This window comes from Taudactylus pleione, unplaced genomic scaffold, assembly GCF_031769625.1.
Source record: "Taudactylus pleione unplaced genomic scaffold, aTauple2 ptg000703l, whole genome shotgun sequence".
Lineage (NCBI taxonomy): Eukaryota > Metazoa > Chordata > Amphibia > Anura > Myobatrachidae > Taudactylus > Taudactylus pleione.
This window is the reverse complement of record NW_028285105.1, coordinates 6,465,960-6,610,138: the sequence shown is the minus strand read 5'-3', so window position 1 is coordinate 6,610,138 and position 144,179 is coordinate 6,465,960. Positions and strand designations below refer to the sequence as shown.

At 50.1% G+C, this 144,179-nt stretch overlaps 1 protein-coding gene across 3 annotated transcripts; it reads right to left on the bottom strand.

Annotated features, from left to right (window-relative positions):
• Positions 1-87,331: 87,331 nt before the first annotated feature.
• KLHL8 (kelch like family member 8) lies at positions 87,332-143,946 on the bottom strand. Of its 3 annotated transcripts, none has more exons than XM_088456406.1 (10): positions 143,864-143,946; positions 139,220-139,500; positions 131,049-131,597; positions 130,715-130,901; positions 129,080-129,223; positions 123,055-123,166; positions 111,797-111,965; positions 110,354-110,513; positions 102,360-102,561; positions 87,332-88,437 (listed from the first exon to the last, which is right to left on the bottom strand). In XM_088456406.1, the coding sequence occupies exons 2-10, from the start codon at positions 139,430-139,432 to the stop codon at positions 88,314-88,316; spliced, it is 1,860 nt and encodes a 619-aa protein (XP_088312532.1). In that variant the 5' UTR covers positions 139,433-139,500; positions 143,864-143,946; the 3' UTR covers positions 87,332-88,313. The 3 variants fall into 3 exon arrangements, with proteins under 3 accessions (XP_088312532.1, XP_088312533.1, XP_088312534.1); XM_088456407.1 differs by having other exon boundaries at positions 143,883-143,925; XM_088456408.1 differs by lacking the exon at positions 143,864-143,946 and adding an exon at positions 143,579-143,799.
• Positions 143,947-144,179: the final 233 nt, after the last annotated feature.

Below are 144,179 nucleotides of genomic sequence, written 5' to 3'. Positions count from 1 at the left end.
GCACTGGGGGGGACTGCTGCTGGGGGGATTAGTACTGGGGGGGACTGCTACTGTGGGGCAACAAGTACTGGGGGGATTAGTACTGGGGGGAATTAGTACTGGAGGGACTGCTACTGGGAGGATTAGTACTGGTGGGACTGCTACAAGGGGGGGATTAGAACTGGGGGGGACTGCTACTGGGAGGATTTGTACTGGGGGGGACTGCTACTGGGGGGATTTGTACTGGGGGGGACTGCTCCTGGGGGGATTTGTACTGGGGGGATTAGTACTGGGGGGGGACTGCTACTGGGGGGATTAGTACTGGGGGGCTGCTACTGGGGGGATTAGTACTGGGGTGGACTGCTATGGGGGGGACTGCTACTGGGGTGATTAGTACTTGGGGGGACTGCTACAGGGGGGATTAGTACTGGGCGGGACTGCTACGGGGGGGGATTAGTACTGGGGGGACTGCTACTGGGGGGATTAGTACTGGGGGGTACTGCTACTGGGGGGATTAGTACTGGGGGGGGCTGCTACTAGGGGGATTAGTACTGGGGTGGACTGCTATGGGGGGACTGCTACTTGGGGATTAGTACTGGGGGGATTAGTACTGGGGGGTGTGCTATGGGGGGGATTTGTTCTGGGGGGGACTGCTACTGGGGGGATTAGTACTGGGGGGGATTAGAACTGGGGGGGACTGCTACTGGGGGGAATAGTACTGGGGGGTACTGCTACTGGGGGGTACTGCTACTGGGGGGATTAGTCCTGGGGGGACTGCTATGGGGGGACTGCTGCTTGGGGGATTAGTACTGGGGGGAATGGTACTGGGGGGGGACTGCTATGGGGGGACTGCTGCTTGGGGGATTAGTACTGGGGGGAATGGTACTGGGGGGGACTGCAATGGGGGGGACTGCTACTGGGGGGATTAGTACTGTGGGGGACTGCTACTGGGGGGTTAGTACTGGGGGGATTGCTACTGGAGCGGGGACTGGTACTGGGGGGGATTGCTACTGGAGGGGGGACTGCTATTGGGGGGGGACTGCTACTTGGATGGGGCTCTGCTACTGGCGGGACAGTACTGGGGGGATTAGTGCTGGGAGGACTGCTGTAGGGGGGATTAGTACTGGGGGGATTAGTAGTGGGGGGACTGCTACAGGGGGGAATAGTACTTGGGGGATTAGTAGTGGGGGGGGACTGCTACATGGGGATTAGTAATGGGGGGATTAGTACTGGGGGGACTGCTACTCGGGGGATGATTATTGGGGGAATTAGTATGGGGGGGAATTAGTACTGGGGGAACTGCTCCTGGGGGGATTAGTACTTGGGGGACTGCTACAGGGGGAGATTAGTACTGGGGGGACTGCTACAGGGGGGATTAGTGCTGGAGGGGATTAGTACTGGGGGGACTGCTATGGGGGATTAGTACTGGAGGGGAATAGTACTTGGGGGGGACTGCTATGGGGGTTTAGTACTGGGGGGGTTTAGTACTGGGGTGATTAGTACTGGGGGGGACTGCTACTAAGGGGGACTGCTACTGGGGGGGATTAGTACTTGGGGGATTAGTACTGGGGGGATGCTACTGGGGGGATTAGTACTGGGGGGGACTGCTACTGGGGGGATTAGTACAGGGGGGATTAGTACTGGGGGGGCTGCTACTGCGGTGGATTAGTACTGGGGGGATAAGTACTGGGGGGATTAGTATTGGGGGGATTAGTATTGGGGGGGACTGCTACTGGGGGGATTAGTACTGGGGGGGACTGCGACTGGGGGGATTAGTACTGGGGGGGACTGCTACTGGGGGGGATTAGTATGGGGGGACTGCTACTTGGGGGATTAGTACTGGGGGGATTAGTACTGGGGGGTATTAGTAATGGGGGGATTTAATACTGGGGGGAATTGCAACTGGGGGGATTATTATTGGGGGAAATAGTACTGGGGGGACTGCTACTGTGGGGGACTAGTACTGGGGGGATTAGTACAGGGCGGACTGCTACAGGGGGGATTAGTACTGGGGGGTTAGTACTGGGGGTGACTGCTATGGGGGATTAGTACTGGGGGAATTAGTACTGGGGGGGACTGCTACTGGGGGGGACTAGTACTGGGGGAATTAGTACTGGGGGGACTGCTACTGGGGGGGGACTAGAACTGGGGGGATTAGTACTGGGGGGACTGCTACAGGGGGGGATTAGTACTGGGGGGGATTTGTACAGGGGGGACTGCTACTGGGGGGGATTAGTACTGGGGGGATTAGTACTAGGGGGGACTGCTTCTTGGGGGATTAGTACTGGGGGGGATTAGTACTGGGGGTACTGCTACTGGGTGTGATTAGTCCTGGGGGGATTAGTTCTGGGGGGGACTGCTATGGGTGGGACTGCAGCTGGGGGTATTAGTACTGTGGGGGACTGCTACTGGGGGGATTAGTACTGGGGGGATTGCTACTGGGGTGGCACTGCTACTGGGGTGGGACTGCTTCTGGGGTGGGGCAGTACTGGGGGGATTAGTAAGGGTGGGACAGTACTGGGGGGATTAGTAAGGGGGGGACTGCTACTGGGGGGATTAGTACTTGGGGGACTGCTACTGGGGTGGGAATGCTTCTTGGGTGGGATAGTACTAGGGGATTAGTAGTGGGGGGGACTGCTACTGGGGTGGGATTAGTACTGGGGGGGACTGCTACAGGGGGGGATTAGTACGGGGGCGACTGCTACTGGGGGCGATTAGTATGGGGGGGACTGCTACAGGGGGGATTAGTACTGGGGGGGATTAGTACTGGGGGAGACTGCTACTGGGGGGGATTAGTACAGGGGGGACTGCTACTGTGGGGTATAAAAACGGGGAGGACTGCTACTGGGGGGATTAGTACTTGGGGGATTAGAACTGGGGGGACTGGTACTGGGGGGATTAGTACTGGGGGGGACTGCTACTGGGGGGGACTGCTACTGGGGGGTACAGTCCTCGGGGAATTAGTACTGGGGGGGACTGCTACTGGGGGGGACTGCTACTGGGGAAGGACAGTACTGGGGGGATTAGTGCTTGGGGGCACTGCTACTGGGGGGGACTGCTACTGGGGGGGACTGCTACTGGGGGGGTCAGTACTGGGGGGGACAGTACTTGGGGGTACTGGTATGGGGGGGATTAGTACTGGGGGGATTGCTACTCGGGGAAGATTAGTACTGGGGGGGACTGCTACTGGGGGGACAGTACTGGGGGGGACTGCTAATGGGGGGACAGTACTTTTGGGATTAGTACTGGGGGGACAGTACTGGGGGGGATTAGTACTGGGGGAGGGACTGCTGCTAGGGGGGACTGCTACTTGGGGGGACAGTACTGGGGGGATTAGTACTGGGGGGATTAGTACTGGGGGGGATTGCTACTGGGGGAGGACAGTACTGGTGGGATTAGTACTGGGGGGGACTGCTATTGGAGGGGACAGTAAAGGGGGGGCAGTACTGGGGGGCTTACTACTGAGTTGGACTGCTACTGGGGGGACATTACTGGCGGGGACTAGTACTGGGGGAGACAGTACTTGGGGGGATTGGTACTGTGGGGGGACTGCTACTGTGGGGGGACTGCTACTGGGGGGGACTGCTACTGGGGGGACAATACTTGGGGGGATTGGTACTGTGGGGGGACTGCTACTGTGGGGGGAATGCTACTGGGGGGGGACTGCTACTGGGGGGACAGTACTGGGGGGGACTGCTACTGGGGGGGACTGCTAATGGGGGGGGACAGTACTGTTGGGATTAGTACTGTGGGGACAGTACAGTGGGGATTTGTACTGTGGGGGACTGCTACCTGGGGTGGGACAGTACTGGGTGGATTAGTATTGTGGCGGACTGCTACTGGGGGGGACAGTACTGGGGGGATTAGTACTGTGGGGGACTGCTACCTGGGGTGGGACAGTACTGGGGGGATTAGTATTGTGGCGGACTGCAACTGGGGGGGACAGTACTGTGGGGATTAGTACTGGGGGGACAGTACTGTGGGGATTAGTACTGGGGGGACTGTACTGGGGGGGACTGCTACTGGGGGGGACAATACTGGGGGGATTAGTACTTGGGGGCATTAGTACTGGGGGGACTGCTACTGGGGGGGACAGTACTGGTGGGATTAGTACTGGGGGGGTCTGCTACAGGGGGGGATAGTACTGGAAGGATTAGTACTGGGGGAGGACTGCTACTGGGGGGGGCAGTACTGGGGGGATTAGTACTGGGGGGGACAGTAATGTGGGGATTAGAACTGGTGGGGACTGCTACTGGGGGGGAAAATATGGGGGGAATTAGTACTGGGGGGGACTGCTACTAGGGCTTATCGACTGCTACTGGGGGGGCACAGCTACTGGGGTTGGACTGCTACTGGGGGGGACAGTACTGGTGGGATTAGTACTGGGGGGGACTGCTACTGGGGGGATTAGTACTGGTGTGGGACTGCTACTGGGGTGGGACTGCTACTGGGGGGGGACAGTACTGGTGGGATTAGTACTGGGGGGGACTGCTTCTAGGGGGATTAGTAGTGGGGGGGACTGCTACTGGGGCGGGACTGCTATTGGAGGTTCTGCTATTGGGGTGGACAGTACTGGGGGGATTGGTACTGGGTGGAATGCTACAGGAGGGGATTAGTACTGGGGGGATTAGAACTGGGGGGGACAGTACTGGGGGGGACTGCTACAGGGGTGGATTAGTACTTGGGGGGACTGCTACAGGGGGGGATTAGTACTGGGGGGACTGCTACTGGGCGGGATTAGTACTGGGGGGGATTGATACTGGGGGGGATTATTATTGGGGGAATTAGTACTGGGGGGACTGCTACTGGAGGGGACTAGTACTGGGGGGATTAGTACTGGGGGTACTGCTACAGTGGGGGAATAGTACTGGGGGGATTAGTACTGGGGGTGACTGCTATGGGGGATTAGTACTGGGGGGACTGCTACTGGAGGGATTAGTACTGGGGGGACTGCTACTGGGGGGGACTAGTAGTGGGGGGATTAGTACGGGGTGGACTGCTACAGGGGGGGATTAGTTCTGGGGGGATTTGTACTGGGGGGACTGCTACAGTGGGGATTATTACTGGGGGGATTAGTACTGGAGTGGATTATTACTGAGGGGATTAGTACTGGGGGGATTAGTACTGGGGGGGATTAGTACTGGGGGGATTAGTACTGGAGGGGATTAGTACTGGGGGGGACTGCTACTAGGGGGGACAGTACTGAGAGAATTAGTACTGGGGGGACTGCTACTGGGAGGGGAGAGTACTGGGGGGGACTGCTACTGGGGGGGACAGTACTGGGAGGGACTGCTACTGGGGGGGACAGTACTGGTGGGATTAGTACTGGGGGGGACAGTACTGGGGGGGGACAGTACTGTCGGGATTAGTACTGGGGGAACTGCTACTGGGGGGGACAGTACTGGGGGGATTAGTACTGGGGGGGACTGCTACTGGGGGGGACAGTACAGGGGGGATTAGTACTGGGTGGGACTGCTACTTGGGGGACAGTACTGGGGGGATTAGTTCTGGGGGGGACTGCTACTGGGGGGGACCGTCCTGGGGGGGACTGCTGCTGGGGGATTAGTACTGGCCGGGACTACTACTGGGTGGACTGTACTGGGGGGACTGCTACTGGGGGGGATTAGTACTGGGGGGGACAGTACTGGGGCACCCGCAATGGGGGGACTGTTACTGGGGGGGACAGTACTGGTGGGGGACAGTACTGGTGGGATTAGTACTGGGGGGGACTACTACTGGGGTGGACTGTACTGGGTGGGATTAGTACTGGGGGGACTGCTACTGGGGGCGATTAGTACTGGGGGGGACTGCTACTGGGGGGATAAGTCCTGGGGGTATTGCTACTGGAGAGGGGACTGCTACTGGGGGGATAAGTACTGGGGGGATTGCTATTGGAGAGGGGACTGCTACTGGGGGGGATTAGTACTGGGGTGGGACTGCTACTGGGGTGGGACTGCTACTGGGGGCGGCCAGTACTGGTGGGATTAGTACTGGGGGGGATTAGTACTGGGGGGGGACTGCTACTGGGGTGGGACCGCTAATGGGGGGGGACAGTACTGGTGGGATTAGTACTGGGGGGGACTGCTACTGGGGGGATTAGTAGTGGGGGGCTGGTACTGGGGTGGGACTGCTACTGGGGGGTACTGCTACTGGGGGGGACAGTACTGGGGGGATTGGTACTGGGGGGGACTGCTACAGGGGGGATTACTATGGGGGGGTTTAGTAGTGGGGGGGACTGCTACTGGGGTGGCACTGCTATTGGGGGGTTCTGCTATTGGGGGGGACAGTACTGGGGGGATTGGTACTTGGGTAACTGCTACAGGGGGGGATTAGTACTGGGGGGATTAGAACTGGGGGGGACAGTACTGGGGGGGGGACTGCTACAGGGGCGGATTAGTACTGGGGGGATTTGTACTTGGGGGGACTGCTACAGGGGGGGATTAGTACTGGGGGGACTGCTACTGGGGGGGATTAGAACTGGGGGGACTGCTACTGGGGGGGATTAGTACTGGGGGGAATTGATACTGGGGGGATTATTATTGGGGGAATTAGTACTGGGGGGACTGCTACTGGAGGGGACTAGTACTGGGGGGATTAGTACTGGGGGTACTGCTACAGGGGGGGAATAGTACTTGGGGGATTAGTACTGGGGGTGACTGCTATGGGGGATTAGTACTGGGGGGACTGCTACTGGGGGGGACTAGTACTGGGGGGATTAGTACTGGGTGGACTGCTACAGGGGGGGATTTGTACTGGGGGGACTGCTACAGGGGGGATTAGTACTGGGGGGATTAGTACTGGAGTGGATTATTACTGGGGGGACTGCTACTGGAGGGGATTAGTACTGGGGGGGACTGCTACTAGGGGGGACAGTACTGAGAGAATTAGTACTGGGGGGACTGCTACTGGGAGGGGAGAGTACTGGGGGGATTTGTATGGGGGGGGACTGCTACTGGGGGGATTAGTACTGGGGGGGACAGTGCTGGGGGGATTAGTTCTGGGGGGGACTGCTACTGGGGGGGACCGTCCTGGGGGGGACTGCTGCTGGGGGATTAGTACTGGCCGGGACTACTACTGGGTGGACTGTACTGGGGGGACTGCTACTGGGGGGGATTAGTACTGGGGGGGACAGTACTGGGGCACCCGCAATGGGGGGACTGTTACTGGGGGGGGACAGTACTGGTGGGGGACAGTACTGGTGGGATTAGTACTGGGGTGGACTACTACTGGGGTGGACTGTACTGGGTGGGATTAGTACTGGGGGGACTGCTACTGGGGGCGATTAGTACTGGGGGGGACTGCTACTGGGGGGATAAGTCCTGGGGGTATTGCTACTGGAGAGGGGACTGCTACTGGGGGGATAAGTACTGGGGGGATTGCTATTGGAGAGGGGACTGCTACTGGGGGGGATTAGTACTGGGGTGGGACTGCTACTGGGGTGGGACTGCTACTGGGGGCGGCCAGTACTGGTGGGATTAGTACTGGGGGGGATTAGTACTGGGGGGGGACTGCTACTGGGGTGGGACCGCTAATGGGGGGGGACAGTACTGGTGGGATTAGTACTGGGGGGGACTGCTACTGGGGGGATTAGTAGTGGGGGGCTGGTACTGGGGTGGGACTGCTACTGGGGGGTACTGCTACTGGGGGGGACAGTACTGGTGGGATTGGTACTGGGGGGGACTGCTACAGGGGGGATTACTATGGGGGGGTTTAGTAGTGGGGGGGACTGCTACTGGGGTGGCACTGCTATTGGGGGGTTCTGCTATTGGGGGGGACAGTACTGGGGGGATTGGTACTTGGGTAACTGCTACAGGGGGGGATTAGTACTGGGGGGATTAGAACTGGGGGGGACAGTACTGGGGGGGGGACTGCTACAGGGGCGGATTAGTACTGGGGGGATTTGTACTTGGGGGGACTGCTACAGGGGGGGATTAGTACTGGGGGGACTGCTATTGGGGGGGATTAGAACTGGGGGGACTGCTACTGGGGGGGATTAGTACTGGGGGGAATTGATACTGGGGGGGATTATTATTGGGGGAATTAGTACTGGGGGGACTGCTACTGGAGGGGACTAGTACTGGGGGATTAGTACTGGGGGTACTGCTACAGGGGGGGAATAGTACTTGGGGGATTAGTACTGGGGGTGACTGCTATGGGGGATTAGTACTGGGGGGACTGCTACTGGGGGGATTAGTACTGGGGGGACTGCTACTGGGGGGGACTAGTACTGGGGGGATTAGTACTGGGTGGACTGCTACAGGGGGGGATTTGTACTGGGGGGACTGCTACAGGGGGGATTAGTACTGGGGGGATTAGTACTGGAGTGGATTATTACTGGGGTGACTGCTACTGGAGGGGATTAGTACTGGGGGGGACTGCTACTAGGGGGGACAGTACTGAGAGAATTAGTACTGGGGGGACTGCTACTGGGAGGGGAGAGTACTGGGGGGATTTGTATGGGGGGGGACTGCTACTGGGGGGATTAGTACTGGGGGGGACAGTACTGGGGGGGACTGCTACTGGGGGCGACAGTACTGGTGGGATTATTACTGGAGGGGACAGTACTGGGGGGATCAGTACTGGGGGGGGACAGTACTGTCGGGATTAGTACTGGGGGGACTTCTACTGGGGGGGACAGTACTGGGGGGATTAGTACTGGGGGGACTGCTACTGGGGGGGACAGTACAGGGGGGATTAGTACTGGGGGGGACTGCTACTTGGGGGACAGTACTGGGGGGATTAGTACTGGGGGGGACTGCTACTTGGGGGACAGTACTGCGGGGATTAGTACTGGGGGGGACTGCTACTGGGGGGGACTGTTGCTGGGGGGATTAGTACTTGCCAGGACTACTACTGGGTGGACTGTACTGGGGGGACTGCTACTGGGGGGGATTAGTACTGGGGGGGACAGTACAGGTGCGATTAGTACTGGGGGGGAGTACTACTGGGGTGGACTGTACTGGGGGGGATTAGTACTGGGGGGACTGCTACTGGGGGCGATTAGTACTGGGGGGACTGCTACTGGGGGCGATTAGAACTGGGGGGGACAGCTACTGGGGGGATTGCTACTGGAGAGGGGACTGCTACTGGGGGGATAACTACTGGGGGGATTGCTATTAAAGAGGGGACTGCTACTGGGGGGGATTAGTACTGGGGTGGGACAGCTACTGGGGGCGGACAGTACTGGTGGGATTAGTACTGGGGGGGGACTGCTACTGGGGGGGATTAGTACTGGGGGGGGACTGCTACTGGGGTGGGACTGCTAATGGGGGGGAACAGTACTGGTGGGATTAGTACTGTGAGGGACTGCTGCTGGGGGGATTAGTAGTGGGGGGGCTGCTACTGGGGTGGGACTGCTACTGGGGGGTTCTGCTACTGGGAGGGACAGTACTGGGGGGATTGGTACTGGGGGGGACTGCTACAGGCGGGATTACTACTGGGGGGATTAGAACTGGGGGGGACAGTACTGGGGGGACACTGCTACAGGGGGGGATTAGTACTGGGGGGATTAGAACTGGGGAGGACTGCTACAAGGGGGGGATTAGTACTGGGGGGACTGCTACTGGGGGGGATTAGTATGGGGGGGACTGCTACTGGGGGGATTAGTACTGGGGGGTATTAGTAATGGGGGGAATTAGTAATGGGGGGATTTAGAACTGGGGGGAATTGCTACTGAGGGGGATTATTATTGGGGGAATTAGTACTGGGGGGACTGCTACTGGGGGGGATTAGAACTGGGCGGACTGCTACAGGGGGGATTAGTACTGGGGGGTTTAATACTGGGGGTGACTGCTATGGGGGACTAGTACTGGGGGAATTAGTACTGGGGGGACTGCTACTGGGAGGGACTAGTACTGGGGGGATTAGTACTGGGGGAATTAGTACTGGGGGGACTGCTACTAGGGGGGGACTAGTACTGGGGGACTGCTACAAGGGGGGGGATTAGTACTGGGGTGACTGCTAGGGGGGGGATTAGTATGGGGTGGACTGCTACAGGGGTGATTAGTACTGGGGGGGACTGCTACTGGGGGGACTGCTACTGGGGGGATTTGTACTGGGGGGACTGCTACAGGAGGGGATTAGTACTGGGGGGGATTAGTACTGGAGGGGATTAGTACTGGGGGGGACTGCTACTGGGGGGATTTGTACTGGGGGGGACTGCTACTGGGGGGATTAGTACTGGGGTGGACTGCTATGGGGGACTGCTACTGGGGGATTAGTACTGGGGGGATTAGTACTGGGGGGGACTGCTATGGGGGGGATTAGTACTGGGGGGGACTGCTACTGGGGGGATTAGTAGTGGGCGGCTGCTACTCGGGTGGGACTGCTACTGGGGGAGGACAGTACTGGGGGGATTGGTACTGGGGGGGACTGCTACAGGGGGGGATTACTACTGGGGGGATTAGAACTGGGTGGGGACAGTACTGGGGGGTCACTGCTACAGGGGGGGATTAGTACTGGGGGGATTAGTACTAGGGAGGACTGCTACAGGGGGGGATTAGTACTGGGGGGACTGCTACTGGGGGGGATTTGTATGGGGGGGACTGATACTGGGGGGATTAGTATTGGGGGGATTAGTACTGGGGGTATTAGTAATGGGGGGAAATAGTAATGGGGGAAATTAGTACTGGGGGGAACTGCTACTGGGGGGGACTAGTACTGGGGGGATTAGTACTGGGCGGACTGCTACAGGGGGGGATTAGTACTGGGGGGTTAGTACTGGGGATGACTGCTATGAGGGATTAGTACTGGGGGAATTAGTACTGGGGGGACTGCTACTGGGGGGGACTAGTACTGGGGGGATTAGTACTGGGGGGATTAGTCCTGGAGGGACTGCTACTAGGGGGGGATTAGTACTGGGGGGACTGCTACAGGGGGGGATTAGTACTGGGGGGGATTTGTACTGCGGGGACTGCTACAGGGGGGGATTAGTACTGGGGGGATTAGTACTGTAGTGGATTATTACAGTGGGGACTGCTACTGGAGGGGATTAGTACTGGAGGGGACTGCTACTGCGGGGATTAGTACTGGGGGGGAACGCTACTGTGGGGATTAGTACTGGGGGGATTAGTACTGGAGGAGACTGCTAAGGGGGGGATTAGTACTGGGGGGGATTAGTACTCGGGGGATTAGTACCGGGGGGGATTAGTACTGGGGTGGGACTGCTACTGGGGGGGACTGCTACTGGGGGGGATAGTACTGGGGGGATTGGTACTGGGGGTGACTGCTACAGGGGGGGATTAGTACTGGGTGGATTAGAACTGGGGGGGGACTGCTACAAGGGGGGATTAGTACTGGGGGGATTAGTACTGGGGGGATTAGTACTGGGGGGATTAGTACTGGGGGGGATTAGTACTGGGGGGATTGCTACTGGGGGGGATTATTATTGGGGGAATTAGTACTGGGGGGACTGCTACTGGGGGGAACTAGTACTGGGGGGATTAGTACTGGGGGAATTAGTACTGGGGGGACTGCTACTGGGGGGATTAGTACTGGCGGGACTGCTACAGGGGGGATTAGTACTGGGGGGTTTTGTACTGGGGTGACTGCTACAGGAGGGGATTAGTACTGGGGGGGATTAGTACTGGAGGGGATTAGTACTGGGGGGGACTGCTACTGGGGGGAATTGTACTGGCGGGACTGCTACTGGGGGGATTTGTACTGGGGGGACTGCTACTGGGGGGATTTTTACAGAGGGGGATTAGTACTGGGGGGGACTGCTACTGGGGGGATTTGTACTGGGGGGCTGCTACTGGGGGGATTAGTACTGGGGTGGACTGCTATGGGGGGGACTGCTACTTGGGGGATTAGTACTGGGGGGACTGCTACAGGGGGGATTAGTACTGTGGGGGATTAGTACTGTGGGGGATTAGTACTGGGGGGATTAGTACTGGGGGGGACTGCTACTGGTGGGATTAGTACTGGGGGGCTGCTACTGGGGGGATTAGTACTGGGGTGGACTGCTATGGGGGGGACTGCTACAGGGGGATTAGTACTGGGGGGGATTAGTACTGTGGGGGACTGCTACGGGGGGGATTAGTACGGGGGGGGACTGCTACGGGGGGGATTAGTACGGGGGGGACTGCTCCTGGGGGATTAGTACTGGGGGGGATTAGTACTGGGGGAATTAGAACTGGGGGGGACTGCTACTGGGGGGAATAGTACTGGGGGTTACTGCTACTGGGGGGTACTGCTACTGGGGGGATTAGTCTTGGGGGGGACTGCTATGGGGGGACAGCTGCTTGGGGGATTAGTACTGGGGGGAATGGTACTGGGGGGGACTGCTATGGGCAGGACTGCTACTGGGGGGATTAGTACTGTGGGGGACTGCTACTGGGGGGTTAGTACTGGGGGGATTGCTACTGGAGTGGGGACTGCTACTGGGGGGGATTAGTACTGGGGGGGATTGCTACAGGAGGGGGGACTGCTACTGGGGGGGACTGCTACTTGGGTGGGGCTCTGCTACTGGCTGGACAGTACTGGGGGGGACTAGTACTTGGGGGGACAGTACTGGTGGGGGCTAGTCCTGGGGGGGGATTAGTACGGAGGGGGAGTGCTACTGGGGGGGACAGATTACTGGGGGGGATTAGTACTGGGGGGGACTGCTACTCGGGGGATTAGTACTGGGGGGGACTGCTACTGGGGGGGGACTGCTACCACGGGGGACTGCTACTGGGGGTGGACAGTACTGGGGGGATTAGTGCTGGGAGGACAGCTGTAGGGGGATTAGTACTGGGGGGATTAGTGCTGGGTGGACTGCTGTAGGGGGGGATTAGTACTGGGGGGATTAGAAGTGGGGGGACTGCTACTGGGGGGAATAGTACTGGGGGGGACTGCTACTCGGGGGATTAGTACTGGGGGGGACTGCTACTGGGGGGGATAGTACTGGGGGGATTAGTAGTTGGGGGGACTGCTACAGGGGGGATTAGTAATGGGGAGATTAGAACTGGCAGGGGACTGCTACTGGCGGGATTAGTACTGGGGGGACAGCTACTCGGGGGATTATTATTGGGGGAATTAGTATGGGGGGGAATTAGTACTGGGGGGACTGCTACTGGGGGGATTAGTACTAGGGGGACTGCTACAGGGGGAGATTAGTACTGGGGGGACTTCTACAGGGGGGATTAGTACTGGAGGGGATTAGTACTGTGGGGGACTGCTATGGGGGATTAGTACTTGGGGGGGACTGCTATGGGGGATTAGTACTGGGGGGGATTAGTACTGGGGGGATTAGTACTTGGGGGGACTACTACTGAGGGGGACTGCTACTGGGGGGGATTAGTACTGGGGGGGCTGCTACTGGGGGGATTAGTACTGGGGGGACTGCTACTGGGGGGATTAGTACTAGGGGTGAGCGGGTTCGGATTTCTGAAATCCGAACCCCCCCGAGCCCCCCCGATCCGAGTCCGATCCGAGTCAGGCTCGACTTTTCCCGCCTGACTCGGATCTGACATCGAGGCAAAACGTCATCATCCCGCCTTCCGAGTCTCGCGGGTTTTGGATCCTATATAAGGTACCCGCGTCGGCGCCATTTTCTCACTCGGCTGTGGACAGTGAAGAGGGAGGGTGGGAGTTAGTGCTGTGTAGTGTAGTGTAGTGTAGTGCTGCTGTTGTCCACTACTTCAAAGTCCATAGGGGCTGGCTGTGTTGTGCTGTGCTGCTGTTGTTAATAGGGGCTGTGTCCACTACTTCAAAGTCCATAGGGGCTGGCTGGACTGTGTTGTGCAGTCAGTTCCAAAGTCCTGTGCAGTGTCCCAGTCCTAAAGGGGTGCTGTAGTGTTGTCCAGGGGGTGCTCTGTCCATCAGGGGTGCTCCCCCCAAGTGCTAAAAAAATAATATATTTTCTGTGTTTGTGAATTGTGTGCGCAGTAGCCGCACGTGCATCAACAAAGTAGTGCCAAGCGTGCGCCTGTGTCATAAGTAAAGGGCCGGCTGGCTTGACCGTTAAGGGTGCTGTAACCCCCGAAAGTACACTCCAGTCCAAACCAAAAAAAAAATTATTTTCTGTGTTTGTGAATTGTGTGCGCAGTAGCCGCACGTGCATCAACAAAGTAGTGCCAAGCGTGCGCGTGTATCATAAGTAAAGGGCCGGCTGGCTTGACCGTTAAGGGTGCTGTAACCCCCGAAAGTACACTCCAGTCCAAACCTAAAAAAAAATTATTTTCTGTGTTTGTGAATTGTGTGCGCAGTAGCCGCACGTGCATCAACAAAGTAGTGCCAAGCGTGCGCCTGTGTCATAAGTAAAGGGCCGGCTGGCTTGACCGTTAAAGGGTGCTGTAACCCCCGAAAGTACACTCCAGTCCAAACCAAAAAAAAATTATTTTCTGTGTTTGTGAATTGTGTGCGCAGTAGCCGCACGTGCATCAACAAAGTAGTGCCAAGCGTGCGCCTGTGTCATAAGTAAAGGGCCGGCTGGCTTGACCGTTAAGGGTGCTGTAACCCCCGAAAGTACACTCCAGTCCAAACCTAAAAAAAAATTATTTTCTGTGTTTGTGAATTGTGTGCGCAGTAGCCGCACGTGCATCAACAAAGTAGTGCCAAGAGTGCCCCTGTGTCATAAGTAAAGGGCCGGCTGGCTTGACCGTTAAAGGGTGCTGTAACCCCCGAAAGTACACTCCAGTCCAAACCAAAAAAAAATTATTTTCTGTGTTTGTGAATTGTGTGCGCAGTAGCCGCACGTGCATCAACAAAGTAGTGCCAAGCGTGCGCCTGTGTCATAAGTAAAGGGCCGGCTGGCTTGACCGTTAAAGGGTGCTGTAACCCCTGAAAGTACACTCCAGTCCAAACCAAAAAAAAATTATTTTCTGTGTTTGTGAATTGTGTGCGCAGTAGCCGCACGTGCATCAACAAAGTAGTGTCAAGCGTTCGCCTGTGTCATAAGTAAAGGGCCGGCTGGCTTGACCGTTAAGGGTGCTGTAACCCCCGAAAGTACACTCCAGTCCAAACCAAAAAAAAAATTATTTTCTGTGTTTGTGAATTGTGTGCGCAGTAGCCGCACGTGCATCAACAAAGTAGTGCCAAGCGTGCGCCTGTGTCATAAGTAAAGGGCCGGCTGGCTTGACCGTTAAGGGTGCTGTAACCCCCGAAAGTACACTCCAGTCCAAACCAAAAAAAAAATAATTTTCTGTGTTTGTGAATTGTGTGCGCAGTAGCCGCACGTGCATCAACAAAGTAGTGCCAAGCGTGCGCCTGTGTCATAAGTAAAGGGCCGGCTGGCTTGACCGTTAAGGGTGCTGTAACCCCCGAAAGTACACTCCAGTCCAAACCAAAAAAAAAATTATTTTCTGTGTTTGTGAATTGTGTGCGCAGTAGCCGCACGTGCATCAACAAAGTAGTGCCAAGAGTGCGCCTGTGTCATAAGTAAAGGGCCGGCTGGCTTGACCGTTAAAGGGTGCTGTAACCCCCAAAGTACACTCCAGTCCGAACCAAAAAAAAATTTATTTTCTGTGTTTAGCCGCACGTATATATCAAATCGATATAACATAAATGGAGGACCAAACTTTCTCCGATAAAAATAAAATAGAGAAAGATCAAGAACCACTTCCTCCTAGTGCTGAAGCTGCTGCCACTAGTCATGACATAGACGATAACATGCCATCAACGTCGTCTGCCAAGGCCGATGCCCAATGTCATAGTAGAGGGCACATACAATCCCAAATGGCAAAGTTCAGGAAAATGACCTTGAAAAAGACATTTAAATCAGCTGAAGAGAAACGTAAACTTGCCAATATGCCATTTACGACACGGAGTGGCAAGGAACGGCTAAGGTCGATCCCTAGTATGTTCATGACTAGTGGTTCAGCTTCACATGACGATGGAAGCACTCCTCCCACTAAAAAAATCAAAAGAGTTAAGCTGGCAAAAGCACAGCGAAGAACTGTGCTTTCTAAGAAGATATCACAAATCCCCAAGGAGAGTCCAAGTGTGGTGGTGGTTGCGATGCCTGACCTTCCCAGCACTGGACGGGAAGAGGTGGCTCTTTCCACCATTTGCACGCCCCCTGCAAGTGCTGAAAGGAGCACCCACAGTCCACTTGCTGATATGCAAATTGAAGATGTCACTGTTGAAGTACAACAGGATGAGGATACTGGTGTAGCTGGCGCTGAGGAGGAAGTTGGCGAGGAGGATTCTGATGGTGATGTGGTTTGTTTAAATCAGGCTCCGGGGGAGACAGTTGTTGTCCGTGGGATGAAAAAGCCCATCACGGTCATGCCTGGGCAGAAGACCAAACATTCCACCTCTTTGGTCTGGCAATATTTCTATCCAAATAGGGACAACAACTGTCTTGCCATATGTACCATATGTAAAGGTGAAATAAGTAGGGGTAGGGACGTCAACCACCTAGGAACATCCTCCCTTATACGGCACCTGCAGCGCGTTCATAAAAAGTTACTGTCAAGTTCAGAAACTTTGGCTCAGACCGTAAGCAGTCCAGGGACACCTAAATCCCGTTGTCCTGTTGTATCCAAGCGCCTGCAAACCACACCATCAACTCCCTCCTCGTCAATTTCCTCCTTAGTCAGGATCGGAAGTAGTCCTGCAGGCCATATCACTGGCTTGACTGACTCTCCTATCCGGGATTCCTCCGGAGGATCCTGCATTGCTACGCCTACTGCTGCCGCTGCTGCTGTTGCTGCTGCTGGGAGTCGTTCATCATCCCAGAGAGGAAGTAGGAACACCACTACTTTTACTAAACAATTGACCCTCCAACAGTCCTTAGCGAGGAGGATGAAGTACGACAGCAGTCATCCTGAAGCAAAACGTATAACTGAGGCCTTGACTGCTATGTTGGTGTTAGACGTGCGTCCGGTATCCGCCATTAGTGCAGTGGGATTTAGACAATTGATGGAGGTAGTGTGTCCCCGGTTCCAAATCCCGTCTAGATTCCACTTCACTAGGCAGGCGATACCGAGACTGTACAGAAACGTCAGAAAAAGTGTCCTCAGTGTCCTGAAAAATGCCGTTGTACACAATGTCCACTTAACCACGGACATGTGGACAAGTGGAACAGGGCAGACTAAGGACTATAGGACTGTGACAGCCCACTGGGTAGATGTATCACCTTACGCAGCAACAGCAGCAGCGTCACCAGTAGCAGCATCTCAGAAACGCCAGCTCGTTACAAGGCAGGCTACGCTGTGTATCACCGGTTTCAGTAAGAGGCACACCGCCGACAACCTCTTAGAGAAACTGAGGGAAATCATCGCCCAGTGGCTTACCCCACTTAGACTCTCCTGGGGATTTGTGATATCTGACAACGCCACCAATATTGTGCGGGCATTACATCTGGGCAAATTCCAGCACGTCCCATGTTTTGCTCACACAATAAACTTGGTGGTGCAGAATTTTCTGAAAAGCGACAGGGGCGTGCAGGAGACGCTTTGGGTGGCCCGAAAAATTTCTGGCCACTTTCGCCATTCAGCGACTGCGTGCCGAAGACTGGAGCGCCAGCAAACACTCTTGAACCTGCCCCGCCATCACCTGAAGCAAGAGGTTGTGACGCGGTGGAACTCAACCCTCTATATGCTTCAGAGGATGGAGGAGCAGCAAAAGGCCATACAAGCCTATACATCCACCTATGACATAGGCAAAGGAGGGGGTATGCACCTGACTCAAGCGCAGTGGAGAATGATTTCCGTGTTGTGCAAGGTTCTTCAGCCCTTCGAACTTGCCACACGTGAAGTCAGTTCAGACACTGCCAGCTTGAGTCAGGTCATTCCCCTCATCAGGCTTTTGCAGAAGCAGCTGGAGAAAGTGAAGGAGGAGCTAAGACGGAGCGATTCCGCTCGGCATGTGGGACTTGTGGATGAAGCCCTTCATTCGCTTTGCCAGGATTCCAGGGTGGTCAATCTGTTGAAATCAGACCACTACATTTTGGCCACCGTGCTCGATCCTAGGTTTAAAGCCTATGTGGTGTCTCTCTTTCCGGCCGACACAAGCCTGCAGAGGTGCAAAGACCTGCTGGTGAACACACTGTCAGCTGAAGCGGAACGTGACACGTCAACGGCTCCTTCTTCATTTTCTCCCGCAACTGGGGCTGCCAGGAAAAAACTTAGGTATCCTAAGCAACCCGCTGGCGGTGATGCAGGGCAGGCAGGACCAAGTTTGGACATCTGGTCCGGACTGAAGGACCTGGCAACAATTTCTGACATGTCTACTGTCACTGCATATGATACTGTCACCATTGACAGAATGGTGGAGGATTACATCGGTGACAGCATCCAAGTAGGCATGTCAGACAGTCCATACCTGTACTGGCAGGAAAAAGAGGCAATTTGGAGGCCCCTGTACAAACTGGCTCTATTTTACCTGAGTTGCCCCCCCTCCAGTGTGTACTCCGAAAGAGTGTTTAGTGCAGCCGGGAACCTTGTCAGCGAAAGGCGTAGGAGGTTGCTTCCACAGAATGTGGAGAAGATGATGTTCATCAAAATGAATTATCAGCTCTTCCAGGGAGACCAGCCTCCAGAAGGTACAGAGGGACCTGTGGTGGTGGATTCAAGTGGGGACGAGTTAATACTTTGTGAGGATGAGGATGTACACACTGAAGAGGGTGAGGAATCGGTGGATGAGGAGGATGAGGATGACATCTTGCCTCCGTAGAGCCAGTTTGTGCAGGGACACATTAATTGCCAGCTTGTTTTGTGGGGGCCCAAACGAACCAATCATTTCAGCCACAGTTGTGTGGCAGACCCTGGCGCTGAAATGATTGATTTGTTAAAGTGTGCATGTCCTGTTTATACAACATAAGGGTGGGTGGGAGGGCCCAAGGACAATTCCATCTTGCACCTCTTTTTTTCTTTGCATTATGTACAGTTTGGGGCCTAGTTTTTCTAACTGCCATCCTGCCTGCCACTGCAGTGTCACTCCTAGATGGGTCACGTGTTTGTGCCGCCCACTCGTGTCGCTTAGCATAGTCATCCAGCTACCTCGGTGCAACCTTTTGGACATAAAAACACTATTGTGAGGTGTGAGGTGTTCAGAATAGACTGGAAATGAGTGGAAATTAAGGTTATTGAGGTTAATAATAGCATAGGAGCAGAAAAACCTACAAATTCTGTGATTTTAGCTGTTTTTATGCTTTTTTTCAAAAAAATACAGATCCAAAACACAAAACCCAGAACCCAAAACACGGAAGGGTGGTTTTGGCAAAACCAATCCAGATCCAAAACACGAAGAAAGATCCAGATCCAAAACCAAAACACAAAACACGAAAAGTGGCCGGTGCACACCCCTAATTAGTACAGGGGGGATTAGTACTGGGGGGGCTGCTACTGCGGTGGATTAGTACTGGGGGGATAAGTACTGGGGGGGATTAGTAGTGGGGGGATTAGTATTGGGGGGGACTGCTACTGGGGGGATTAGTACTGGGGGGGACTGCGACTGGGGGGATTAGTACTGGGGGGGACTGCTACTTGGGGGATTAGTACTGGGGGGATTAGTACTGGGGGGTATTAGTAATGGGGGGATTTAGTACTGGGGGGAATTGCTACTGGGGGGATTATTATTGGGGGAAATAGTACTGGGGGGACTGCTACTGGGGGGGACTAGTACTGGGGGATTAGTACTGGGCGGACTGCTACAGGGGGGGATTAGTACTGGGGGGTTATTACTGGGGGTGACTGCTATGGGGGATTAGTACTGGGGGAATTAGAAGAGGGGGGGACTGCTACTGGGGGGGACTAGTACTGGGGCGGACTAGTACTTGGGGGATTAGTACTGGGGGAATTAGTACTGGGGGGACTGCTACTGGGGGGGGACTAGAAATGGGGGGATTAGTACTGGGGGGACTGCTACAGGGGGGGATTAGTACAGGGGGGGATTTGTACTGGGGGGACTGCTACAGTGGGGGATTAGTACTGGGGGGACTGCTACTGTGGGGATTAGTACTGGGGGGATTAGTACTGGGGGGATTAGTACTGGGGGACTGCTACTTGGGGGATTAGTACAGGGGGGATTAGTACTGGAGTGGATTATTACTGGGGGGCCTGCTACTGGAGGGGATTAGTACTGGAGGGGATTAGTACTGGTGGGACTGCTACTGGGGGGATTAGTACTGGGGGGGACTGCTACTGTGGGGATTAGTACTGGGGGGACTGCTACTTGGGGGATTAGTACTGGGGGACTGCTACTGGGGGGATTAGTACAGGGGGGACTACTACTGGGGGGATTAGTACTGGGGGGATTAGTACTGGGGGGGACTGCTACTGGGGGGATTAGTACTGGGGGGACTGCTACTGGGGGGATTAGTACTGGGGTGGGACTGCTACTTGGGGGGACTGCTACAGGGGGGGACAGTACTGGGGGGATTGGAACTGGGAGGGACTGCTACAGGGGGGGATTAGTACTCGGTGGATTAGAACTGGGGGGGGACTGCTACAAGGGGGGATTAGTACTGGGGGGACTGCTACAGGGGGGGATTAGTACTGGGGGGACTGCTACTGGATGGGATTAGTACTGGGGGTGACTGCTAGGGTGGGGAGTAGTATGGGGGGGACTGCTACTGGGGGGATTAGTACGGGGGGGGATTAGTACTGGGGGGGATTAGTACTGGGGGGGATAAGTACTGGGGGGGATTAGTACTGGGGGTGACTGCTAGGGGGGGAGTAGTATGGGGAGACTGCTACTGGGGGGATTAGTCCTGGGGGGACTGCCACAGGGGGGGATTAGTACTGGGGGGGGACTGCTACTGGGGGGACAGAACTGGGGGTATTAGTACTGAGGGGGCTGCAACTGGGGGGAGTAGAACTGGGGGGGGACTGCTACTGGGAGGATTAGTACTGGGGGGGACTGCTACTGGGGGGATTAGTACTGGGGGGACTGCTACAGGGGTGATTTGTACTGGGGGGACTGCTACTGGGGGGGATAAGTACTGGTGGGGACTGCTACTGGGGGGGACAGTACTGGGGGGATTAGAACTGGGGGGACTGCTACTAAGGGGGATAGTAGTGGGGGGATAGTACTGGGGGGATTAGTACTGGGGGGGACAGTACTGTGGGGATTAGTACTGGGGAGGACAGTACTCGGGGTATTATTACTGGGGGGACTACTACTGGGGTGGACAGTACAGGTGGGTTAGTACTGGGGGGGATTAGTACTGGGGGGACTGCTACTGGGGGGATTAGTACTGGGGGGACTGCTACTGGGCAGACTGCTACGGGGGGGATAGTACTGGGGGGATTAGTACTGGGGGGGACAGTACTGTGGGGATTAGTACTGGGGAGGACAGTACTGGGGTTATTAGTTCTGGGGGGACTGCTACTGGGGTGGACAGTACAGGGGGATTAGTACTGGGGGGGATTAGTACTGGGTGGACTGCTACTGGGGGGATTAGTACTGGGGGGACTACTACTGAGGGGGACAGTACTGGGGGGATTAGTAAAGGGGGGAATTAGTACTGGTAGGGACTGCTACTGGGGGATTAGTACTGGGGGGGACTGCTACTGGGGTGGGACTGATACTGGGGGGATTAATACTGCGGGTTAGTACTGGGGGAGACTGCTTCTGGGGGATTAGTACTGGGGGGACTGCTACTGGGGTGGGACTGATACTGGGGGGATTAGTACTGAGGGTTAGTACTGGGGGGGACTTCTACTGGGGGGGACAGTACTGGGGGGATTAGTACTGGGGTGGGACTGCTACTGGGGGTTAGTACTGTGGGGAACTGCTACTGGGGGGGACTTGTACTGGGGGGGACTGCTACTGAGGGGGGGACAGTACTGGGGGGATTAGTACTGGGGTGTGACTGCTACTGGGGGATTAATACTGCAGGGTTAGTTCTGGGGGGGACTGCTACTGGGGGGTTAGTACTGGGGGGACTGCTACTGGCGGGGACTGCTAATGGGGGGGACAGTACTGTGGGGGGATTAGTACTGGGGGGGACTGCTACTGGGGGTCACATTACTGGAGGGATTTGTACAGGAGGGGACTGCTACTGGGGGGGATTAGTACTGTGGGGGACTGCTACTTGGGGGGTTCTGCTACTTGGGGGACAGTACTGGGGGGTTTAGAAGTGGGGGACTGCTATTGGGGGGGACTGCTAATTGGGGGGGACAGTACTGTTGGGATTAGTACTGGGGGATTAGTACTGTGGGGATTAGTACTGTGGGGATTAGTACTAGGGCTGACTGCTACTTGCGTGGGGGATTAGTAATGGGGGGACAGTACTGGGGGGACTGCTACTGGGGGGATTAGTACAGGGGGGACAGCTACTTGGTAGGGGACAGTACTGGGGGGATTAGTACTGGGGGGGACTACTACTGGGGGGATTAGTACTGGGGGGGACTGCTGCTGGGGGGATTAGTAGTGGGGTGGTACTGCTACTGGGGTGGGACTGCTACTGGGGGGGACTGCTACTGGGGGGGGGACAGTACTGGGGGGATTAGTACGGGGGGGGGACTGCTACTGGGGGGACTGCTACTGGGGGGGCTGCTACTGGGGTGGGACTGATACTGGGGGGATTAGTACTGAGGGTTAGTACTGGGTGGGACTGCTACTGTGGGGGACAGTACTGGGGGGATTAGTACTGGGGTGGGACTGCTACTGGGGGGTTAGTACTGCGGGGTGAGTACTGGGGGGGACTGCTACTGGGGGGACAGAACTGGGGGGATTAGTACTGAAGGGGCTGCTACTGGGGGGAGTAGAACTGGGGGGGGGACTGCTACTGGCAGGATTAGTACTGGGGGGATTAGTACTGGGGGGACTGCTACAGGGGGGATTTGTACTGGGGGGACTGCTACTGGGGGGGATTAGTACTGGGGGGACTGCTACTGAGGGGGATAAGTACTGGTGGGGACTGCTACTGGGGGGGCCTACTACTTGGGGGGACAGTACTTGCTAGGGGGGACAGATACTTGCGTGGGGGACTAGTATTGGGGGGATTAGAACTGGGGGGGATAGTACTGGGGGGATTAGTACTGGGGGGGACAGTACTGTGGGGATTAGTACTGGGGAGGACAGTACTTGGGGTATTAGTACTGGGGGGGACTACTACTGGGGTGGACAGTACAGGTGGATTAGTACTGGGGGGATTAGTACTGGGGGGACTGCTACTGGGGGGATTAGTACTGGGGGGACTGCTACTGGGGCAGACTGCTACGGGGGGGATAGTACTGGGGGGATTAGTACTGGGGGGGACAGTACTGTGGGGATTAGTACTGGGGAGGACAGTACTGGGGTTATTAGTTCTGGGGGGACTGCTACTGGGGTGGACAGTACAGGGGGATTAGTACTGGGGGGATTAGTACTGGGTGGACTGCTACTGGGGGGATTAGTACTGGGGGGACTGCTACTGAGGGGGACAGTACTGGGGGGATTAGTAAAGGGGGGGATTAGTACTGGTAGGGACTGCTACTGGGGGATTAGTACTGGGGGGGACTGCTACTGGGGTGGGACTGATACTGGGGGGATTAATACTGCGGGTTAGTACTGGGGGGGACTGCTTCTGGGGGATTAGTACTGGGGGGACTGCTACTGGGGTGGGACTGATACTGGGGGGATTAGTACTGAGGGTTAGTACTGGGGGGGACTTCTACTGGGGGGGACAGTACTGGGGGGGTTAGTACTGGGGGGGACTGCTACTGGGGGGGACTTCTACTGGGGGGGACTGCTACTGAGGGGGGGACAGTACTGGGGGGATTAGTACTGGGGTGTGACTGCTACTGGGGGGTTAATACTGCAGGGTTAGTTCTGGGGGGGACTGCTACTGGGGGGTTAGTACTGGGGGGACTGCTACTGGCAGGGACTGCTAATGGGGGACAGTACGGGGGGGTTTAGAAGTGGGGGACTGCTCTTGGGGGGGACTGCTAATTTGGGGGGATAGTACTGTTGGGATTAGTACTGGGGGATTAGTACTGTGGGGTTTAGTACTGTGGGGATTAGTACTAGGGTGGACTGCTACTTGCGTGGGGGACTAGTACTGGGGGGGACAGTACTGGTGGGAGACAGCACTGGGGGGACTTCTACTGGGGGGATTAGTACGGGGGGGACAGCTACTTGGTGGGGGACAGTACTGGGGGGATTAATACTGGGGGGGACTACTACTGGGGGGATTAGTACTGGGGGGGACTGCTGCTGGGGGGATTAGTAGTGGGGTGGTACTGCTACTGGGGTGGGACTGCTACTGGGGGGGACTGCTACTGGGGGGGACAGTACTGGGGGGATTAGTACTGGGGGGGACTGCTACTGGGGGGACTGCTACTGGGGGGGCTGCTACTGGGGTGGGACTGATACTGGGGGGATTAGTACTGAGGGTTAGTACTGGGGGGGACTGCTACTGCGGGGGACAGTACTGGGGGGATTAGTACTGGGGTGGGACTGCTACTGGGGGGTTAGTACTGCGGGGTGAGTACTGGGGGGACTGCTACTGGGGGGGACTGCTACTGGGGGGGGACAGTACTGGGGGGATTAGTAGTGGGGTGGGACTGCTACTGGGGGGTTAGTACTGCAGGGTTAGTTCTGTGGGGGACTGCTACTGGGGGGTTAGTACTGGGGGGACTGCTACTGGGGGGGACTGCTAATGGGGGGGACAGTACTGGGGGGATTAGTACTGGGGGGCACTGCTACTGGGGGTTACATTACTGGAGGGATTTGTCCTGGGGAGGCTGCTACTGGGGTGGGATTGCTACTGGGGGGACTGCTACTGGGGCGGACAGCACTGGGGTATTAGTACTGGGGTGGATTAGTACTGGGGGGGATTAGTACTGGGGGGATTAGTACTGGGGGGGACTGCTACAGGGGAGATTAGTACAGGGGGTGACTGCTACAGGGGGGACTGCTACTGGGGAAGATTAGTACTAGGGGGGACTGCTACGGGGGGGATTAGTACTGGGGGTACTGCTATGGAGGGGGGATTAGTACTGGTGGACTGCTACTGGGGGGGATTAGTACTGGGGGCGACTGGTACTGGGGGGATTAGTACGTGGGACTGCTACTGGGGGTGCGATTAGTACGGGTGGGACTTCTAGGAGGGGGGACTGCTACTGGGGGGGACTGCTACTGGGGGGGACTGCTACTGGGCGGGACTGTACTGGGGGGATTAGTACTGGGGGGGACTGCTAAAGGGGGGGATTAGTACTGGGGGGGATTAGTATGGGGGGACTGCTACGGGGGGGATTAGTATGGGGGGACTGCTACGGGGGGGATTAGTACTAAGGTTACAGCTACTGGGGGGGATTAGTACTAGGGGGGACAGCAACAGGGCAGGATAAGTACTGGGGGGGACTGCTACAGGGGGGATTAGTACTGGGGGGACTGCTTCCGGGGGGGATTAGTACGGGGGGGACTGCTACAGGGGGGAATTAGTATGGGGGGGACTGCTACTGGGGGGATTAGTACTGGGGGGACTGCTGCTGTTGGGGACAGTACTGAGGGGGACTGCTACTGGGGGGGACTGCTACTGGGGTGGACAGTACTGGGGGGATTAGTACTGGGGGGATTAGTACTGGGGGGATTAGTACTGGTGGGATTAGTACTGGGGGGGATTTATACTGGGGGGATTTATACTGGGGGGATTTATACTGGGGGGATTAGTACTGGGGGGACTGCTATTGGGAGGGACTGCTATTGGGGGGGGGACTGCTACTAGGGGGAGGACAGTACTGGGGGGATCAGTACTGGGGGGATGACTGCTACTGGGGGGAGGACAGTACTGGGGGGATTAGTACTGGGGGGACTGCTATTGGGGGGGATTAGTACTGGGGGGGACTGCTACTGGGGGGACTGCTACTGTGGGGGGACAGTACTGGGGAGATTAGTACTGGTGGGGACTGCTACTTTGGGGGGACAGTACTGGGGAGATTAGTACTGGGGGGGACTGCTACTGGGGGGACATTAATGGGGGGATTAGTACTGGGGGGATTAGTACTGGGGGGACTGCTACTCGGGGTGGATTAGTACTGGGGGGGACTGCTACTGGGGTGGAACTGCTACTGGGGGGTACAGTACTGGTGGGGACTGCTAATGGGGGGACAGTACTGTTGGGATTAGTACTGGGGGGACAGTACCGGGGGGATTAGTACTGGCGGGGACTGCTACTGGGGGGATTAGTACTGGGGGGAATAGTACTGGGGGGCTACTACTGGGGGGATTAGTACTGGGGTGGACTGCTATGGGGGGGACTGCTACGGGGGGATTAGTACTGGGGGGGACTGCTACGGGGGGGATTAGAACCTGGGGGGGACGGCTACTGGGGGGATTAGTACTGGGGGGGATTAGTACTGGAGGGATTTGTACTGGGGGGACTGCTACTGGGGGGATTAGTACTGGGGGGAATAGTACTGGGGGGTACTGCTACTTGGGGGATTAGTCCTGGGGGGGACTGCTATGGGGGGAATGCTGCTGGGGGATTAGTACTGGGGGGAATGGTACTGGGGGGGACTGCTATTGGGGGGATTGCTACTGGGGGGATAAGTACTGTGGGGGACTGCTACTGGGGGGTTAGTACTGGGGGGATTGCTACTGGAGCGGGGACTGCTACTGGGGGGGTTAGTACTGGGGGGATTGCTACTGGAGGGGGGACTGCTACTGGGGGGGATTAGTACTGGGGGGATTGCTGCTGGAGGGGGGACTGCTACTGGGGGGGACTGCTACTTGGGTTGGGCTCTGCTACTGGCGGGACAGTACTGGGGGGATTAGTACTGTGGGGGACAGTACTGCTGGGGGACTAGTACCGGGGGGGATTAGTACGGAGGGGGAGTCCTACTGGGGGGGGACAGATTACTGGGGTGATTAGTACTGGGGGGGACTGCTACTCGGGGGATTAGTACTGGGGGGGACTGCTACTGGAGGGGGACTGCTACTGGAGGGGGACTGCTACTGGGGGGGACTGCTACCAGGGGGGACTGCTACTGGGGGGTTACAGTACTGGGGGGATTAGTGCTGGGCAGACTGCTGTAGGGGGGGATTAGTACTGGGGGGATTAGTGCTGGGCGGACTGCTGTAAGGGGGGATTAGTACTGGGGGGGTTAGTAGTGGGGGGACTGCTACTGGGGGGGATAGTACTGGGGGGATTAGTACTGGGGGGGACTGCTACAGGGGGGATTAGTAATGGGGGGATTAGAACTGGCGGGGTTTAGTACTGGGGGCAACAACTACTGGTGGGGATTAGCACTTGGGGGACTGCTACTGGGGGGGACTGCTACTGGGGTGGGACTGCGACAGGGGGGGACTGTACTGGGGGGATTAGTACTGGGGGGGACTGCTACTGGAGTGGGACTGCTACTGGGGTGGGACTGCTACTGGGGGGGACTGTACTGGAGGATTAGTACTGGGGGGGACTGCTACAGGGGGGATTAGTACTGGGGGGACTACTACAGGGGGGGATTAGTACTGGGGGGTATTAGTACTGGGGGGGACTGCTACTGGGGGGGATTAGTACGGGAGGGACTTCTACTGGGGGGGATTAGTACGGGGGGACTGCTACCTGGGGGATTAGTATGGGGGGACTGCTACTGGGGGGATTAGTACTGGGGGGACTGCTACTGGGGGGGACAGTACTGGTGGGATTAGTACTGGGGGGACAGTACTGGTGGGATTAGTAATGGTAGTACTGGGGGGACTGCTAATGGGGGGGACAGTACTGGGGGGATTAGTACTGGGGGGACAGCAACTAGGGGGGACTGCAACTGGGGGGGACTGCAACTGGGGGGGACTGCAACTGGGTTGGGACAGTACTTGGGGGATTTGTACTGGGGGGACTACTGGGGGGGATTAGTACTGGGGGGATTGCTACTTGGGGGGGACTGCTACTGGGGGGGACAGTACTGGTGGGACTGCTACTGGGGGGGACAGTACTGGGGGGGAATGCTAATGGGGGAACAGTACTTGTGGGATTTGTACTGGGGGGGACTGCTACTGGGGGGGACTGCTACTGGGGGGGACTGCTACTGGGGGGGATTAGTACTGGGGGGGATTAGTACTGGGGGGGATTGCTAATTGGGGGTGACTGCTACTGGGGGGGACATTACTGGGGGGGACATTACTGGGGGGACTGCTACTGGGGGGGACAGTACTGGGGGGATTAGAAGTTGGGGACTGCTACTGGGGGGACTGCTACTGGGGAGATTAGAAGTGGGGGACTGCTTCTGGGGGGACTGCTTCTGGGGGGACTGCTTCTGGGGGGACTGCTTCTGGGGGGACTGATACTGGGGGGACAGTACTGGTGGGATTAGTACTGGGGGGACAGTACTGTGGGGATAAGTACTGGGGGGGACTGCTACTGGGGGGACATTACAGGGGGGACAGTACTTGGGGGACTGCTACTGGGGGGGACTGCTACTGGGGGGGACTGCTACTGGGGGGACTGTGACTGGGGGGGACAGTACTGGGGGGATTAGAAGTGGGGGACTGCTACTGGGGAGATTAGAAGTGGGGGACTGCTACTGGGGGGACTGCTTCTGCGGGGACTGCTACTGGGGGGGACAGTACTGTGTGGATTAGTACTGGGGGGACAATACTGTGGGGATTAGTACTGTGGGGATTAGTACTGGGGGGGACTGCTCCTGGGGTGGGGGACTAGTATTGGGGGGACTAGTATTGGTGGGGGACAGTACTGGTCGGGAACAGTAGTGGGGGGATTAGTAATTGGGGGGACAGTACTGGTGGGGGACAGTACTGGGGGAGATTAGTACTGGGGGGGACAGTACTGGGGACTGCCACTGGGGTGGGACTGCTACTGGGGGGGACAGTACTGGGGGATTAGTACTGGGGTGACTGCTACTGGGGTGGGACTGCTACTGGGGTGGGACAGTACTGGGGGGATTAGTACTGGGGGGGACTGCTACTGGGGGGACAGTACTTGGGGGACTGCTAGTAGGGGGGACTGCTACTGGGGGGGACTGCTACTGGGTGGACCACGGGGGGGGGACAGTACTGGGGGGATTAGAAGTGGGGGACTGCTACTGGGGAGATTAGAAGTGGGGGACTGCTACTGGGGGGGACAGTACTGTGTGGATTAGTACTGGGGGGACAATACTGTGGGGATTAGTACTGTGGGGATTAGTACTGGGGGGGACTGCTCCTGGGGTGGGGGACTAGTATTGTGGGGGACTAGTATTGGGGGGGACTATTATTGGTGGGGGACAGTACTGGGGGGGACAGTACTGGGGACTGCTACTGGGGTGGGACTGCTACTGGGGGGGACAGTACTGGGGGGATTAGTACTGGGGGGGACTGCTACTGGGGGGATTAGTACTGGGGGGGATTAGTACTGGGGGGGACTGCTACTGGGGGGATTAGTACTGGGGGGAATAGTACTGGGGGGTACTGCTACTGGGGGGATTAGTCCTGGGGGGGACTGCTATGGGGGGAATGCTGCTGGGGGATTAGTACTGGGGGGACTGCTATTGGTGGGATTGCTACTGGGGGGATAAGTACTGTGGGGGACTGCTACTGTGGGGTTAGTACTGGGGGGATTGCTACTGGAGCGGGGACTGCTACTGGGGGGGTTAGTACTGGGGGGATTGCTACTGGAGGGGGGACTGCTACTGGAGGATTAGTACTGGGGGGGACTGCTACTGGGGGGATTAGTACTGGGGGGACTGCTACAAGGGGGATTTGTACTGGGGGGACTGCTACTGGGGGGGATTAGTACTGGGGGGGACTGCTACTGGGGGGGATAAGTACTGGTGGGGACTGCTACTGGGGGGGACAGTACTGGGGGGATTAGTACTGGGGGGACTGCTACTAAGGGGGATAGTAGTGGGGGGATTAGAACTGGGGGGGATAGTACTGGGGGGATTAGTACTGGGGGGGACAGTACTGTGGGGATTAGTACTGGGGAGGACAGTACTCGGGGTATTAGTACTGGGGGGGACTACTACTGGGGTGGACAGTACAGGTGGATTAGTACTGGGGGGACTGCTACTGGGGGGGATTAGTACTGGGGGGACTGCTACTGGGGGGATTAGTACTGGGGGGACTGCTACTGGGGCAGACTGCTACGGGGGGGGTAGTGCTGGGGGGATTAGTACTGGGGGGGACAGTACTGTGGGGATTAGTACTGGAGAGGACAGTACTGGGGTTATTAGTTCAGGGGGGACTGCTACTGGGGTGGACAGTACAGGGGGATTAGTACTGGGGGGACTGCTACTGGGGGGGATTAGTACTGGGTGGACTGCTACTGGGGGGATTAGTACTGGGGGGACTGCTACTGAGGGGGACAGTACTGGGGGGATTAGTAAAGGGGGGATTAGTACTGGTAGGGACTGCTACTGGGGGATTAGTACTGGGGGGGACTGCTACTGGGGTGGGACTGATACTGGGGGGATTAATACTGCGGGTTAGTACTGGGGGGGACTGCTTCTGGGGGATTAGTACTGGGGGGACTGCTACTGGGGTGGGACTGCTACTGGGGGGATTAGTACTGAGGGTTAGTACTGGGGGGGACTTCTACTGGGGGGGACAGTACTGGGGGGATTAGTACTGGGGGGACTGCTACTGAGGGGGACAGTACTGGGGGGATTAGTAAAGGGGGGGATTAGTACTGGTAGGGACTGCTACTGGGGGATTAGTACTGGGGGGGACTGCTACTGGGGTGGGACTGATACTGGGGGGATTAATACTGCGGGTTAGTACTGGGGGGGACTTCTACTGGGGGGGACAGTACTGGGGGGATTAGTACTGGGGTGGGACTGCTACTGGGGGTTAGTACTGGGGGGGACTGCTACTGGGGGGGACTTCTACTGGGGAGACTGCTACTGAGGGGGGGACAGTACTGGGGGGATTAGTACTGGGGTGTGACTGCTACTGGGGGGTTAATACTGCAGGGTTAGTTCTGGGGGGGACTTCTTCTGGGGGGTTAGTACTGGGGGGACTGCTACTGGTGGGGACTGCTAATGGGGGGGCAGTACTGGGGGGATTAGTACTGGGGGGGACTGCTACTGGGGGTTACATTACTGGAGGGATTTGTACTGGAGGGGACTGCTACTGGGGGGGATTAGTACTGGGGGGGACTGCTACTTGGGGGGTTCTGCTACTTGGGGGACAGTACTGGGGGGTTTAGAAGTGGGGGACTGCTATTGGGGGGGCTGCTAATTTGGGGGGACAGTACTGTTGGGATTAGTACTGGGGGATTAGTACTGTGGGGATTAGTACTGTGGGGATTAGTACTAGGGCTGACTGCTACTTGCGTGGGGGACTAGTATTGGGGGGATTAGTACTGGGGGGGACAGTACTGGTTGGAGACAGTACTGGGGGGACTGCTACTGGGGGGATTAGTACAGGGGGGCCAGCTACTTGGTGGGGGACAGTACTGGGGGGATTAGTACTGGGGGGGACTACTACTGGGGGGATTAGTACTGGGGGGGACTGCTGCTGGGGGGATTAGTAGTGGGGTGGTACTGCTACTGGGGTGGTACTGCTACTGGGGGGGACTGCTACTGGGGGGGGACAGTACTGGGGGGATTAGTACTGGGGGGGACTGCTACTGGGGGGACTGCTACTGGGGGGGCTGCTACTGGGGTGGGACTGATACTGGGGGGATTAGTACTGAGGGTTAGTACTGGGGGGGACTGCTACTGTGGGGGACAGTACTGGGGGGATTAGTACTGGGGTGGGACTGCTACTGGGGGGTTAGTACTGCTGGGTGAGTACTGGGGGGGACTGCTACTGTGGGGACAGAACTGGGGGGATTAGTACTGAGGGGGCTGCTACTGGGGGCAGTAGAACTGGGGGGGGACTGCTACTGGGAGGATTAGTACTGGGGGGGACTGCTACTGGGGGGATTAGTACTGGGGGGAGTGCTACAGGGGGGATTTGTACTGGGGGGACTGCTACTGGGGGGGATTAGTACTGGGGGGGACTGCTACTGGGGGGGATAAGTACTGGTGGGGACTGCTACTGGGGGGGACAGTACTGGGTGGATTAGTACTGGGGGGGACTGCTACTAAGGGGGATAGTAGTGGGGGGATTAGAACTGGGGGGGATAGTACTGGGGGGATTAGTACTGGGGGGACAGTACTGTGGGGATTAGTACTGGGGAGGACAGTACTCGGGGTATTAGTACTGGGGGGGACTACTACTGGGGTGGACAGTACAGGTGGATTAGTACTGGGGGGACTGCTACTGGGGGGGATTAGTACTGGGGGGACTGCTACTGGGGGGATTAGTACTGGGGGGACTGCTACTGGGGCAGACTGCTACGGGGGGGATAGTACTGGGGGGATTAGTACTGGGGGGACAGTACTGTGGGGATTAGTACTGGGGAGGGCAGTACTGGGGTTATTAGTTCTGGGGGGACTGCTACTGGGGTGGACAGTACAGGGGGATTAGTACTGGGGGGACTGCTACTGGGGGGGATTAGTACTGGGTGGACTGCTACTGGGGGGATTAGTACTGGGGGGACTGCTACTGAGGGGGACAGTACTGGGGGGATTAGTAAAGGGGGGGATTAGTACTGGTAGGGACTGCTACTGGGGGATTAGTACTGGGGGGGACTGCTACTGGGGTGGGACTGATACTGGGGGGATTAATACTGCGGGTTAGTACTGGGGGGGACTGCTTCTGGGGGATTAGTACTGGGGGGACTGCTACTGGGGTGGGACTGATACTGGGGGGATTAGTACTGAGGGTTAGTACTGGGGGGGACTTCTACTGGGGGGGACAGTACTGGGGGGATTAGTACTGGGGTGGGACTGCTACTGGGGGTTAGTACTGGGGGGGACTGCTACTGGGGGGGACTTCTACTGGAGGGGACTGCTACTGAGGGGGGGACAGTACTGGGGGGATTAGTACTGGGGTGTGACTGCTACTGGGGGGTTAATACTGCAGGGTTAGTTCTGGGGGGGACTGCTACTGGGGGGTTAGTACTGGGGGGACTGCTACTGGCGGGGACTGCTAATGGGGGACAGTGCTGGGGGGTTTAGAAGTGGGGGACTACTCTTGGGGGGGACTGCTAATTGGGGGGGACAGTACTGTTGGGATTAGTACTGGGGGATTAGTACTGTGGGTTGACTGCTACTTGCGTGGGGACTAGTATTGGGGGGATTAGTACTGGGGGGGACAGTACTGGTGGGAGACAGAACTGGGGGGACTGCTACTGGGGGGATTAGTACGGGGGGGACAGCTACTTGGTGGGGGACAGTACTGGGGGGATTAGTACTGGGGGGGACTACTACTGGGGGGATTAGTACTGGGGGGGACTGCTGCTGGGGGGATTAGTAGTGGGGTGGGACAGCTACTGGGGGGGACTGCTACTGGGGGGGGGACAGTACTGGGGGGATTAGTACTGGGGGGGACTGCTACTGGGGGGACTGCTACTGGGGGGCTGCAACTGGGGTGGGACTGATACTGGGGGGATTAGTACTGAGGGTTAGTACTGGGGGGGACTGCTACTGCGGGGGACAGTACTGGGGGGATTAATACTGGGGTGGGACTGCTACTGGGGGGTTAGTACTGCGGGGTGAGTACTGGGGGGGACTGCTACTGGGGGGGACTGCTACTGGGGGGGACAGTACTGGGGGGATTAGTAGTGGAGTGGGACTGCTACTGGGGGGTTAGTACTACAGGGTTAGTTCTGGGGGGGACTGCTACTGGGGGGTTAGTACTGGGGGGACTGCTACTGGGGGGGACTGCTAATGGGGGGGCACAGTACTGGGGGGATTAGTACTGGGGGGCACTGCTACTGGGGGTTACATTACTGGAGGGATTTGTCCTGGGGGGGACTGCTACTGGGGGGGATTAGTACTGGGGGGGACTGCTACTTGGGGGGTTCTACTCCTTGGGGGGACAGTACTTGCTAGGGGGGACAGATACTTGCGTGGGGGACTAGTATTGGGGGGATTAGTACTGGGGGGGCAGTACTGGGGGGGGCAGTACTGGGGGGATTTGTACTGGGGGGGACTACTACTGGGGGGATTAGTACTGGGGGGGACTGATGCTGGGGGGATTAGTACTGGGGTGCTACTGCTACAGGGGGGGGACAGTACTGGGGGGATTAGTACTGGGGGGGACTGCTACTGGGGTGGGATTGCTACTGGGGGGACTGCTACTGGGGCGGACAGCACTGGGGTATTAGTACTGGGGTGGATTAGTACTGGGGGGGATTAGTACTGGGGGGATTAGTACTGGGGGGGACTGCTACAGGGGAGATTAGTACAGGGGGTGACTGCTACAGGGGGGGACTGCTACTGGGGAAGATTAGTACTAGGGGGGACTGCTACGGGGGGATTAGTACTGGGGGGACTGCTACGGAGGGGGGATTAGTACTGGTGGACTGCTACTGGGGGGATTAGTACTGGGGGCGACTGGTACTGGGGGGATTAGTACGTGGGACTGCTACTGGGGGCGCGATTAGTACGGGTGGGACTTCTAGGGGGGGGACTGCTACTGGGGGGGACTGTACTGGGGGGATTAGTACTGGGGGGGACTGCTACAGGGGGGGATTAGTTCTGGGGGGATTAGTATGGGGGGACTGCAACGGGGGGGATTAGTACTAAGGTTACAGCTACTGGGGGGGATCAGTACTAGGGGGGACTGCTACAGGGGGGGATTAGTACTAGGGGGGACAGCAACAGGGCAGGATAAGTACTGGGGGGGACTGCTACAGGGGGGATTAGTACTGGGGGGGACTGCTTCCGGGGGGGATTAGTACTGGGGGGGACTGCTTCCGGGGGGGATTAGTATGGGGGGGACTGCTACTGGGGGGGATTAGTATGGGGGGGACTGCTACTGGGGGGATTAGTACTGGGGGGACTGCTGCTGTTGGGGACAGTACTGAGGGGGACTGCTACTGAGGGGGACTGCTACTGGGGGGGACTGCTACTGGGGTGGACATTACTGGGGGATTAGTACTGGGGGGATTAGTACTGGGGGGATTAGTACTGGGGGGGATTTATACTGGGGGGATTTATACTGGGGGGATTAGTACTGGGGGGACTGCTATTGGGGGGGACTGCTATTGGGGGGGGGACTGCTACTAGGGGGAGGACAGTACTGGGGGGATTAGTACTGGGGGGACGACTGCTACTGGGGGGAGGACAGTACTGGGGGGATTAGTACTGGGGGGACTGCTATTGGGGGGGATTAGTACTGGGGGGGACTGCTACTGGGGGGACTGCTACTGTGGGGGGACAGTACTGGGGAGATTAGTACTGCTGGGGACTGCTACTGTGGGGGGACAGTACTGGGGAGATTAGTACTGGGGGGGACTGCTACTGGGGGGACATTACTGGGGGGATTAGTACTGGGGGGATTAGTACTGGGGGGACTGCTACTCGGGGTGGATTAGTACTGGGGGGGACTGCTACTGGGGTGGAACTGCTACTGGGGGGTACAGTACTGGTGGGGACTGCTAATGGGGGGGACAGTACTGTTGGGATTAGTACTGGGGGAACAGTACCAGGGGGATTAGTACTGGCGGGGCTGCTACTGGGGGGATTAGTACTGGGGGGGAATAGTACTAGGGGGCTACTACTGGGGGGATTAGTACTGGGGGGGACTGCTATGGGGGGACTGCTACGGGGGGATTAGTACTGGGGGGAACTGCTACAGGGGTGATTAGAACCTGGGGGGGACGGCTACTGGGGGGATTAGTACTGGGGGGGATTAGTACTGGGGGGGACTGCTACTGGGGGGATTAGTACTGGGAGGAATAGTACTGGGGGGTACTGCTACTTGGGGGATTAGTCCTGGGGGGGACTGCTATGGGGGGAATGCTGCTGGGGGGATTAGTACTGGGGGGACTGGTACTGGGGGGGACTGCTATTGGGGGGATTGCTACTGGGGGGATAAGTACTGTGGGGGACAGCTACTGGGGGGTTAGTACTGGGGGGATTGCTACTGGAGCGGGGACTGCTACTGGGGGGGGTTAGTACTGGGGGGATTGCTACTGGAGGGGGGACTGCTACTGGGGGGGATTAGTACTGGGCGGGATTGCTGCTGGAGGGGGGACTGCTACTGGGGGGGGACTGCTACTTGGGTGGGGCTCTGCTACTGGGGGGATTAGTACTGGGGGGGACAGTACTGGTGGGGGACTAGTACTGGGGGGGATTAGTATGGAGGGGGAGTGCTACTGGGGGGGGACAGATTACTGGGGGGATTAGTATTGGGGGGGACTGCTACTCGGGGGATTAGTACTGGGGGGGACTGCTACTGGAGGGGGACTGCTACTGGAGGGGGACTGCTACTGGGGGGGGACTGCTACAAGGGGGGACTGCTACTGGGGGGTGACAGTACTGGGGGGATTAGTGCTGGGCAGATTGCTGTAGGGGGGGATTAGTACTGGGGGGATTAGTGCTGGGCGGACTGCTGTAGGGGGGGTTAGTAGTGGGGGGACTGCTACTGGGGGGGATAGTACTGGGGGGATTAGTACTGGGGGGGACTGCTACAGGGGGGATTAGTAATGGGGGATTAGAACTGGCGGGGTTTAGTACTGGGGGCAACAACTACTGGTGGGGATTAGTACTGGGGGGACTGCTACTGGGGGGGACTGCTACTGGGGTGGGACTGCGACAGGGGGGGACTGTACTGGGGGGATTAGTACTGGGGAGGACTGCTACTGGGGGGGGACTGCTACTGGGGTGGGACTGCTACTGGGGGGGACTGTACTGGAGGATTAGTACTGGGGGGGACTGCTACAGGGGGGATTAGTACTGGGGGGACTACTACAGGGGGGGATTAGTACTGGGGGGTATTAGTACTGGGGGGGAATGCTACTGGGGGGGATTAGTACGGCAGGAACTTCTACTGGTGGGGGATTAGTACGGGGGGACTGCTACTTGGGGGATTAGTACGGGGGGGACTGCTACTGGGGGGATTAGTACTGGGGGGACTGCTACTGGGGGGGACAGTACTGGTGGGATTAGTACTGGGGGGACAGTACTGGTGGGATTAGTAATGGTAGTACTGGGGGGACTGCTAATGGGGGGACAGTACTGGGGGGATTAGTACTGGGGGGACTGCTACTTGGTGGGACTGCTTCTGGGGGGGACTGCAACTGGGGGGGACTGCAACTGGGTTGGGACAGTACTTGGGGGATTTGTACTGGGGGGACTACTGGGGGGGATTAGTACTGGGGGGATTGCTACTTGGGGGGGACTGCTACTGGGGGGGACAGTACTGGTGGGACTGCTACTGGGGGGGACAGTACTGGGGGGGATTGCTAATGGGGGAACAGTACTTGTGGGATTTGTACTGGGGGGGGACTGCTACTGGGGGGGACTGCTACTGGGGGGGACTGCTACTGGGGGGGACTGCTACTGGGGGGGATTAGTACTGGGGGGGATTAGTACTGGGGGGGATTGCTAATTGGGGGTGACTGCTACTGGGGGGGACATTACTGGGGGGGACATTACTGGGGGGACTGCTACTGGGGGGGACAGTACTGGGGGGATTAGAAGTTGAGGACTGCTACTGGGGGGACTGCTACTGGGGAGATTAGAAGTGGGGGACTGCTTCTGGGGGGACTGATACTGGGGGGGACAGTACTGTTGGGATTAGTACTGGGGGGACAGTACTGTGGGGATAAGTACTGGAGGGGACTGCTACTGGGGGGACAGTACAGGGGGGACAGTACTTGGGGGACTGCTACTGGGGGGGACTGCTACTGGGGGGGACTGCTACTGGGGGGACTGTGACTGGGGGGGACAGTACTGGGGGGATTAGAAGTGGGAGACTGCTACTGGGGAGATTAGAAGTGGGGGACTGCTACTGGGGGGACTGCTACTGGGGGGGACAGTACTGTGTGGATTAGTACTGGGGGGACAATACTGTGGGGATTAGTACTGTGGGGATTAGTACTGGGGGAGACTGCTCCTGGGGTGGGGGACTAGTATTGGGGGGACTAGTATTGGTGGGGGACAGTACTGGTCGGGAACAGTAGTGGGGGGATTAGTAATTGGGGGGACAGTACTAGTGGGGGACAGTACTGGGGGGGATTAGTACTGGGGGGACAGTACTGGGGACTGCTACTGGGGTGGGACTGCTACTGGGGTGGGACTGCTACTGGGGGGGACAGTACTGGGGGGATTAGTACTGGGGGGACTGCTACTGGGGTGGGACTGCTACTGTGGTGGGACAGTACTGGAGGGATTAGTACTGGGGGGGACTGCTACTGGGGGGACAGTACTTGGGGGACTGCTACTGGGGGGGACTGCTACTGGGGGGGACTGCTACTTGGGGGACCACGGGGGGGACAGTACTGGGGGGATTAGTACTGGGGGGGACTGCTACTGGGGGGGACTGCTACTGGGGGGGACTGCTACTGGGGGGGATTAGTACTGGGGGGGATTAGTACTGGGGGGGATTAGTACTGGGGGGGAATAGTACTGGGGGGGATTGCTAATTGGGGGTGACTGCTACTGGGGGGGACATTACTGGGGGGGACATTACTGGGGGGACTGCTACTGGGGGGGACAGTACTGGGGGGATTAGAAGTTGAGGACTGCTACTGGGGGGACTGCTACTGGGGAGATTAGAAGTGGGGGACTGCTTCTGGGGGGACTGATACTGGGGGGGACAGTACTGTCGGGATTAGTACTGGGGGGACAGTACTGTGGGGATAAGTACTGGAGGGGACTGCTACTGGGGGGACAGTACAGGGGGGACAGTACTTGGGGGACTGCTACGGGGGGGGACTGCTACTGGGGGGGACTGCTACTGGGGGGACTGTGACTGGGGGGGACAGTACTGGGGGGATTAGAAGTGGGAGACTGCTACTGGGGAGATTAGAAGTGGGGGACTGCTACTGGGGGGACTGCTACTGGGGGGGACAGTACTGTGTGGATTAGTACTGGGGGGACAATACTGTGGGGATTAGTACTGTGGGGATTAGTACTGGGGGAGACTGCTCCTGGGGTGGGGGACTAGTATTGGGGGGACTAGTATTGGTGGGGGACAGTACTGGTCGGGAACAGTAGTGGGGGGATTAGTAATTGGGGGGACAGTACTAGTGGGGGACAGTACTGGGGGGGATTAGTACTGGGGGGACAGTACTGGGGACTGCTACTGGGGTGGGACTGCTACTGGGGTGGGACTGCTACTGGGGGGGACAGTACTGGGGGGATTAGTACTGGGGGGACTGCTACTGGGGTGGGACTGCTACTGGGGTGGGACAGTACTGGAGGGATTAGTACTGGGGGGGACTGCTACTGGGGGGACAGTACTTGGGGGACTGCTACTGGGGGGGACTGCTACTGGGGGGGACTGCTACTTGGGGGACCACGGGGGGGACAGTACTGGGGGGATTAGAAGTGGGGGACTGCTACTGGGGAGATTAGAAGTGGGGGACTGCTACTGGGGGGGACAGTACTGTGTGGATTAGTACTGGGGGGACAATACTGTGGGGTTTAGTACTGTGGGGATTAGTACTGGGGGGGACTGCTCCTGGGGTGGGGGACTAGTATTGGGGGGGACTAGTATTGGGGGGGACTAGTATTGGTGGGGGACAGTACTGGTGGGGGACAGTACTGGGGGGGACAGTACTGGGGACTGCTACTGGGGTGGGACTGCTACTGGGGGGGACAGTACTGGGGGATTAGTACTGGGGGGGACTGCTACTGGGGGGATTAGTACTGGGGGGGACTGCTACTGGGGGGATTAGTACTGGGGGGAATAGTACTGGGGGGTACTGCTACTGGGGGGATTAGTCCTGGGGGGGACTGCTATGGGGGGAATGCTGCTGCGGGATTAGTACTGGGGGGACTGCTATTGGGGGGATTGCTACTGGGGGGATAAGTACTGTGTGGGACTGCTACTGTGGGGTTAGTACTGGGGTGATTGCTACTGGAGCGGGGACTGCTACTGGGGGGGGTTAGTACTGGGGGGATTGCTACTGGAGGGGGGATTAGTACTGGGGGGGATTAGTACTGGGGGGGATTGCTGCTGGAGGGGGGACTGCTACTGGGGGGGGACTGCTACTTGGGTGGGGCTCTGCTACTGGCAGGACAGTACTGGGGGGATTAGTACTGGGAGAGACAGTACTGGTGGGGGATTAGTACGGAGGGGGAGTGCAACTGGGGGGGGACAGATTACTGGGGGGATTAGTACTGGGGGGGACTGCTACTCGGGGGATTAGTACTGGGGGGGACTGCTACTCGGGGGATTAGTACTGGGAGGGACTGCTACTGGGGGGGACTGCTACTGGAGGGGGACTGCTACCAGGGGGGACTGCTACTGGGGGGTGACAGTACTGGGGGGATTAGTGCTGGGCAGACTGCTGTAGGGGGGGATTAGTACTGGGGGGATTAGTGCTGGGATGACAGCTGTAGGGGGGGATTAGTACTGGGGGGATTAGTAGTGGGGGGATTGCTACTGGGGGGGATAGTACTGGGGGGATTAGTACTGGGGGGGACTGCTACAGGGGGGATTAGTAATGGGGGGATTAGAACTGGTGGGGATTATTACTGGGGGCAACAGCTACTGGTGGGGATTAGTACTGGGGGGACTGCTACTGGGGTGGACTGCTACTGGGGTGGGACTGCTACTGGGGGGGACTGTACTGGGGGGATTAGTACTGGGGGGGACTGCTACTAGGGGGGGACTGCTACTGGGGTGGGACTGCTACTGTTGGGGACTGTACTGGAGGATTAGTACTGGGGGGGACTGCTACAGGGGGGATTAGTACTGGGGGGACTACTACAGGGGGGATTAGTACTGGGGGGTATTAGTACTGGGGGGGACTGCTACTGGGGGGTATTAGTACTGGGGGGGACTGCTACTGGGGGGGATTAGTACGGGAGGGACTTCTACTGGGGGGGATTAGTATGGGGGGACTGCTACTTGGGGGATTAGTACAGGGGGGACTGCTACTGGGGGGATTAGTACTGGGGGGACTGCTACTGGGGGGACAGTACTGGTGGGATTAGTAATTGGGGGACAGTACTGGTGGGATTAGTACTGGTAGTACTGGGGGGACTGCTAATGGGGGGACAGTACTGGCGGGATTAGTACTGGGGGGACTGCTACAGGGTGGGACTGCTACAGGGTGGGACTGCTACTGGGGGGGACTGCTACTGGGGGGGACTGCAACTGGGGGGGACTGCAATTGGGTTGGGAAAGTACTTGGGGGATTTGTACTGGGGGGACTACTGGGGGGGATTAGTACTGGGGGGATTGCTACTGGGGGGGACAGTACTGGTGGGACTGCTACTGGGGGGGACAGTACTGGGGGGATTAGTACTGGGGGGGAATGCTAATGGGGGGACAGTACTTGTGGGATTTGTACTGGGGGGGACTGTTACTGGGGGGGACTGTTACTGGGGGGGATTAGTACTGGGGGGGATTAGTACTGGGGGGGATTAGTACTGGGGGGGATTAGTACTGGGGGGGATTTGTACTGGGGGGGATTTGTACTGGGGGGGATTAGTACTGGGGGGATTGCTAATTGGGGGGACTGCTACAGGGGGGAATGCTACTGGGGGACAGTACTGGGGGGATTAGAAGTGGGGGACTGCTACTGGGGGGACTTCTACTGGGCAGATTAGAAGTGGGGGACTGCTTCTGGGGGGACTGCTTCTGGGGGGACTGCTACTGGGGGGGACAGTACTGTTGGGATTAGTACTGGGGGGACAGTACTGTGGGGATTAGTACTGGGGGGGACTGCTACGGGGGGGACTGCTACTGGGGGGGACTGCTACTGGGGGGACTGTGACTGGGGGGGACAGTACTGGGGGGATTAGAAGTGGGGGACTGCTACTGGGGAGATTAGAAGTGGGGGACTGCTACTGGGGGGACTGCTTCTGGGGGGACTGCTACTGGGGGGGACAGTACTGTGTGGATTAGTACTGGGGGGACAATAATGTGGGGATTAGTACTGTGGGGATTAGTACTGGGGGGGACTGCTCCTGGGGTGGGGGACTAGTATTGGGGGGGACTAGTATTAGTGGGGGACAGTACTGGTGGGGAACAGTAGTGGGGGGATTAGTAATTGGGGGGACAGTACTGGTGGGGGACAGTACTGGGGGGGACAGTACTGGGGACTGCTACTGGGGGGGACAGTACTGGGGGGATTAGTACTGGGGGGGACTGCTACTGGGGGGACTGCTACTGGGGTGGCACTGCTACTTGGGTGGGACAGTACTGGGGGGATTAGTACTGGGGGGGACTGCTACTGGGGTGGGATTAGTACTGGGGGGACTGCTACAGGGGGGATTAGTATGGGGGGGGACTGCTATTGGGGGAATTAGTATGGGGGGGACTGCTACAGGAGGGGATTAGTACTGGGGGGGATTAGTACTAGGGGGGCTGCTACTGGGGCGGGATTAGTACGGGGGGACTGCTACTGGGGGGGGATTAGTACGGGGAGGACTGCTAATGGGGTGGACAGTAGTGTTGTGATTAGTACTGGGGGGACTGCTACTGGGGGGGACACTATTGTTGGGATTAGAACTGGGGGGACAGTACTGGGGGGGACTGCTACTGGGGGGGACAATACTGTTGGGATTAGTACTGGGGGGACAGTACTGGGGGGGATTAGTAATGGGGGGGACTGCTACTGGGGGGGACAGTACTGGGGGGATTAGTACTGGGGGGGGACTAGTACTGGGGGGGACTGCTATTGGGGGGGTACTGCTACTGGGGGGGAAGTACTGGGGGGGACAGTACTGGGGGGTTTAGTACTGGGGGGACTGCTACTGGGGGGGACAGTACTGGGGGGGACAGTACTGGGGGGGACAGTACTGGGGGGGACTGCTACTCGGGGGGACAGTACTGGGGGGGACTGCTACTGGGGGGGACAGTACTGTTGGGATTAGTACTGGGGGGACAGTACAGTGGGGATTAGTACTGTGTCGGACTGCTACCTGGGGTGGGACAGTACTGGGGGGATTAGTACTGTGTCGGACTACTACTGGGGGGGGACAGTACTGGGGGGGACTGCTACCTGGGGTGTGACTGTACTGGGGGGATTAGTACTGTGGTGGACTACTACTGGGGGGGATTAGTAGTGGGGGTATGCTACTGGGGGGGACAGTACTGGGGGGACTGCTACTGGGGGGGACAGTACTGGGGGATTAGTAATGGGAGGACCGCTACTGGGGGGGACAGTACTGGGGGGATTAGTAATTGGGGGGACTGCTACTGGGGGGGACAGTACTGGGGGGATTAGTACAGGGGGGGGACTGCTACTCAGGGGGACAGTACTGGGGGGGATTAGTAATGGGGGGACTGCTACTGGGGGGGACAGTACTGGGGGATTAGTAATGGGGGGGACTGCTACAGGGGCGGACAGTATGGGGGGTATTAGTACTGGGGGGGACTGCTACTGGGGGGATAAGTACTGGGGGGGACTGCTACTGGGGGGGGACAGTACTGGGGGAATTAATACTGGGGGGACTGCTACTGGGAGGGGAGAGTACTGGGGGGATTTGTACTGGGGGGGACTGCTACTGGGGGGGACAGTACTGGGGGATTAGTACTGGGGGGGACTGCTACTGGGGGGGAGAGTACTGTGGGGATTAGTACTGGGGGGGCTGCTACTTGGGGGTACAGTACTGGGGGACTTAGTACTGGGAGGGACTGCTACTCAGGGGGGGACTGCTTCTGGGGGGATTAGTACTGGGGGGGACAACTACTGGGGTGGACTGTACTGGGGGGATTAGTACTGGGGGGACTGCTACTGGGGGGATTAGTACTGGGGGGACTGCTACGGGGGGACAGTAATTTGGGGATTAGTACTGGGGGGGATTAGTACTGGGGGGATTAGTACTGGGGGGATTAGTACTGGGGGGATTAGTACTGGGGCGACAGTACTGTTGGGATTAGTACTGGGGGGCTGCTACTGGGGGGACATTACTGGGGGAATTAGTACTGGGGGGATTAGTACAGGGGGGACTGTACTGGGGGGATTAGTACTGGGGGGACTGCTACTGGGGAGGATTAGTACTGGGGTGACTGCTACTGGGGGGGACAGTACTGGGGGGATTAGTACTGGTGGGGAACAGTAGTGGGGGGATTAGTAATTGGGGGGACAGTACTGGGTTGGATTAGTACTGGGGGGACAGTACTGGGGACTGCTACTGGGGTGGGACTGCTTCTGGGGGGGACAGTACTGGAGGGATTAGTACTGGGGGGGACTGCTACTGGGGGGATTAGTACTGGGGGGGATTAGTACTGGGGGGTATTAGTACTGGGGGGGACTGCTACTGGGGGGATTAGTACTGGGGGGAATAATACTGGGACTGGGGGGTACTGCTACTGGGGGAATTAGTACTGGGGGGATTAGTACTGGGGGGACTGTACTGGGGGGATTAGTACTGGAGGGACTGCTACTGGGGAGGATTAGTACTGGGGGGACTGCTACTGGGGGGGGACAGTACTGGGGGGATTAGTACTGGTGGGGAACATTAGTGGGGTGATTAGTAATTGGGGGGACAGTACTGGTGGGGGACATTACTGGGGGGATTAGTACTGGGGGGGACAGTACTGGGGACTGCTACTGGGGGGGACAGTACTGGGGGGATTAGTACTGGGGGGGGACTGCTACTGGGGGGATTAGTACTGGGGGGGATTAGTACTGGGGGGGACTGCTACTGGGGGGATTAGTACTGGGGGGAATAGTACTGGGGGGTACTGCTACTGGGGGGATTAGTCCTGGGGGGGACTGCTATGGGGGGAATGCTGCTGGGGGGATTAGTACTGGGGGGAATGGTACTGGGGGGACTGCTATTGGGGGGATTGCTACTGGGGGGATAAGTACTGTGGGGGACTGCTACTGGGGGGGTTAGTACTGGGGGGATTGCTACTGGAGCGGGGACTGCTACTGGGGGGGACTGCTACTTGGGTGGGGCTCTGCTACTGGCGGGACAGTACTGGGGGGATTAGTACTGGGGGGGACAGTACTGGTGGGGGACTAGTACTGGGGGGGATTAGTACGGAGGGGGAGTGCTACTGGGGGTGACAGATTACTGGGGGGATTAGTACTGGGGGGGACTGCTACTCGGGGGATTAGTACTGGGGGGGACTGCTACTGGAGGGGGACTGCTACTGGGGGGGGACTGCTACCAGGGGGGACTGCTACTGGGGGGTGACAGTACTGGGGGGATTAGTGCTGGGCAGACTGCTGTAGGGGGGGGATTAGTACTGGGGGGATTAGTGCTGGGCGGACTGCTGTAGGGGGGGATTAGTACTGGGGGGATTAGTAGTGGGGGGACTGCTACTGGGGGGGATAGTACTGGGGGGATTAGTACTGGGGGGAACTGCTACAGGGGGGATTAGTAATGGGGGGATTAGAACTGGCGGGGATTAGTACTGGGGGCAACAGCTACTGGTGGGGATTAGTACTGGGGGGACTGCTACTGGGGGGGACTGCTACTGAGGTGGAACTGCTACTGGGGGGGACTGTACTGGGGGGATTAGTACTGGGGGGACTGCTACTGGTGGGGTCTGCTACTGGGGTGGGACTGCTACTGGGGGGGACTGTACAGGAGGATTAGTACTGGGGGGACTGCTACAGGGGGGATTAGTACTGGGGGGACTACTACAGGGGGGGATTAGTACTGGGGGGTATTAGTACTGGGGGGGACTGCTACTGGGGGGGATTAGTATGGGAGGGACTTCTACTGGGGGGATTAGTACGGGGGGACTGCTACTTGGGGGATTAGTACGGGGGGGACTGCTACTGGGGGGACTGCTACTGCGGGGACAGTACTGGTGGGATTAGTACTGTGGGGACAGTACTGATGGGATTAGTACTGGTAGTACTGGGGGGACTGCTAATGGGGGGACAGTACTGGGTGGGACTGCTACTGGGGGGGACTGCAACTGGAATGGGACAGTACTTGGGGGATTTGTACTGGGGGGACTTCTGGGGGGGATTAGTACGGAGGGGGAGTGCTACTGGGGGGGACAGATTACTGGGGGGATTAGTACTGGGGGGGGACTGCTACTCGGGGGATTAGTACTGGGGGGGACTGCTACTGGAGGGGGACTGCTACTGGGGGGTGACAGTACTGGGGGGATTAGTGCTGGGCAGACTGCTGTAGGGGGGGATTAGTACTGGGGGGATTAGTGCTGGGCGGACTGCTGTAGGGGGGGATTAGTACTGGGGGGATTAGTAGTGGGGGGACTGCTACTGGGGGGGATAGTACTGGGGGGATTAGTACTGGGGGGAACTGCTACAGGGGGGATTAGTAATGGGGGGATTAGAACTGGCGGGGATTAGTACTGGGGGCAACAGCTACTGGTGGGGATTAGTACTGGGGGGACTGCTACTGGGTGGGACTGCTACTGAGGTGGAACTGCTACTGGGGGGGACTGTACTGGGGGATTAGTACCAGGGGGGACTGCTACTGGTGGGGTCTGCTACTGGGGTGGGACTGCTACTGGGGGGGACTGTACAGGAGGATTAGTACTGGGGGGGACTGCTACAGGGGGGATTAGTACTGGGGGGACTACTACAGGGGGGGATTAGTACTGGGGGGTATTAGTACTGGGGGGGACTGCTACTGGGGGGGATTAGTACGGGAGGGACTTCTACTGGGGGGGGATTAGTACGGGGGGACTGCTACTTGGGGGATTAGTACGGGGGGACTGCTACTGGGGGGATTAGTACTGGGGGGACTGCTACTGGGGGGACAGTACTGGTGGGATTAGTACTGGGGGGACAGTACTGATGGGATTAGTACTGGTAGTACTGGGGGGACTGCTAATGGGGGGACAGTACTGGGTGGGACTGCTACTGGGGGGGACTGCAACTGGAATGGGACAGTACTTGGGGGATTTGTACTGGGGGGACTACTGGGGGGGGATTAGTACTAGGGGGATTGCTACTTGGGGGGGACTGCTACTGGGGGGGACAGTACTGGGGGGATTTGTACTGGGGGGGAATGCTAATGGGGGGACAGTACTTGTGGGATTTGTACTGGGGGGGACTGCTACTGGGGGGGATTAGTACTGGGGGGACTGCTTCTGGGGGGGACATTACTGGGGGGACTGCTACTGGGGGGGGACAATACTGGGGAGATTAGAAGTGGGGGACTGCTTCTGGGGGGACTGCTTCTGGGGGGACTGCTACTGGGGGGGACAGTACTGTTGGGATTAGTACTGGGGGGACAGTACTGTGGGGATTAGTACTGGTGGGGATTAGTACTGGTGGGGACTGCTACTGGGGGGGACTGCTACTGGGGGGGACGGCTACTGGGGGGGACTGCTACTGGGGGGACTGCTACTGGGGGGGACTGCTACTAGGGGGACTGTGACTGGGGGGGACAGTACTGGGGGGATTAGAAGTGGGGGACTGCTACTGGGGAGATTAGAAGTGGGGGACTGCTACTGGGGGGACTGCTACTGGGGGGACTGCTTCTGGGGGGGACTGCTTCTGGGGGGACTGCTACTGGGGGGGACAGTACTGTGTGGATTAGTACTGGGGGGACAATACTGTGGGGATTAGTACTGTGGGGATTAGTACTGGGGGGGACTGCTCCTGGGGTGGGGGACTTGTATTGGGGGGGACTAGTATTGGTGGGGGACAGTACTGGTGGGGAACAGTAGTGGGGGGATTAGTAATTGGGGGGACAGTACTGGTGGGGGACAATACTGGGGGGGATTAGTACTGGGGGGGACAGTACTGGGGACTGCTACTGGGGGGGACAGTACTGGGGGGATTAGTACTGGGGGGGACTGCTACTGGGGGGACTGCTACTGGGGTGGGACAGTACTGGGGGGATTAGTACTGGGGGGGAATGCTACTGGGGGGACTGCTACTGGGGGGGACTGCTACTGGGGGAACTGCGACTGGGGGGGACAGTACTGGGGGGATTAGAAGTGGGGGACTGCTTCTTGGGGGACTGCTACTTGGGGGGACAGTACTGTGTGGATTAGTACAGGAGGGACAATACTGTGGGGATTAGTACTGTGGGGATTAGTACTGGGGGGGACAAGTATTGGTGGGGGACAGTACTGGTGGGTAACAGTAGTGGGGGGATTAGTAATTGGGGGGACAGTACTGATGGGGGACAGTACAGGGGGGATTAGTACTGGGGGGGACAGTACTGGGGGGACTGCTACTGGGGTGGGACTGCTACTGGGGTTGGACAGTACTGGGAGGATTAGTAATGGGGGGGGACTGCTACTGGGGTGGGATTAGTACTGGGGGGACTGCTACAGGGGGGAATTAGTATGGGGGGGACTGCTACAGGAGGGGATTAGTACTGGGGGGGATTAGTACTGGGGGGGACTGCTACTGGGGGGGATTAGTACGGGGGGACTGCTACTGGGGGGGGATTAGTACGGGGAGGACTGCTAATGGGGTGGACAGTAGTGTTGGGATTAGTACTGGGGGGACTGCTACTGGGGGGGACAGTATTGTTGGGATTAGTACTGGGGGGACAGTAGTGGGGGGGACTGCTACTGGGGGGGACAATACTGGGGGGGTTAGTACTGGGGGGGACTGCTACTGGGGGGACAGTCCTGGGGGGATTAGTACTGGGGGGGACTGCACTGGGGGGATTAGTACTGGGGGGTACTGCTATTGGGGGGAGACTGCTACTGGGGGGGAAGTACTGGGGGGGCAGTACTGGGGGGTTTAGTACTGGGGGGACTGCTACTGGGGGGGATTAGTACTTGGGGGGATTAGTACTGGGGGGACTGCTACTCGGGGAGACAGTACTGGGGGGGACTGCTACTGGGGGGGACAGTACTGTTGGGATTAGTACTGGGGGGACTGTACAGTGGGGATTAGTACTGTGGTGGACTGCTACCTGGGGTGGGACAGTACTGGGGGGATTAGTACTGTGGCGGACTACTACTGGGGGGGGGGACAGTACTGGGGGGATTAGTACTGGGGGGGACTGCTACCTGGGGTGTGACTGTACTGGGGGGATTAGTACTGTGGTGGACTACTACTGGGGGGGATTAGTAGTGGGGGGTCTGCTACTGGGGGGGGACAGTACTGGGGGGACTGCTACTGTGGGGGACAGTACTGGGGGATTAGTAATGGGGGGACTGCTACTGGGGGGGACAGTACTGGGGGGATTAGTAATTGGGGGGACTGCTACTGGGGGGGACAGTACTGGGGGGATTAGTAATGGGGGGAATGCTACTGTGGGGGACAGTACTGGGGGGATTAGTAATGGGGGGATTGTTATTGGGGCGGACAGTATGGGGGGTATTAGTACTGGGGGGGACTGCTACTGGGGGATAAGTACTGGGGGGGACTGCAACTCGGGGGGGGGGACAGTACTGGGGGAATTAGTACTGGGGGGGACTGCTACTGGGAGGGTAGAGTACTGGGGGGATTTGTACTGGGGGGGACTGCTACTGGGGGGGGGACAGTACTGGGGGATTAGTACTGGGGGGGAGAGTACTGTGGGGATTAGTACTGGGGGGGGAGTAGTACTGGGGGGGCTGCTACTGGGGGGTACAGTACTGGGGGACTTAGTACTGGGAGGGACTGCTACTCGGGGGGGGACTGCTTCTGGGGGGATTAGTACTGGGGGGGACTACTACTGGGGTGGACTGTACTGGGGGGATTAGTACTGGAGGGACTGCTACTGGGGGGATTAGTACTGGGGGGACTGCTACGGGGGGGACAGTACTTTGGGGATTAGTACTGGGGGGGACTGTATTGGGGGGATTAGTACTGGGGGGATTAGTACTGGGGGGACAGTACTGTTGGGATTAGTACTGGGGGGCTGCTACTGGGGGAATTAGTACTGGGGGGATTAGTACTGGAGGGACTGTACTGGGGGGATTAGTACTGGGGGGACTGCTACTGGGGGGGACATTACTGGGGGGATTAGTACTGGGGGGGACTGCTACTGGGGGGGACTGCTACTGGGGGGGATTAGTCCTGGGGGGACTGCTATTGGGGGGGATTAGTACTGGGGGGGATTAGTACTGGGGGGGATTAGTACTGGGGGGACTGCTACTGGGGGGGACAGTACTGGGGGGATTAGTACAGGGGGGACTGCTACTGGGGGGATTAGTACTGGGGGGGACTGCTACTGGGGGGGATTAGTACTGGGGGGGACTGCTACTGGGGGGGACTGCTACTGGGGGGGACAGTACTGGGGGGATTAGTACTGGGGGGACTGCTACTGGGGGGGGGATTAGTACTGGGGGGGCTGCTACTGGGGGGAATTAGTACTGAGGGGACTGCTACTGGGGGGGACAGTACTGGGGGGATTACTACTGGGGGGAGACTGCTACTGGGGGGGAATTAGTCCTGGGGGGACTGCTACTAGGGGGGATTACAGTGGGGGATTAGTACTAGGGGGGGCTGCTACTGGGGGGACAGAACTGGGGGGATTAGTACTGGGGGGACTGCTACTTGGGGGGAGTAGAACTGGGGGGGGGACTGCTACTGGGAGGATTAGTACTGGGGGGGACTGCTACTGGGGGGGACAGAACTGGGGGGATTAGTACTGGGGGGACTGCTACTTGGGGGGAGTAGAACTGGGGGGTCTGCTACTGGGAGGATTAGTACTGGGGGGGACTGCTACTGGGGGGATTAGTACTGGGGGGACTACTACTGGGGGGGATTAGTATGGGGGGGACTGCTACTGGGGGGATTAGTACTGGGGGGACTGCTACTGGGGGGATTAGTACTGGGGGGATTAGTACTGGGGGCACTGCTACTGGGGGGGACAGTACTGGGGGGATTAGTACTGGGGGGACTGCTACTAAGGGGGATAGTACTTGGGGGATTAGAACTGGGGGGATAGTACTGGGGGGATTAGTACTGGGGGGGACAGTACTGTGGGGATTAGTACTGGGGAGGACAGTACTGGGGGTATTAGAACTGGGGGGGACTACTACTGGGGTGGACAGTACAGGGGGATTAGTACTGGGGGGAACGCTACTGGGGGGGATTAGTACTGGGGGGACAGCTACTGGGGGGATTAGTACTGAGGGGGATTAGTACTGGTAGGGACTGCTACAGGGGGGATTAGTACTGGGGGGGACTGATACTGGGGGGATTAGTACTGAGGGTTAGTACTGGGGGGACTGCTACTGGGGGGACAGTACTGGGGGGATTAGTACTGGGGTGGGACTGCTACTGGGGGGTTAGTACTGCAGGGTTAGTACTGGGGGGGACTGCTACTGGGGGGATTAGTACTGGGGTGGGACTGCTACTGGGGGGACTGCTACTGGGGGGGACTGCTAATGGGGGGGACAGTACTAGGGGGATTAGTACTGGGGGGGACTGCTACTGGGGGTTACATTACTGGAGGGATTTGTACTGGGGGAGACTGCTACTGGGGGGGATTAGTACTGGGGGGACTGCTGCTTGGGGGGACAGTACTGGGGGGATCAGAAGTGGGGGACTGCTAATGGGGGGGACTGCTAATGGGGGGAACAGTACTGTTGGGATTAGTACTGTGGGGATTAGTACTGTGGGGATTGGTACTAGGGTTGACTGCTACTTGCGTGGGGGATTAGTACTGGTGGGAGACAGTACTGGGGGGGACTGCTACTGGGGGGATTAGTACTGGGGGGGACTGCTACTGGGGGGGGACAGTACTGGGGGGATTAGTACTGGGGGGGACTGCTGCTGGGGGGATTAGTAGTGGGGTGGTACTGCTACTTGGGTGGGACTGCTACTGGGTGGGACTGCTGCTGGGGGGGACAGTACTGGGGGGATTAGTACTGGGGGGGACTGCTACTGGGGGGACAGTACTGGGGTATTAGTACTGGGGGGATTTGTACTCGGGGGGACTGCTACAGGGGGGATTAGTACTGGGGGTGACTGCTACAAGGGGGATTAGTACTGGGGGGACTGCTACTGGGGAGGATTAGTACTAGGGTGGACTGCTACAGGGGGGAATAGTACTGGGGGGACTGCTACTGGGGAGGATTAGTACTGGGGGGACTGCTACTGGGGGGGATTAGTACTGGGGGCAACTGGTACTGGGGGGATTTGTACGTGGGACTGCAACAGGGGGCGCGATTAGTACGGGTGGGACTTCTACTGGGGGGATTAGTACTGAGGGGACTGCTACTCGGGGGATTAGTACTGGGGGGGACTGCTACTCGGGGGGACTGCTACTGGAGGGGACTGCTACTGGGGGGGACTGCTACCAGGGAGGACTGCTACTGGGGGGTGACAGTACTGGGGGGATTAGTGCTGGGCAGACTGCTGTAGGGGGGGATTAGTACTGGGGGGATTAGTGCTGGGCGGACTGCTGTAGGGGGGGATTAGTACTGGGGGGATTAGTAGTGGGGGGACTGCTACTGGGGGGGATAGTACTGGGGGGATTAGTACTGGGGGGGACTGCTACAGGGGGGATTAGTAATGGGGGGATTAGAACTGGCGGGGATTAGTACTGGGGGCAACAGCTACTGGTGGGGATTAGTACTGGGGGGACTGCTACTGGGGTGGGACTGCTACTGGGGGGGACTGTACTGGGGGGATTAGTACTGGGGGGGACTGCTACTTGGGGGGGACTGCTACTGGGGTGGGACTACTACTGGGGGGGACTGTACTGGAGGATTAGTACTGGGGGGGACTGCTACAGGGGGGATTAGTACTGGAGGGACTACTACAGGGGGGGATTAGTACTGGGGGGTATTAGTACTGGGGGGGACTGCTACTGGGGGGGATTAGTATGGGAGGGATTTCTACTGGGGGGGGATTAGTACGGGGGGACTGCTACTTGGGGGATTAGTACGGGGGGGACTGCTACTGGGGGGATTAGTACTGGGGGGACTGCTACTGGGGGGACAGTACTGGTGGGATTAGTACTGGGGGGACAGTACTGGTGGGATTTGTACTGGTAGTACTGGGGGGACTGCTAATGGGGGGACAGTACTGGGGGGATTAGTACTGGGGGGACTGCTACTGGGTGGGACTGCTACTGGGGGGACAGCAACTGGGGGGGACTGCAACTGGGTTGGGACAGTACTTGGGGGATTTGTACTGGGGGGACTACTGGGGGGATTAGTACTGGGGGGATTGCTACTTGGGGGGGACTGCTACTGGGGGGACAGTACTGGTGGGACTGCTACTTGGGGGGACAGTATTGGGGGGAATAGTACTGGGGGGAATGCTAATGGGGGGACAGTACTTGTGGGATTTGTACTGGGGGGGACTGCTACTGGGGGGGACTGCTACTGGGGGGGACTGCTACTGGGGGGGACTGCTACTGGGGGGGATTAGTACTGGGGGGGAATAGTACTGGGGGGGATTAGTACTGGGGGGGATTAGAACTGGGGGGATTGCTAATTGGAGGGCACTGCTACTGGGGGGGACATTACTGGGGGGACTGTTACTTGGGGGGACAGTACTGGGGGGATTAGAAGTGGGGGACTGCTACTGGGGGGCCTGCTACTGGGGAGATTAGAAGTGGGGGACTGCTTCTGGGGGGACTGCTACTGGGGGGGACAGTACTGTTGGGATTTGTACTGGGGGGACAGTACTGTGGGGATTAGTACTGGAGGGGACTGCTACTGGGGGGACTGTACTTGGGGGACTGCTACGGGGGGTGACTGCTACTGGGGGGGACTGCTACTGGGGGGACTGTGACTGGGGGGGACAGTACTGGGGGGATTAGAATTGGGGACTGCTTCTGGGGAAATTAGAAGTGGGGGACTGCTTCTGGGGGGACTGCTACTCGGGGGGACAGTACTGTGTGGATTAGTACTGGGGGGACAATACTGTGGGGATTAGTACTGTGGGGATTAGTACTGGGGGGGACTGCTCCTGGTGTGGGGGACTAGTATTGGGGGGGACTAGTATTGGTGGGGGACAGTACTGGTGGGGAACAGTAGTGGGGGGATTAGTAATTGGGGGGACAATACTGGTGGGGGACAGTACTGGGGGGATTAGTACTGGGGGGTACAGTACTGGGGGTATTAGTACTGGGGGGGACTGCTACTGGGGTGGGACTGCTACTGGGGTGGGACAGTACTGGGGGGATTAGTACTGGGGGGGAATGCTACTGGGGGGACAGTACTTGGGGGACTGCTACTGGGGGGGACTGCGACTGGGGGGGACAGTACTGGGGGGATTAGAAGTGGGGGACTGCTACTGGGGAGATTAGAAGTGGGGGACTGCTACTGGGGGGACTGCTTCTTGGGAGATTGCTACTGGGGGGCACAGTACTGTGTGGATTAGTACTGGAGGGACAATACTGTGGGGATTAGTACTGTGGGGATTAGTACTGGGGGGACTGCTCCTGGGGTGGGGGACTAGTATTGTGGGGGACTAGTATTGGGGGGGACTAGTATTGGTGGGGGACAGTACTGGTGGGGAACAGTAGTGGGGGGATTAGTAATTGGGGGGACAGTACTGGTGGGGGACAGTACTGGGGGGGACAGTACTGGGGACTGCTACTGGGGTGGGACTGCTACTGGTGGGGACAGTACTGGGGGGATTAGTACTGGGGGGGACTGCTACTGGGGTGGGACTGCTACTGGGGTGGGACAGTACTGGGGGGATTAGTACTGGGGGGGACTGCTACTGGGGTGGGATTAGTACTGGGGGGACTGCTACAGGGGGGATTAGTATGGGGGGGACTGCTATTGGGGGAATTAGTATGGGGGGGACTGCTACAGTAGGGGATTAGTACTGGGGGGGACTGCTACTGGGGTGGATTAGTACGGGGGGACTGCTACTGGGGGGGGGATTAGTACGGGGAGGACTGCTAATGGGGTGGACAGTAGTGTTGGGATTAGTACTGGGGGGACTGCTACTGGGGGGGACAGTATTGTTGGGATTAGTACTGGGGGGATAGTACTGGGGGTGACTGCTACTGAGGGGGACAATACTGTTGGGATTAGTACTGGGGGGACAGTACTGGGGGGGATTAGTACTGGGGGGATTAGTACTGGGGGGGACGCTATTGGGGGGGGGACTGCTACTGGGGGGGAAGTACTGGGGGGGACAGTACTGGGGGGTTTAGTACTGGGGGGACTGCTACAGGGGGGGATTAGTACTGGGGGGGACAGTACTTGGGGATTAGTACTGTGGGGATTAGTACTGGGGGGGACTGCTCCTGGGGTGGGGGACTAGTATTGGGGGGGACTAGTATTGGTGGGGGACTGTACTGGTGGGGAACAGTAGTGGGGGGATTAGTAATTGGGGGGGACAGTACTGGTGGGGGACAGTACTGGGGGGATTAGTACTGGGGGTACAGTACTGGGGACTGCTACTGGGGGGGACAGTACTGGGGGGATTAGTACTGGGGGGGACTGCTACTGGGGGGACTTCTACTGGGGTGGGACTGCTACTGGGGTGGGACAGTACTGGGGGGATTAATACTGGGGGGGAATGCTACTGGGGGGACAGTACTTGGGGGACTGCTACTGGGGGGGACTGCTACTGGGGGGACTGCGACTGGGGGGGACAGTACTGGGGGGATTAGAAGTGGGGGACTGCTACTGGGGAGATTAGAAGTGGGGGACTGCTACTTGGGGGACTGCTTCTTGGGGGACTGCTACTGGGGGGCACAGTACTGTGTGGATTAGTACTGGAGGGACAATACTGTGGGTATTAGTACTGTGGGGATTAGTACTGGGGGGGACTGCTCCTGGGGTGGGGGACTAGTATTGTGGGGGGCTAGTATTGGGGGGGACTAGTATTGGTGGGGGACAGTACTGGTGGGGAACAGTAGTGGGGGGATTAGTAATTGGGGGGACAGTACTGGTGGGGGACAGTACTGGGGGGGATTATTACTGGGGGCAACAGTACTGGGGACTGCTACTGGGGTGGGACTGCTACTGGGGGGGACAGTACTGGGGGGATTAGTACTGGGGGGGACAGCTACTGGGGGGACTGCTACTGGGGTGGGACTGCTACTGGGGTGGGACAGTACTGGGGGGATTAGTACTGGGGGGGACTGCTACTGGGGTGGGATTAGTACTGGGGGGACTGCTACAGGGAGGGATTAGTATGGGGGGGACTGCTATTGGGGGAATTAGTATGGGGGGGACTGCAACAGGAGGGGATTAGTACTGGGGGGTTTAGTACTGGGGGGGACTGCTACTGGGGTGGATTAGTACGGGGGGACTGCTACTGGGGGGGATTAGTACGGGGAGGACTGCTAATGGGGTGGACAGTAGTGTTGGGATTAGTACTGGGGGGACTGCTACTGGGGGGGACAGTATTGTTGGGATTAGTACTGGGGGGACAGTACTGGGGGGGACTGCTACTGGGGGGGATTAGTACTGGGGGGGACAGTACTGGGGGGGACGCTATTGGGGGGGACTGCTACTGGGGGGGAAGTACTGGGGGGGACAGTACTGGGGGGTTTAGTACTGGGGGGACTGCTACAGGGGGAGATTAGTACTGGGGGCAACAGCTATTGGTGGGGATTAGTACTGGGGGGACTGCTACTGGGGGGGACTGCTACTGGGGTGGGACTGCTACTGGGGGGGACTGTACTGGGGGGGGACTGCTACTGGGGTGGGACTACTACTGGGGGGGACTGTACTGGAGGATTAGTACTGGGGGGACTGCTACAGGGGGGATTAGTACTGGGGGGACTACTACAGGGGGGGATTAGTACTGGGGGGTATTAGTACTGGGGGGGACTGCTACTGGGGGGGATTAGTACGGGAGGGATTTCTACTGGGGGGGGATCAGTACGGGGGGACTACTACTTGGGGGATTAGTACGGAGGGGACTGCTACTGGGCGGATTAGTACTGGGGGGACTGCTACTGGGGGGACAGTACTGGTGGGATTAGAACTGGGGGGACAGTACTGGTGGGATTAGTACTGGTAGTACTGGGGGACTGCTAATGGGGGGACAATACTGGGGGGATTAGTACTGGGGGGACTGCTACTGGGTGGGACTGCTACTGGGGGGACAGCAACTGGGGGGGACTGCAACTGGGTTGGAACAGTACTTGGGGGATTTGTACTGGGGGGACTACTGGGGGGGATTAGTACTGTGGGGATTGCTACTTGGGGGGGACTGCTACTGGGGGGACAGTACTGGTGGGACTGCTACTGGGGGGGACAGTACTGGGGGGATTAGTACTGGGGGGGAATGCTAATGGGGGGACAGTACTTGTGGGATTTGTACTGGGGGGACTGCTACTTGGGGGGGACTGCTACTGGGGGGGATTAGTACTGGGGGGGATTAGTACTGGGGGGGAAATAGTACTGGGGGGATTGCTAATTGGAGGGGACTGCTACTGGGGGGGACATTACTGGGGGGACTGCTACTGGGGGGGACAGTACTGGGGGGATTAGAAGTGGGGGACTGCTACTGGGGGGACTGCTACTGGGGAGATTAGAAGTGGGGGACTGCTTCTGGGGGGACTGCTTCTGGGGGGACTGCTTCTGTGGGGGACAGTACTGTTGGGATTTGTACTGGGGGGACAGTACTGTGGGGATTAGTACTGGGGGGGACTGCTACTGGGGGGACAGTACTTGGGGGACTGCTACTGGGGGGGACTGCTACTGGGGGGGACTGCTACTGGGGGGACTGTGACTGGGGGGGACAGTACTGGGGGGATTAGAAGTGGGGGACTGCTTCTGGGGAGATTAGAAGTGGGGGACTGCTACTGGGGGGACTGCTACTCTGGGGGACAGTACTGTGTGGATTAGTACTGGGGGGACAATACTGTGGGGATTAGTACTGTGGGGATTAGTACTGGGGGGGACTGCTCCTGGGGTGGGGGACTAGTATTGGGGGGGACTAGTATTGGTGGGGGACTGTACTGGTGGGGAACAGTAGTGGGGGGATTAGTAATTGGGGGGACAGTACTGGTGGGGGACAGTACTGGGGGGATTAGTACTGGGGGGTACAGTACTGGGGACTGCTACTGGGGGGGACAGTACTGGGTGGATTAGTACTGGGGTGGACTGCTACTGGGGGGGGACTGCTACTGGGGGGACTGCTACTGGGGGGACTGCTGCTGGGGTGGGACTGCTACTGGGGTGGGACAGTACTGGGGGGATTAGTACTGGGGGGGAATGCTACTGGGGGGACAGTACTTGAGGGACTGCTACTGGGGGGGACTGCTACTGGGGGGGACTGCTACTGGGTGGACTGCGACTGGGGGGGACAGTACTGGGGGGATTAGAAGTGGGGGACTGCTACAGGGGAGATTAGAAGTGGGGGACTGCTACTGGGGGGACTGCTTCTTGGGGGACTGCTACTGGGGGGCACAGTACTGTGTGGATTAGTACTGGAGGGACAATACTGTGGGGATTAGTACTGTGGGGATTAGTACTGGGGGGGACTGCTCCTGGGGTGGGGGACTAGTATTGTGGGGGACTAGTAATGGGGGGGACTCGTATTGGTGGGGGACAGTACTGGTGGGGAACAGTAGTGGGGGGATTAGTAATTGGGGGGACAGTACTGGTGGGGGACAGTACTGGGGGGGATTAGTACTGGGGGGGACAGTACTGGGGACTGCTACTGGGGTGGGACTGCTTCTGGGGGGGACAGTACTGGGGGGATTAGTACTGGGGGGGACAGCTACTGGGGGGACTGCTACTGGGGTGGGACGGCTACTGGGGTGGGACAGTACTGGGGGGATTAGTACTAGGGGGGACTGCTACTGGGGTGGGATTAGTACTGGGGGGACTGCTACAGGGGGGGATTAGTAAGGGGGGACTGCTATTGGGGGAATTAGAATGGGGGGGACTGCTACAGGAGGGGATTAGTACTGGGGGGGATTAGTACTGGGGGGGACTGCTACTGGGGTGGATTAGTACGGGGGGACTGCTACTGGGGGGGATTAGTACTGTGGGGATTGCTACTTGGGGGGGACTGCTAATGGGGTGGACAGTAGTGTTGGGATTAGTACTGGGGGGACTGCTACTGGGGGGGACAGTATTGTTGGGATTAGTACTGTGGGGACAGTACTGGGGGGGACAATACTGTTGGGATTAGTACTGGGGGGACAGTACTGGGGGGGATTAGTACTGGGGGGGACTGCACTGGGGGGGACTGCACTGGGGGGATTAGTACTGGGGGACTGCTACTGGGGGGACTGCTACTGGGGGGACAGTACTGGGGGGACTGCTACAGGGGGGGATTAGTACTGGGGGGGACAGTACTTGGGGGGACTGCTACTGGGGGGGACAGTACTGGGGGGATTAGTACTGGGGGGGACTGCACTGGGGGGATTAGATCTGGGGGGGACTGCTACTGGGGGGGAAGTACTGGGGGGGAAAGTACTGGGGGGTTTAGTACTGGGGGGACTGCTACTGGGGGGGATTAGTACTGGGGGGGACAGTACTTGGGGGGATTAGTACTGGGGGGGACTGCTACTGGGGGGACAGTACTAGGGGGGACTGCTACTGGGGGGGACAGTACTGTTGGGATTAGTACTGGGGGGACAGTACAGTGGGGATTAGTACTGTGGTGGACTGCTACCTGGGGTGGGACAGTACTGGGGGGATTAGTACTGTGGCGGACTACTACTGGGGGGGGACAGTACTGGCGGGATTAGTACTGGGGGGGACTGCTACCTGGGGTGTGACTGTACTGGGGGGATTAGTACTGTGGTGGACTACTACTGGGGGGGATTAGTAGTGGGGGGTCTGCTACTGGGGGGGACAGTACTGGGGGGACTGCTACTGGGGGGGACTGCTACTGGGGGGGACAGTACTGGGGGATTAGTAATGGGGTGACTGCTACTGGGGGGGACAGTACTGGGGGGATTAGTAATTGGGGGGACTGCTACTGGGGGGGACAGTACTGGGGGGATTAGTACAGGGGGGGACTGCTACTCGGGGGGACAGTACTGGGGGGATTAGTAATGGGGGGACTGCTACTGGGGGGGACAGTACTGGGGGGATTAGTAATGGGGGGGACTGCTACTGGGGCGGACAGTATGGGGGGTATTAGTACTGGGGGGGACTGCTACTGGGGGGATAAGTACTGGGGGGGACTGCTACTGGGGGGGGGACAGTACTAGGGGAATTAGTACTGGGGGGGACTGCTACTGGGAGGGGAGAGTACTGGGGGGATTTGTACTGGGGGGGACTGCTACTGGGAGGGGAGAGTACTGGGGGGATTTGTACTGGGGGGGACTGCTACTGGGGGGGGGACAGTACTGGACGATTAGTACTGGGGGGGACTGCTACTGGGGGGGAGAGTACTGTGGGGATTAGTACTGGGGGGGATTAGTACTGGGGGTGCTGCTACTGGGGGGTACAGTACTGGGGGACTTAGTACTGGGAGGGACTGCTACTCGGGGGGGGACTGCTTCTGGGGGGATTAGTACTGGGGGGGACTACTACTGGGGTGGACTGTACTGGGGGGATTAGTACTGGGGGGACTGCTACTGGGGGGATTAGTACTGGGGGGACTGCTACGGGGGGGACAGTACTTTGGGGATTAGTACTGGGGGGGACTGTACTGGGGGGATTAGTACTGGGGTTACTGCTACTGGGGGGGATTAGTACTGGGGGGACAGTACTGTTGGGATTAGTACTGGGGGGCTGCTACTGGGGGGACATTACTGGGGGAATTAGTACTGGGGGGATTAGTACTGGGGGGACTGTATTGGGGGGATTAGTACTGGGGGGACTGCTACTGGGGGGACTGCTACTGGGGGGATTAGTACTGGGGGGGACTGCTACTGGGGGGGATTAGTACTGGGGGGGACTGCTACTGGGGGGATTAGTACTGGGGGGGACTGCTGCTGGGGGGGACAGTACTGGGGGGATTAGTACTGGGGGGACTGCTACTTGGGGGATTAGTACTGGGGGGGACTGCTACTAGGGGGGACTGCTACTAGGGGGGACTGCTACTGGGGGGGACTGCTACTGGGGGGGACAGTACTGGGGGGATTACTACTGGGGGGAGACTGCTACTGGGGGGGAATTAGTCCTGGGGGGACTGCTACTAGGGGGGATTACTGGGGCAGATTAGTACTAGGGGGTGACTGCTACTGGGGGGACAGAACTGGGGGGATTAGTACTGGGTGGACTGCTACTGGGGGGGAGTAGAACTGGGGGGGGACTGCTACTGGGAGGATTAGTACTGGGGGGACTGCTACTGGGGGGATTAGTACTGGGGGGACTGCTACTGGGGGGTATTAGTACGGGGGGGACTGCTACTGGGGGGATTAGTACTGGGGGGACTGCTACTGGGGGGATTAGTACTGGGGGCACTGCTACTGGGGGGGACAGTACTGGGGGGATTAGTACTGGGGGGACTGCTACTAAGGGGGATAATACTTGGGGGATTAGAACTGGGGGGATAGTACTGGGGGGATTAGTACTGGGGGGGACAGTACTGTGGGGATTAGTACTGGGGAGGACAGTACTGGGGGTATTAGTATTGGGGGGGACTGCTACTGGGGGGGATTAGTACTGGAGGGACTGCTACTGGGGGGATTAGTACTGGGGGGACTGCTACAGGGGGGGACAGTACTGGGGGGATTAGAACTGGGGGGACTGCTACTGGGGGGATTAATACCGGGGGGGACAGTACTGGGGGGATTAGTACGGGGGGGGGACAGTACTGGTGGGATTAGTAAAGGGGGGGATTAGTACTGGTAGGGACTGCTACTGGGGGGGATTAGTACTGGAGGGACTGCTACTGGGGGGATTAGTACTGGGGGGACTGCTACAGGGGGGGACAGTACTGGGGGGATTAGAACTGGGGGGACTGCTACTGGGGGGATTAATACCGGGGGGGACAGTACTGGGGGGATTAGTACGGGGGGGACAGTACTGGTGGGATTAGTAAAGGGGGGGATTAGTACTGGTAGGGACTGCTACAGGGGGGATTAGTACTGGGGGGGACTGCTACTGGGGGGGACTGATACTGGGGGATTAGTACTGACGGTTAGTACTGGGGGGACTGCTACTGGGGGGACAGTACTGGGGGGATTAGTACTGGGGTGGGACTGCTACTGGGGGGTTAGTACTGCAGGGTTAGTACTGGGGGGGACTGCTACTGGGGGGGGACTGCTACTGGGGGGATTAGTACTGGGGGGATTAGTACTGGGGTGGGACTGCTACTGGGGGGACTGCTACTGGGGGGGACTGCTAATGGGGGGGGACAGTACTAGGGGGATTAGTACTGGGGGGGACTGCTACTGGGGGTTACATTACTGGAGGGATTTGTACTGGGGGTGACTGCTACTGGGGGGGATTAGTACTAGGGGGACTGCTGCTTGGGGGGACAGTACTGGGGGGATCAGAAGTAGGGGACTGCTACTGGGGGGGACTGCTAATGGGGGGACAGTACTGTTGGGATTAGTACTGTGGGGATTAGTACTGTGGGGATTGGTACTAGGGTTGACTGCTACTTGCGTGGGGGATTAGTACTGGGGGGGACAGTACTGGTGGGAGACTGTACTGGGGGGGACTGCTACTGGGGGGGATTAGTACTGGGGGGACTGCTACTGGGGGGGGACAGTACTGGGGTGATTAGTACTGGGGGGGACTGCTGCTGGGGGGATTAGTAGTGGGGTGGTACTGCTACTGGGGTGGGACTGCTACTGGGAGGGACTGCTACTGAGGGGGGACAGTACTGGGGGGATTAGTACTGGGGGGGACTGCTACTGGGGGGGCTGCTACTGGGGGGGATTAGTACTGGGGGGATTAGTACTGGGGGGACTGCTACAGGGGGGATTAGTACTGGGGGGACTGCTACTGGGGAGGATTAGTACTAGGGGGGACTGCTACAGGGGGGGAATAGTACTGGGGGGACTGCTACAGGGGAGGATTAGTACTGGGGGGACTGCTACTGGGGGGGATTAGTACTGGGGGCAACTGGTACTGGGGGGATTAGTACGTGGGACTGCTACTGGGGGCGCGATTAGTACGGGTGGGACTTCTACTGGGGGGATTAGTACTGAGGGGACTGCTTCTGGGGGGGACTGCGTCTGGGGGGGACTGTACTGGGGGGATTAGTACTGGGGGGGACTGCTACAGGGGGGGATTAGTACTGGGGGGGATTAGTATGGGTGGGACTGCTACGGGGGGGATTAGTACTGGGGGTACTGCTACTGGGGGGGATTAGTACTAGGGAGGACTGCTACAGGGGGGGATTAGTACTAGGGGGGACTGCTACAGGGCAGGATAAGTACTGGGGGGGACTGCTACAGGGGGGATTAGTACTGGGGGGGACTGCTTCCGGGGGGGGGGATTAGTACGGGGAGGACTGCTTCTGGGGGGGATTAGTATGGGGGTGACTGCTACTGGGGGGATTAGTACTGGGGGGACTGCTACTGGGGGGATTAGTACTGGGGGGACTGCTGCTGGGGGGGACAGTACTGGGGGATTAGTACTGAGGGGGACTGCTACTGGGGGGGGACTGCTACTGGGGTGGACAGTACTGGGGGGATTAGTACTGGGGGAGGACAGTACTTGGGGGCTTAGTACTGGGGGGGGACTTATACTGGGGGGATTAGTACTGGGGAGACTGCTATTGGGGGGGGACTGCTATTGGGGGGGGACTGCTACTAGGGGGAGGACAGTACTGGGGGGGATTAGTACTGGGGGGACGACTACTACTGGGGGAAGGACAGTACTGGGGGGATTAGTTCTGGTGGGACTGCTATTGGGGGGGATTAGTACTGGGGGGGACTGCTACTGGGGGGACTAGTACTGGGGGGACTGCTATTGGGGGGGACTGCTACTGTGGGGGGACAGTACTGGGAGGATTAGTACTGGGGGGGACTGCTACTGGGGGGACATTACTGGGGGGATTAGTACAGGGGGGGACAGTACTGGGGGGATTAGTACTGGGGGGACTGCTACTCGGGGGGGATTAGTACTGGGGGGTACTGCTACTGGGGTGGAACTGCTACTGGGGGGGACAGTACTGGGGGGATTAGTACTGGGGGGACTGCTACTCGGGGAGGATTAGTACTGGGGGGTACTGCTACTGGGGTGGAACTGCTACTGGGGGGTACAGTACTGGTGGGGACTGCTAATTGGGGGGACAGTACTGTTGGGATTAGTACTGGGGGGACAGTACCGGGGGGATTAGTACTGGGGGGACTGCTACTGGGGGGGATTAGTACTGGGGGGGACTGCTACTGGGGGGGACTGCTACTGGGGGGGATTAGTACGGGGGGGATTAGTACTGGGGGGACTGCTACTGGGAGGACTGCTACTGGGGGGATTAGTACTCGGGGGGACTGCTACTGGGGGGGATTAGTACTGGGGGGACTGCTACTGGGGGGGGACTGCTACGGGGGGGATTAGTACTGGGGGGGACTGCTACTGGGGGGGATTAGTACTGGGGGGGACTGCTACTGGGGGGGGGGAAGTACTGGGGGGATTAGTACTGGTGGGGACTGCTACTGGGGGGATTAGTACTGGGGGGACTGCTACTGGGTTGGACTGTACAGGGGGGGATTAGTACTGGGGGGACTGCTACTGGGGGGGACTGCTACTGGCAGGGACTGCTACTGGGGCGATTAGTACTGGGGGGGACTGCTACTGGGGGCATTACTACTGGGGGGTTTACTTCTGGGGGGACTACTATTGGAGGGATTACTACTGGGGGGTCTGTTTTGGGGGGACTGCTACTGGGGGGATTGCTATTGGTGGGGACTGCTACTGGGGCGATTACAACTGGGGGGGACTGCTACTGCAGGGGGATTACTACTGGGGGGGACTGCTACTGGGGGGGGACTGCTACTGGGGGGGACTGCTACTGGGGGGATTATTACTGGGGGGGACTGCTATGGGGAGTTTCTACTGGGGGGATTACTATTGGGGGGGTAACTACTGGGGGGGATTACAACTGGGTGGAGGATTGCTACTGGGGGGGTTACTACTTGGGAGATTACTACCAGGGGGGTACCTGCTACTGCAGGGGGGATTACTACTAGGGGGGTACCTGCTACTGCAGGGGATTACTACTTGGGTGGTACTTTCTACTGGGGGGTTACTACTGGGCAGGACTGCTACTGGGGGATTACTACTAGGGGGGACTGATACTAGGGGGGACTTCTACTGTTGGTATTAGTATTTGGAGTATTAGTACTGGGGGGAATTACTACTGGGGGGGGACTGCTACTGGGGGGATTACTACTTTGGAGACTGTGGGCTTGCAAATGCCAAAACGGTAGCAAAGAAAATAATGTTAGAAGTGATCTGCTGGTATGGTGTACCAGAAGCAATAGAAAGTGACAGAGGGACACATTTTACAGGGGAAATATTCCAGGCTTTGTTACAAGACCAGAACATAGTTTCTGCTCATTACACCCCCTACAGGCCGCAGAGTTCCAGGTGCGTGGAAACGTCTGAACTACACTATAAAGTTAAAAATACAAAAGATAATGGCAGAGACTAATTTGCCGTAGGTTTCATGTCTGCCTATAGCCCTACATTCAGTCAGAAACACACCCAGGATGGATACAGGGTTAACCCCTATGAAATACTGCTTGGATCTGCACACAGGCTAGGATGCTATTTTCCCCAGCAGTTGCATCATTTGCATGGTGATTTACTAGTATATTTAAAACAGTTATGAAGACAACTAACTGAAATACATGGTCAAGTGTTCTCTTCTCTTCCAGACCCTAATTTCGATACAGGTATTCACAAATTGCAACCAGGTAACTGGGTGGTCGTCAGAAAGCATGTCAGGAGTTCTCTAGAACCACTCTTTGAGGGTCCATATCAAGTCCTGCTGACAACACCCACCTCAGTGAAACTACAAGGGAAAACACCTGGATTCACACTTCTGTGCTGCAAGATATTCACCCAAGGGGAGTTGGAGTAATTTGAAATAATGCATAGATACATGTTGCTAGGCTCTAAGCCAGACTGAGGCTTGTAGGGATGCATACTTTGTTTTGCTTTAGTTATACTTATTATAGTTCCCCAGCTTTGAGGTATTTATCACAAGCACTGAACCAGGTAATAGTACAAGCAGTAGTAAATCAAGGAACTAAAAGATCAGTTTAGAAAAGCACATTATGATCCAGAGTATGGTCTTGATGGTAATGAATTGTTTTCCTAATTAAACCCAGTTAAATGGTTTAATGAATTAGTAGATGGATATCAGGAATTCTTTCACTTATTGACAAATGTTTAGCTTTGTTTGTAATCATTTATATTGCTGTAAAACTTGCTAATTTGCTTATTAAGAAATTACTTACACTTGATTGTTGCTCTTCTAGGAAATCTGGATCTAGCAGCCTCATGTTCGCTAACATACACAGTATGACGCTAACAGACAGTAGACGATCAACAGGATACATGTAGCATTTGCAGAAGGAACATTGCACAAGGAAATGGAAGGACATGTGGACAATGCAGAACAAATGATTGAAACATCATCTGGATATTGGACTAACTAGTTTTAGGGACGAGACTGGCATGTACGGAGGGTAGCTCACACCTCCTTCAATGAGGGGGTCTTACATATGAGTTCTGCAGCAGGGTCATATGTATACGTATCTGTACTTAGGATAGCTTCAGGACTCAACCCTAGTTAGGCAGTTGAGGGGAAGGTTAGGATAATGAATAAAAGAAGGGATTGATAGAGTTAACATTATGTTCTGTATGTCTGGCTGCCATCTTGTATTATCGGCAGCCATCTTGTACCATTTTGTGCTAAATGTTATTCATGAACCTATTTCATTGTTAGCTATATGACTTACAAAAAGACAAGAACTGCTTAGAAATGTTTCGAAACTTTCACTTACGCGCTAACAATTTCTGTGAAGCCATCTCAAGGACAGGACTGCGTGCACATCCAAGAACTAATACTGAATGTTTCCTGCTTCATGCTTATCTTATTGCTAGGCAGAATATCCAGTAGGTGGGGGTTGAGATACTTTTTCAGAGAGTGCCATAAAATTGTAACTGAAATGAATACACTTCAGACAATATCATAAACAGGGGTGGGCTGGGCCGGGGGAGCAGGGTGCCATCTGCCCCCCAGGCCGGTATGTTTCTGTGTTGTGGGGCCGCTAGTTGCTAGCCGCAGTATGCTGCATATGAGTCTAGTGGCCGGGAGATGTGCAGAAGCTGCTTTGTTGTGTTACATGAGCAATGAGTGTGATCGGCCACCAGGGCCTGATTGGACCGTAACTATCTGGCTATCTCTTGCACCATGTATGAATTTGAGATGTCCGGAATCCGGATCCATTATTCGGCCTGTTACAGACCACTGCAGTCGAGTGCTGCTCTTACAGAGCTCAGCTCTCTGCTGGCAAAAAACTGACACAGGCTGTTTACATCTAATAGTGAGTATAACTGACTATAATTTATAGCTTTTTCTCAAAGTGAACTCTATGAGCTGGGATCGTTTATCCTGAAAGTTGGATTTGCTGCAAAAGTAATTCTTTGCATGCAGGCATTCCAAGGGTATGCAGTCGGGATGCCGACGGTCTAAATCCCAACCGTCGGCATTCCAACTGTCTAATCCCGGCAAGGGTCTAAGGAGAGGCGTCAAAATCCCGACGCCTGTCATTTTACCTACGCCGGGAACCCGTCATCCCGATCGGGGAGTGGGGAGGGTTAGGTTAGGGGTTCCCAGGGGGGAAGTTATGGTTAGGCTGCCCCTCGGGAGTGTTAGGTTTAGGGAGCAGGGAGGGGGGGTTAGGGTTAGGTACCTTTAAGGGAGGGTTAGGGGGGGGAGTTAGGTTAGTTTATACTTTTCCTTAGCGCAATCAGGATCTTCACCTCTGTTGGGCTTCCACTATCAGGATTTGCGGCTGGCGGTAAATCATACCGATCCCATTCCAAGTTATCTTGCTAAAACCTGTGTTATTTTCACTTTTAGGGTTATATATCCATATACATCTGGTACCTGGATTGGCAGCCATACCTTATATGCCTGCTTCCTTTGTATTCAATGTTTTACACTGTTTGGCATTTTATTAAATTGTATACAATTATATTTTGAGGCAAAGACCAGTGCTTCCTTTATTCTTCAACCATCCATACTGACAATTTTTCTCCCTATTAATGTTTTAGTAGTTATTTACAACGCAACAAACACTGGTTCTTCCATCAGCCCTCCCCTTGCAGCTTTATTTAATTGCCTGATGCTCCGCCTCCTCCCTTATGTGATCAGGAATGCTGTCTGTATATTGTACAATGTGAGTGCACTGCATCCACTCGTGTGACTTGTGAGAGTGGACCTTAACCAGCGGAAAGGCATATTTCCCCTCCAGTTTCTGTACCTGTGACGTGCGGTTCCCTGTCTATACAGTCCACCAAAAAAAGAAACTTGTCCCCTTGTGGGCTAGCTTTGCTCACCACGCTTCGGGCAAGGTGGCTCACTTCACTCGCCACAAGATTATATTCCCCCTCTATGCCCACGTGGATGCTAGGGAATGACGTTGGATATTAACTAATGATGTCAGAATACAGAAACTGAAGGGGATCTATCCGCTACCCTTAAACCAGCGCTTCCAGGGTTATTCCACATTCATAGTCCTTCACTTTGCCACGACTCCTAGATACAGTCTCCCTCCCCCCTCCCCCTCTCCCTCGTGTGGCAGCAGTTTAAGAAAGTTCTGTGCAAAAGGAGAGATAATAGTTAGAAAATGTGCAGCATCACTGAGACGATAGAATACACCCAGCCTCAGGGCCATCATTGCATATGGCAGGCCATGACCATGCAACCATTAATGGTCAGAGGCCAATAGTGAGTGTTCTCATCATTGATGGCCAGGCACCAATGGTATAATATTGAAGGATGAGCATGATGGTGAAATACAAATGCATTATGTGCAGGCACTGACTGCACCTATGGAAAACACAAACCATCTATGGCTCAACATCTATGGCTTCTGTCCAATGTTTAAAACCATCAACCATCAATGGCAGAGCCATTGATGGTCACCAGAGCCATCTATTAGATTGTGTATACAGTAGCAATGAAAGCCAGATCCATACTAAATATATAGGAAAATCTGGATCCATACAAACTATATTAAAAAAAACAGATCCACACTATGGGTTTGGCTTTTCTGTATGTATGTGTAAGAATTTAGTAAAAATCCTGGCTTTTGTGTGCATTTAGTATGAACTATGCTTCTCTGGTTGATTATGTAATTTTAGTCTAGATTAATTAACCAGATTCTTCTTATTGTTTATTTTTCTGTTACAGGTTTTTATTTTTAGGAAAGACGGGGGGCCACTTGCTTGTGTTGCCCCCCAGGCTGAAAGTTGTCAGCCAGCCCCTGATCATAAACCACCCATTGCTGTTTGTTGATTATTGCTCTCCGACCAGTCGTAAAAACAACTAATCCCTGATACATATACAGAACTCTCTTTGGGTCCGGTGAAACCAGGTGAACCAGATCCATCACAATGCATATGTAATATAATTACAATGAACTCTAAATCAACTACACAAACACCAGGAATGGTAGGATATAGAGCCCTGTATACCTTAACCACAATAGAGGTATACAAGGAGACTGACCCAAACCCTCCTGAGACCAACAACTACACCAGTGAACTGATAGTGGACCAAGAGCATCTCCTATACACGTGGAGGGTAGGCGGAGAAACCCAGACGAGTGAAACCCTTCGTAGGAACTGTGTCTGGGTTGGAGGAGGAGCTGCCGGGGGAGCGCCTACCTCCTCTAAGCTGCGTTAATCAGCCGGGTACTCTGGCCTTGTGGCAGCAGAAGCATCTGCTGCCGATCCCCGGCGACAGATAAGGCCCCGGTAGTGGGGATGCAGACAATCCCGGGCCCTGACTGCAGCGGTTTCTGGTGCGTCTCTGATACCAGAAGCAAGGACTGCCGTGCGCGATTTCCCATAAGTGAGGAACCACCTTACCTGACATCTCCATGCATCTGGTTGCAGTCTGGGTCGCAGCATTGCTGCTAGTAAGCACAGCCGCGATCCGCCGGAATCACCAACCCAGTTACTGGTGTTGCGGGCCAGCGGAGGTAGATGGAGTCACAGTACATGCGTATTCATTCAGACGCTTAGTACTGCCAACCGAAAACATAAAATAAAAGCTTAGGACTGCCAGAACAGACCCCTGTTACAAAGGTGCGTCTTGATCCTACCGCACCAAACGAACAACTGAAGGCCTATGGCTAGGTTGCGGGGTATAAATGAAGTAGGACCCGAGGCATCCTGGTAGCTGAAGCTTTAACTGCTTGGTGCCTGGATCTCTCCAACCATAATATCCCCCATGGTATCCCTGTGGATCCCTATGGACCCTGAAGAAGAAAAAGAGCAAGTAACTTTACACCTATACAATCCACGTTGCACTACAGGTGGGGAAAAATAAAATGTGCAGAGAGATTTAGATTTGGGAGGAGTGTGTCCAAACTCAAATCTAAATTGCAGTGTAAAAATAAAGCTGTCCAGCATTTGTGGGCTACATGCAAAAGCAGCCAGTATTTACCCACATGCAAAATAATAAATGTATTTGTACCCCTTGTAATGGCATTTTATTTTGCTTTACTCCCTTACTGTGGACTGCATGTGTAATGATGTAGTACATACATTTTTAATACCTGTTGGAGCGAGCTGTGGTGCTGTAGCTTTGTCTGATGGCTGCGCCACCAAGGGACTTAATTTTCTCTGCTGGGACTAGAGAAACATTGTTTTGAAAGTAATTCAAAATGTTAGGATATTTATTAATGTATTTTAACATGTTATATTTAATGGGTGGCACTGATGCGCCAAAGGGTATTCAGTCCAGGCATTGTTCATTAGTGTTGTGTGTATATATAATAAATATTATTATACATACACAAATTATAGTGGTATGGGAGGTAACAAGCAGCAGCGGCTCCTACCTTCATGGCACTAGTCCGGAGGGCAGAAGAGAGTCCTAGGCAGGCAGGTCCCGGGGCCTGCGCAATGCTTTTGGCAGGCACTGGGACCAGCGCATGCACACTAGCAGCAATGGGACAACGCATGCAGAAAACTCCGGCTTTTAGGGACTGCTACAGCTGCTAGCGCTTCCGGCACGGTCACCGTACGCGCGTGACAACATACAGAAGGGTCGGGCCACAATCGCCGGTGATTACAGCAATGCTCAGAGCATCCTCAGGATGTGCCAGGGAGCTGTAATGGCAGCTGTGTGACGAGCAGGGCCCTCTTCTCTCATGTGTTTCTCCTTCACTTAATTATACGTTAATTTACAACAGCACCCAACCCTTGGTTGCTGACACCATGCTGCTTATTTAAGTGTTATGCAGCAATATATTTGTCCTGCACTGTTTGTACTGTTAAACAAATGAGCACACATAAAAACAGTTATGTACTGTGTAAGGAGTTGCGGAACCCTTGTGGCACCATATAAATAAAGAATAATAATAATATGCAACATTATATACTGCAAAACAGAACAAGCGCTATCATAAGCAAAAGGTTATAACAGAAGAGAACAAAAGAAAACCAGACTAAATCACAGCAGTTTTAACATACAGTAATTGTGATTTCAGTGGAGTCAGATAGTTTAATAGGATACAATAGCAGAACAATAGACAGGATATGGAGAATGATAGGTGATAGAGGGCGGTGGGATGAGGAAGAAGGGGGGATTGGTTGGACAGGGGGCGGAGAGGAAATGGTGGGAATGAGCCAGGGGGGTATGGCACAAGAATCCGAATAAGAAACATCTTTAGTCATGTAGAGCCTGGGACATTATAACTATACCAAGAATCACAGATTTAATTAAATGTTTGCAATGTGTTATGCTGTATGATGGTACTATATTATGTTTGATACAAACCAAACATGATTTATTACTTCAAAAATCTAGAGAGGCTCAGCATTTTTCAAATACACTCTAATCGGGAGTTTGGCCATGAAACCCAAGTGCATGGTCAGTGTTTTATTAGTGTTGAATACAGGAGAGCACAGTAGGAAAGTGTCGGGAGTAAGGTTAACAGTAACGGGACATTAATGGAGGAGATACTGTAGTTCAAAAAGACACTAAAAATGGGCAGGCCCACCAAACATGGAAGAAATCACCAATCTGTTCCCACTGCCTCCACTCTCCAACACAAATTTGAAGTTTGGGAAAAATACAATGCAATTGTTCTGGTACTAAGAATTTAAGGATGAAAGATCTACAGTGTCTAGATAGACAGTCAATAGGTCGACACCAGATGGTCAATATGCAAATGGTTGACAGTTAAAAGGTTGATTATGGACTTAGGTCAATAGAGGCAAAAGGTCGACGACGCAGAAAAATTCATGATTTTTAGGGTTAGGCAGAAAGAGATGGTTAGAGTTAAAATAAAAAAATAAATGTGTCAACATTTTGACCCTGTCAACTATTTAACAGTCGACCTATTGCATGTTGACCATTTGGCATCGACCCATTGCCTATCGAAATATTGTACATCTTTCAATCCACACCTGCTGATAGAGCATCTTGCAATTCTAATGCAAACTGCCTCCCACATATCACTCAGAGGAATTTCAATATCAGATTACCAGGCCACTTCTGGAGTAATGAGGGTAAGGGTCATGTGATAAAATAGGGAAATCAATTGTTGTCATTTACTCTCACCTCCACAATGCTAGGCATTGTGGAGGTGAGAGTAAATGAAATGTAGAATTTGTAGAGATTGGTATAACAGTGATCTGGGGAGTTAATGTCTCCGAAAATGAAGGTGGGGCAAAGTTCCCAATTATGTGCAGGTCCGGCAACAGGGGGCCCCTGCTCACTGATGCAGTCTGCCCATCCTTCCAGGCCAGTTCAATTTTGACAGTGCCTGCGACGCTGCAGTAATCAGCAGGGTGTATGCATGAAAGGAAGTTGGAGTAACATGAGGGGGCAAGGTTATAGAGATACAAGGGGGGTAGGGGCTGAGGGTGTTGGAGAGATGTAGGGAGGATGAGGCTGCTTGGGAGAGACAAGGGAAGAAAGTTGATGGAGAGACAAGGGGGCGGGATGAGGCTGCTGGAGGGACACATGGGAGGTTGAGGTGACTGGAAACAGGCATCTTCTAGACCAGGCCTAGCCAACCTGTGGCTCTCCAGCTGTTGTGAAACTACAAGTCCTGACATGCCCTGCTATAGTTTTGCCACTAGGGAAGGCCAACATTGTGGCAGAGCATTGTGGGACTTGTAGTTACACAACAGCTGGAAAGCCACAGGTTGGGCTGGCCTGTTCTAGACCATTTGATCTCTTGCAATAATAGGGAATACCGACTGAAGACACACTCTGTCCAGGGAGGCTCAATTTGTTCCGAGGTTTCCCAGTGCAGGGATGCCACCATATACTGTATTACAGAAAAGACTTAAGCAAAACGGTCTGTATGTACCAAGAAGGGCCCCAAAAACATGTAATGGGGCCCCAAGATTTCTGTTGCCAACCCGGTTTATGTGGGTGAGACAGGTTATATCATTACTATCCAAATGCCTGCCATATCTTCATTTTGACCATGAGGAAATGGGATGTCATTATATCTTATATATAAAATTAATTGGTTTGTCTGTTTGTCTATCCAGTTAAGCATTCAAACACCCCTGCATTGATTTGGAATAAACCAAGGCGAGGTGTTCCAGTTGGATCCTGGCCATGTTTTAGGGGGTTAGGGTCCAGCTTGGACCTCCTGTTGGTGTACGCTGGGCAGAACTTTGACCCGGGGAGCCTGTTCTGGGCCTTCCACTGGATGGATTTGGATGAAAACTTTACAGAGGGGTGGCAATTAGTCTGGTATGCCTAATGGAGTGGTTGGGGTCCCGGTCGGGAAGAACTTTGATGCAGGGAGCCATAGAGGAATGCCAAAGAGAAACCAATCTATTGGGTGACCACTATGTCAACCCATATAAGCCCTGGCCAAAATAGATTTTCATAGCCCAGGTTTTATAGTTCCAAATAAAGCCATTACAGGCAATTTGAAGGTTGGCATTAGACTGACCTGTGACATCAACCAGTAGTCTGAAAAAGATAATAGAATTCTGTGGAGGATGTTAATCTTCACTACATTAATCTTAACGATCCACGATATCAAGTGTTTGGACCAGTGGTGTCAAAATCAGGCCATCCAGCTGCAGTGGAACTACACATCCCAGCATGCACTGCCACAGTTTTGCTCTTAGGGCATGCTGGGATGTGTAGTTCCACTGCAGCTGGATGGCCATAGTATGACACAACTGGTTTGGCCAAGACCTAGTTCATTGGTCTAATAGTGGCAAGCAGGGTGGATAGTTAGAATTATATAGGCGATTGTAGGGTTCTGATAATGCTGTGTCTCAGATATTTTGTGGAGGCTAAAGGTGGTTTAAAATACAGCACTGAATCGTGTGTGGAGAATATAATTAATTTCCTTCGGCTCTAATGTCCCACAAATTTAGCAATTGAGAAAACGAATCATGTATATCATCCTGACACTCACCAGTGAACACAGAGTCCCGTTATCGGTCTGCTCTCTTACACCGCGTCCCTCGGCTTGTGACCAGCTGTTTGGTGACGGTCCAATATGCACAGCCTGGAAGTGTCTGCCTGAGATGTCTGTGCCTGCAACTTCCTGGAACAGCTGGTCACAAGCCGGGGGACGCGGTGCAAGAGGGCCGACCCTGCCGCGATGATAACGGGACCCAGTGTTCACTGGTGAGTGTCAGGACGATATACATGGTTAGTCTTCTCAATTGCTATATTTGTGGAACATTAGAGTCGAAGGACATCAATTATATTGTCCACACGCGATTGAGTGCTGTACCCTTCCTACACTTGCATTCTACTGTTGAGAACGGTTATTAATCCCCAATCGGATGCGGCATAGGGAATATTGTAAAATATATATACACATGCTTTTTTAAAGACTGTCTAATCTCAATTTATTAAATTAATTCTGCCTGTGGAGTTCAAAAAGTGCTTGTTTGCTTATTCATATCTGCGTTTTATAGACTGGAGGAAACACTAATGAAGAGACATATATAAATGAGTATAGAAAACTTTTTTGTTTTTAAATCTGTTTATTATTTTCAAAAAATCAATTTACATACAATGTAAAGATGGGAATCCGAAGGCAGACATGGCAGAGAACAAATGTTGCCAAGAGATGAGGTCAAATGCTTTCTCTGCATCGAGTGAGAAAACCATGCCTGTCCCAGGATTGCAGCCAATACACGTCTCACATTTACCACCGAGTGGCGTCCCCATATGAAGCCAGTCTGGTCATCATCAATAATATAGGGGAGAATTATTTTCAGTCTGTCAGCTAGTTTTCGTTAACAATTTATAATCCAGGTTAAGTAAGGATATTGGTCTATATGAGCTCGGAAGAGCTAGGTCTTTACCTGGTTTCGGGAGAACTTTGAGCAGGGCTGAATTAAAATATAGAGAAAGGGTCTTAGTGGAGATTATGGTGTTAAAGACCAGAACTAGGACTTCTATGATTTTGGGTGATAATATTTTGTAAAAGTCACTATTCAGTCCATCTGGGCCAGGAGCTTTATTTGTTTTCAGATTGCAATTGCTAACGTGACCTTCTATTGTTATGGGATTTGTTAACGTTCAGAGTAAATCTGGGGGAACAGCTGGATAGGGCAGGGAGCTCTACAGTTGGTCTGTGGATGATTCTGCAGACATCTCATTTGAAGGTAGCTTAGGGGATGAAGAGTATAGGGATTTATAGAATGTACACATGACATCTGCAATTTGGGCATCAGATGTTGTAATACAGCTGTTCGGTAAGTTAAGTGGATGTACCACCATTGGTGGATTGGAACCTTTAAGGAGGTTGGTAAATAATCATCCTGTTTTGTTACCAAATTTGTGAAAGAGATAATTAATTGAGAATAACTAAATCAGTCGCCCATGGTTTGAAGAAGTTCGTCAAAGTGAGTTTTTGCCAACAAATAGTTTTGTCTGGTTAAATAATTTGGGAGTGTTTTAAAACTTTGGTATGAGTCTGTTAGAGCGGTTTGGAGTTGTGTGTAAGACTGTGCATATATTTTATTAGTATTAGCTCCATGAGAGATTATTTCACATTTGAGGACTGAATTTTCTGCCTGCCAGAATAACATTGGATCAGTGTCTAAATAAGGATTTGTTATTTCTATATTCTTCCCAGGCCAACTCTAATCTATTACGGAATTTAACAGAATGAGTAAGATGGGAGGGGAATCTCCAATGTTTATATGGACCTTTATCTGAGTACAGACGCAGGGTAACAGTTATGAGTGCATGATCAGATATACTTATTGCTGTAATGTTGGCAGAAGATGCCTGTGGAAGTATAGAGTGAGAAATTAGGGTATAGTCAATCCTGGATAATGTGTTATGAGCTGCGGATAGGCAGGTGTAGTCTTTCTGTGGGGAGTAAGGCCCTCCAAACATCTACTGATTGAAGTTGTTGAGATAATGTTGGGATGCCTAGTTTGGGAGGTGTTTTAGTAGACGTATTGGACCTATCTAGGTATAAGGAAGAAACTAAATTGAAATCAGCACCTAAAATAATTGGAATATCCATGTGAGGGGTGATATCAGAAATGATTTAAAAAAAAAAAGGGGTTTAGAATAAAAAATAGGGGAATATGCATTACATAAAAGATAGGAGTGACTAAATAAAGATACAACCGCTATCACAAATCGACCATGAGGGTCTACCGTTAACGATGTAACTTGAATATTAAAGGATTGCCACGCTTCTAGCCTTCAAGTTATAGGAGGCAGCTGCTATGAGAGACCATTGCATTCTCTGAAGCTTAATAACTTCGGAGGGAATACGGTGTTTCTCTTGTAGAAAGAAAATATCTTTTTGTTTCTGTAAATACAATAACACTTTTGGCCGGAGAATTTATTCCTCCGATATTCCAACTGTAATATAGGTCATATCTTAGACATCATAGGAAATATACAATATATATGTCTAGAAACCCAGAATTGAGACACAGAAAATATTCTAATGACAGCTTCTGGGTTGTGGAGGTTAGGAAAGGGAGGGAACACACAAGAGGGAAGAGTAATAATATAAAGCAAAAAAATGAAAAAAGGGACACACACAAAGAGAATGAAGTGAGATAGTCAAATTGTCATGCCACAAATGAATGTGGTGACACAACTTCCGTATATGAAACATCAATATAGAGAACTTGAATATTTGATAGTAACCAGGAAGGAAAGAGGGAAGGAAGGAAAGAGGAGCTTCCCATTTCATCCCAAATCAGCATATTTCAAATATAACAGTGTAACCGACAGAAAGGTATATTTACGTATATATGAACTGAAGTCCCAGCATGGTTTGAAGGGGTTAATTTTAGTCACGACAGATCTCAACTTTATATTTCAGGGTGATAGAGATATAGAGGACTGTAAACATTTATTACAGGACATGAAATAAAATAGCATAATATAAACAAATATTTGAAAACCTCCTTGTCTGCGCTGAAGATATATAATAAATTCACAGACCTTAACCGGATTTCTGGTTCTCTTTCATATGAGATTTAAAATGCTCACATGTCTCCAGGGTTGATACCCAAAAGTAAGGGGAAAACATATATAGTGAAGTATAGTTTAATACATACGACACACAAAATAAACATACATAGTCACATCCACATAAGTAAAAGATAGAACATCTTCAGGACAAGAATGTCCACAAGAAGTTGAAAAGTGCATATAAAGCACCTCTGTAAAACATATGATAGATCCACACATATAAATGGAAATTTTCAAAACACGGGAATCCACAAATAGCTGGAGGGTAACAATTACCGGATTGGAGTAAAGGAGCTGTTAACGAACAGTCCTTGATAAGCCAGAGTGTAAAGACACAGAAGTAGTCCCGGGAACTGCGCTGGTCTGGGCTTAGATCTCCACTGCCGGACACTGCACTCCCTGCTCGTCCGTGGTTCTCCCGTCTGACACCAACGCGTTTCAACCCGACTGGGGTCTTTTTCAAGGTGAGTATGGTGCACACTCCTTTCCCTAACCTAATAAACCCCCCTCCTCCAATCGCATGGCCACGGGCGCAGCTGATCACTAGACAGAAATCAAACTACAAGTCCCATGATCCTTAGCTGCGCCCGACCAATCGCGTACCGTTGGAGTCCCGATACTTCCGGTTGTCTTTGACAGGGAATCAGATGCATAACGTCACTTCCGCTTTGTCATCAAGGTGATGTAAACAAACAGTGCTGTATCATATTTTGGTTTCTGAATGGCTTTAAATTAAGTATTTTTCGTTTTCCCACATGTGGATAAATCTGTGGTACATTATTTTCTTGCTTCTTTAATGTTGGTATATTTTACATTCTATCATGTGACATTTGATAGTCACAAAACCTCGGTAAATAAAAACAGCATAATTAATAATCAGATAAAACTCCAAAAAAAACATAGATACAGTACTTATTAAAATACATAAAAGTGAAAAAGTGTCAAATGTGCAATAAAGTGCATATAATATAGTAGGTGTTATGGCCACAAATACCCGTTATAAAAACCATTTTATCTCAAAGTAGAGATTGAGTCCTCCCGGTTTCAAAGTGCCTAAATTGAAAATACTTTTCATTTCTGCCTGGGCCAATTGCTGGGCTAGGTCCCTCCTACGCCAGTGACCCTTTATATTTTGGAGTCCTATGAAGCATTTAAGGCCTGACATGTTACTATTGTGAATTAATTTAAAAAGATTTGATAACGCATGGGTCTCCAGACCCCTTCTGATGTTTCTAATGTGCTCACCAATTCGTACCTTAAGGGGCCTGGAGGTTCTACCAATGTAATACAGATAGCAGCTACATTCTATCGCATAAATCACGCTTTTAGTGTTGCATGTAACTAAATCTTTTATTTTACAATTATGTCCATTAATCGTTACTTCCGTAATTTTGCTTTGGCCATCACCTTTTATTTCTTTACAGCCTAGACACAATCCACAGAGAAAAAAATCCTCAATGCGGAATCTGTTCGAGGGAAGGCACTTCTAACTAGGCTAGTGCCAATGTTTGGAGCTTTTCTATAAATACACTTCGGTCTCGAAGGTAAATAAGAGCCTTTTTCTATATTCTTATACTGGCTATTGTATGAAGTTACAAATGCCCATTCTATTAAGGGGCACTTTCTTTTCACTTTGATTTTGTTCTCCAATAGGTTTTCCCTTGGAATATCTCTTACTTCTTCTAGGGCTTTGTTTAAAACATCTTCAGAATAGCCCTATGCTGTAAATGTAGTGCACATCTCTCTTGCCTGAACATGATACATGTTTTGGTCTGTGCAGTTCCTCTTAAATCTTCTTAGCTGCCCACCAGCGATTAACTTTAACCATGTCGAATGATGACAGCTATTCGCTTGGATATAGGCATTTGAATCTGTTGGTTTGTTAAAATTTTTCGTATATGTACTGAATTATTTTCAATAAAAATTGTAATATCTAAAAAATTTACTGAGGTGGTACTACTAGTGAATGTAAAATCTATATTTAAAACATTAGTATTTAAATATGTAAAAAATTCTTCCAAAAACGACAAAATCACCTCTCCAGATAAAAAAGACGTCGTCTATGTATCTAGACCAGGACACCAGGTTCGCTCCAAAGGGGTTGTTGTTCCAAATATGGTCCATCTCCCATTGCCCCATAAATATATTTGCATAACTGGGAGCGAACCTGGTGCCCATTGCGGTCCGGACCTTTTGTAAATAAAATACGTCTTTGAATGTGAAATAATTATTTGTTAAAATAAAATTCACACCTTCAATAATAAAATTCTTTAAACTCAGATTCATAGTGCTAATATCCAGACTCTTGGTTACTGCATTGATGCCGTCTCTATGATCTAAGCCCAGACCAGCGCAGTTCCCGGGACTACTTCTGTGTCTTTATACAATCTGTCTTATCAAGGACTGTTCGTTAACAGCTCCTTTACTCCAATCCGGTAATTGTTACCCTCCAGCTATTTGTGGATTCCCGTGTTTTGAAAATTTCCATTTATATGTGTGGATCTATCATATGTTTTACATAGGTGCTTTATATGCACTTTTCAACTTCTTGTGGACATTCTTGTCCTGAAGATGTTCTATCTTTTATTTATGTGGATGTGACTATGTTATGTTTATTTTGTGTGTCATATGTATTAAACTATACTTCACTATATATGTTTTCCCCTTATTTTGGGGTATCAACCCTGGGGACATGTGAGCATTTTACATCTCATATGAAAGAGAACCAGAAATCCGGTTAAGGTCTGTGCATTTATTATATATATTCAGCGCAGACAAGGAGGTTTTCAAATATTTGTTTATATTATCCTATGTTGATGGAGGTGTGAGGATACCTCCTATTTTTTGATTACCTCCTACCTGCAGCTTTGTTAGTCTGCCCACCGGTTCACCCATCACTTTCGTTTGGACACAATTAAATAAAATAGCGTCCCTTATAATTCAGATTTCTAGTGGTGGGAGATCATGAAGAATCTGCTTCCGAATAAGCTGAAATTTCTTAAGAAATGCTATGGCATCATCCGGAGTGAGGAAGTCATTAGAAGGGGAGCTGTTGTAAATCCTAAGCCTGGCTGGGTAAAGAAACCCAAATTTGCATCCTTTTTTTATAAGCTGTGTACAGACAGGCGAGAATGCTTTCCTAGCCCTTGTAAGTTCCACAGAGCAGTGGCGTCAGTAGGAGGGTGCGGGGGGTGCGGCCCGCATCGGGTGTCACCCTTCAAGGGGGTGACACCAAGAAGGTCAGCAAGTCACACCCGCAGGCCGCACACCCACAGCACCACCGCCGACCACGAGCTGCTGGAGACACTTTTATTGTACATCTGCAGGTCCGCCCTGCCACGCGCTGGTCCGCTCTGCCCGCCGCCGCCGGGGGTGAGTTGCACATTCTCACACCGCGGCCGGCGTCCAGAGCCACACACAGGCACAGAGAATCTCTGTGCTTGTGTGTGGTTCTGGACTCCGGCCGCGATGACGTCATCGCGCAGGCTGGCTCCACTTGTACTGGGAGCCGCTCAGCCTGATGGAGGAGGGACTACCGGCTTGTCAGTGTGCTGCGTGTCAAGAAGGACAAGTTAAGTGCGCACCCCCGGACACACCCAGTGCTTGCCAGCAGGTCATGAATAGAGGAGAGGTAAGTATTGACTAACTGCACAGGGGAGGGGGCACAGCTTAAGGGGCATTGCCGGGGGCACTGCATAAGAGAGGCAATACTGGGGGCACAGCTTAAAGGGAACTGCATAAGAGGCGTTACTGGCACATCTTAAGGAGCATTGCTGGGGGCACTGCATAAGAGGCAATACTGGGGGCACTGCATAAGAGGCAATACTGGGGGCACTGTATAAGGGCACTACTGGGGGCACAGCTTAAGGGGCATTTCTTGGGGACTGCATAAGAAGTGCTTCTGGGGGCACAGTTTAAGGGGCATTGCACTGTGATTGTATAAGGCGCACTACTGAGGGCACTGTATAAGGGGCATTACTGGGAGCACAACTTAAAGGGCAATGCTGGGGCACTGCATAACAGGCGCTTCTGGGGGTACTGTATAAGGGGCACTGTATAAGACACATTACTGGGGATACTGTATAAGGGGCACAACAAGGGGCATTACTGGGCGCACTGAATAAGGGGCACTACTTGTGGTAAAGTATAAGGGTGCGATGATGTCACAGACGCTGCGCCGGGTGAGTGGTCCCGGTCCAGCCTTCTGCATACACGTGGTGAATTGTAGTTTTCTATTTAAGGTGACAGTCGTTTTGTGTTAATTAACCTGATTAAACAAGCACTGAAATGTTTCAAATTTAGTGCCAGAGTTGTGTTATCTGTAATAGCGTGGAATGCTGCACCCCCTGCTGCTGTGTGTGCGTGTGTTTATATATGTTTATATATATATATATATATATACACGTTCTGTATACGTTTGCTGCTAAATATGCTAATGCACTTTATTATGGACAGTTAAATATATATTTTTTGCAACTTATGGTGGTGTGATGGTCTCTATCTTACATTTTTTGTATGATATATGTCTATTGAATCCTTATGTCACTTCAGCACCCAATGAAAATTTGAGCCAGGCTTGTGTGCGCTTTTTTTCTGATATGTAAATTCATATTTTTTTTTTGTTTTGAGGGGGGGTGTCATCCTGAGTTCTAGCACCGGGTGACACCAACCCTAGTGACGCCTCTGCCACAGAGTAATCCTGGAAGATGTATAGCTTGTGATTTTCCCACAAGATGGATTTTATTTTCCTGGAGGAATAAATAAATAAGATTACCCTGGGGCGGGTTGATGATGAGGCAGGAGTAGGGCCAACTATGGACTTTCTCAATGACTAGATCTCTGCATTCTTCTTCTATACCTAAAATATTGGAATGTGTGTTGCTCACAAAATGAGCCTTCACCGATTCAGGTAGCCCCACTAAATGTATATTATTTCTTCGAGACCCATTTTCTACATCATCAAGGTTTATTCCATATCTAGCAGTTTTCAGTGTGCAGCTCTCCAACAGTGGTTTTGAGACTGTCAATCTCATGTAGTTCAGCTTCATTTTCAGTAATTGTGACTCGGCATTAATTTCTGCAGCTGTTCTGTGATCTCTGTCACTGCTTGTGTTAATAAAAGGGCTTATTGTGGCTTTTATAGCCTCTACCACATCATTTTAGGTGACTGGGGTATCATCTGAACGAAGCACTTTTGTTTTTTTTTGTTTTTTTACAGGGCTGACTCACATTCTTTGACTGGTTGCTGGAGGCAGAGAGAGCAGCATCTATCTCCTGCTCCTTCCCCGCCACCATGTTGGGACCCACCCGTCATTTCTCCTGACGCGGCTGTTGTGGTATTCCATTTGCGTTTTGCCAGAAATAGCGCTCCATCGCTGCCGCGGGAGAGGTAGGCCGCAAAGTGGGTTGTCTGTAGAGGCTGTAAGCAGCCGATAAAAAGCAAGGTGACCGGGATGAGTGCGGCGTTCTGAGCTGGATCTTCTCACTCCAAGCAACCTGGAACCAGAAGTCCAAGAAAGTCTAAAAAAATCCACTCCTTTTAACAAATAAATCAGCATTAAACCACGATTCTTACTGGTTATTTTTGAATATCTGGTGTTACATGTTTTTAGACATTTTATAATATTTTGATCAATACATCGTTTTTTTACATTTGTGTGTTTTATTAGTAAATGATGTTTGTTATATACATTGAATTTATTTTTTTGCATATTGTAATAAACAGACCCAACTTGTTTTTTTTTACATAGCAAATTTCAGCTTATATTTATATGTAATTTTTTTTATTCTCCATTAATTATTAAATAAAGCAATGTCCAAGGTGTGCCACAGCGCTGTTTTTTTTAGTAGTGAATGTGGTTTGGAAAAACTGGGCACCTATGCTACTGGAGTTGATCCGCAAAACATCTTTCATTAGTCGTAGCTTTTCACATAAGCACAACAGTGATTTTATTATTAAACACATTTTGTGCATGCAATGTGGGGAACACCTGCTGCCAACTCCATAGTCTCTATTATTTTTTAGCTCTCGCCTCATAGTCCATGGGTGACCAACTACACAGAACAATCAATCATTCTATATATTATATTAAATTGTAACCTTCTGGCCAATGCATCTCCTTATTAGTTTCAGTGATGTAATTGGAAGATGCTCAGAAACCCCAATAACACTGCTCAGGGCTAACAGTTAAATAATGGGCTCCCGACGGAGCAATTCAATTGAGGCGCTGCTCGCAGCTTCCTTGGGTGGCGACCAGAAACATACGATAAGTTTATGGTTTGGGTGCCCTAACCAGGACTTTACACAGGTTCAGCCGCTTTATGTGTTTAACCAGGTGCTTGTGGACGTGACTAGCATGATAATTAGCGGACTCCCAAAAACTATTTAATTGCTTTGGCAGGTGCCCATAAATTATCTAAAAAAAAAAAAAAAAAAAACACAATTTAATTCCCTGATGATATTTCCAATTACTGCATTTTACATGTGTTTTTTGTGTATAATGAATCATCTGCTTACATGCCGCTTTCTACTATTCCCAATGGATTAATGGGGTTGACAGACTGCTTCCTAAATCTCCCTGACACCCCCCTGAGCCCTAGCCCCCAAATGGCTGCAGTCAGTGAGAGCAAGCAAGGGCGAATGCAGTCAACCTCCTAAGAAAATTAGATATCGTCGTTAGGCCCAAGGCTATCAAGTCTCTCTCATCTGGACAAATTACCAAGTGGAGCAGGACTCCAAATACCTCCAGATATATGTTCAATAATCTTTGCACCCATATTGCCAGTTCTATCCGTGCTATGGATCCTATATGAAACAGTGATAAGGGGTAAAAACTAGGGATGTGCAGGCTCGGTTCTACTCGGTTCCGTTCGGTTCTTTTTACCGGATCTTATTGGGTTTCAGCTGTCACGAGTTTTGGATAGCCAATAAGATTCGGTAAAAAGAACCGAACGGAACCGAGTAGAACCGAGCCTGCACATCCCTAGTAAAAACCAAACAACTGGTAATCACCACAAGGCTTACTGACGAGCCTCTGCTCCAGCCAACTGTCCAGACCGTTCAAGTCATTGGTCCCTCCCCATCACATTCTAACCCACCATATATCAGAGCACCATAGCTATTGGGGCAGAAAACTTGATAATGCAGGTTTTATATTGGTATAAGACAATGCTATTTTTATATAGAAATTTTTACAGTAAGCTGGCTTGTTGCTTGCATAGTTTACAAAATGCAGCCATAGCAGTTGAGTCGGTTAACAATTTAAGCCATGTTGATTGACCAGTTAACAAAATGTAGCCATGTTGGTTGCCACATTTCAAATATGCAGGCATAAAGGTTTCCACGTTGCAAATATGCAGCTATGTTAGTTATATCTTTTTTACATTTGGATAAAAATTAAAAAGGCTACACCTGTTTTTCTTGTGAAATAATATTTTTTTTTCAGCTTAAAGAACTGGTACTTCAGCACATTCACAATGGCTTTGCAGGTGTCCGGGACGAGGACACCCAAAGCCTGGGGGGAAATTAGGGTCCCAAACTTCAGGTCTTCCAGAGACCTTCCTGTGGCTAGGACCTCAGGGTAACAATCAGCCTCTCCTCAGCATGGATGGCCCTCCTCATATTAGTATTCTGCCTCCGGATATAGGGGGGTCACCAGACACAGCAACTCCTGGAAGGTGGCGTCATCCATGCGCAGATAGTTGTGGTAATCGTCCGGATTGTCCTCCCTAATCTCCATCAGCAACGGCATGTGGGAGCCAGTGTACCTCCTCATCAGCCACTCCTTCCAGCAAGACCTCACCCTCCTCCTTTCCTGAGCACCCTCATCTCTCAGCTTCATAAAGCCATAGGCTAGCAGAAGTTTATAGCGCTAAGAATCCAATCACCATAGAATGCAGGATAAACACACTTTGCTTTTGTTTTTGAATTGCCTTTAACAGAGCACAAAAGCAATGTACAGCGTTCAGCAGATATAAACCAAGCCTCACTAGTCACAGAGCACAAGTGCACAGACCTAAAATGGCGCCAGCTTTATATAACCCCTAGTTAAGCCCTCCCGTTATTTAAATTCTAGCAGATGCACAGTGACGTTGTTTGCTGCCAAACTATATATCTTTAACGATTTGCAGTCGTTAGCGACCCATCTATATAGTTGGTCGTTTTTACAATCGTTCGATGTGTAGGCACAATATAGTTTATCAAGTAGTGTTCAGGAGTTCAAGGGCAATCGCAAATTAGATTGGATAGTTTGCCAAATCGTACCATGTGTACCCAGCTATAAACTATTTCATTTATATTTAGCGTTCCCGCTAGGCTGTTTTAGCGGGGCGCGGCACCCAGTCCTCCTTCTGGAGGGCAAAAAGCACCCTGCCCTCACAGCCTGCGGGTGCTGTCCTCACCAGCAGGACACAGTGTCCCGCGGGTGGAGAAACGTGCGGTGACCCGGTCACCGCCGGAGAATAGACGCCAGGCACATGCGCCCGGCATCTATTCTCCCTTTCTGCAGCGCTTGGGGGCTGCCCTGCGTGTCCGTAAGTGCCGGGCACGCCCCCAAGTATGACGAAGAGGGGACGAGTCTTATAGACACGCCCCCTTTTCATGACCACACCCCCTTTTCAGACACACGCGCACAAGGTTGCCCTCTCTAGCTCCGGCGCCCTGCCTACCGCCGGAGCTAGAGTGAACACTATATATTAATACATTTTATATAAATATTGAAGTTTTATTTCCTTCTAAATTACAGCAACTGCAGAGAACAGGCATAAACTCTGGGTTTATACTGTAGCTGCTGTTTTTTGTATGCAATCACTAATAAGTAGCAATCTCACACTCCTGTGTTCTACTCAGAACAATTGTATTGTTGATAGTAGGCTTTATAGTGGATAGATGTTAAGACATATTATTGGGGGTCATTGATAGTTAGACTATGCACATTTAATTCAGAAGAAAATCAAATATAAATAAGAGCTCATATATAGGGGTATATCTCGCGGTGTCAGGATAGCCATTTGAAATATACTTCCACCTAGGGGCATAAATACATGAGGCGCCTGGCGGCGAAATAGTAGCTGTGCCCCCCAACTATACATTCATTACCAACACCTAGACACTCCCCTCCTCCCTCATTCACCAACGACATCCCTGCAGTACCCAATCCCCCTTTCACATTAGCCAACAACCACCAGCCCAGAAACACCCCTCCTCATTCACTACCAACACTCATACACTACCAACAGCTGTGCTGCATTCAGACATCCCCATTTATTAGACAACCGGGCAGCACCCACCCCCATACAGTACAAATACCAATGCTGTACCCAGACACCCCCTTTATTCAGTATCACCCCAGCAGCCAGACACCCCCTTCATTCAGTATCACCACAGACACCCCCTTCATCATCAACACCCTAGAAGCAACCACCAGACAACCCCTCTCACTCAATATCAACACCCCAGCAGCATCCAGACACCTCCCTTCAGTCATAAAAACGTGGTGTGTAATATAGGAGAACAAATATAACTACAAATTTAACACACAAAAGGGCAATGTAAACCAAAAAATAAAAAGGAAGAAATAGGGGCTAAATTAAAATTGTAATGAAGTCCTCCAAAAAGTCCTACGCTTATCACAGACTCCATCCACTTTATCATGCAGAATCTGAGTCAAATATAAGTATCGGTTCATGGAAAAATTAAAGCCAAATAGTACTGTAAAAGGTCATAATAGTTTAGCAGGTGTCCCACCCATACTGTGCACATTTCACATTAGCAGAAATTGTGGCTCATTAAAATAGCAAACAGACCATTACAATTCACAAATAGAAAAACTACACAAGGGGGCAGGGCCTAGTGCTGCTGCTGATATATAGAGCCAGGAAAATATCTTTTTGCAGGGATTAGCTCTATATGAATCAAGGAAAGAATAGTGTAAATGGCAAAAATTGGACACAGTTTTGTGTCTGGACCCTTTTTTGCCAATTGTGCTATAAGCATCTTTATATCCTATAAATATCTTAATGGCAACTTGCATCAGTGCATGGTCGTACTCCACCAGATCCATGAACATAAGACACTAGCCTGCCTCTTACATTACGATCTGGTAGGTCTCATGGGGCAGCGTTTAACCACTTGGCTCATCAGGGTTCTCCATATCCGGTTGCTGAACATGCATGCTATGTCCCACCTCTTAATAACCACATTACACACCAAGATTGAGTTTAAAACAGCTGCAGCCTTTATTTAACAAAACAGGAGGGGAAAAAATGCCCACAACACTAATCACATTGTGCCACCACAAACACTACCAAATCCAAATCCTAGGGCCAATTATATTAGCAATTAATTCTAAAAGTCACATGTTCTAATTATTTTATCTGTGGTACTGTGAAATATGGAAACCATGCAAGTTTCATCCATAAAAACTGGGAAAAAAAAGAAAAATCTGGTCATAAAGGTTGGAGGCCTTTTTGCTTTTGGATATTTGGTTTTGTTTAGGTGATGTAGATGTTTCTGTAGTAACTACACACCACTAGAGTTAACAAACTTGTTTCCTTAACTGTGAAATCCTCTCTGGAAATGGCTAATTTCAGAGACTAATGCCCCCGCGTATTGCAGTAATAACAGTTTGTATCCAGGGTACAAACTGTTATAGGAGAGGACTAAATTATTTTGTGCCCAGGTCATTGTATATGAAAGACATGTTTTTACATTGTTCATTCACATTATACAGACTTTTTAAAATCATCTGTTCAAATCTAAAGTCACCAGTGGGCAAAAGATATTTAATAAATATACTTCTTTATATACACATTAATTTCAAAAACACTGCATATTATATACAGACACAAAAATATCTTTTCAGCTTAAAATGTGCAGTTTCTATGCAAAACCAACATTTGGCACTTGAACAAATAAATTAAACTGTTAAACTTACTAAACCTATATGTTTATATTAAAAAGGAAAAACAACTTCTAGTATTGCCAAGTTATTACAAGTCACAAACATCACTAAACAAGTGTGAGTGCAACTTCATTTAATCATTTAAAAAGTTTGTCATGTCATGTAGTCCCAGCACTATACAGAACTGGCAAGACCACTAGATACACACCCGACATCTAGGGTAAACTGAAATTGAGACATGGACAGTTTTGCTTAGGAGTTGTAAAGCAGTTGTTTTTGAACCCAGTAGATGTTCACATGCAGTCCACAACGTTGCTTGATCCCAGGCCAATGTCACGGATCTGGTTACACAGACAAGCACATACAGCAACTCCGGCTCCAGCCCTGCAATGAGCCACAGACCCAACCAGCTCCCACCTATTTTATTCGGAGGAAGAAAAGATTGTTACTTGGAGTGACCTTTAGTAGAATTTACAAATCAAAGGATGGTTAAAAAAAAAAAAAAAAAAACTTTAAGACTATCATACATGCATGGCATATGTCTCATGGGGCCAGACTCTCTCCAATATGTATGAATAGGAGAGAATGGTTGGAACCATGGACCTCTAATAAAGAGTAAGACGATGCCACAGACTTTAAAATGAGCCAAAGGGATGAATGAGTTGTAACCATTCATAGTAAAAAAGGTACTCAAACCATTCCTCAGCTTCCCAAACAGAAATCACCAGACAAATATAAAAAAATAAAATAAACAATAAAAACTAGAAATAAACTTCTGCTGTGTATACGTATAGTAATTTCTATGTTAAAAATGCTCTATGTGGAGGTAGAGTTTTTGGACTCTAAAATAACAACTTACAGGCCCTCATCCAAGAGTGGAAAGGTGTCTGCTATTGAGAAGTTACAATCTAGTGGTGCTTCAAATTATAATTAAGGAGCAAGTGTGAGTGAGGTTTGAGGATGTAATGTGAAAGCAGGGCATCTGTGCTTAGTAGGTTTTCGATTAGGCTTAAGAGAATTAGGTAGGTTTAGAGAGCGAATGTAAAGCTTTGGAAACCGTAAGATTTTGATAAGATAGGATATGCCATTTTAAAGTTAGTCTAGAGCAGGGGTGGGCAATAAGCGGCCCTCCAGCTGTTGAAATACAAATCCCAGCATGCCTTGCAACAGTTTTAACATGGCCAATTAGCAAAACTGTGGCAGGGCATGCTGCGATGTATAGTTCTACAACATCTGGGAGGCTGCTTATTTCCCACCCCTAGTCTAGAGAGTAACAAGTAAAAAAAAAAAAAAAAAAAAGAAACTAGACGACTGGTGTTACTTACCTGTCAAGTCTTTTTCTTCGACTCCATAGGGGGGCACAGGGATAACACTGGGTATATCCTGGAGAGGAGAGAGTCTGGGCACCAAATAGTTAAAGATGCCCACAAGCCCAGGCTCCGTCTCCTCTATATCCTGCCCCCAGCCATCAGTTTAGTTTGCAAGCCCACAGCATGAGCGAGGCAGAGGCAAAGAAGGAGGTCCAGCACACACAAAGAACCAATGGAGAGTACAGCAGGACAAGTCACCAAGGAAACACTCCCTGGCAGTCAGGTGCATCAGGGTGGGCGCTCTGTGCCCTATGTGGAGTCAGAGAGACTTAACAGGCAAGACATAAGTCTCTTTTTCTTCCTCCACTATGGGGCACAAGGCTAACACTTGGACGTCCCAAAGCTGTCCCCCTATGGGAAGGGACTATCCTGAGCCGCAGTGTGCACAGAACACCCAAAGGCAGCATCCGAAGATGCAAATTTGTCAAAAACATAAAAGCGAATGAAGATATGAGCAGACGACCACATGGCAGCCTTACATAGCTCTTCCACAGAAGCCCCACAGTGCGCTGCCCAAGAAGTCCCCACTGACTGGCTGGTAAGGGCAGTCACCATGGCAGGGGTTGGAAGGTTCGTCAATGTGTAAGCCGGTCAGACAGTGAAACTGAGCCAGCGGGCCAAGGTTTGTTTAGTAGCCGGCCAGCCGCTCTTGTGAGCATCATACAGAACGAACACAGAATCAGACTTGCGAATATCTCTGGTCCTATTCACGTATAACCGGAGAGCTCGCACAACATCCAAGGAGGCTTCCAGCTGAGAAGAATCTGAAGACAGAACCACAAGTTCCTGGTTGATGTGGAAGTGCAACACCACCTTGGGTATACAACCCAGGCAAGTCCGCAGCACAGCCCTACGCAAATGGAAAACCAGGAATGGGGAGCGTCACGACAGGGCGCTCAAGTCGCAATGGCATGAAAAGCTTTAACGTAAGCCAATGCAGCTCAACCGTCAGTAACGGTTCAAAAGGGAGCAGACTGGAGAGCCCAGAGAACCAGGGACAGGTCCCAGGGAGCCACAATGGTGGTTTAACATGAAAAACTCCCTGAAAGATGGTCCGTACATCAGGCAACAGTGCTACCTAACCTCTGGATTAGAACTGACAAAGCAGGAAACCTGGACCTTTACGGAAGAGACCGAGGCCCAAATCCAGACCTGTCTAAAAATGCAAGCACACGGGAGAGGCGAAAAGATGTGGGGTTAAGACCCCTAGTGTCACACCAAGCAAAACAGATACGCCAAACCTGGTGATAGAGTCTTGAAGGAGGCTTCATAGCATTCAGCATGGTATGAATAACTCTTCTGGAGAATCCCCTTCGCTCTTAAGATTAATTCTCAAGAGCCACCCCGTCAAAGCGAGACGGGCCAGATCCGGATGGAAGCATGGACCCTGTGACAGAAGATCCGGCTGCAGAGGGAGACTCAGTGGTGTGTCTATGGAGAGACCCAGCAGATCTGTGTACCACACTGAGCCATGGCAAATCCGGCTTCACCAGGATCATTGTGCCTCCCTCCAGCTTGCACTTGCAGAGAAATCGTGGACTCAAGACCGGAGGGAACATGTAAATCAGAGGGAAGTCCCAAGTAACCGCCAGGGCGTCTACCAAGAGAGCGTCGGGATCTCTGCTGTGGGAGCAGTATCTTGGTAACACGATTGTGACGTGATACCATCATGTCTATGTCCGGTAGACCAACAGTTGAAAGATATCTGGATGCAGCGCCCACTCACCTGAATGAATGTCCTGACGCCTTAAGTTGTCCGCTTCCCAATTCTGGACACCGGGGGATGAAGACCGCAGACAGCGCTGGAAGAGGACGCTCTGGCCAATGGAGAATCTGTCATGGCACAGAGACTGCGAGTGTCGCCCTGGTGGTTTATATAAGCGACCGTGGTTGCACTGTCCAACTGAACTTTTACCAGATGTCCCTGAAGATGCTGTGCCTGGCAAAGAGCCCTGAGTATGGCTAGAAGTTCCAGGACATTGATCGACAGCTGGCTTTCCCAAAACGTCCAACGTCCCTGGAAGGTCTGAAGGGTTACAGTCTCTCACCCCCCAAGGCTTGTGTTGGTGGCGAGATCTAGTCATGGATCCAAAGGGGGTGGCATTTGTCCAGGTGTGAGCACTGGAGCTACCACAATAGGGAGAGTAACCTCTTGGGGAAGAATGAGCGTCTGCGCCCTGAGGTTAGTTAATTTGTTCCACAGTTTCATAAAGACCAACTAAAGAGGCCGGGAGTGGAACTGGCCATACCCCATATCAAAGGTGCAGACAAGAAACCCCAGGATCTTCATACAAGAGTGGATGGACACGACGCTGGCTCAGAAAGGTGCAGATTTTGGATTGTAGACCTTGTAGATCTTGTCCCCCAGGGAGGAAGACTTTCTGAGTTCTGGAGTCCAGTAATGCTCCCAAGTGGAGCAGCTCCTGAGAAGGAGTCATCGTTTATTGCCACCAATTTATTATCCAACCGTGTGACTGGAGGATTCCAGTCAGGTGGATGCAATCCCTGAGAACAGTGAGACTTGGCCAGGAGAAGCAGGTAATCTAGGTAAGGTAAGATCTGGACACCCCTGCAGTGAAGATGTACTGAAATGACCTTTGTGAACACACGAGGGGCCGTGGACAGACCAAAAGGTAACGCACAAAACAAATAATTGTTCCTTACCGGAAACCTGAGGAAGCGTTGGTAACTGGCTCGGATGGGATGTGCAAATATGAATCCTGGATATCCAATGATGCCCTAAAGTCCCCTAGCGCCAGAAATAGCGAAGGCACTCCAGGCGGAATCTGGGTATCTGGGGGAACCTGTTCAGATGTTTCAGATTGAGAATGGGCCGAAATGAGCCTTCCGGTTTCTGGACCAGAAAAAAGATTGGTGAAGCAACCCAGTCCTCCCCGAAACAGGAATGCTTACTTTGGAAAGAGCGAATAGACTCGAGAGCTTCTGCTTTTCCCGACTGCGCGGGAAAGCCGGTGGTAATAAAAAAAATAAAAAAAAACCCTGGCTCACAGGTGTTGCTGAAATGTTACCAGAGACATGACGCCTCTGACCCATGAATCTGTTGTGGTTTGCATCCACACTGCCGAAAAAAAATAGAAGCCGGCCTCCCAGCCCGAGGTCCCCCAGGTGGAGGCTCGTCCCACCATGCGGCAGGCTTGTCTGCTGGTTTAGCAGCAGGATGTCTGGTGGACCAGGACTGCTTACTTCAGGGCTTAGAGCCCTCGGAGGTAGGACCCTGGCTTCTGGGAAATGGTTGACCTCTGGTTCTACCCTGCAGATGAAAGGAGAGAGAAACTAAAGTCCTAGGTCTGGGCAGAGCCAGTGAAAGAAAGAAAACAGACTTAGAAGCAGTCAATGTAGCCACAATCTTGTCTAAATCAGGTCCAAACAATGTCTCCTGAATAAGGAAGAGCTTCTAGAGCCTTTTTGGATTCTGTGTCTGCCCTCCAGATGCACAACCAGAGTGCTGGCTGCCAAGGCAGAATCAGACACCTTAAAGGTTAAAATTCCTGAATCTATGGGCAGTGCAGACAGGTCCCCTAACCTGAGTAACCAACGGAGATACCCACTTCACCCTATCCGCTGCTGGGAGAGGGTAAAAGGCAGCAATGCGCTTAGAAACTTGAAAGTGTCTATTAGGGTGGGTCCATGTCTCCACTAGGAAGTCTTCTCGCTGTGCTGAAGAAGGAAATTCAGTTACTGCCTTCTTCAGTCTTAAAATACAGGCGCCTTGGATATAGGAGGTTGCTCGGAATCCTCAACCCGTAGAATACATTTTACTGCTCTGATAAGAGCCTCTACGTCTATTGGGGACATTGCCTCCTCTGGGACTGAAGAAGTCACAACTTCGGAGGTAATCGAAGCACTGGATTCCCTGTTGGAGGACACCTCCGACTCCGAACCTCACCCAGAGAGTGGCGAAGAACTCTTGCGTGCAGCAGGCCTGCATCTGGGATCCTTATCTAATATCTGTTGAAAGGATGTAGACACCTGAGCTAATCCCTGAACTGACTGAGAAAATTACTGCATCCAAGGTGGCTGCACCATAGGAAGCTGTGGCGCAGAGTTAGGAACAGGGGGCACTGATGCTGCCAGCTGGTCTACCAACTGCGACATTACCGGTGTTAAAATAGACGCCCAAGGCTGTTCCTGACTGGATCCTGACCCAGTCGGCAGTGATGCCGCCACGGCACTGGGGCGGTAGTGGGGGCATCCTATAGGATGCCGTTAACTGCCCACTCTAGTGTAAAAAACAAAAAATTAAAAAATTAATATAGAATTATGGTATAACATACCTTTTGATAATTTTCTCTTCAAGGTCCATAGAGTCCCACAGGGCATCCACCCAATGCACCAAACAGCAAAGCTTTTGAGCTCCCAGCATGCACTGGTTCCCCTCCCTATATACCCCGCCCCCAGCCATTCAGTTCGTAACCAAGCTTCACGGCAAGAGACAGTGGAGAAGGAAGAAAACATTTCACAAGAAAACACTCAAGTGAAGACGGAATCTGTGATATAAAGTTTAATAACAAGCCCATCTGAGGCCAGGTGAGTCAAGGTGGGTGCCCTGTGGACCCTACGAACCTCGAAGAAAAAGAATCAAAAAGGTATGTTATACAATAATTCTATATTTCTTCTTCTGGTTCCATAGGGTCCACAGTAATTACCTTGAGACATCCTAAAGCAGTTCCCTTGTAAGGGTGGGGACACTCCAGAGCAGATAGGAGAATCTGTCGCTCAAAGGAAGCATACGTATCAAAAGCATAAAACTTGATAAAACGTACTCACGGAAGACCAAGTGGCTGCCTTGCAGAGTTGTTCAGAGGCACCATATGTCTTACTGCCCACAATGGTCCGACAGACCGAGAGGAATGTGCTGTCACCTTGTGAGGAACAGGGAGATCAGCTTGTGTATAAACCTGAGAAATGGTCATAAGAAGTTAGTAAGACAAGGTGGTTTCCTGATGGACTTGGTCCGATCCACGTAGATACGAAGGGCTCGAACCATATTCAAGGAAGCTTCACCTGAAGACAGGTCTGAAGACTTAAATGAAGAAATTGTAGTCCCGGCCTTTATGTGAAACTGGGACACAACCTTCGGGAGGTAGCCCGCCTTGGTACGGAGGACAGTCTATTTTGATGGAACACCAAATATGGAGAATGACATGACATGACAACGCTGTCAAGTTCGAAACTCTGCGAGCTGAAGAGATGGCAAGAAGAAAAAGTCTTGGCTGTCAACCATCTCAATTCCACCTTATCCAAGGGATGCCTCTGCAGTGCCCTGAGAACTAAAGAAATACCATGGTGCCACCGGTGGGACCAATGGAGGTTGCCGTCTAAGAACCCCCTGAAAGAATGTTCTAACATCCAGCAGAGGGGCAAACTTACACTGGAACCAAACTGTCAAAGCCGAAACTTGGAATCTCAAGGTAGCCAGGCGAAGATCTAAGTCTAGTCCAGCCTGGAGAAAAAAAAAAAAAAAAGATAGGTAAACTGCGCTCTTATACTTATGCAGGGTCATATGAGGAGAACAAATATATATAGTGTTTTATTACACTTAAGACAAAAGAAAGATTATGCATAAACATACAATTAAAAGGACAATAAGTATCTGAAACAAATAGAGTTGATAAGACTCCTGAAAAAAGTGTGTATCCCAATAGACAGATACAAATTGCAACATAAAAACTGTTGTAGATGTACATTTAAACTGTAATAAAAAACCCTAGTGATTGGTATGGTATCCAAGAAATTAGGGTTCTTAAAGGATTCCTAGGTAGACAGATACAAGTGTCTCATTAATTTGCAACTCTATAGAGGTTATGTGATATAGGTGGAAATATTATCAGTCACGATAATTTGTGATAAGCTGTGGTGTTGATAAGGAACTCTGTCAGCGAATCACATTTACAGCCATATTAAATAGAGGAAAGCCCAATCATAGGTTTTAATAAGAGCACCTTTGGTTGATTGAAATATGACAGTCCCGTATATATCACCTCAATAAGTGCAATAAATGCCAGTATTAACGCTGACTGGCTGTGCCCAGTACTGTAACTGTGATTGGGTCAGCGCGGTAAGTGGGGTAGCTGGATGTGCTGGAGATATCACACAGTCGGCATCTGTTCCTGGGCGGCCGATTGCCGTTGAATGGCACGAGAATGCCTGGCTGTCAAGCGGCAACTTGGAGCAAAATGGGTCATCTCCAGCCACCAGGCTAGGGCGAGGCGAACCTCCAGCAAGATGTGTACCATCTGGGTTTTTAAATCAGATACTGACCATCCCACTGGGCCAGGATCCACCGCTGCAGGGACCAGGAGTGGAACTGGGCATAAGCCACCACGTCGAATGTGGCTACCATGGAGCCCAGCACCTGCATCTCCAAGTGCACTGACACGGTTTGTTTGCAAAGCAGTGTGTGCACACGAGTTTGTAGTGTTACCATCTTGTCCTCTGGAAGAATACTACTCTGTCCAAGCCATGCCCCTAAGTGCACCATCTGCTGAGTTGGAGAGAGTGACGACTTCGTCCAATTGATTACCCAGCCGTGCTTTTGTAAGCAGACAATGGTCATCTGTAGATGGCATTGTAACCTCTGAGATTGCACCAATTTCAGAAGGTCGTCTAGATATGGTAGTATCCAGACTCCTTGTTGTCTGAGATGAGCAGTCATGAACGCCATTATCTTGTTTAATACCTGAGGGGCTGTGGCAAGCCCGAAGGGTAGAGCCTGAAACTGATAGTGTTGCCAATCTACTGCCAACCTGAGAAAGGCCTGGTGAGATTTTGTAAATCGGGACATGCAGATATACATCTTGTATGTACAGGGAGACCATGAAGTCCCCAGGCGCCATTGCCAACACAATTGCACAATTGACAGTAGGGTATCCATAAGGAATTTGGGCACTTTGATTAATCTGCTGAAAGATTTTAGATGCAATACAGGGTGGTGTGACCCATTAGGATTTTTAATTAAAAACACAATTGAATAGTAACCCCTTCCCTGTTGAGTCACAGGGACAGGGACTATAACACCCAATTCCAGGAGGGCCCCAATAGACTCCCGGTAGGCCGCGGCTCTGTAGGAAGGGTTGTGCCCACAAGCCTTTGATTGAGATGCCTGAGGAACGTGATGGCTGATCAAATGCCTTTGGGCTGTGTCCTCTTGCCAGTTTGTTTGGCAGAGGACTGCTTCTTTGCCCTACCTTGTGGACGAAAGGACAGAAATAGCTGCCTCTTAGGAGGTAGATGTGGATGGCAAATCCACTGACCTTGGTGTTGCCAAGGAAGTCATTATGTCATCCAAACCTGGACCAAACAGTACCTTCCCTGTGAAGGGCAATGATTCTAGAGCCTTCTTGGACCCTGCATCTGCCTTCCAGGTTTTAAGCCAGAGGGACCTACGAGCTGCCACAGAGTTGGCAGAGATCCTAGACTCTAGGACGCCTGCGTCAAATCGCCGCCTCCACCATATACATAGTTGCTTCTTGCAACTGACCAAGACGAGACCACTGCTCTCTAGACAGGTCAACCATAGACTCCTCTACCGCCTTAATCCACTCCATAGCCTTAGCTACCCAGGCTATAGTCGTAGCTGGCCTGGTAACCGCTCCCGACAACTAAAACATTGATTTTAAATGATTGTCAATCTTTCTAATCGGTAACCTGCCAGGATCGGCAACGTAGCGCTTTTGAGCAGCCTTGTCACATGCACATCTATTGTTGGTGGAATCTCCCATTTATTACATGCCCCTGGAGCAAATGGATAGCGAGAGGTCAAATTTATAGTGGCCTGAAAATGCATATTAGGGGTCTCCCAAGTTTCAGCCAGAAGATTAGTCAGTTGCCCAGACCGAGGAAAATAATCTTTAGACACACAGACCGACACCTAAAAACCGGTTAGTCAACCGTCAGAGCAACTTCCTCTACCTCCTTTATGTTGAGGCTAGTTCTAACCCCTCTAACTAGAGAGGAAACATCCACAACTTGATAATCCTCAATTTCATAGACAGATTCAGTGCTCTGAGTCTCAGAATCCAATGGGATAAAGAAGCTGAAGACGAGATCTCGTCAGGTGTCACATATTGACTACTACCTCCATTGGCTTCTCCACCTGCAGAGACACTGAGGATGGCAATACACTGATTAGAGTGAGCCGCAGAGTAATCCCAACAGGGATTCATAGGAGGCATATATACAGGATGTTGCATAGGCTGTGGGTACCCTAAAGCCTGGGGTACTGCCTGTGGTACCACGGCCGGAGCTCGCACCTCAGTAGCTTTGCCTATCAAATAGGACAGCACTTCACGTGTAATAATCATCATTTGTGGCTCTATTGTTGGTACAGATGTATTAGATACATCCTGTAATCTACAACATATTCTGTCCAGATCTTGATTAGACAGGCTTGTAGAACAGAATTTACAAGATAAACCAACTGATAAGCTCACCTGCTCATTACCTTCAGCCATGATATTATTTCAAATGGTATAAGGTACACAATATACATGCCAAAAAATGGGAGGGGCTGAGACAGGAGCGGCCGGGGGAGTGACAATTTCCCCTAGGCTGTGATTTTTAACGGCCAGGTACGCTGCATTACAAGATGGCAGGACGCAACCTAGTACGCTGTAGTGCGTCCTACCACCCGTCCCCGGGAACAGACAATATGGTCCCGGTTGCATAGTGAGGAACGTCCTGAACACACAGCTCCCCCTGATACGTCTCAACACCAGAGGTAAGGGACTGCAGAGCGCACTTACCTGCATCTCCATTCCGACTGCAGTCCCAGGCCTCAGCCCACTACCCAGCCCCACTGAAAACCCAGTGGTACAAGGCAGATGCTATTGTCAGTGTCGTCGGTGGTAGTAGGAGCCGCAGTGTAGGAGTCTTTTACGGCACCTAGCACCACTAAATTCTAACATTAAAATAAAACAAAAAAAAAAACTTGAGACTGCCTGAACAGTCCCACTGTTAAAACAGGTGGACTAGCTGCGCACCCAATGAAACAACTGAATGCCTGTGGCTGGGGTATATAGGGAGGGGGACCAGTACATGCTGGGAGCTCCAAAGCTTTGCTGTTTGGTGCATTGGATGCTATCAAAGTATATTTCCCAAGGTAATTCCTGTGGACCCTATGGAACCCGAAGAAGAATAACGAAGTTAAATAAAATACAATAAATTAAATTCAAATAAACTGCAGGGGGACCATCTAATACAGCCTCCCCTAAAAATCGTGCTCAACTCCTCCTGGTACCAAACTTAAAACCGATGGCTGGGGGCAGGGTATACAGGAGAGGGAGTCTAGGTTTGTGGGTATTTTCATTTAACTATTTGGTGCCCAGACTCTCCTCTCCAGGCTATACCCAGTGTTATCCTTGTGCCCCCTAACGGAGGAAGAAGGGATGCATCTGATGCGGGCAGAAAAGCTCAGCAACTGGTTCATGGCATATTTAGGTCAGGGTCATAAAGAGCATTAAGTTTGGCATTGAGATGGCACTTTGGTCAAGTCAAATAACGTGAATTCTTTGTTTTGTCTTTAGCCGAAAAGGGCTCAAATGGATCAGTGGTTTAATGAGAGTCTGTATTATAGCAGATATTTTATAAACTGTGGAAGCACCTACAATCAAGAACTTTGTAAAGAAAAGCTAAAGCATCAAAATCCTCTCACGTCTATGGATATAAAGCACAAGGGATGAATAATGCAACACAGGCTTTCTGATGTTGCCAGATTTCTGTGGAGATCTGTATCTCACCTGCAACGTGTGTACCAAGGAGAGCGTTAAATCTTGAGGCCAGGATATATACAAGCTCATTTATTCAGGAGCAATACTGTACAGTTCTTATGTTTAGGAGCTAATTACAATGCCTTGCAAAAAGTATTCACCCCCCTTGGCTTTTTATCTTTTATGTTACATTACAACCTGTAATGTATTGATTTTTTTTAATCTGAATTATGTGATGGATCTGCACAAAAAATAGTCTAATTCGGTGAAGTGAAATGAGGAAAAAAAAAATTAAAAGAATCTTTATAAATAAAAAAAAAAAAGAAAAATCCAAATCTTTGATTATCCCCTGGAGCACCATCAAATGGAAAGAACATGGTACCACAACAAACCTGCCAAGAGAGGGCAGCCCACCAAAACTCTCAGACCAGGCAAGGAGGCCATTAATCAAAGGCAGCACAGAGACCAAAGGTAACCCTGAAGGAGCTGCAGAGTACCACAGCAAAGACTGGTGTATCTGCATGCGACCACAATAAGCCGTACACTCCACAGAGCTGGGCTTTATGGAAGAGTGGCCAGAAAAAAGCCATTACTTAGTGATAAAAATAAGACACGATTTGAGTTTGTATAAAGGCATATGGGCGACTCCCCTAATGTATGGCGGAAGGTGCTCTGGTCAGGAGAGACTAAAATTTAACTTTTCAGCCACCAAGGAAAATGCTATGTCTGGCGCAAAGCCAACACATCCCATCACCCCAAGAACACCATCCCCACAGTGAAACATGGTGGTGGCAGCATCATGCTGTGGGGGATGTTTTTCAGCAGCAGGGTCTGGGAAACTGATTCGAGTCGAGGGAGAGATGGATGGTGCTAAATACAGGGATATTCTTGAGCAAAACCTGTTTGTCTGCCTGTGATTTGAGACTGGGATGGAGGTTCACCAGGACAATGACCCGAAGCATACTGCTAAAGCAACACTCGAGTGGTTTAAGGGGAAACATTTAAATGTGTTGGCATGGCGTAGTGATGGCCCAGATCTCAATCCAATTGCGAATCTGTGGTCAGACTTGAAGATTGCTGTTCACAAGTGGAAACCATCCAACATAAAGGAGCTGGAGCAGTTTTGCCTTGAGAAATGGGCAAAAATCCCAGGGGCAAGCTCCTAAAGACTTATCCAAAGCGACTTGCAGCTGTAATTGGCGCAAAAAGTGGCTCAACAAAGTACTGACTTTAGGGGGGTGAATAGTTATGCACGCTGAAGTTTTCTGTTATGTTGTCGTAAATGTTGTTTGATTCACAATATAAAAAAAAAAAAAAAAAAAAAAACAACTTCACAGTAGTAGGCATGTTCTGTGAATGAAATGATGCACACCTTCAAATAATCCATTTTAATTCCAGGTTGTGAGGCAAAACATGAAAAACGCAAAGGGGGTGAATACTTTTGCAAGGCACTGTATATGGGAGATGTATGAAACCTTTTAGAGAGAAAGTGGAGATTTTGCTAAAGAAATGAAAGCTAGAAGATATGGGCAAAGTCTCCACTTTCTCTCTAAAAGGTTTCATACATCTCCCATATACAGTGCCTTGCAAAAGTATTCACCCCCTTTGCGTTTTTCATGTTTTGTTGCCTCACAACCTGGAATTAAAATGGATTATTTGAAGGTGTGCATCATAACTTCACAGTAGTAGGCATGTTCTGTGAATGAAGTGTTTTTATTTTTTGTTTTTTTTTGACTGCCCATATCTTCTAGCTTTCATTTATTTAGCAGTCAAAAAAAAAAAAAAAACAGTTTGAGGCTTATTAGTTGTTATGGGCAACATCTCCGCTTTATCACTCTCATAAGTTTGATACATCTCCTCCTATGTTTTTTGGGAATAATGGTAATGGGAGAATGGTTAATTGTAGAAAGTTTAGGGTTACCTCGGTCAATATAGTTACACAGAGAAACAATGTTTGGAGCAAAGATTTTGCCCAATTTTAGCCTCATAAGTTTGCTCAATCAGTCCAAAGCAAAAAGTCCAAAGCAATAAAAAGCAGAGAATACTGCAGAATTAAAGAGATACTCCATATATTTTGCTTTGCAATTTTTAGCCTTTATCAAATTGCCCAGCATCATCTTTCAAGCCTTTGGTGTATTGGAGAGGCAGAGTGATTCTTGTCCCATGGAGTTACATCAGCTCACCAGTACAATGCTGCCGGACATTACAGGTATTTTCCGGGATCACGGGTTCGGGCCTTGCACTGCCGGGAATCACAAGCAGACAGTGTGGAGAGAGCGGCCTCTGTATTAGGGCTAGTAGAGCCCATAATTTGGTACCTACTGTTGTAGGACATCACAGTTACTACCCAGGCTAACTTACTTAAGCCCCACATTACGGGGAGTTATGAGCCGGAACTGAGCGTGAGCGAGAGGGCCCTGCCGAAAGGTGGATGGAACCTGGATACTGCTGGTGAGTGAATAGAAATCACTATTACATGGGACATTTTTTAATTTCAAGAATCAAAAACATCTTGTCCACATTTAACAGTGAAGTACTGCCATCCCACATATTATCTATTGTTGGGGATTGCAACCAATTTTAACCAGGATTCAGCTTAGGGAACATCAGACTATTAAGTTTGAGCAGATACGTTTAAGGCAAGTCTGTTTATGGAACTGTGTGTGCTTTGATCCTTAATATACTACAGAAAGCACCATAAGAATGAGCCTAAAACATATGGGATGTTAATTATCAGTGTCTTAAGTAACTAGCACTTAACTGTTAGCTGATATAAGTATTGTGGTGATTCAAATAACCAACAATTTTAGCTACAGTGTTTATTATTGTATCACCGATTGACTGGCTACTTATTATAGTACATTGTACATTTTTTATATGCGTTTCATTGGCCAATGTTTGTTGTATATTGAATTTTTTATTACTACTTTAGCAATTAAAAAAAAAAAATCAGCTATGTCAAAGGACAAATTTAGATCTTTTTATCATTTATTCTATTCTTTACCTAGTTAGATTTCAGTTGTCCCACAACGCTGTTATTTTTGTTTTCTTTGTTTTTCCATATGGCTGGCAACCATGACAGCAGCATGGAACACCTGCTACAACACTAAACCAATGTACATATATTTGGTGGTCCTTTTTTGCAGCGCCGGTGGCTTTATTTCTGTTATATATATTCATCCTGTGTCTAGATGGCTACAAGTCGCTTAAAGAGTAAATATACAGAGTCATGCACAATTACCTGTTCATTACGGGGTCATAGGATTCCACAGTATTTAGATATGCATTACCATTGTGACCCCCAACTGCATAAATTTTTCCCATTAGAGTTGCTATGCCGACTCCACCCCTTGGGGTAGTGAGCTCAGCAACATACTCCCACTTGTTAGTACGAGGGTCATATCGTTCTACTGAGCTCAGGGGAGAATTGTCATCAAATCCACCTGGAAGGAAGAAAGGAAGAGGGGGGGGGGGGGGGGGGGAGAAAAAGGAAGCATGTCAGTCATCCAGGGTACCGTACAATATACCTTCTTGCTGACAATAACGAGTATACCAGATATGAACATACTGAACCATAGATCAGATGCAGAGATCAGCCTTTTTGCATATACTTGTATCTTTGCTTTTTTGAAACTTAAAAGCAGTACGATACGGCTTTCTTAACCCAGGTAACACATGAACCATATAGTCAGGGCGTGTTTGTTTTCTTCTATAAATAGACTAATTTTAAAAAAAAAAAAACAACAAAAGAAAAACACGGAATAAAATAGTGGACATGATACAATGTTAGAAGTAATGTTTCTGTGAGGCATGTAGCTTAGTATACTTATTACAAACAATCGTCAAACACAAAAGCATGACAGAAAACAAATGCCGTATGGATAGGTAAAGTAAAATCAAACAGGTACAATGTTACGAAAAAAACAAAAATAAATTAGACAATTACCAATGAGCACATACCAAACAAACATACATAATGATATAAATAGACAGTGTCATCATTAAAAATAAAGAAAAAAGTTGGAGTCCAGGAAATACAGTAGCCTGCAAAACAGGCAAACACGATGAAATAGGCTCCCACAAAGGTGAAAGAGTAGTACACCAAGCTATGAGGCTAGCAGGACGAGAAAAGGCAGAAAGGAGGCAAAGTATTGGGCAGGTGCTTTAGCATAACAAGACAGCTGCCATCTATACCAAATGCAGTCAAATTTCGACTCAGCATTCCAAGCGATATAGGTGGTGTTTATCATAAGTTATATATAAAAAATACAACACGTACTAAACAGACTTCTAGTGTTCACTCTAGCTCCAGCACGAGGCAGGGCACCAGAGCTAGAGAGGGCACTTTCGTGCGCGCGTCCGGGAAGGGGCGTGGTCATCGAAAAGGGGTGTGTCTATAAGACGCGTCCCCTTTTCGTCACTCTTGGGGGCATGCCCGGCACTTACGGACACGCCGGGCAGCCCCCAAGTCCTGCAGACAGGGAGAATAGATGCCGGGCGCATGCGCCCGGCATCTATTCTCCGGCGGTGACCAGGTCACCACACATACCTTCACCCGCGGGACACAGCAACCCGCGGGTGAAGACAGTTCCTGCAGGCAGTTAGGGCAGGGCGCTTTTTGCCTTCCAGAAAGAGGGCAGGGCACCGCGCTAAAACAGCCTAGCGGGAACGCTAGACTTCTAAAATTCAGGCAATAAAATCCATTTGGTCCATGAGTAAAGTTCTGTACTTATGCTGGTGTGTTATACCCAAAAACTTCAGTGCTACAGTCGCATCTCAGTGACCACTATCCTGTAGGTTTGCAGTACAGATGTGTCCACATACATCTAGCCTCCTTGCGCGTTACACAGCCCTTCTAGTTGTGCTGTGGCGTGACTCGGTACTGCAGAGAGTCTTTTTGTGTGACATCTACCCTTCAAATGCATCAGTGATGCAAATAGCTAGCACAAGCAGCTTCTGCCGATTAAAATTATATGCGGCATGCCTATATTCTGGTGTGCACGACTGCATCTGCATGCGAAACGTTGCATCAGTGTCACAGCTGCATTTCGCATGCAGATGCAGTTGTAGAACCATAAGAAGTTAGTTATTTTTTATGGCAAACCATATATAAAACTCAGGCTACAAGGATTCTACAATTAACCATACTGTTACAGGAGAAATCTATTATTCACCATTTAGGACTCACAGATACTGGTCATTTCATGAATAGAAACCAGTTTTACTTGTTTCCATTTAACATATAAGAAGACCTAGCCACTCATCAGCTTTTGTAGAGATGACTTCCCCCGCTTCCTGGGTCAGGTTACAGCCAGGATCTTATAAGTGAGAGTTGGAGCTCAGACTACACACGTGTTGGAGACAGCTGCCTGAACACCACCTAAGCATCGTAATTAATTTTAAGAAAATAAATAAATTATATATATATATTTTTTTTTTTATACACACAAATGTGTAATTGAATATATATTGTTTTGTAGTTAATTGTAACAGGGTTATGTACTGTGCAATCCTGCTTTGATAAGCTGTTATACAGAGAACTCTGTGGGCGTTTTAGGTTATTTCATGTGATGAAATGACTTAAGTTAGTGGGAAAAGCTTTATAAAAGCAAGGAACAGTATAAAGGCATTAAAAAGGGAATATAATGATTTCCTTAACACACAAAAGGGATTTAATGTCAAATACAGAAATCAGTCTACCTACCAATAGATTTTTCTAATTTTATATCTTTATGCCTATTCTAATTTTTAATGATGTCCAATCTCACATTATTTATCTATGTAACAGTCACTATCATTTATTTTTATCCTGTTCCATCTACTCCATTATGGTTCATCTGTATACATTTTCACATTTCCCTCCACTTTACTATAGTTCATATTTATTAAACCAGAGGTGGCCAAACAGTCAACTGCGATAGACTGCGAACATGCAACCTGTCCAGCAGCATCCAATAAGAATCATTGTGATACTTATTGGCTGCTGCGCGGAAATTAAATGTGGGGTGTTGCGCCTCGGCTGGCTGCCATGTTTTCCCAGTCAAGTGCCATTCACTAGCCAATAGGAATCAAGCTAAATCCTAATGGCCGCTGTGCAGTCATCACTGCTGGGCAGGGGCGGGCTGAACCTGCGCGGTATCTGCCCCCAGTGCCACTACAATTTTACAGATGGAGGCCACCGGCCGGCTGCAGCCGCATGCTGTCTCACATGCCTTGTGGCCAGGAAACAAGAAGAATACACTCCGAGCAGCATCTTCTATCAGTCTCCCGGCTGCATGTCAGGCCAACGGAAACACAGGACAGCTTGGAGGTGCCCAAGTTCTACCTCCTGGGTGACAGCTCCACGAGCCAGCCAATAGCCGCTTCATCCACCCTCCCTCCTAGCTAGTCTGAATTATGGCAGCAACAGCCAATCAGCCGCCACCAAACACAGCCCCCTCACTTTTACATAACTGACGGCAACACCAACCAATCGGCAGCTGGTACTGCTGACAGAGCGACCAATAGACTGAAGAGGACAGTCCCTGCATCCCAAATGTTGTTATACCTCACTGATAGTGTTTGGGAGCCTGAGCTGTGCACCAGCAGTGCATTATCTATATTATATATCAGAGGTAGCCAAACTGTCGATCGCTATCGACTGGTTGAGGACTCAACCAGGTACACCCCTTTTTGCATGCCACCTTTTTCGGGCTACAGCACGAGCAAATGTACATAGTCGGTACATCAAATATTTTTGGCTTTATGAGTAGATATGATTCCAAAAGTCTGGTCACCCCTGTATTAAACCAATATCTTAGGCTAGGTTGAATTATACCACTTGTTTTCGCAGAATATATCAAAACTTTCTTTCGCCATATAAATTAAAAGTTGATGCCGGGACCTTGCGTGAAAAAGTCTGTAGTGGCGAAAATCCCCGAGATCAGATATGCTTATCAGGGCTTCTGCGAATACATGGTCTGCTGACCATGCATGTGCGGCAGCCATTGCCGAAGAGGGCTCCTCCAGAACCAGTCATTGTTGTAGCCTATAGGCTACAGCGGCACAACACCATAGTTGTGGGGGCCAAATTTCAGAGTGCTTCTCATTCCGCAGCTTGGTAAATCTGACAGTTTTGCAACCCACATAGAAACCTATGGGGGTTGCGGCTGCTGTCAGATATGGAGGGAGTGCAACAGATATTGGAGATATCTGCTGCAGTCCCTCCATAGTACACCTGGGGGATAATTAATATTTTGGATATCCCACAAAAACTAGTGTTTTGGGGGAATATGCAAAAAATATGAGATATGGTAAGAACTTACCCTTGTTATCTCTATTTCTACGAAGTCCATAGGGTTCCACAGGATACCTTGGGGTATAGGTGTGACGTCAGTCGCAGGGCACCAAAGAGTTAAGCTTTCAGCCTCCCAAGATGCACTAGGTCCCCCTCCTATACCCCGCCCCCGGGCCAAGGCACCTCAGTTAGTTACCAAGCCATAGGCCGGAGGAGGAGAAGGAAGAGAGAGAACAAAGATCTGGACACATACAAGAATCACATTCTCACCAGAGGGAGACGGAAAACCGGTGACCAGAGCAAAGCCCATCTGCAGCACAGGTGCGACAGGGCGGGAGTCCTGTGGAACCCTATGGACTTCGTAGAAATAGAGATAACAAGGGTAAGTTCTTACCATATCTCATATTTTCTACTTCAGGGTCCATAGGGTATCCACAGGATACCTTGGGGATGTCCCAAAGCAGTATCCTTTAAGGGTGGGGACGCTCCTGTGCAGAAAGGAGAATCCGCCGCCCGAAGGAAGCATCCTGAGAGGCGAAGGTGTCAAACCTGTAATACCTCACGAAGGTATGGACAGAAGACCACGTAGCAGCCTTGCAGATCTGAACTGCCGAGGCACCACGTCGAGCTGCCCACGAAGGACCCACAGACCTAGTGGAATGAGCCTTCAGAGAAGGAGGGACCGGTAGGCCTTCATGAAGATAAGCTTCAGAAATAGCCATACGGAACCAGGCTGCCAAAGTTTGCTTTGAAGCAGGCCAACCCTTTTTACGGAAGCCAAAGAGGACAAACAAAGCGTCCGACTTCCTAAACGAAGAAGTGCGGTCAACATAAGTCCTTAAGGCCCGCACAACATCCAAAGAGGCCTCACCCACGGAAAGACCCGGTGAGTTAAAGGCCGGAACAACTATTTCCTCGTTAATATGAAACTGGGAAACAACTTTGGGAAGAAACTCGGGCCGAGTGCGGAGCACTGCCCTGTTCCCATAAAAAACCAAGAAAGGGGGTCTACAAGAAAGAGCCCCTAACTCAGAAACACGTCTGGCCGAAGCAATGGCCAGAAGGAAAACAGTCTTAGCTGTTAGCCATTTAAGATCCACTGAGCCCAGTGGTTCAAACAGCGGTCCTTGGAGAGCCCTCAGGACCACAGCCAAATCCCAAGGCGCCACAGGTGGAACAAAGGGCGGCTGAATGCGGAGAACACCCTGCATAAAGGTGCGCACATCCGGGATTGTAGCAATCCTACGGTGAAACCAGACAGATAGGGCCGAAACCTGTACCTTCAAAGAAGCAAGGCGAAGCCCATGATCTAGTCCCACCCTGCAGCACCGCACCGCAAGGGCTTTAGCAGAAAGAACAGGGACAGTAATAAAGCTGACAGTTTAGAGAAGAAAAGATTACAGGCAGCAGCGCTAGCACAGTCACATACAATGCAGAAAAATAACAATTCCTGCACTAACAGCGCTGATCACTCAACTACACAGACACAGGGCCTGGTAGGACACAGCGCTGCATACACAGACCTGACCACAGCGGAGGAGAGGTATGCGGGGGGACCCAGACCACGATGCTTCCGTCCAGCGCTTCCAGCAGCGTTCACCATGCGTTCTGGAGAAGATGGCCGCCGAGGAGCAGAGAGGAGGCTGGCCTGGGGGAGGAGCGCTGCCACAGGACCAGTCGGCAGCATGCAGAGAGGGCTGTGTGCAGCGGGGGAGGCGCCGGCTGTGAGACAGGGAAGGCGCGCTCCCCTGGCATGCATTTAACCCCTGGGACGCCGCAGCGCTACCGCTCTGCTGCGGTCCGCTGTCCCAGGGGGTAGTGGAAGCGCAGGTTGGTCGCCTGGCTCCACGCTGCAGCCAGTCCCCAGGGAGCCCCCTGCCTGGGGACTTAGGACCATGTGATCAGCGGGGACCCACCGCGGGACCCCGCTGCTTACCTCTGTCCCCCTTGAATCCGGCCATGGTCCGGAGCATCTGGGGTCACCGCTAGCTGTGACCCCAGACGCCCACCAGCATCCGCGGATCAGTACCGGCGTTGTGTAGGGAAGACAGCATGGACGTCAGGACTGACTGTCCATGCTGTTCATCCAGTTGTGCAGCCACAGCTGCATGAAGAATAAGCTTCAGGGGCTCTTCTAGCCCCCACTCCAACAGGTGCACCCGACTCCGGCCGGGCACCAAACTAAACTGAGGTGCCTTGGCCCGGGGGCGGGGTATAGGAGGGGGACCTAGTGCATCCTGGGAGGCTGAAAGCTTAACTCTTTGGTGCCCTGCGACTGACGTCACACCTATACCCCAAGGTATCCTGTGGATACCCTATGGACCCTGAAGTAGAAATATTTAATGGTAAATAGGCCCCACAATTCAAACAGGCTTGGTTTGTTTTTTATCATAAAGGTTGAAGCTGTCACCCTGGCTTATCACCTTCTAGGGTATGAATGAGACAAGAGAAGGGGGTCATGCAGAGCTGTGTATGGTGAATGATCAGGGATGAGGCACAGGGCAGTTCAGAAAGGATCAACAATATGACCAAACAGGAACATAATAAAATGTTCTTTAGTTGTTCAGTCTAGCATATACTGTACATTCCCCTGTGCTTAACACAACTAAACAAAGAAATTATGTTGTAGTTACTCTTTGACCCGGTCATGCCACGAGCTAGTGTGTTGGAAGATTACCAACACTCAATAAAAAGAGCTATAGAAAGATAAGAAAAAAAAGTCAAAACACTAGCTGCATACTAAATGGTGAACTCAGCAAGCAGACTTACCTTCACCATCATAAAATATACGTAAAGTCCTATAACAAGACACTCCTCCGTAAATATTTACATTCGACAAACTGGCACAGTAAAACAAAAGCCTAAATTCACTTTAAAAAAATTGCCTTAGTTTGATTGTTACACTCCACCGCCCCTCTACATAGTAATGGTGCATACACACGGTCAGATTTTTCCTTCAGATCTGAACGATAACGATTTAAAAATCGTTCAGGCATGTCATATATGTCAGATTTTCCTTCAGATATGAATGACTGAACGATGGACGATGAACGATGCGCGTTCCCGTTTGTCAGATAACGATATCTGACATCTGATGTGTTTGCAGTCAGACTTGGACGATTCCATTCATTTTAATGCAGTCAAAAATCGTTCATCTGACAAATCTGACCGTGTGTATGCTCCATAAGAGCATTTGTGAATGATAACATAGCATATTTCAAAGTGCAGCTAATGCCTATACTGCTGGGTGAAATTATTTCAGCTTTCTTAGAAGAACCAAACAAGTTAAGTGTATCATTGAGTATAAGCAGAGAAGTCATAAAGCCAGATACACAGGAGTGGACCATGTATTACAATTCTACCAAATATAAAATTGCATACTCCAGTTCAGGAACTGAAGTCTGAATGTAGTTTATTGTACCAGTAATTTTAGTTCCAGGAAGTGATTACCATTGTCAAATAAAACTTCAAAACGGCCAGCGGAGACTGGATCTTCTGAACACAGCTAAGGATCAAGTGGAATCTTATGGGGCATGCACACTAAACGATAAAAAAAGTGAATGATATGATGGATAACGATATCGTTCATATTGTCCAGTGTGTATGCACCAAATGACCAACGATGCACGTTCCCGGGGGATGTTAATGAGGTTTGCTGTCGTGTAAACATGCAGGCCAATCTGAAGATACTGTCAGAAAGTGCCTGTTCAGGGATGTGGCAGGATGACGTCAATGAACCATATAATTTAGTGTGTACACGAAAGATTTCCCTTGAACTTGCCAGCTTGCAGGACAAACGATATTTAAATATCGCTCACAACACATCGTCTATTCACATAAGAGACTTTTATAATGAGTTAATCCCTACTAAGCAGCACAATTTGCTGTTAATATAAAGAAAAAAATATATATATTCTGTATTTTTTATTATATGAAAAGTATATATACAGAACACCCACCTACAACATATAAGCAGCCATGCAGTTCACTAACTCCATTTCCTGCCCTTCGCTGGCCCATCTCCTTCACATCTACCCATTTGTCCAGATGTGGGTCGTATCTTTCCACACTTGAGAGGGAAGCTAGTCCATCATTTCCTCCAACAGCATACACATGGTTCTAAAAACACAAGGGAAAGTTATTTTGTGGGTGTACTTGTGTTATTCATTCATTTATATTATATTTATTATGTAAATGAACTGCTGCCATTTTAATAAATTCCTAATCCTGTGTCACTCTGATGCGGCTCCTCTGCATACACTAGCCTGGAGTCACCAACTACACTAGAAAGCATATAAGCAGCGGCTGCTGTCTAGGTGAAAAGATTTAAAAGGCATTTCTACAAGAGGCATGGGCTCTGCCGGGTGGAAGTTAGTCTGATCAATATGAATCTAATGCTTGCAAAGGTGTCAACACATTAAAAGGGAGATGAGAGCGAATAATAAATCTGAACACACAAGTGAATAACTACATTATTAAAAGATCATAGGAAAAGTAAAATCTCTTACAGCTGAAAGTTATTTTCCCCATGGAGCTACATGTATGCCAGGGACATCTTATTGTATGTATATATATATATATATATATATATATATATATATATATATATATATATATATATATATAAAATGGGTGTCAAAAACATGGAACATAATACTGGAATTGCAAATCTTAGGATTCCACCTATATCCTTCCGTAAAGCAAAAGTAGGGTGAAGTCTAGACTGTCATTTTACTCAGATTTTCCTAATGAATTTCAGGCTGACCCAAAACAAATACAAAGTCAAGAGTACAAACACTCCAAACTGGTATTTTGCAAGGTGGTCCATATAAAACCAGGTAAACTTCTCTTTAATCTACAAAACCTTCTTTAATGTATGCAGATTAATTTACACTAAGTGGAGCTATGGAGAATTTGCACCATATGTCATCAATGGGGCCTCTGATCCCTCAGGTGTTATTTGTGGTTGGCAGACCCGGGGTATGCTCCACATCTCAGCCAAACTGGTGCTCCAGGAGAGGTCAATCCTGGTCAAACTGTATAACCTTGATATTACAGTACATGCTATTCCAGTAGAACACGATATAATAAGCCTCAACTATATCAGGTAAACTAGGCCCTTGGGAGACATAATATAAAAACTCTTAAATAGCAGAAAATGGAGCAAAAATCCTGGGAGCTGAAAAGTTATATGACCATACTGGAGGCCCTACATTAGACAAGGACATTACATTAAAGCAGTCTGAAAGTGTAGCAACATAGGAAAAGAAACTCTTTAAAAGGAAATAAAAAAAATAAATAAGTGTGGAGGTTGGATGTGGGGGGGAGGTCTTTGATTAATGCAAAAGTACATACATACACTGTATAGTGTATGTATGTAGTCTGTCACAACAAGTACTCACCACAAGAGCCACGGATCCAACACCACCACGAGGAGTTATCATTGGAGCTACAGCGGTCCACTGGTCACATTCCAGATCATATCTCTCCACCTCATTGAAACAAGTGTTGTCATCCAAACCTCCAATGGCATAGATTGGCCCACCAAGAGAGGACAGTGCAATCCCTCTCCTATTAAAATTTAAAAAGGATATAAATGTTAAAGTTAATTATATTAGGGGTAAAAGCAAACAAACATTGACAAGACACATGGAATAAGATATAAACATCACTTTAAAAATAAAAATCTGCTACTAACTTAATATTACATCGCAACCAAAGCAGCCTGTGCCATCATGTCTTGTTTTTGACATTACTTAAAATTTAACAAACCTAACAGAAATACATAAGGATACTAGCACCAATTAACAACATGTATAGCAGAGGTTCCCCAACGCGGTCCTCAAGGCACCCAAACAGTTTGGGTTGTAGAGATATTCATGGTTGAGCAGGAATGCGGTTAAGATACTGCCGCCCTTTGGAATCCCAATGTTGGAAGCTAGACCAGGGACTAAAGATAGGTGACAGGATATAGACGCCTATATTTAGTCCCACACCGAAATCCTGATGCCCGGAATCAAAGAAGGTAAGCTGGGGCTTTCTAGCCATTAGCCGTGGGAAGAGGGGGGGGGGTTAGTGAAGATCCTGATTAGGTCTGGAAAGTACCCTGTTTGGGCTTCCAGCGTCGGTATTTGGTACGCAGAGAATAGATCCGGCGGCATTACATACCGATTCTGTTGAGCACAGGTGGTTAAATCAAATTGACTGAGGTACTAATTAAGTCACCTCTGGTGAAGCATGGTTATCTCTAAAACCTGAACTGTTGGGGAGCCTTGAAGACAGTGTTTGGGAACCTCTGCTCTACAGTATGAGAAAATCAGGAAATAGATTAAAGCAGAAAAAAAAAAAAAAATCATGTTGCAATTAAGTAGCACATAATATAGTATTACACTATGGTAATACTGGAGGTACAAGAGAAACATTTTGACAGCAAATAAGAACCACTTGGCCCATCTAGTATGCCCCTTTTCATTTATACTTTTGGTAACTTCAACCATATTTGCTCCTTACATCTCTCAAGGATATTCTTATGCCTATCACAAACATGTTTAAATTGTTCTACCGTTTTAGCTTCAGCCACATCTGATGGGAGGCTATTCCACTTATCCACTACCCTTTCTGTGAAGTCATTTTTCCTTAAATTTCCTCTGAGCCTACCTCCCTCCAGTCTCAGTGAATGTCCTCGTGTTCTTGTACATCTCTTCCTTTGAAGAATGCTTCCCTCCTGTCCCTTGTTAAAACCCTTCATATATTTCAAAGTTTCTATCATGTCCCCCCTTTCCCTTCTCTGTTCCAAACTAAACATATTAAGATATTTTAGTCTTTCTGGGTAAGTTCAATGCTGTAGGTCATGCATTTTAGTTGCCCTTCTTTGTACCGTCTCTAATGTGTCTATATCCTTCTGGAGATATGGCCTCCTGAACCGAACACAGTATTCTAGATTAGGCCGTACCAAGGACCTATACAGTGGCATTATCACTTTTTTCATGCTACAGATTCCTCTCCCTATGCAACCAAGCATCTGACTTGCCTTCCTCAATGCTTTGATGCATTGCTTGCCTGCCTTCGTCATTTGAAATGGTGACTCCTAAATGCCTTTCCTCGTCTATTTTCCATTATAGTGTCCTTGATACTATATTTAGCCATTAGGCTATTGAAACCCAAGTGCATGATTTGGCATTTTTTGACATTAAACTGTAGTTGCCATGTTCTTGCTCATTCCTCTAGTCTACCCAGATCATCAGTCATTTGTTTTACCTCTCCTGGTGTGTCTACCCTATTGCATACTTTTGTGTCATCTGCAAAAAGACATACTTTCCCTTCAATATTATTTGTAATATCACCAACACAGATATTACTAAGCACTGGCCCAAGTACAGATCCCTGGGGTACTCCACTGGTAACCTTTCCCTCCTGTGAATACACTCCATTTACTGCAACTCTGATTCCTATCCTGCAACCAAGATCTTATCCATTCAACAGTCATAGAATCCAATCCCAAGCTTTCCAGTTTGTTTATCATTCTGGGACGCGGGACAGTGTCAAAAGCCTTACTAAAGTCTAGATAAGCTACATCTACGGCCCCCCCTGATCTTTTACTTTTGTCACCCAGTCAAAAAAGTCAATAAGATTTGTTTGGCATTATCTCCCCTGAGTAAATCCATGCAGTTTGGGATCCTGTAAATTGTTGGATTTGAGATATTCCACCACTCTTTTTAATAGTGTTTCCATTATTTTTCTCACTGCTGATGTAAGGCTTACTGGTCTGTAGTTACTGCTTTGCTTCCACTTTTGTACAATGGTATTACATATGCTATTTTTCAGTCCTCTGGAATCACTCTGGATACTAGCGACTGGTTGAATAATTCTGTTAATTGGTGTTACCAGAACCCCTTTAAGCTCTTTAGTATCCTTGGATGTATTCCATCCGGCCCCATTGATTTATCCACTTTCAGTTTTGAGAGATCTGTTAGGACCCTCTGCTCTGTAAATGAAATTTCATGTACCTTATTTTTATGAAGGCCTCTGCAACTTGACTGTGGCCCCTTCCCCTCTTTCTGTAGTGAATACTGAACAAAAAAAATTTAGATGATCTGCTATTTCTTTTTCTCCCTCGATAATGTATTCACTCAGTCTTAAGTCTTATTATTCCTTTATTTGACTTCCTCCTTCCACTTCTATACTTAAGTTTTGCTCCCTTTATCTACTGACTGGGCCATTTTCTCCTCAGCTTCTGCTTTTGCAGACCTAATAACCTTTGTAGCCTCCTTCCTCCTGGCAAGATACACCTCTTTGTAGTTATTATTTTGAGTCTGCTTATATTTCCAAAAAGCCATCTTTAATTTCACACTAGTTGATACCTCTTTTGTAAACCACACTTTCTTCCCTTTCCTGATGCTTTTCCCCACTCTTAACACAAAGGTCTTTTTTTATTTTTTCCCACCTCTCCTGCACTCTTTCCAAGTTCCTCCAATCTGCCACTGACACAGTAAAGCTGGGTACACACAGATTCTGTCCAACCATCCAACTAGTTGATTGGTTGGAATGAAAATCTGGTAAGGTATGAAAGCAAATGACAATCAGCACATTACTCCCAAACGCCAGAAAATGGACAAAAACCTGTTTGAACAAATTGTTTAGATCAAACATTTTACAATCTTGTCTGAACGACCATTTTCATCTGTTTTCTGGCATTTAGGAGCAAATTGCTGATCATCAGTTACTCCCATACGTTAACAGATTTTCATTCCAACCAACTAGTTAGACAGAAAATCTTTACGCGTCTATGCAGCATTACACAGCTCTCCATCTCTGCAAAGTCAGCCTTCCTAAAAATCTAACACTTGTTTTTGTATGGCAAGTCTATGCAAGGGGAAATAGTAGTTGGAATGTTTGGAGTCATGAATTTATATAATAAAGCTACACAGGTTTAAGACTGGATATCTAAACATTAATTGAACATATTCTACCATTTATCATTTCTTTGAAACATCTTGTCTTGATAAGAACCTCAAGTACAGGACACCGGTATTTGATAATCATATGCTATATTACCATAAGTTTATAAACGTGCACACAGAAACTGGTCTAGTACATTTGGTTCATTTAAAATAAAATTCCCGTACTTTCATACTATATTTCATCTGTAGAAAATTAAACTCCCTATAATTCCTTTTGTTTGTCAAAACACTCCATGATAATCCTTACAATGAGTTAGCTCTTCTCTCGATCAGGTAGAGGTATGTAATGTACAACAACTCTGATGTTATGTAAATATCACCCTCCTTCCTCCATGTCTGAGTGACGTGCCAAACCTGCCTTTTGAAATCAGAAAAGTTTGGTGGGAAATCTGGAATGCCATGAAGTAGTTAGTATTACACTGCATAATAAACTCAAGTGGCTTAGTGGACAACAGGTTTACCAAACGGAGAATCAGCAAAGTAGAATAGATTCACCTGGTAGTGCCTAGAGAGGAGGTATGGATAGAGGTCTAGTCTGCTGCCTTGCAGAGCTCTGCTACCTTAGCCCAAAAGGTTGCCATCACTCAAAATACTAAAGCACTACAGTACCTTACATTACTCCATTTTTCTTGTGATTCTGTGACTATTTTCCTTATACATGTAGACATGACTTGCTTGGTAGGGGCATGACCCTTTCTAGATCTTGTAGGAATCTATTATATAATGAGCCAAGGTTGTTTGTCTAGTGCAAGTCAACTAGAGCGCTAGGAGCCCCCTTCCCTCACTGGCTTGCAAGTTACACAGCCCCATGACAAAGACTGTGCTTTCTCCAAATGGCCGAATGGGTTAGCAGAGACACAACAATGCTGGGATTCCTGGCAGCAGCTTGGGACCCTGAAAATGATCCAAAAGAGCTGTTGAGAAAAAAATTGCTTCTAAGGTCTTTGGATCTAGATCGGTAAGCACAAGACTCAGTGAATGCAATTTGTTGTCCTGGTCATCAGATGAGGGTAAAAAGGTGATCATACAATTTCCTGGTTAGTAATAAAGGTTGATACAGCCTTTAGCAGGAAAACAGGATTTTGGTACTTATCGATAAATACATTTCTCAGATTCCATAGGTGACACTGTCTTATAAACAGTGGGGTATAGACGGGTGAGAGTGGAGCCTGGCACTTTAAATTTCTTCAGAAGAGGAGCTGGCTCCTCCCCCTCTATACCCCACCTGAACTCAGTTAAGATTAACCAAGCCGAGTGGAGCCAGGGAGCATAGCCAACAAAAAAAAAAAAAAAAAAAAAAAAAAGAAGGAGGAGACAACAAGGAGGAGGAGCCAACCAAGAAGGTCTAAGAACGGGAACAGTCAATCCAAGTGACAACCTAACTACACACTGCAGACAATGAAGCTGCAGCGAAAATCACCAACACTGCAGGAAGACAGTGCTGTTAGGGCATCCAGTGTCCCCTATGGAATCGGAGAAATGGATTTATCGGTAAGTACCAAAATCCTGTTTTCTCCTTCATCCACTAGGGGACATTGGAGTAAAAACAGTGGGACATCCCAAAGCTGACCTCCCCTGGTGGGAAGGCGCTGAGACCTGCCGACATCTGCGACCCTGAAAATAAAAGGTGGCCAGAATACAACAGATAACCATGACCCGGCACAAAGAAAGTCCTGTAAAGTCATCTCAAACTAACAAGCACAAGTACTGCCCTGCCCTGGACACCCTGTGGGACCTTTTCTGAAAGTGCTCTTTTTGCTTCTGCATTAAAGTTTGTTACAGCCCGGAACAATTATGAGAATCAATACAAAAATACAGTGAAAATTAGGGATGTGCAGGCTCGGATAGGTTCGAGTTTGCACGTGGAGTTCGGATTTTTCCCTCCAAAAAAACGGAACTCAGAAAGAGGCAAAACGTCATCTTGCATGGACGAACATCATCATTCCTGGACTTTTGTCCAGGAATGATGATGTTCGTCCATGCAAGATGACGTTTTGCCTCTTTCTGAGTTCCGTTTTTTTGGAGGGAAAAATCCGAACTCCACGTGCAAACTCGAACCTATCCGAGCCTGCACATCCCTAGTGAAAATGCAGCTGCAGCCTACCAAAGAATCACAAAAATGAGCAACCTGGGAGGCCAATACTGGCCGCTACAAAAGAGTTGAACAGCCTGCAGCGCTTGAAAAGATGAAACCAGAAGGAATTAAAAGTTCCAAACTGACAAAACGTAACAATGCACAGAATCAACTGTCAAGATGGACCCAGAAGAAAGTCCACATCTTGTAGGAGCACAAACTCAACCAATTGGAGGAATCAGCAGGTTATCACTAGAGGTTGAGAATCCAGAAGCAGGAGCATCCGGTAAGTAGAACTCCCCGCAGAAGGGTAACCCAACAGGTAACAGGGCAACAGATACCGAAACTACCGGGAAGACAAACTGTCTGCATCCTCAACGAGTCCAGACAAAAAACCAGCAACCACTGAGCTGAGGAAGATAAGACTGAACAGCGGGAAAACTTATTATAGTATATTGTTGGAGTGTGGGAGGAAACCTCACAAGCACAGGAAGAATATACAAACTCTGAACAGTTAATGCTGAAGAGGGTATCGAACCCACAACCTCAGTGCTGTGAGGCAGTAATGCCAACCATCACACCATCTGCGCTGCCCCCGAGAACCACGGGGGAAAACAGAGCAGCAGCAGACTTCAAAACGATGGAAGCACCACTACAGCAGCCCATGTCAGGTAGGTAATATGAGCTATGCAGACGAAAACCAACCAACTCAGAAACAGCGATGGGTCGCCTGCAAGAGAAAAGAAATGTAAAAACCCCTAGAGCCAGGACAGACTTGGAACCATGATAAAATCATATGGCCTGAGCCACAGACCTCTGAAGAGGGTGTAGAATAGCTGGACCCCTATCAACAGGCCAATCTCCAAAGGAAGTCCCAAAGAAATAGTGGGCTACGCTAAGGCATGAAAGCAACAATAGATTATAAATTTGCTGCATAAAGCATTACCAATGCACATTCTGTAGAAACCATGGAAAGGACAGGGGAGGACCTACGATCACAAACACGCAAGTCTACTCTCTACACTGAGCTCCTAGTGCTATGTGGATTCCCGGAACAGGGTGAACCCTAGTGCCCTGCACCTGGAATTCCCAGGCAGCTTGCCATCCCAAGACTAAACAGGCACCCCTGCTTAGCTTGCAAGATCAGACAATCTTGGGTGTTTAAAACCTGTCCTAGGTATTGTGTACTTGATTGACCCAATCTAAAACTATAGAACATGAGCGCTAGTCCATAGAGCCACCTAATCTACTTCCAGGGTGGGAAGACTGTAGTCTGAAATACACGGAAAGGTATGAGAGCTCCTAACTATGGAGCCAACGGACCTGAAAGAGGGGCTACCCAAAAGATCTAGACAGTCATTGTTGTGGATCGAACTTTGCACTTCCTGTTATGCAGTGAGATACCTTACCGAATTTAGGTACCTGCCATTATATTAAGTTCTGCCAGAAAGCAGAAAAATCGCCATGCTAGATATGAGAGTTGTATAGAAGCTCAGTATCTTTAAAAAGAGTTACAAGTGCCAGCCCTGGAATGGTCTATAAACCGCTTGTACTGACCAGAGGTCCACACTGCAGATAACAGAAAGCTGTTATGTAGAGTACTAACGACTTCCGTAAAAGGTCAGAGACCCTACGTCCTAAATCCCGTTCTTTAGTCTGGATCTGCTTCGATTGGAAAAGCGGCCTGTATACAAAACAGGAGAGTTGTTAGCAGAGATGTGTGACTACTCAGAAGAACCATTCGTCATGACTCACAGAATCACTGCACACCTTGCCCATCAACCGCAGAGAATTATAATGAGACGTACTTATATAGACATATTTGCGTAACATACATATATATTTTGGAGTTCCGCAGTTTCTTTCTACATTATATATCACATAATGACAAAAGTTCTAATCGGTGTGGTGTTTGTACTCATATATCGCTGTTATTTTACTCAAGACAGTTCATATATTAAAATACACAATTGGTTTACACAGTGGTGCATGCCATTACTCCTGATCCAAGCTCTATTTTTCTCCCCTTATTTAGAAGGACTGACCATGTTGTTCTGATGTTATTGCAATAACTATTTCCGCTGGCAGGTTCTCTTAGCCAGCATACATAGCTAGATTACACACCTTAAATTAGGAGCCATAGCTCAGACACCCACAGCTTAAGCCTGGTGTTGGCCATAGGCAGTTAAAATGGCAGACTCCGAACTAAAAGTAGCTCTGAGAACGACGTCTGAAAAGACATAGCTACCTATAGCTATGACATCTGTATATGCTTCTATCTATAAGGAACATTTCGTACAGTAGAATGCAGAGACTTGGAATGCTTCTGTCCCATTCTTCTGCTCGCTCACGAATTTGCGTGCCTTGCGCAGGGGACATTATCGTGCCCAGGTAAAGAGTGTTAACGCACTAGGCAGTCACCCATACATAACCCACAAAGGACCTTCCAGATCACCAGCAACTGTAATGTATTGCTGGCATTACAGTAGGGGGAGGATATAAAATAAACCTGATATCAGCTCGTGGAGTGTTGTTGATGCTTTGCTTACTGAGCCACAGCATGAACACATTCATAGCCCCTTACTGGGAATCGAACTCGGGTTGTAGTTGAAACCTTACATCCTGCTGAAAACGCTGACAGACATGCTCCTATACCGTGCACGGTGTCATTTTGCTGCGCCAATTCAAGCCCCCCTCCATGGCTGCTTTCCACTATGGTAGCGAATACTATAACAAAACCACAATGAAAATGTCCAGTGGGTCTGGGGCAGGAGCCGCATGTTGATAGTCTTCCCCGAGACACAATGCGGATGTCAGCACTGTCTGCTTGCTGTTAGGGGAGGCAGGCACACTGCGGTTACAGTGTAATGGAGCGTACACACGGTCAGATTTGTCAGATGAACGATTGAACGATCTGAACGATTTGACCAAAGTTTTGAACGATTTGAACGATTGAACGATTTTTGACTGCATTAAAATGAATGGAATCGTCCAAGTCTGACTGCAAACCCATCAGATGTCAGATATCGTTATCTGACAAACGGGAACGCGCATCGTTGATCGTCCAGGCATGTCAGATATGAACGATTTTCCTTCAGATATGAACGACTGAACGATTTTTAAATCGTTATCGTCCATATCTGAAGAAAAAATCTGATCGTGTGTATGCACCATAACGCTGCCTGGGGAGTAGCCTCATGTCTAACAGCTCCCTGTAGGGGGATAGCCCTGGGGCACCCACACTCCATCACCTACCCTCCCTTCTAACAAGGAAGGTTGGGGCATACTTACCAGTCCTGCCGCCGGTGCATGGGTGGTAACGTAGACCCGGACACTAGCGCGTGCGCTTTGGCGGGTCTCCCCTCTGACTGTGGCCAGCAGCCAGGCTATCAGCCATGATCCCCGACACGAGCGCATGCGCTGTGGCGGGATCTCAGAGGCAGTTGACCAGGGACCCGGACACGAGTGCGTGCACTGTGGCAGGTCCCCACTCTGATAATGGCCAGTCTGTGTGGGCCAGACACCAGCACGTGCACGTGCACGGTGGGGGGTCCTCAGAGTGCGGCGGCATCCAATGATACAGGCAGAACTGTGGTCATACGGTCTGCCTGTAGGTTGAATAGAGTAGAATAAACAGAGGAAGGAAAAAAAAAAAAAAAAAAAAAAAGTTAAAAAGGGCTGAAGACAGCCCTCAGTGCTCCTGCTCCTCTCGGGCACAAATCGAAACAGAGTTCAAGTGGGGTATAGAGGGAGAGGAGCCAGCTACTCTCCTGAAGAAATTTAAAGTGCCAGGCTCCACTGTCGCCTGTCTATACCCTACTGTTTATACTCCAGTGTCCCCTAGTGGATGAGAAATTTGGATTTGCTCGTTAATCTACTTGGGGCCATATTCAATTTGATGTGAAAAGTCCGCTGCCGGACTTTGCCGACATCGGAGGTTTGGGTGCGAAAAAGTATCGTGCTAGTCCCCGCATTAAATTCCAAATCTGCGAAAACGGGACCTGGTGAAAACAAAGTGAGCAAAAAGTACTGTCATTTTTGGGGAGATTAGACTGACCCCCCTAAAGATGCTGTGACATGGGGTTCACTATGGGTACCCCCGTATAGCCTTGCTGAAGGTATTTTGGGTCTTTAAATAGTCTCAATAGGTGCCGTTTAGCGTCTTTGAATAAGTGATGAAGAATAGCATTTAGCAAGTTTTTTGGGGGGAAAAATGAATAGTCCCCGCAAATTGGGGGTACATGAAAATGGGTGCAAGCATATTTTAAAGTTGCTAATGTGAACTTTTAAAAATCGCGAAAATCCACCTGCTGCAACCACCTGCAATAAAAAAAAAAAAAGAAAAAAACACCTGTTACATATTTGCCCCCCCCCCCCCCCCCCCCCCCCCAAATCTATTTCACTAGTTTAGAAGTTTGATTTTTTTTTTTCACCCCCAAAACGAAAAAAAGTACTTTTTTGGGGTGCCCTGGGTAATTGAAAAAAAAAAAAAAGGTACAGTTTACCTTTGGGGGACAGTCCAAGGGGTGCTGGGTGGTTTCTGGAAGTATGCAACCCAAAATCCCAATTCTGCACTCCTTGGCTTTTCTATCCAAAACAAAATTAACCCTGTACTACAATCGGAGCAATTATGTTTTTTCACAGTCGCCTGGCAGTTTTACTGCAGCCGGCATACGAAGGCAGGCACAAGTAGTTGTTTATTTAAACTATAGTTGAATGGCCCAAACTATTGTAGGTTGATTGTATAATATTGAATACAGTTCAAGCCCCGTATAGTGGTGCAGGATGTTTAGGTTTACTTTAAACTGCAACTAACAGTGATGGATTCCATATAACAGCTACATAAAGTCCACCACTAAAGGGGAGATTCAATTAGCCGCAAGCTGCCACTGTGCATTTGCCGAGCAATGCGGTAGACAGCTTCTCTTCGCACCTTCATAGGGACGAGCATAATCTGCCTTCAGAAGTTAATGCGCGGATTTGGCACCTGATTCATGGAGACAATCCCCCGGTGTCATAATATTGACAGTACCAACTTTCATGACATCACTGATGAAGATCTAGTTATATGAATGTAATTTAGTGATCAGGTATCCAGAAGTTGTAACAGTGCTATTTTCCAGAGATAGTAGCACAAAGGCAAAGACCAGCTGGAATTCGGATAAAGTTTAGTAACATAAAATAGAGACACTAGGCATAGAGTCTCCTTTCCGGTCTGTTGCCAAAGCTCCAATATTGTTTTTTTATGTCATTTCTTTATGTTCACAATATTTGCCCTGATTGTTTGATATCAGTCTTGTTCAATTTATAAAATGTAGGTTTCTTGTTTTCCCATGAAAATAAACACAACTGAAAAGAAAGAAACATTAGAAAAAATAAAAAATAAAAAAAAGAGAGGGACTCTAACCCACCTACCCCCAAGCAATAGATTTTACTGTGCAGCATTTGCTTACACAGCACACATGGACCATCCATCAAATGGGTAAACAGGGAGATCTTTTAATACCAGATGTCCCCTCAACACAATTTTAGAAGGTACTTAATGATAATGCATTCTAACATTTAATCTCAAGTAACAGGGATCATAGGAAGCTTTAGGAATACAGAATATTTTATGCAGACTTACCTTTTTGTATTCATTGAGGCTTTCATCATCCATTTGTTTGTTAGTGGATCAAATAACTCCATGGTACCCAAGTGTTCATTTCCATCATGACCACCAACAGCATACACCTTGCCTGAAAAACATTAACAACCAGCATTCAGTCATAATGATACACACCATATAGCACAACTGTCTGAATACATAGTACTTTGCTAAAAGGAGTGAACAGTAATATAGGGGCCTTTGTATTAATAATCACTGCACTGCCACGATTATTAATGGTCATTAACCTGACAGAAGGGGAAATCTTGTTTAACATGAAAATGTCAATGTACTACGATAACCACTGTCCCTGAGAGTTACATCCCCGGCATATCCACAGTGTCAGTTACCAAAGCCAGGCGAAGGCTGCGGGGAGAGGGATCGTATTACATTCCCTCTCCTCCAAAAATGCCTCCATGGAAATAAAGTGGTTTATGCCATCTGCGGATGGTGTAAACCAATGCGGCCAACTCCAAAAAGCTCTGCATTTCGGAGTTCAATACACAGGGGTCAGACCATAGCCCCTATTGATTATAATAGGACTTGCTTAAGCTGGCCATACACGCTAGAATTATCGGGGTGATCCGCCCGATATCTGCGGATCGCCCCGATAATTGTAGCCTGTGGGGGTGCGACTGAGGGTTAAATATTGCTCGGTCGGGCATGCCGGATTGTCCAGCATGCCCATCCGATAAGATATTTACCGGTAAACTGTCGGCCGCATCGGGCAGTGTATGCCCAGCCGCGGCCGTCAGACAGATATTTCCTGTGTTCCTTCCCATGGAAGGAACAGGGGAAATGTCTCCTCCCCCAAGGGCGGAGCGCAGATGTCTGCCAAATACACTGATATAGCTCAGTGTATGCCGCAGACATCTGCGGCTGGCAGACTGCCAGATAAAATGTGTCGGTCTGACAGACATTTTATCTGGCCGTGTATGCCCAGCTTTAGTCTTTGCAGGAGATTTCTGTGAAATCTCCTAAATTAGGATATTAGTACATAATAATTCATAAAATTATACTGAAACTGCCGTTTCTACAGATGTGTCCTCACTCATCTTTGCTGTAGTCGCGCAAACATCCCCTCTCGGTGCGTCCCTGGTTCATGAGACTGCTAGTGCCGAGCGTCTTTTTTAATGTTTGCCGAAAAAAAAAAAAAACTAGGACGCACCAAGAGACTGATTAGTAACTTCATACTTGTATATCTATGTGCAACTGAGTCTTTCAATCAGCATGCAAAGTGCTACGATGCAGCGAACTGTCAAGTTCCATTTACAGCCTCGGTCGCACACAGATATACAAGTGTCACATATCAAATTAATCAGCAGTGTCTCCTGGTGCGTCCTAGTCACATCACATTTTTTGACGCTAGCAGAGTTGCACAGGACCTGGTGGCTCACTCACGCCAGGCATATCGCACTGCATGGCGCATTGAGGCTAGTTGAGCAAGGACACATCTGTATATACCTTTATGAAGGAAAGGCTTGAATAATAGGCAATATGATATACATGTGGAAAATATGCCTTCTGTCTAGATGCTACAACATTGGTTGTGACCATTACAAAACAAATGTTTTACTGTCACAGGAGACCTTGGGGCATAGGCAATGGCTCTGCCGTCGGGCACCACATAGTTAACTTTTGCTCCCAGGATGCATCATGGGTCCCCTCCTATACCCCGCCCCCAGGCCAAGGCACCTTCAGTTATGCAACAAGCCCATGGAAAGGGAAAGTGAAAGAAAGAGAAAGACAGTGACAGTCTGGAACACACACTGATCACTGAAAGGAGACTGACCAGAACACAACCCATCTGAAGCACAAAGGCATCAGGGTGGGAGTCCTGTGGACCCTATGGACTTCGTAGAAATAGAGATAAAGGTAAGTTCTCACCATATCTCTTATTTTCTACTGCAGGGTCCATAGGGCTCTACAGGAGGCCTTGGGGATGTCCCAAAGCAGTCCCTTCAAGGGTGGGGACACTCCTGTGCAGAAAGGAGAATCCGCCACCCGAAGGAAGCATCCTGAGAGGCAAAAGGTGTCAAATGCGTAATACCGCACAAAAAAGTATGGACAGAGGACCACTTAGCAGCCTTACAAAGCTGAACAGCCGAAGCGCCACGACGAGCTACCCACGAAGGACCCACAGACCGAGTGGAATGAGCCTTAACGGAGGGTGGCACTGGCAGACCATCACGAGTGTAAGTCAGATTGCCTAACCCCAAGATCCACTGGGGGTGCCTAACCCTCCCTGGGGGGTGCCTAACCCCAAGTCCCCCCCCGGTGCCCTAAACCTAACCCTCCCCCCCCCCGCGCGCCTGTCCGCTTGCGGCACCCCGGCATCCCTTCGATCGGGATGCCGGGCGCCTGTCTCCCGGCGTCGGGGAAATGACAGGCGTCTAGATATAGACGCCCGGCATGTCACCCTCGCCAGGATATGACAGTCGGGAAGCAGGCTGCCAGTATTAAGGCAGCCGGTTTCCCGACTGTATACCAGGCTGAATACGAAGAACACCTTGCATAAAAGGTGCGGCTATCAAGAAGAGGAGCAATCCTACTCTGAAACCACACAGAAAGGGCAGAAACATGCACCTTCAGAGAATCCACGCCGTCAAAGACAGGCGACCCAAGTCCGGGTAAAGGCAAGGACCTTGAGACAACAGGTCCGGATGTTGAGGCAACAGCCACAGGGTGTCGATGGACAGATAATGAAGATCCGAGTACCTGTGACACAGGGCAATGCCGGAGCCACTAGTAGTATCATGCCACCCTCTTCACTGAACTTCCGCAGAACTCGAAGTAGGGAGAACGGAGGAAAAAGGTAAGCAAACTGGAATGTCCACTTGACCGACAGAGCGTCTACTTAAAGAGCCTCTGTGTCTCTTGTTCAAGACCCGAACATCGGCAGCTTGCGATTGTGACGAGATGCCATGAGGTCCATCTCTGGAAGGCCCCACTTGTCCACCAGGAGTTGAAATACGTCCTGGTGAAGAGACCACTCCCCTGGATGCACGTCATGACGGCTGAGGAAGTCGGCTTCCCAGTTTAGTACGCCTGGTATGAACACCGCTGACATGGCAGGAAGATTGTCATCCGCCCATGCCAGAATGCAGGACACTTCCGCTAGAGCTGCTTGACTTAGAGCTCCTCATTGACTGTTGATTTAAGACACCATCGTGGCGTTGTCAGACAGAACCTGCATGGGCTTTCCGTGTAGTATGCTTCTGGCTAGTTGTAGAGCCTTGAAGACCGCCCGAAGTTCCAGTATGTTTATGGGAAGGGCGGACTCGTCGTCTGTCCACCTTCCCTAAAAGAAGTGTGGGCCTATCACTGCGCCCCAACCCCTGAGACAGGCATCAGTCATCAAAAGGACCCAGTCCGGAATCCAGAAGGGGCGCCCCTTGGTGAGGAGAGTCGTGTGAAGCCACAAAGACAGAGACAGACGCACTGCCGGAGAGAGCACCAGCGTCTGAGTTCGAATCCGATGAGGCGATCCATCCCACCTAGAAAGGATCAGTCTGCAGAGGCCGGGAATGAAACTGAGCATACTCCACCATGGTCGAATGTCGACACCATGGAGCCCAGCAACTGCATTGCCGCGTGAACATACACTCGGCGATTGTGCAAGCAGGAGATCTTTTCCCCAGTCAGGAAGATCCTCCGCTTCTGTGAATCCAACAGTGCCCCTAGATGGAGAATCCTCTGAGGGAATTACCCACCCGTGAGATTGGAGTACTGAAATAGTCAGTTGGAGGTGGTGGAGAAGTACCTCTGGAGACCTGGCTAGGAGCAAAAGGTCGTCCAGGTAAGGCAACAGGCGGACCCCTTGTAGCCGCAGATGGGCTGCCATTACCACCATAATCTTGGTAAACACCCTCGGAGCAGTAGACAGGTCAAACGGCAGGGCCTGAAACTGGTAGTGTTGCTGTAGCACAGCAAACTTGAGAAACTTCATGTGAGCCAAGGTTATTAGTATAATAAACCGCAGGGTTTCCATTTTGAACAGAGGTACTTGTTCAGGGACTTTAGGTTGAGGATAGGCTGGTAAGAACCATTTGGTATCGGTACCAGAAAGGTTTGAATAATAGCCCATCCCCCTCAGAGGGTCTGGGTACCGTAACAATGACTCCTGACTGGAGCATATGACTTTCTGGATATCCAAGGCCTTGTTCTTTTGCGCCTGAAGTCCCGCGGCGAAAAAACGATGTGGAGGCCTGCTGCTGAAGGAGAGGGCGTACCAGTGAGAGACCACTACCCTTACCCAAGTGTCTGTGGTGGTCTGGCACCAGCACTGGGCAAACTGAAGTCAGCCCCCCACCTTGGTATCCCCCAAGGGAAGGCCCACCAAGTCAGACCGAGGGTTTATGGTCAGGCTTGGCAGCCGAACATCTGGTGCTCCAAGCCTGCTTCTTAGGTTTCGCAACCTTCTTGCTTCCTGCAGGCCTAGGAAAGGACTGAACGTTAGATTTTCCTTGAGGAAAATATGTCCGAAAGGACGATGTTACTGATCCCGAAGGAATCAGGGCTGAAGGGAGACAGGCAGACTTTGCAGCTGCCAAGGTATCCACAATCTTGTTCAGATCCGGACCAAATAACACCTTTCCATTAAAGGGTAAACACTCCAGCCCTTTCTTAGACTAAGCATCCTCCCTCCAAGACTGTAGCCATAGGGAGAGACGCGCCGAAATGGCTGCAGCTGAAATCCTGGATGTTAGGAGGCTAACATCCAACACAGCCTCATTGACATATGTGGCTGAATCTCTGAGATGACCTAGCAGTTCGATCTGCTCACTGGTAGCATCCAATGGCAAGGACGACTCCAGAGAGTTCGCCCAACGTTCCATGGCCTGGCCATCCAGCATATGGCCATAGTCAGTCTTGAAGCCCCTCCTGAAAGGGAATAGATGGACTTCAAACACACCACCTTTTATATTCATTACATCCTTTAAGGATGACATGGACCGCATAGGTAGTGTCGCATTTTTTACCAGGTGTGTAATGTGAGAATCCACCTGCAGAGAAACTTCCCATTTAGAGAAATAATTTTCTTCAAACGGATAAGTATAAGTTAACCACTTTTGAGGCTGAAACAGTTTACCTGGAGATTTCCAAGCCTCCTCCAAATGCTCCACTAACTGATGAGACAGCGGAAAGACCGTAGCAGTACTTTTTACCTCTTTGAAATAAGCATGTTTGGATTTGGCAGCCGGGGCGTTCTCATTCCCTATTTCCATGGCCACACGTACCGCATGTATAAGGCCTTGTACATACATTTTTGACTTCGGCTCAGCATCCCTCTGTGGGGGCTCAGTCTGATAAGTCGTCCCTGGTGGTCCAGTGGCAGCGCAGGCTGTAATGCCTGGCTCCACTGTGCAGCCGTCCTAAGGGAGCCCCCAACCTTGAGGACCACCGGACTGTATCAGCAGGTGCCTACCGCAGACGCCTGCTACTTACCTGAACAACGTCCCCGTAAGATCCTGCCACAGTCCAGGGACCCTCCGGGGTCCCCTACTAGCCGAGACCCCGGAGTCCCTGCCGAGATCCCTGGATCAGTAGCGGCATCTCGGCACCAGCGGGGTGGCGGAGCACAGCACGGACGTCCGCTGGACGGTCAGTGCTGAGCGCTCATCTTGTCTTCTGGGGCTGTCTGCGCAGCCCCTCTTGCAGTGACCAGACTCTGGCCAGGAACCAACTAAACTGAAGGTGCCTTGGCCTGGGGGCGGGGTATAGGAGGGGACCCATGATGCATCCTGGTAGCAAAAGTTAACTATGTGGTGCCAGATGGCAGAGCCATCGCTTATACCCCAAGGTCTCCTGGGGAGACCTATGGACCCTGCAGTAGAAAAAGCAGTTCTTTCGTGAGACACATTACATTTATTTTGCTCCTCAGTTTGCATTCGAACTTAAAAAAAAAAAAAAAAAAAAAAAGTGACGTACAGTTTATTGGTATTCATTTAGGAGGACACTTGTATTATATGCAATTGTGTAATTCGAACATTTTCGTACTCACCTCCCACAGAGATTACACCAACGTGTCTTCTACGACTGCTCATTTCTGGGCCAAAGAACCAACTGTTTCTGCTTACAGAGTAGCATTCAATGCTGCGAAATGGGTCCCCGGAGCCTCCACGTCCACCCACACAGAACAGCACACCTAACAGGGAGGACAGACACTCCATGTCAAAGATTAAAACTGCTGCAATAAAACTATCATTTGATCTGAGGGAGGGGATATAATGTATTGAATGCAGCTCAGAGTAATACTATTATTTTTGACATTTGCGCAGTCATGAAACAATTTAGAGTAATCCCTAAATACAATCAAGTACAGATGATAACTGACTCGCATGCCTGCAACCAATCCTTTACAGGCGTAATCAAGCACTCAGGGCTGACTGTAAAGTCCTTTAATTGGGCTCTAATTGGCTGTTGATGCAACTGGCTATTTGTGCCACCGTTTGAAATTTGCAGTTATTTAATCTGCAATTCAAATTAATGGATCAATAGCACAATACAGACGTATGTGCATCTGATGCTGTTAACCTTTGCATGGAATGCCAGGAATACGATAATCGTCAGACATTAACTTGGACTCAATAGTTCATGAATCATTAACAAGTGGAGTGGCCTTGGTCACTCCCCAAAATTCGCCTTGTTTTAAAGTCACTGAGATCTCTTATTATAGCCATGCTAGCCATAATTCTAGGCAAACCAGCATCTTTCTACAGGAAAGAGACCATGCATGTATGCATGCTGGGATAATATTTAAGTAATCTACGAGCCATAGTAGTGTTAAAGTCCTTTCATTCAATATGCTCAGTATTCCTCCCTTACCCTGTAATGTGCATTCTTTTCTCAGTTACCTCTAATACACATACCCTAGCCAAACAAGAATGGTCTGCCCCTGATGTCACTATAAGCAGTGTTCTGCCACAGACTGACCTTTGTGCGCCTCCAATTATAATTCTACAAAAGTGTACTATGAACTGATGTGTGAAATCCAGATTGTATGCAGTTAGATCACACATACATGCAGTTTGCTCATGCTGTAATTAGGCTGCTGAATAAGAATATGGTCTACATTTCTAAATGCTGTTTGAGGCATTTTCGGTTGTACTGAAAAGATCTATTTTGTGTAAGGTCACTGACATTGCAATAGAGAGAAAAAAAAAAAAGTCCCCACAAACAATAAGCCTGTTTCGTAAAACTACTTAGCTAATCAGTTTTATTGGCATCAGTACATTTATTGTGTAGATTTGCCCAGCCCAGAGATTTCTACCACTGGCACGTGAAGAGGGTTTAAGTTCAGTGTTTACAGTTAGGTTTTAGGATCATAATTTAAAAACCTGTTCCTTTTCGATCCCTAAACAGCAGCAAATTCTGTGTCAAGTTGAACATAATGAGAAGAGGGGAAAAAAAAAAAGAAAAAAAAAAAAAAAAGAAGACTTCTAACCACAACATGCTATGGAAAACTTGTTTTCTTGTTTGTTTTAACTGTAACAGCAACCAGAATATTGTTGGGGATTAGGATGAATTAAGTTTCTTGGAATAGTTGCTAAGGTTGACAAACTATATTAACTACTCCTAACAATTTACTACTCCAACACACATATATACATATTATATTATATAAAATACTGATTACCGGCAGTATGCTTCCTTGGTGTGGTGCGGATCGTGTAAACAAAGTCAGGGACAGCACGGCTGCTTAGATGCAAGTGGTAGTTTCTAGCTTCATCCAGCAGATCTCTGCATTTCAAGTTCTGTTTGATGAGGTCTTCCTTGGCCACAACAGACATGAGGAATTCAATGGGTAACAAAGGCAGACGAACCTGAGAAGTGGGATTGTCTTTTTTTTTTAAAAATCCACACAATTAAGAAAGAAACCAAAAGAAAAACCTAAAAACAACTACTATATATTATGGCCTCCTGTAGTGCATACTATTCACAAGTCATGGAAAATTTCTAATTAGAATTACCTGAGAAAGCATTTCATGGAGCCATACTTCATGGTGCTGTGGGTTGGCACGGAGCCACTTTATGGATGCACTGTAGACCTGCCTCTCGCTCTCAATGTTAAGGTCTCCAGAAGATAGCAATTTGTGTAGGTGCTGAGGTGACATGGTGACAAAGTCCTCACATTCCACTACCTCTGGGAAATGGTCACAGGCATAGCGGTCAGCCATGTCCATTAAGTCCACCCGATTGTGGCTCTCAGCAAATGCTCTAACAGCCAGGCAGTTAGAGGGGTGAAAATGTAGTTTCATGTATTCACAACAAGCCTTGGCGACTAACTCCACTTGGAGTATACATGCAGCATACAAAAGTGGTTGGACGTTATCAACAGTGAGGGTCACTTGGGATGAATATGCAAACTTCACTAGGTCTTCAATGGCATCACCATCAAAGTCACGTATCTCAATTAATGTTTGTTTTGCTTCTGCCATATCAGAGAGGAACATTGCGCGGAAATACGGTATCACGCAGGCCAACACAAGCTTGTGACAAGAAATCAGCTTAGAACCAACCTGTGCAAGTAATGAGAAATCATGGGTTACAAGATTCACGTAATTAGAACAGAATCGTTCATAAAAATATTCAAACAGCACTGAGTTGATGTACTTTAAATACTGTATGTCCAATATGCACTTATCCATCTTTGTCAGTCTGCACTCACTGTATGGCCAGACAGGTCTTTTAATGTTATGAAAATGTGCATGACACACTTCAAACTTTTACTAGCACAAGGAAAGCCACAAGTTGTATTCAAGAACTTGAAAAGCCATTTGCAGTGCAGTTATTAGATATCAAGTATACGCTTAGATGGGCTAAATGTTGCTAGACACCATTGAATGTCATACAATTGCACAGTGTTTCCGTAAAAGCAGGGTATGGTGAAAGTAAGTTACCACTTAGAAATGGTTAACTTAATATGCTAATCAGCATTTGGGGGGCAGCGACCAGGATGTTCTACAAAACGGGGGTACGATGGTTATACGATCTTGTCTCTTAGAAAGAAACACTAGGACCTGCAATGCCGGCAAATGGGCGTCTGTTACCTTTACCTGTTCCTAAGGCATTAGCATTTTTTTTAGCATCGCTGTTACGCCCAAAGGCACAGCAGTCATGCTTTTACCGTACAACTCTTAAACACCCCCATAGCTACTTAGACTTGTCGATCACTATAGTTATGTGGGCCATACATCTAAACGCTGATACCCAGTTGTGCCGATGCCGATGATTGTCGATTTGTCAAATGAACGACAAAAAAAAAAAAAAAAAAAAACCTCCAAAAATCCCTGACTCCGACCATTTGCCAGTATCAAAATTATCCACCACGTTGAATTTTCACGATACTCCGACCCAGGCGTCGGCAGAATGGGGAATTGCCCTGATAGAAACTAGATGTATGGGCCCCATTAGCTAAAAATTTAAAAAGTTAAACAAGGTCATGGTCGTCACAATTACAAAAGGAAAAAATTAAGAGGGGAACCACATGGTCCCTAACATTTGTCGCTTTGCTTAATTAGCACAACCCACTTTTTTCTGCTAACAATGTTAAAGTAAAATGCAGCATAAAAATCTAACAAAAGCTTTTAGTTCCATAATAATCTTAATTTCTCTGGCTATGTCCATGTTAGTATTGGTAAAGGTGACGTTAGAATTTAATGGTTTTTTTGCTCAGCACACAAAAAAGGTTTGAAAAATTGACATTAATGGTGTATATGTGCTCTGACATCATACATCCAAGGAGGATTTAAGTTCAAGGCAAACTAGCTGATTGAGAAGAAATGAACTGTATTCATTGGGGAATACAGGAATACAAAGGGAGGACCTCTACTTCTTTGCATGAATGAGGCAGGCTTATAACATATGGAATAAGTTCATACGTGCAATTTACCCTAAAGTAGGCAGATATTTAATCTCAATTTGCGTGGCTATTTTGTAATATACATCCCCTTCATTAGATCCTGCCTTACAGATTACTGAAACTCATTACTGACTGGTTTACTCATCACGAACCATTTTGAAAGGGACTACTAGAGTACTTTGCCACAATATTAACCTGGGTTATAACCATTAGCCATTACTGTGATAAGGACAAGGATTTATTAATGTAACCTGACCCTCAATGCTGCACTCACCTTTATGTCCTTACCGGTAATTAGGTTACCTTGATTTAAACACATACATGCCTTGCCTGTTCTGCATTTAGCAGTGGCCGAATTACTCACCTCCAGGCCCCTCCTCCTCACAATCAACTACACGGCACCAATACAGACTCCTGCCTCCGGCATATAACCACTCACAGATTATTAACATTTATTCAAGGCTTATGCAGAGAGGGCACACTGTCTTTACAAAGCGCACACACTAACCAGATTTCTAAATCAGGAAGAAGAGACAAAAATGAACAAGCCATAAAATGCTCTACCAAAGGTGCATATTTAGAATTTATCATAACTTGGTCCTGATGATCATCATTTCTTATCACCGCATATATCACCTGAACTTAATACTCACACACATAACAGGCAGATCCTGTCCCTAGGCGTAAGTAGTAAAAGTGATTACTACTGGGTTCAGACCCCAGCCACACTACTGCACATGCATGGTCTACTGACTACACATGTGCTAGTGGACTTTACCAGGAGAAAAAAAAAAAAACACACATTGGCACCCACAGGAAAAAAATAACAAAATGGTCGCTACAGAAAAATTAAAATAACCAGCTGAGGTGGTTTACAATCATCCCTGTCCAGTCTCTCATCAGCTGGGGAAGCGCAGTCACACTCAGTGACTGAGCACACAGTGCAGGGCTGGGAGCAGAGTGCAGGCATGCAACACGGTGTGCGTGACCTATGTCAAGCCGCCGCGTCTCCGTAGGCCACAGTCCGTGTGCGCCTGAGCCTCCCTGAAGAGTTCAGCACTGCCCTGGCCAGCAGTACAAGTAAAGTCAGTTCTGACTGCACTGACCTCGCGGCACACTTGACAACCGCTCGTGGCACGCTAGTGTGCCACGGCACATTGGTTGAAAAACGCTGCACTGGGTGCTTAGCTTTCACATCTTATGGTGCATACACAGTATGATCTGTACCACAAACAACTTGAAAGATCTTTCAAAAGATATCTTTCCGTGAAGTCACCCTGCCACATCTCTGAACAGGGAAAGTTGACAACATCGTCTAAGTTGGCCTGCATGCATGGACGATGAAATAGCTTTATCATCTATGCGGGAATGCGCATTGTTTGTCATTGTCAGGTTGGTGACTGCAAAAAAGTGAACGATATCAACGATATAGTTAATGAAAGTCGTACCGTGTGTACGCACCACTCATGCAAAAAGAAAAAAAGGTTTTACTGCCTTAGGCACATAGTACAACCTTCTTCTACAAACTAAAACTTTATATTAAAAATAAAAAAAATGATGTTTTGTTACAGTATAGGTTTACCAGTTTGTTCACCAGAAATGGCCAGACATAACTAAACTCGGGAAAAGGAAAAAAAAAATATATGAACTTACAAAGAAAATAAAATGATGAAGGCGTACAAAAGACAACATACAAGCCTACTTTCTTAAGGGAGGTATTCACTTAGCAATTTAACCAAGCGTTTGCAAGAAAACAACCTCATTATCGCGCATGCATCGGGCATGTTTTGGTCGGAAGCAACCAGCGATTCGCGTGCCCACTGGTCGCTTCCGACATCGCCCGTACATGCTCGTCAACCTGACGATCTTGTCAGGTTCACATGTGCGGGGATGAGGGATGTGCCTGGACTGAACGAGAACATTCAGTCTAGGCACATCACTAGATATACAAACGAGAGCACGACAGCAATGTCGCAATCGTGCTCTCGTTTGTATATCTATAAGTGGATACCCGCCTTTATAATCAATAACCCACCGCACGCAAATAACAGAATATAACCATTCAATGAATCTTGAAAGATTACTTAGGGAATATTGGTGCATTCGGTTTAAAAACAAGACTATAAAACAAATTATATTAAACCAGGGAGTAAGGCCTTACTGAGCATGGAGTAGCATGCATCTTATTTGCGCTACTGCCGCCATCTCCTGTTTAATATCCTGCTAAAGGGGACTTCTGCTTGCAATTGATATCTAGTGTGGAGCCTGCCGTCTGGCTCCTTAGCGCTGGAGTAAGCTTTTTCTCCTCATAGACCCCCTTCTGGTCTACTATATGGACCAGGGGCGACTTTTCTGCCCGTTTGCCTCTACTTTGAGATGATATACCCTCCAATGTCACCAGAAAATAATTTCTCAAGGGTCATGTGTACCCATAAGTCTGTAGGTGCCAGAATGTGACAGAACACTTAATGCTGTCAACCTTTTTTTGATGGCTTTAAAAAATAAATAAATAAAAAGCTTTAAGATTGTGATCATACATACAAAAAACAATACCTAGAGCCATTAAAGTAGTAAAAAGTAATGTACTCTTATAAAAAGCTAACCGTCTCGCAGAACAGTATATAGAACATAATTGACATGCAAATGGTTGATGCCCCGAGATGACCGAAAGTTTGAATGTTAGAATTATTAGCAACAAGTTAGTACGGAGTTCAATCGAAGGGAGTCATGTACAATAACTTAATTGCAGTTAGGAGTAATCCGCAATGTTGATTACATTCGGAGTTGTGTGTGTAAGTGAGATCAGGGGTCCCTTTGAAAATGGACCCTTAAGAGTAGATAATTAAATGTAGAGCAAGGAGTTTTCCGAGCTATGAATATACAGCATGTAAAGTGTATTTCAGAAAACAATAATGACAGAAGTGTCAGTTTCCCCACTTGCCAAGGAGAAGCAACAGTTTAGTCTTTTTATGGAAGACTTTCCTCACACTTACGATTCCAAATACCCCAGGTTGTCTAGTCATCTAGAGAAAGCCAGCAGATAAATGCGATTCTCTAGAGACAGGGGCCATTGTATTAATATAATTTACAAGGAACATGACAGATCTTTATATGAAATTCTGACTGGGGGAATTCCAGAAAATGGCCGGAGCTTATAAAAGGCATTGCCAAACGGAAGCTATATAACCACAGCAGCTTCCCAAATTGTGGACCTATTATAGTTATGTTTGATAAGTATACCTTACTAAATTGATGCTCTGTGGACTGGAGATTATATTGCTAGCACGTTTACAAAGACATATCTTAGTTTTGGGATATTTTAGCTAAACGTTACCCGAGTGATATGTGACTGATTAATATTTCAGTATTCAAAGCACCCTTAATGTAAGATCCATAGCCTGTAATCAGCGGCTGCTTGCGATTACGACAATTGTTGTCTATCAGGGCAAGTCGCTGACAAAGGAGAATTGAAATTAATATGAAATAGAAATGCTCCATATATAAATGAAAGCCCCCAGTAGCACTAACCAGTTACAGAGACCCTAGGGCTATATTACACTAAACAAACTAATGAATGAGGTATCGCCCTGCTATAATGGAAAGAAATTTGCTCAGAGCAGGACTGGTAGAACTGTGGAGGATGCTATGGGGGTTATTTGTCATTTGATTGTTTTGCTTCTGAATTTATTGCATATTTCAATTTTTATTCCTTTTAAACCAACACTCGCCTCTTTGGCTCTTCCCAGCACCACTGGGCTGTCAGACTGGGATAATTAAAAACATTGCCACCTAAGTGGTCCTAGTATATTGGCAAGTGGTTCCTAGAATGCCTGCTCAATATACCAATAGAGTTTAAAAAAAAAAAAAAAAAAAAAAGTGGTAAATAAAGACAATAAAAAAGAAAAAATACAATATTGAATTAACTAGCACACTCAGTGAATACCCTAAATCAACTTATTATGACAATATTTCTCTCTCTCATAGTTCAATGAGACAAACAAGTGACCCAAACTGAATGACTGCGGCCTGAATGGAATATGCATCATTAGCCCACCTGCCAGCGGGGTGAAGAGGCGACTAGCTGCACAACCAATGACACGCCTTGTTAATTGTGCAAACAAGCCATTTGTCATGACCAGAGCATGCAATCAGCTTGCTATGATTTCCCCCTACCACATCATTTCTTAATGATCGAGAAGGGTCTCAGAATAAAGAATAAAGTTAAAAGCGGGCTGCCTTTGAGAATTTTATTATAATGTTTTATTTAGATTATTAGAGGCCATTAGTTCTGTGAAAAATGGACACCCACAACCCAACAGTGCCATACAGACGCTTAATGTTTTTCATCACGAGTCTGGTAGTCCCTGGGAGCATACGCAACACTGGACTTCTTTGTTTAATTTTTATTACCCCTCACACCCCTTTCTTTCCATAGAGACAAGAGTCTAATGTTGATCAGGATGGGACTGGATTCCAATATGACAATGGGGCTTCAACACTAGAGGCTTTTGGCAGGTTTACAATATAGCAGAGGGAAAATCTCCAGTTTTAACAAAAACCAGTAACTTCATTGTTAGTGATGGAGAACTACACTTCCTACTCATTTTAATAGGCCATAATTTCTTTATTTCATAGGAGTCATCAGTCCAATTAGCACCAACCCTATCCCATCTGTAAAAGGTCCACCTGTAAACAGGCGTAAGTACGCAAACACACGGTTCCATCGCCACACCCTCTGAACTCCATTAAAGCCGAAAGCCCCTTCAGCACCCAGTTACACCACTTCACCAGCAAGCAGATGCAAATGGAGTTGCGCATGACACTGAATTTGCAGTACTTTTCGCCTACTTGGCGTGTTTTCGCGGCCAAAACACGCCAAGTAGGCGAAAAGTCCAGCATGAGAAACTAATTGAATATGGCCCATAGTTTTAAGTTTCACTGTACTGTATGGACAACTTTACAATTGACGTTATCACACAGTAAATTTGCCACAACGATTATTTCAATGAAGGTCAAGTGAATATAATGTTTATAAGGGTTGGGTACGGGACGCCGGCGCTCAGGATGCGGTGCTCAGAATCGACGCCGGCATCCTGAGTGTTTTAGGATACAGACACCTGTTGGTAAGTGTCTTAACCCTCACTGCAGCATAAACCTATCCTTCCCTCCCATAGCCTAAACCTAACCCTTTCCCCCTGCAGCCTAACCTAACCCTCCCCCCAATTCTTATCGTCGGGATTCCGGCGCCGGCATTCTGAGCACCAGCATCCCGACAGCCAGGACAAACTACATCCCGTTTATAAGTCACAACCTGCATGACTGCAAACCAAAATGTGTTCCCTCTTTAATGGAAATGTTATCCAGACTGAACAGCTTCATGCACCCAGGGATATTTGTGTGTTGGGCCAGAGATGTTCTCTTTAGCTAGTACCATGAAATAAATAACTTTTCAACTGAAAGCATAACACAAGCAAATATAGATAAACAATACACTTTTCCAGAAGTTATTTGGCTTGATTTCCGGTGTGTAGGAATACCAAATACTTATGTAAGGTATGAGTCTAGGAACAAAGTGTTACATTTCTAATTTATTTTAAAGAACGAGGATGTCAGTACTAGTAGATTGAGTGTAATCTAGATCTATCAGCATGTTAACATGCTTGATGCAATCTAAAACTAATCTCCCCATCTGCATCATTTCACTATTGAGGCTTTCCATAGTTCCTTGACTAGGCTTCCCTTTACTAATCACTGTGTTTGGTGACTGGGTGGCCAGAAACTATAGGAATGGTTCACACTTCATATATTGGAGCCTACAGTAGACAATCACAGCCGTGTTCTGAGACCAGGGTGGCACAATGTAAGGCACGACCCATGGCCTCCATAGCCAGCAGACATTAATAAACGTCACCTGGGTATAAAACACAGTCACAAGTCTGTGAAAGGCAGTCAGGGAGGGGTTAAAGGTTAGTCTAAAAACCTACATCACATGATTACTTGAAGTATTTGATTATAAACTTTTATATACAACTTCAATCATAATGTGATCTGGTTCTGCCAAGTAATTGAGTGTGCAGAGTATATAGAGCTGTTGGGAACTTGCCATTATCAGCTTATTTTCTTTGTAATGTTAGAAAGCACCAATATCATCAGAACCACTTGATAGTCAGGGTAAAGACTCCGGGGGGCGATTACACATATATAACAGCAGTCAAATATTGCTAGTTGTCAGATTGCGAGGAAAAAATAGCAATGTAACTGATTGCATAGAAAAGTTACCTTAAGAGTGACATCACATAGCTCACCCACTTCATAGAAACGTAGAAGTGAGCTGTGGAAATCCTTCCATGCCTCATCAGCTTCAAAGACAAATGAGCCATCACTCTCACTGTCACTTGTAAATGACTTGTCCTGATGCAGCTTCCTTTTGCCCTTTGTTTGCTGTGGTTTGATTTGTCCAGGTAGCATAGACTGCGATGCCATCAGGAGCATGAACAAATCCCAGCAGAGCCAAGTACTTCATATTAATGCGCACAGACAGTAAATGCAGCCATCTTGATCTGTAAACGTAAAATACATAACTCAATGAGGTTCACAAAAAACAAAACAAAACACGAACAGCACTAAAAGTATTTTGTTTTTGCAAAAGAATACAAATGCTTAAAATGACCTCTGTACATGCCCAATGTGCAGGATTTTCTCAAAGCCCCAGGTTTTTGTATTAACAGAAAGGAATAGTGATTATGTAAGAGACAAAAACAATGTCACTCTAGTAAACAGTAGGCTACTAGTGGGCTTAGCAGCCGGTTAATAGAAACCAGATAAAAGCCTGCCTCATGATTTTTTTTTTCCTATCATTTTTATAAATAAAAATGTATAAACACTGAATAATATATTATGTATTGAAATTTAGGCAGCTGCATAGGTGGTTATTGTTCCATAACTGTGTATATTCCTTAAGACTACAAAGAAATCCAATTTAATTCCATAACACCAATAGAATTGTGGATTCCTTTCCGACACACTAACAAACATCAGTAACATAGCAAAAGCAACTAATTGTATTTAAATTTGCATCTTACAGTTCTACGGCTATACAGAATCCGAAGCAGCTCATTTGTATGACTAGACAGGAAAAACAGGTTTACTTGCTTGCTATTTAACACAATTAGCCAGTAACTATGGAAACATTCAGTAATGAGCTAGATGTTGATATGTGAATCTGTAGTTTATAGTCACTCTTAAGTTGGGTACACACCTATACAATCTTCAATTGGGTACACAATTGTGACGCAGCAACCGACTGGCATTTGCGCTGACCACACAGCAGTTTTGGTAAACACAAATACCAATCGGCCACTCCATAGGGCAATTCAATTCAGCTAGATGAGAATAGTGCCGGGAAGGAGTTGCTGGAGCTATTCAATTGACCGCGCTATTAAGTCCGACTACAGGATTTCTTCTAACAAGCACAAATCCAGTTTTCAAGCTTAGCGCGGTGCCAATAGCCTCGCAGCTGGTACTTTAGACAGAGAATGCTGGTTAGCATGACTAAACAACCATCCTTAGGCACAGTATTCGGCAAGGGTGGGCATTTATATATGTGGAACAATGTTGGTTACAGGCATATATGGTGTACACAACTAGCGTTCCCGTTAGGCTGTTTTTCTTTCTGGAAGGCAAAAAGCGCCCTGACCTCCAGAAGGAGGGCAAAAAGCGCCCTGCCCTAACAGCCTGCGGGAACCGTCTTCACCCGCGGGTCGCAGTGTCCCGCAGGTGAAGAAATGTGCGGTGACTCTATTCTCCCTGTCTGCAGGGCAGGGCTGTCTGCGGGCCAGCGTGTCCGCAAGTGCCAGGCACGCCCCCAAGAGTGACGAAAAGGGGACGCGTATTATAGACACGCCCCCTTTTCGATGACCACGCCCCCTTCTCAGTCGAACGTGCCCTCTCTAGCTCCGGCGCCCTGCCTCGTGCCGGAGCTAGAGTGAACACTACACAACCACTGATGCACAAGCGATATTTTATTTGTTTGGTCGATGGATAGATCAAAGAGTGTGTACCCAATCCATCATTTAGTACGGATCTTGCAATTCCTGACCTGTTTTTTTCAGACATTGCAAGAATGTGTACACTCCTACAATTGTTTTATCACAAGATAAGAGGTCGTATCTGAAGACCTGATCTTATGCTCGTCCTAAAATTAATCAGACACGATTGTCCTGTCAGACAAATCAGGAGGCACGTACGCACTACCATCCATTCTGTCCAATGCTTTGGCATCAGCGTAGCCCGATAGCTAAAGAGCACAATCATTTCAGCAAACAATTTAGAGATATGAGGATCGTGGAACGCAAAGTACATTGTAAATGTGGGTACGCATGAATCTGCATGCTCATGAATTTCAATCGCAAGTGGAATTGCAACTACCATCAAATCTGAAGTATGATTGTATAAGTGTTTACCCAGCTTTATAGCTTGCGTAAACATAGTACTCCATTTGAAATGCTGTTCATATATTCATTGCGCTCTATGCAATAAAGCTTTCCTTTGCAAAACATACTTTCTGAGCTGGCCTTTCCCAAGCACAACTTTTGTAATACAATGTGCTGCTTTATGAAATGACATAAGAATTAAGCAGAGTCAAAAAAAAAAAAAAAAACACACACCACAACTCACCAATACTTGCAGACCCCCTAGAAGTCTATTTCGCTAGTTTTTAAGTTTGTACCCTCACTTTGCACTTTTCATCCCCTTTTTCAAAGTGCTTTTTTTGGGGTGTTCCTCAAATTTATTTAGGTTTATTTTGATACAGTTATCCTTTGTGGGGCTGTCCCAAGGGTGCTGAGCGGTTCCCCCACCTTTGCACCCCAAAAATGCAATTTTACACTTCTTTTCTCCACCTATTCAGAGGCTAATCTTTTTCACCTATTACATTATATTGCATTTTCGTGTACACAAAAAGCAGACTGAATTGATTACGGCGATACTTTCCGACAGGCGAAAAGTCGCAACCGGCGATATTTCTTCACGGATCTCGGCTTTCTGCTTCTAATTGAATATGGGTCTTAGTTTTCAAACCATTGGGCCTATGTATCAAAGCTTGATGAGATAAAATTGTGAGATATAAATCACCAACCAATCAGCTTCTAAATTACATTTTATAGGCGGTGTTTGAAAAATGACAGTTAGGAGCTGATTGGTTAATACTTTTTCGCTCACAATTTTATCTCTCATCAAGCTTTGATATAGGCCCCTATCTCTTTAATTAACAATTTAGCATACAATAAAAGAAACAAATATTTTATTTTGCCTGGCAAGTTACAGGCTTGAAACCTACACTTTGGCAGTGGTTCAGTGCAATGCTGAATAGCCAGGAAAGAAATTCCTGGAGCTATTCAATTCACCACACTGTTATGTTCGACTAGAACCACTTAAGTTGGACATATACCGGTTACCATGCCTTAAGCCGGGTGTTTGGTCGCGGTAACAGGCATTCTCCAACTAAATTTGCGGCTGTGAGCGACACGCTAAGATGGAAAACAGCATAGCGGCCGACACTTAAGTCCGATTTCTGCTCACACCTCAGAAGGTGCACAAAGAAATTTAGTCAGATTTAACAGCGCAGCCAATGGGATAGTTCCAGGAACACCTTCCCAGGACTATTCAGCATTGCACTGAATTGAATCGCCCCCTTTGAAGATTTAGGGGCCTATTTATATCATTTTTGTAATCAGATATTTCATAAAAGTATGAAAAATCTGCAGTTGTTGCATAATGTTATGCATGACCGCTATGTAACAACCACCACTTAATGTAGGATAAAAAGCTAACTACCACCGCATACACAGTCCCCATTATTTGCAATGGGGACCACGGACAGACCTTTAAGTACTAAACTGAGAAGTGAAGCTTTTCGGAATCTGGTCACGTTGGTTTACAGCCATCCTCAGATGGCACAAACTGCTTTATGCCTAAATAGCCATACTTAGAGGAGAGGGCTCTTACGATGTGCAGTGTCAATTTTTCAGGAGGAGTCTTTCATAACTGAAGACTCCTCCGATATGCCAGGGATGTAATTCACAGGGACATCGGTTAACCTACCGCTGTCCCTGCAAGTAAGATTTAGCACATAGAGAAATTCTAGTAACTGCGTCCCCCCGCCCATTAAAAAAAATAAATAAATGGGGAAGAATCACCCTGCACTGCGACATACACCTGAAAAAGTGGTGGCAATACCCCTTTTTAATACACGCCACCAAGATTTCAAATAGTTTGATAGGTGCGCTGCATTTCATGTGCAGTGTTAGGATACATACATACACTTTGTGCCGTTAACAGTGCTGCTAGAGAGTAAATGGGCGCCTCCATCTTAACAGTAAAATTAACCCAAGTAAAAATGTATATACATTCACACAGATATGGCTAGGTATTTACCATGGATAAGCATCACATGACATATCCCACATCTTGTTGTTAGCTACCACATAAACAAGTAGTTACAGATTAGATTTACACTACTTTCTGAAAAATACTCTACAGAACATATTAAATGTGACTGGAATGGACCATTTTGTAAACAGATTCAAAACCAGAAGAACAAAACACACTGAAGTTACACTGTGCTGTGAGCCTACTTACATTATTACACTAATAACAGCTTCGCAGAGTGTCTGGTGGATATTTGCAGAAGAAAAACCAAAGGCACACAAGTAACTTATTACTGAGACTGTGATGGGAAATGCAGAGAGATGAATGGGAGCTGCTCCCTACCGAACCATAGAATCACTTGCACCTCCATCCCCTGCATACACAGAGTCTTACAGCGTGATGCAGGGAGAGGGGAGGAAGCAGCTATACATACACACACAGGGGAGCAGGGAAAGGGGACTTAGCACTAGCTGTATTACACGTTATTATACACACCCAGCACACCATCACCGACCTCTCTGTTTTCCTCGCAGCTACTTCTGCCTTCTACTTATAGCCCGCCTCTTTCCCGTGCTCAGTGTCAGTGAGCATTTGGCCTGCAGGTCACGCCCCCTAAGCGAGTGGCTGGCATCCATCTTTGTTGTGGGCAGTGAGAGCCGACTAGTTCAGGCCCCAGGAAATACATGTTAAGCAAATCATATAGCAGCATGTCATTTGTACTTGAAACACAATACGCCTCAGATTTCAGTCTACACTCTAAATTACTTAATTTTTGAGTGCTCATTTGTTCCATGTATGTAATTCTGAATTC

Excerpts from the sequence above, each read along its gene's own strand:
- KLHL8 (XM_088456406.1), bottom strand. The coding sequence starts at position 139,432 with ATGCTCCTGATGGCATCGCAGTCTATGCTACCTGGACAAATCAAACCA. Across the intron at positions 111,966-123,054 it reads GCCTCAATGAATACAAAAAG|GAGAGGGATTGCACTGTCCT; the intron begins GTAAGTCTGCAT and ends AAATTTTAATAG. Across the intron at positions 88,438-102,359 it reads TATGACCCCGTAATGAACAG|GTGGGAGCTGGTTGGGTCTG; the intron begins GTAATTGTGCAT and ends CGAATAAAATAG.